Here is a 144,179-nt window from a genome sequence, read left to right as displayed (position 1 = left end):
AAATGAGAGGTTTTTACATTGTGTCCTCAGTGCTGAAATACAGCACATTCTTTCCCTGTCAAAGCTTTCTGTTAATTATAGCTTATGCATTAAATGGTAATGGGCTAATATATTTCATTACAGTATAATTATAATATAGTATTATAATATTTTATTATATATTTCAATATTTTGATCTATTTATATTCTTAACATATTAAATTTCAATATAGCCTGTATTGTGGAATCATAAACAACCATTTCTTAAAACATGATACAAGTTTGACTGAAGATGATTAAACTGGTATTTTTGCTCTGCATCCTTTTCCCTGATTTTTTCCTGTTTCTCCATTTCCCATTATCTGAGAAAGACATTTTCCATCATTTCTATCATTGTGGTCTCATTTACTAGGCTTTTGCTTTTCAGATCTATTTTAAGGTTTTCTCTCAGTAAATTATTACTTCTTTGACATTGCATTAAATGTCAGTTTCTATTGTTTTAGGAGCTGCTTGATGGTCTAGGAGGGAGTTTTTCCACATTTTTCCTAACAAGTTCATTAAGTGCCTTCCAATTAGCTGACCCCTTCAGACTTTTGATAACTGTTTACTACAAGCAAATAGCATTTAGAGCTCATTAAAAATTCTTTTTAAAATTTTTTAAATAGTGAGCTTTATTAATAAAAATAGTAAGGCAGTTGTAATGATTTTAATGATCATATTCATGTATTTTGTTACTAATTTATAATCATCTCATTAACTATTTTTCTTAGAAATTTAATAGTTTTCCATCACCTACTTTGGTAGCCATCAAAATCAATCCTTTGCTACTATGAAATAGCTATTCAAGTCTTTCAAATGTCCTGAAGCTTGACTTTATTATTTGCATTTAACTTTAAAGTGCTATATTTGAGAGAAATGGCACTGTACCCTCATAATGCCTCATAATTCAGAAGCATTACAAGAATAAAGATGCTTTTATTTTAAGTCATATTAAAGTGATTATTCAAGTTTTTTAATAACCAGTATAAAAATATTTGCAATAACAAAGCATGTTTCCAATTAAATTATTATTAAATTATGATTAGTACCGGATGTCAAAGTAAAACTTCAGGTCCAAATGGCACAAAAGGAAGAGTTACCTGAAGATAACTAGTTGATTATTATGGGACTCACTGTCTTCCTGGAAGCCCAAAAACCACCATGTTGACTGAATTATTTTATTATTATGTGTATTTTTTCTGATCATTAAACAGGCATACTTTACAAAGCATGGAATTTTGTGAGTTGAAATAAGTCCTTGGTAAGAGGGAAGAGGCACTGTCCACTTTCAGTTTATTTATTAGTTAAGAGGAATTATAAAAATGTATTATCATTGTGAGTTTTGATCATGTGTCTTTTCATCGCTGTAAAAAAAAATCAAGCCTCTCTGCCTGTTACGTTGCTACATTTCACCCGTCGGAAGACAGGACTATGAAAATCTGCAATAGCCTTCGATGTGACTTGATGAATAGCAAGAGAGCTTAGTGGAAATGTTGAACTCCTTCATGATTAAAAAGCAAACCTTTAATGTAGTTTTTGTTTACCATGTCATAAGTGCAGCGTTGGAAGTTACTGCCAAAGAGTCATTGGAACAGGCATCAGTAAGGCAATGTCAGCCAGCCAATGCTTTGAAAATGATTCAGTTCCTCTAGCCTTATGACTAAAATAATATCCAGTGGCTCCAGCCCCAAGCCTGGTTAATGCATCTGTCCAGAACACATAATTACTCGGTCATAACATTCCCCCGGCCACCAGCCAACAAACCAATCAGCATTTCTTCCTAACTTACCAGAATTTTTGCTGTGTCAAACTGTTTGATCTCTAGGTAGTAAAAATGCAAAAAAATGGAAGGACACTGCACTGGAAGGTTTTAATTTAGAATAGTTTCTCATGGAAATTAAATTTGAAGAGAAACATGTTTTTGTTGTCTTGACTAAAGTTGAAATTTTAATTTGATATCCCTTTGCATATCGTGTAGCTTATTTTTTCATCATAAGCTAACATTTTTTAGTCATTTGGGTGAGGAAAGATTCTAACAAAAAAATGCCAGTACACGTACCTCCAGTTACTATTAAAAGATGATTTTGCTTCCAAAACATTGCAAATATAGTGGCAACATTTTCTTTTTGGTTAACATAAATATTGCATGTGCATATATTCATGTGTACCAAAAATATAGAATTCTTCATATCCTCTTCAGACGGCAGTTACAAAAGCCTATATCTCTTCACAGACATGGGTGTGTGTATAGTCTAAGTTTTTACACAAACCATTACGTGTGAGTAATTGTTAATGAAATCCTTGAAATTGCTCTAGATTAAGTTACATTATTTTCCCATGTTTTTCACAGACTGGTCTAAAAATGTTTTAAAATGGATTTCAAAAATCATTTTTTATGAGGTGAAGGTTCACTGAGCTTAGTTATAAAGAATAAATAGATTTAAGCCACTAGAGGAAGTGAGGAAGAACACTCTAGATAGAAGTGAAAGCATGTGGGAAGAAGTGTAAGTGTGAAAGAAACGGCATGTTCAGGAAAGTATAAGAAAGTTGGTCTTTCTGGAGTGCAAAGGGCACGCGTGAGAGTAACATGAGATGAAGCTGGGATGGCTGGCGTGAGTGAGGTTGTGAATGACCTTAAAACACAAAATAGAAGCATAAATATTAGGGCTGATAATTTGAAGAAATGACATTGGAATCCTTCAAAGGGTTAATTTGTGGACACGTTAAAAACATTTTCTCAAGTGTTTATCCCCCTCTCAACGTCTTCCTGTGCCAGGTTTAGGTGGCGATGTACCAATTGGGTCCTATTCTTGGCTTCATGTTTGGTAGGAGAAAGAAGCATGGAATGACTTTGTTTTCACAAAGAGCTGGTAAATTTTCTATAGCATCATTTCCTTATCTCATGCACAATGACCCACAAGGTAACAGGAACTGGAATGAAGATAAAAGATAGTGTCACAGAACAAATTTTATCTTCCAAATATCTGGTTACTGAACATTCTGGAGGAAGAGCACAGTAAATTTTCCTTCGAGCTCAAGAGGGGAGAATTCGGCTCCCACATACATACATAGTATATACATACATAGTATATACACCCACATACATGCACGTCATGCTTTCTGCCTGGTGTCTCTCTGTGCTCTGGGGTATCATCGTGTATGTCTGTGGGTGGACATTCACAGTCACAATTTATGGGCTGGTCTTCGTGGGTCATTTCATTTCCCGTGTTCTATTTGCAGTGCTGTTTGCATGGTCAAAACCTTGAAGTATTTACTGAGATATAGTAATAAATAACAAACATGAACCCATCTCTACAGAGTAACTGCTTTCCTTTTTAAGTAATTGAATGTTTTATAATTCCAAAGGTACTTGAGCTTCCACTTGTGTAGATTGGATGAGCTTTTTCCAGGAAGGTGATTCCATGGTGAAAACGTGTGGAGTGCGAGGCTGCTCCTACCATTGAAAATCTGCATTTTAATGTCCAGCTATATCCTTAAAAAGTAAAAGTCCTTTTAAAAATGTCTTTTAAAAAGTCCTTTAAAAAAAGTCTAGTTTAAAAAAAAAATCTAGTTTTTAAAGGACTTTTGTCTGAAGGATAGATGTAACTCTCAAAGCGATAAATTTAAGAAACGATCTTAAAGAGAAGAAAACATAGTGTTGGTGAATTACTGTTGTTTCTGCTGTTAATAAAATATATGATTTCAGTGATTCAGTGATTTCAGAGTGGATATCAAACATGGAACTGTCCATTTTGAGGTAATGGAATTCATGCTCTAAGGGAGCACTGTCCAGTAAAAACAGAATGAGATCCTTATATGTAATTTTTAAATTTGTAGTAGTCTAATAGCTACATTAGAACAAGTATAAAAAAGATGAAATTAATTTTAACAAGGTATTACTTCACCCAATACATCCATAATATTGTCCTAGTACTTAATCAATAGAAAGTACTAAAATATTTATATATTTTTATAAAAGTTAAGTTTCTTAAATCCAATGTGTCCTTCATATTTACAACGTTCCTCAATTTAGACTAGCCATTTCCGGTGCTCAATAGCCACATGTGGCTAGTGGCTACCATGTTATACAGCAGAGCTCTGAAGTAAGGAAGCTGAACTCATAATTATGGCATGCTAGCCTGGAGGCGCATTTGAAATTGATTTATACCTTTACGTTTCAGTCCTTGGATAGCAACATCATAAAGACCTTCACTGCTGAAGTTTTTTATCAGTTTATTTATTCAGATTCACCCACATATTTATCTTTATTTTTTACTATTTCTTAAATTTCTGAGTTCCCTTAGGGCTACATTTTATTCAGCCCCCAAAATATTTTAGATTCAGGTCTGCTGGAAGTGAATTTTCTGTTTTTGTTGCTCTGAAAAAATATCTTAATTTCATCTTTGTTCTTGGAGGATATTTTTGCTATGCATAAAATTCTAACTTAAATCATTTTATTTAAATACTTCCAGTAGAGCTTTAAAAATAACTTTCTGGATATTTTTTGGGTTTTGTTTTAATTTTTCCTTATGTTGTTTGTGTTGAGGAGACAGATGTCAGTCTAACTATTGTCTGTATGAAGGTATTCTGTTCTTTCTTCTGTTAATTGTTGTTGATTTTCTCTTTGAAATGGTTTTCAGCATGGTTTTTCAACATTATCAGTGTAGCCATAATGTGAGCAGGTGTGGATTCCTTTTAGCCTTTTTTTTCTTTTTTCTTTTTAGCCTTTTCTACTTGAGCTTTGTATGTCTTCTTGAGTACGTGGCTTGATTTTTTTTTTTTTCCCATCAATTTGGTTTCATTCTCAACCATTTTATCTTTTTTTTTTTTTTTAAGATTTATTTATTTATTTTAGAGAGAGAGAGAGAGAGAGTGCGCACTGCTGGTGGAGGAGGAGCAGAAGGAGAAGAGACTCTTAAGCAGATTCCCTAAGTGGAACCTGGCATGGGACTTGATCTCAGGAACCTGAGATCACAACTTGAACTGAAACTAAGAGTCAGACACTTAACCGACCGTGCTGACCAGTTGCCCTTAGGCCCTTAACCATTTTCTCTTTAAATATAACTGCTAGTCCATTCTATATCTGTTCTTTTGAGATCTCCATTATATTTACTTTAGGCTTTTCCTTTCCCTTTTTTTTTTTTTTTTTTTTGAGAAAGAGAGAGAGAAGGTGTACATGTGTGAGCAGTGTGGGGGAAGGGGAAAGGGACAGATGGCGAGGGAGAGACAGAATCTTATGCAGGCTCCATGCTCAGTGCAGAGCCCAGAGGTAGGGCTCAGTCTCACAACCCTGAGATCATGACCTGAGCAGAAATCAAGTCAGACACTCACTTACTGAACCACCCAAGCATCCTGATATTAGGCTTTATATTATATCTTTGTATAATTCTTGTTTTCTTTCCTGTATTTTTCATTCTTTGGTCTCAACATGCTTCATTCTGAGCCTTTTCTTCTGACCTTATCTGTTCGTTAATTCTCTTTTCAATTGTTTTTAATTCATTGCAAGACCTGTTCATTGAGATTTTAATTTTGGTAATTAGTTTTTTGATTGTTCTGAAATTTCTATTTTAAGAAATAGATTTCAGTTCTTTGCTAAAGTTTAAACTTTTATCTTTTATGTCCTTGAGCAGTGTTAACTCCAAATTGGAGTTCCTGTTTGTCTGTTTCTATTTTTTGTCTTTTTTTTTTTTAAGATTTTATTTATTTATTTGACAGAGAGAGACATAGCTAGAGAGGGAATACAAACAGGGGGAGTGGGAGAGGGAGAAGCAGTCTTCCCACCGGGCAGGGAGCCTGATATGGGGCTCGATCCCAGGACACCGGGATCATGACCCGAGCCAAAGGCAGAGACTTAACCCACTGAGCCACCCAGGCGCCCCTCTATTTTTTGTTTTTGCTATTTTTCAGTAGCATTACTTTTCTGTGTCTGCACATGGGAGCATTAGCTAGATTGGGGATCATCTTAATCCAGCTTCATGTATTGAGATGATTTTAAGCTGAACTATAGTTCTGGCAAGGGCTGTATACTACACTTCTTTCTTCTTCTTCTTTTTTTTTTTAAAGATTCTATTTATTTATTCGACAGAGAGAGATCAGGAGTAGGCAGAGAGGCAGGCAGAGAGAGAGGGGGAAGCAGGCTCCCCCCGCCCCAAGCAGAAAGCCTGACGCAGGGCTCGATCCCAGGACCTCGAGACCATGACCCAAGCCAAGGCAGAGGCCCAACCCACTGAGCCACCCAGGCACCCTACACTTCATTCTTATCCTTGTCCTTCACCGTTGTCATCTAAATTTGTGATATCCAGAGTTCTAACAGAAGATAAGGGACTGAACTCGAAACTCCTATTGGCAAACTCTGGACTGTTTCTGTTCTCTCTATAAAGGCACTACTCACTCTCCCATTCTTCCTCTTTCAAATTAAAAAAAAAAAAGAAAAGTGGTTACAAAGCTGGGCACACTTTTCTGGTTCTCTTTTGTACCTCAAAATCCCAAACTAGCAAATTTTTACTAACATGTTATCTCCCAATGCCTTAAAGATGATGTTTTAGTCCAGTTTTTCTAATACATAAGAGAGAAATACCCGAAAAGACCCAGCCTACCACTCTCCCTTTAAGTCTTTCTAATGTCCTTTTTTTTTAATTTAAAAAAATTTTTCCTTTTAAAGATTTTCTTTATTTATTTGACAGAGAGAGACACAGTGAGAGAGGGAAGACAAGCAGGGGGACAGGGAGAGGGAGAAGCAAGCTTCCCACTCAGCAGGGAGCCCTATGCGGGGCGGATCCCAGGACCCTGGGACCATGACCTGAGCCTAAGGCAGATGCTTAACAACTGAGCCATCCAGGTGCTCCAAGTCTTTCTAATTTCTAAAACTGATGCGATTTTATATCAAACTTACCTTACTATAGTGACAACTTGTCTACTTTTGGTTGAAGCTGATTTAACAGATTAAGGCAGAATCCCTCTGGGCTAACCATCATCTTCTAAAAATCTTTATATTTTTCACCCGAAATTATTTTTCCATTCAAAGTTAACCAGAATACTTTTCAAAAGCTTTCCCATTATTTTACATTTTCTTTAAGATAAAGGAAATAATTTTTAGTTATATCATGTACCCCCAAATAGTTCTGGTTTTTATCTTGAGGTCATAGTATCTCATTAAACTATTTGTCAAATATTAACTTGTACAGGAACCTTAAATAAACTTTTGTCTGTGAATTATTTAATATGAGCAATGTTTAGCATAGCTTTTGAAAACAACTGAGGTTTTTTTGTTCATGTGTAGCATGTTTTTTAACTGCACTGTTATTGTTTCGGTTAATTTTTTTTTGGTTCATGTTTGAGTTTTTTGCTCATTTACTTGCCAGAGAATGAAATGGCATTTGAGAAAACTGAAGATCAATTACAGTACCAGATTTCTTGGAGTCTAAAGAGATGCTCATATAGAGTTTGTTTGTGAGTGTTTTAGATATTCAGAGACACTTGATATACCCCAGGCGCAGCTAATTTAGAAGAGAAAGAGATATGATTTGATTTGTCTAGGAATTCTGTCCTATTTCCCTTAACTCTGAGCTCCTTTCGCTAGAGCGTGAATCAGAGTCAGTTTATGCACCACTCCAATTCCATGCACTTGCCTTGAGGTCTGATGAGAGACATCCCTGCATCTATAGGCTTACTGTTCCTATAGGCTTAGCTGTTCCCTGTTTCCTCATGTTCTTGAGGGGCATGCCCCTAAAACATTAGCTCATCCTCCTTACTGAACACCTCTTGCTCTAGCCCTGTGGCTTCCCTATCTGAGAAGCAAGATACTAAGGTTTCCACGAGGAGCCCATGCATGTGCAAGCTCCAAGCGTTAATAATGCCCTTGGGGCAAGTTTTGAACAATGAAAGCGCTGGTAGATACATTCTACTCTCTTCCGCCATCATAAGAAGCCTGTTTAGAGATTAAGTAGCTTCATAAATGCACACTAAAGATATCTTGTGAAAATGAGCAACCAGCTCATCAGGAAACTCTGTCCAGCCTTACTTGTATTTGATCTCTCACCCTTCTTCCCTCATGCCTATGTTTCTGGATAACATTCCTCAATAAAGCGTTAGCACATCTGCTTTTGCCTGGGCTCTGTTTCTAGGGAATGACCCTAAGATAGGCTATATCAGCAACATAATGAATATTTATGACTCTGATATTGCTAGCTTAGTAGATTCTTGGTAGACCCATGTGGGATATTGATTAAAGACTTAAGAAGATACTTTGATAAAGATGTTTAGCCAATGAGGTTTAAAATGGTAATAATAGCAAAGATTTAGTGAAAATTTACTGCCTGCCAGATACTGTGATAAATGCTTTCCAACTGTTATCTCTTCTAGCTTTTAACAGTCCAACTGGTTGGTACTACCATTAACCCAGGTTTTACATAATGCAAAAGTAAAGTTCCTAGCAGTTAAATAACTCATCTAAGATCATGAGTGAGTGTCAGAACTGGATTCAACAGTACAGTTCAGAACTTACATGCTTGACCACAAACTCTAGTGTCTGCCCCAATTTTTATTTTTTGTTTGTATACTTCTATTTAGTTTTGTTGGCCATGATATTGGACAGTTTAAAAAATCTAGTCCATTTCCCATATTAAACAGCTGAGGAAATATTTAAAAAAATGAGTAATGTTACAACTAATGAAGAAGACATCTGTTAATTCAGATTAATTATCAAAATCAATAAACTGGTATTTCCCTGAGGGAAGAAAAATGTGAATATAAATAGATGGTCAAAACAATTCCATATTCACTATCTTAATCATCCCAAGAAATAATATATTATTTCACTAGATTACCAAGGATTTTCAACCTGGTTTTCCACCTCATGTCAACTCATTTTAAACAGATACATTTTTTTTTAAGATAGCAAATTAAAAAAAAAAAGGTTCGAGGGGCTCCTGGGTAACTCAGTAGGATAAGCATCAGACTCTTGATTTCTGCTCAGGTTATGATCTTAGGGTGGTGAGATTGAGCCCTGAGTTGGGCTTCATGCTCAGCAGGGAGTCTGCTTGAGAGTCTCTCCCTCCGCTCCTCTCCCTCCTGCAAGTAAATACATCTTTTTTAAAACAGAGCCTTTAAAAATAGTTTGAAGCAATGAGAGCAGTAAAATCATATAACTAATTTATTTTATTCTTTTTTTCCTTTAGTGAGAAACGTGATTAAAATGACATTGTCTTAACAAAATGCCTCTAAATCAGGATATGGATGATATATAAGTCACAAGTAAGAAATGTTCTCAGAAACTACTTGATTTGAAAATGGATTCTAAGTAGGTAGGCATGCATCTCAGGAGGAAAGCTGACATATCAAGTATTTTCATAATCAAACAATAATATTCAACATGTTTGAGCCTACTATCTGTGCGGTACTATTATCAGTGCTAGAAATGTGCAAGGGAAAAAGACACAAAATTTCTGCCCTCATGAAGTCTACCTTCTACTGAGGGAAATAATAAAAAAAATGAAATATTTTTTCAGATTGATGTAAGTAGTATGAGAAATAATAAAAATCAGTGTGGGATGATAGCCCTTGATGAGGTGGCAGCCATGGGAATTGGCCATTTTTCCTAGAGAGGGATTTTAGAGTCTAGATTCTCAAGTACAGAATGTTATTGATGATAAAAATCTAAAGATTTACTCCTCCACGCAGGAGTTATAGATCAACATGGAATCACAAAGGAAGAAAGGTCTTGGTCTAACCCTTTGATGTTGTAAACAAGATTGAGAACAGAAAATTCCAGCTGATTTTACTCTATTTACACAAGAGCCAGTAGGAAGGCTAGCCTTCTAATTTAAGTTTCCTACTACTTGGTCAGGTATTCTTTAGTAATGTTTTATTCACTACGTTTTTGTATGAATAAAATAGAATGATTCAACTGCAGATAGCCACAGAGCTTCTTCCAATACCACGTTTTTCAGGTCTTCATTCCAACTTCTGTCTTTCCCTGTCACTTTATCTACATGCCCTCCATGGTGCAAGGCTGACTTGGAGGCACTCTCATCCTGTGCCATGCATGTAGATCCCACTTTGAGACCTTTAACAATTGCAAGCGACACTTCCTTTCCAGGGAAACCACATGGACCCCTCAGAACTATACTCATTGTATAGAAGCCAGGCATTAACTTGCTTCTTTTTCCCTAAAATGGTAAGTTGCATCACCAGGATGATCGTAAATGACCTTCCACGGTTTAGAGAAATACCAGCAGTAGATTCTGTAGCCCTCAGATTACAGAGAAGGATCTTTCCACATGACACTTCTCTTTCTTGGAAGGTGTCCTGGAGAAATAATGGACTTATTATAACCAAGGTTATCCCTACCTTGGGAATCACCCATTTGGAAAAGATGGTATGAAAGTTGGTGCTTAATTTTAGCAAAAGTGATTAATGACACAGCCTTGGTCCTGAAAGTCATGCAGGCTAGTCTCATATCATTGATCAAGGTTGTTGTCAAGGTTGGAATGCCCTTAGACTTCTTTTTGTATCTGGATTTCTTCAGCAAAGGTGAGAGGCCAAAAAAACTTTAGGAGAAAATCGCCTGACTTTCTTGGTAGACCCTGATGGTTTATGGGACTTGTTCGTATGGTTGGGTCTTGGATCCTGTGTAGCATGATTGAGATCAAGATTGGCCTCATCCTGCTTCTTGGCATTCTGTTGGTCATAGCCTTAATAAAAATGCTGTATGAAAATGATTGAACATATTTGGTATAAATGAGGAGCTGATATTGCTGGGAGACCACCCTCCATGTATCTCTCACAAATACAAGAGCTATTTAATCTGTACTATCTTTTTACGAATGTTTGTATGGCTAATATCCCTGGAATATAGAAAGAGCTTTGGCTTGTAAAACAAACAAATAAAGGTATAATTGCTTCTAATATAAAAAAGGTAATTTTCCCTCTGGAGAAAAGATCAGGCAGGCTCACTGTTGTTTTAAAAAATTTGGCTTCCCTAAGCTCAGAGTTCCTTTCCTATAATGTAACACACTATGTGTGCCCGCATTATCTGTCATCCCTCTTATCTCCCTGTGGAAATTCAGTTGTCAGGAAATGTGCAAGTTTATACTCTGGCTACTGCTTGCTTTGAGTAATAAAGTTCTTTGTCTCTGACCCAGGAGTCTTGTGTCTTCTGCTAGCACCCAGGAAACTATTGCAGGTTAATTGCATGCTTGCAAATAGGGTAAATGCTCAGACCCTTTGCTCTTGACATTACCCTTCCTATCACTTTCCTGTTTGTTTTTCTTCTCTTCCTCCCTCTCCTCCATCCTCCTCCTCCTCCCCCTCTTCCTTCCCCTTCTTCTTCCTCCTCCTCCTCTTCTTGGTCTCCTCCTCCTTAACTCTTTTTTCTCCTCCCCCTCCTCCTCCTCCTCCTCCCCCCCCCATCCTCCTCCTCCTCCTCCTGTGTTTTTCTTCTAAGCATGCATCATTATCTAAGTTATCATATATATAATTTATTTACCGTGTCTATTGTTTTCTCTATTTTGTACACTGATGTAAGCCCATTGCCAGGAACAGGGATGGGTCCATAGTAGATAACTCACAAATAGTTTTGAGCAAACGAATTCATTGCATTGCATCTTCGTCATCCATACAAATAGAAAGTAGCTAAATGGATTATGCTGTGGTCCAGGCTCATGATTGATGTTGTTGATGATACTCATATGTGGACAGAATCAGTATGTATGGACATGAGTAATACAGTTTCGTTTCGGTGCAGAAAACTGCAGCATACAACATGAACTCCTTTGTATTCTCTTTCCTGCCCTTAAATAATCTGTCAGTAGAGAACTTTGCTCATCCTTGGAGAAGAGGAAACTTGGAAAGGTTAAATTTACCAAAGCTTTTATTATCATCACTATCTGCTTCCTCTGGGGTGTTTCGCCAATATTATTTTACACCTTTTATCTCTTAATTTTTAGCATTTTCCCCTGCTTTCTACCAAATGGTCATTTGTCCCTTGTTTTAAAACTATGTACAATTTTTTAAAAGATTTTATTTATTTATTTGACAGACAGAGATTACAAGGAGGCAGAAAGGCAGGCAGAGAGAGAGGGGGAAACAGGCTCCCTGCTGAGCAGAGAGCCCGATGTGGGGCTCCATCCCAGGACCTGAGATCATGACCTGAGCCAAAGGCAGAGACCCAATCTACTGAGCTGCCCAGGCACCACAAATCTATGTACATTTTAAAATTCCTGTTACTACCTCAAACTTCTTTTTTACTGCTCTTGCTAGTCACTACTAAATTTCTTAAAAGGGTGGTCTACGCTAGATGTTCTTCTTTCTCTCAACATTGGCTTCATTTTCAACCTTTTGCTATCTGATTTCTTCACTCATCACCACTGAAATTGTTCTGTCATGATCAATGATCTGGATTTACTCAATCCAAAAATCTCTTTGCAGACTCCTTCCTAAAACACTTAATGGCTATATCAATTCCTACCTACTTATTACTTATTTCTTTTCTTCTTTTGTTTCTATCATATAAAGTGATCTTATGTTTATCTTCCCATGTTATGATTGCTCTTTCTGGCAGTTCTCTTCTTCACTATTTACTGTCCTAAATATACACAGGTATTCATTAATTCAACAAAAATTTATTGAGTGCTTACTGTGGTCTAAGTGTTTAGGCTGCATTAGTGAACAGAATGGTCAAAGATCCCAACCTTCATGAACTTATATTCTAATAAGGGGAGTTGGGAAACAATAAATATAATCTATAAATTAAAAAATAATTTTTAATAATTAATTTAAATTATAAAATAATAATTATAATTATATTACATATTATATTATACATTATATATTATAATTATTAAATAATAATAAAAATAAATAATTTTAATAGCTTAAAAATCAATAGAAAGAAAGAAAATTCAATCAGGATAAGGGGTATCCTGAGGGTAAGTGGGGGCACAGAAGACTAAAAGCAGGAAGTGGGTAATAGCAATAAAAATAGGCCTCATGGGAAGATAGTCCACCAAAAGCTCATCTCTTTTTCCTCAGCACCACATCCACTGGGGTATTCTTCCACTTTAAATTCTATAACCAGTTTCTTTATGCTGGTGATTTCCCAATCTATACCTCTAATATTACCTCTCCTTTGAGGTGTAGTCCCATTTAAGTCTTACTTAGCATTATTCATTGATTTAACCAAGTTTTAAGTACCTACTGCATGCCAGGATTGTAAAAGTGATGCAAAGATGAATGAATCAATATCCCTGAATTCAAAGAACCTCTGTAGTAGAAGATACTATGATATAGCAGCATCATTTTAGAATCACCAAGAAAGGCATTAATAGGGTTATGGGAATACTAAAAATTCAGTCTTGGGGAGGAAGTCATGGAAAGATTCCTGGAAAAGGTGACACTTTGTTTGAGACTTAGCAATAGTAGGAATGAAGCAAGCGGATAGGAGGATTCCTAAGGTCTAATGCCCAGACATCATGATTTTTTTATTCCATCCCAGTTGAATAATACCAATCCTGCCTTTGGACCCTCATCCCCAAACCAGTAGCACTTTACTTACATTTTCTTCCCTCTCATAGGAGAGACATCTTACAATGTATCATAGTCATCAGTATACCAGACTATAATGGCAAGTCTGACTTACCAATATTCGTATCTACTGTGTACACATATGCTTATGGAATCAAATGTTTATGCTCGTTTATGGAATCAAATCCTACAAAGAAGTAGGCTAATGAACCAAATGGAAAATGGAAAATTACCATGTGTTTTTGACTTGTTTGTGTAAGGTCCAAATGTGCTGAAAGGGAAGAAATTCTGTGTAATGTAGAAAGGATGTAAATTTACTGTTAGAAATACCAAGGAAAGATGTTTCACTTTTTTTTTTTTCCTTTCAGTTCAGCCTCCTCAGACATCATCACATCTCCAAGCAAACCACTCTTTTTGCTGAATCCTTGACTCTTCCAAGGAACTGCCTACATGACAACTACTGCTTTGTGATCTGGCAATTGTAAATTGCAGGTTAGGTTTCTCTAGGGTAGAATAACGTCTTAGATAATTTGCATGGAAATTGCTGTGATTATATAGCTCTATTTCAACTGAGAAATTCCATATTATGCAATAATTGTTATTATTCATAGTAGCTGAACCTGATAGTTTTTCTGCCCTGGCTTTACAAGTAGTACAGTGACAAAGCAATTCACCTTAGAGAAAAATATTTAGGCATGAAAATTATTTAAAAGATATATTCTATTGGAATAAGGAACTGTGTGGAATGACAACATTGAAAACAAACAACCACTAGGGACACCTGGGTGGCTCAGTCAGTTAAGTGTCTGCCTTTGGCTCAGGTCATGATCCCAGTGTCCTGGGATCCAGTGCCATATTGGCCTCCCTGCTCAGCGGGGAGCCTGCTTCTCCAGCTGTCTGCTGCTCCCCCTGCTTATATTCTTGCTCTCTCTTACTCTCTTTCTGGAAATTAAAAAAAAAAATTAAAAAACAAGCAAACACCCTTAAAACCGTCACCAGCCATAGGCACCTATGTGTCATCTGCCCCTCACCAGACTGTGCACAGTGCTGTGGAGAAATGTTAAGTTGTAGTAAGTGTTACCTCCTGGGACTTACTCACGTCATGGTCAGCCTTCTCCCTGGTGGGCCTGCCTGTGTGTCAGGGCTGGCTGTATTTCTTTCTGCCTTTAGCACCTCAGAGCACCAATGGCCAGACACTTTTCTCAGGTTACAGCCAGATTCTCAAGAGTCTGTATCTCTAAGTCACAAGTTTTGCTGAACTTTGGATAATAGAGAAAGAGGCATAAAGTGATTTCTATGACCACCTCGGTTTTTAGAATGTCATGTTACCTCGTGCCCTGAGCAAAATTCCCAGTTCCTGAAGTGTTGAAGAGCACTTCTATGTCCTTGCTGTTATCACCGTAAAGTACCAGTCAGTATGGAGATATTAAAAAAAAAATTCTAGAACAAGAAATTATCTTACTTTAGAGAGCCGATGTAAAGTTTGCGTTCAGACACAGCTGTATCTGAATCTGTAGGAGGCCACACACCATCAGGGCACTTTGGACAGGATGCTCTACTTCTCAGAACTCTGGTGTTCTCATCTAGGAAATGGGGGTATTGATGGGACAACCTTCATAAGGTTGTTTGGAGTATAATATAAAATGATGCTGCTTTTAAAAAAATCCTTATCTTTTAGACAATGTATAGTGAAGTATTTATGAATGAAATCATATAAAGTTTAGGATTTACTTCAAAATAACAAAGCTATGAGGACTCAGATGATAAGGGTGTGGAAATAAGAAGACTGGCCATGAGAGGATGGGTTATGAGGTGCATGGAGTTCATTATTTTGTTTTATTTTTATATATATTAAAATCTTCCATAACAAAAAGTTTAAGAAGATAAAAGATAATGTGAGTAAAACTCTTAGCACAATGTTTAGCATATAGTATGCATTAAATAAATTACTGTAATGTAATCTTCACAGAGTAATGATTAGCATCATGAAGATGGTGAAATATTGATGTAAGTATATCATCTTCAAAATCAGTGTTCTATTATCAAACTCAACACCCAAAAAACAAATAACCCAGTTACGAAACAGAAGACATGAAAAGAATTTTCTCTAAAGAAGACATCCAGATGGATAACAGACACATGAAAAGATGCTCAACATCCCTCACCATCAGGGAAATACAAATCAAAGTCAAAATGAGATACCACCTTGCACCAGTCACAATGGCTAAAATTAACAACACAGGAAACAACAAGTGTTGGTGAGGATGTGGAGAAAGGGGAACCTCCTACACTCTTGGTGGGAATGCAAGCTGGTGCAGCCACTCTGGAAAACAGTATGGAGGGTCCTCAAAAAGTTATAAATAGAGCTACCCCCTCACCCAGCAATTGCATTACTAGGTGTTTACCCAAAGGATGCAAAAATGCTGATTTGAAGGGGCATAAGCACCCCAATGTTTATAGCAGCATTGTCTACAATAGACAAATTGTGCAAAGAGCCCAAATGTCCATCAACTGATAAACTGGATAAGTAAGAGGTGAGATATATATATATATATATATATATATATATATATATATCCATTCATCCAATGGAATATTACTCAGCCATCAAAAAGAATAAAATCTTGCAATTTGCAGCGATATGGGTGGGACTAGAATATAATGCAAAGCAAAATTGGTCAGTCAGAGAAAGACAAATATACGATTTCAGTCATATGTGGAACTTAAGAAACAAAACTGATTAACATTGGTGGAGGAGGGGAAGAAGCAAACCGTAAGAAAGACTTAATGGTAGAGAACAAACTGAGGGTTTCAGAGGGGAGGTGGGGGATGAATTAAATGGGTATTCATCCCTTCTTATGGCTGAGTAATATTCCATTGTATATATGGACCACATCATCTTTATCCATTCTTCTGTTGAAGGGCATCTTGGGTCCTTTCACAGTTTGGCTATTGTGGACATTGCTGCTATGAACTTTGGGGTGCATGTGGCCCTTCTTTTCACTACATGTGTATATTTTTCTCCCCCCTGTTTTGATTGAGTTGGATATAACTCTCATTATTTGTCACAAATGAAGAACTTACTCACAGCTGGGTTTTTTTTCATCCTTTCATCACTAGGTGACCTGGAATGGGTAAAAAGAAGAAAATAGGCAATTTCTGAATGTTACGATATGATAGAAACAAAATTAACAGCACCTGCAAAACGCTAAGGCTATCAAGAACTATAGTTACTTGCTTAAGTAATGAAAAAGAAATTCAATAATCACATGATACGTTTTAGCAGAATAATGAGATCTTAATATTGCTTATGGAAATGTTTCAATTAACGTTTCTTTGTTAAAATCACCTTTTCTTCTTCCTGTGGGACTTATGAGCAGCTCTCTGCCCAAGCCACAACCAGACCGCTCCCGTCTTTTCAGTCCTGAGGCTGGCCTTGCCCTCCCTCTCTGGCTGTGTACGGGGCTCTCTGCAGCCCTGTACAATGACATGTGGTAGATTTCTCCTTCTGGAACACAAAAACTGAGCTGTAAAATGCATTCCTCCTGGAGAATCTCACAAATCCTTCTCTTCAGAGATTTTCACCTTTTCTTACTGTTGAAAGTCAAGCAAATCCCCGGCACTCGTGTCCTCCAGTGGTCCTGCTCTTTTCAGTGACTTCTGGAAATAATTATCTTTGCACTTCAGAGATGAAAGCTTAGTTAAATATGTGAGAGACCAAGCAGATGTGGCAGAACAGATGATGCTGCACATTGTCTTCTGTCACAGAGGTCCAGCTGATGAAGAGGTAGCCCGCAATGGTGGTGTTTGGAGATGTTAGGAGAGTTGGTTGTTTGGAGAGGAAAATTAACAACACTGTTACCACAGGATCTGGTAGAGAAACCTCGGATCCATGTGTCCAAACGACGTGGGGCTGTTTTTTTTTTTTCTTCAAAAATTCACCTAATTAAAGCATGGAGATGAAATAAAGCAAAAGAGACAAAAGTGAGTGTTTAGAAAAGTTTCTTTGTTAATATCCATCATGACACAGAAAGTAATTATTCAGTAAGAAACAATTGTGTCACTCGTTTAATTAAGAGTAGTATGTGGCCGTCCTGGGCACCTTAATTTCTCATTATCAGATGATTTTATCTTAATTATTGAACCAATGATATAGCATTTTTATACTTGTATTTTTTAGTCTTTAAGAAGAGAGGTTTTTCTTCTTTGGAGGATTCTACTAGTTAGTAATACCATCTAGCTAGATAGAGCTTTGCATTATTCAAATAATTTTATGCCCACTGTATTACTAGATGATTTAAAAAACACTTTTTGAAATGTGATACAGAGTAAGGAAGTGTTCCAGATGTGCCCCTTGTGTCACATAACACACATCAATCCTGCACACTAATTCATAATTCATTGATGGCTGAAATGAAATGAAATGGATCCTTTGTTTTCTCAAGTCTGCAAAGAAGTAGGAAACACACAGAGTTCTCCTCCTGTGGTTTGGGGGTCTGGTGGGGCAACAAAACTTTAACTAAAATGCCAATCCAGAACCCCGGTTACGATGGGCCTTCACGTGTTTGATGGAGGGAGGACACAGTTTCATTTTGTTGGGAGACCAAGCTGTGAGAGCAGGCTTCATGATCTCCCCTGGCCAGGTGAGACCCCGAGAGTCAAGGAATTTTCCTTGAGTCACTCAGCAAATGGATGGCGGAATTCAAATCAGAACTAGAGTCTACCGACCTTAGTCCATTTGATTGTGTTCCTGTTAAGATGAACATGGATTATTTCTCAGAAACGTAGAAAAGGTTTATGTTTTATTGGCTTGTATTTTAAATGATTGAGTCTGGGTGCTTACATATTTAATTTGCACTTTAGGAAGGACCTCTCTTGCATTGGTTTTTGCAGGATTTGTCAGCATTTGAGGATTTTGTGACTTAGGGCATTTTTCGTGTTCTAGACTAATAGTTTCACATTCACTCTCCCTCCTCTTCAGTTCTCTGTGCTGGAAATGGCCTGCTTCGCTCCACTGACTCACATACCGACCGTCACAAGAGCCCAATGAACTGGCAACTGCATTTTAACATCATCTCGATGCCCTTTGGCAAAATTTATGTCTTTCTTTGAGCTCATGTAAAGTTTTGACTTTACCGACCTTTATTCAGTTTCTCCTTTATAATGATCATGTGTATCTTATTCTCGTTACCTGTTTTCTGAGGACTGTATATTTTGATATCCTCCTACACAATATGTCACTTTAGTAGGTGATCAACATGTATTTGCAGTTGTTGCCTAGATATAGGAGAGAGATCACGGCTAACATCCTTTCAAGAACTAACAGAAAGACCAACCATGTCTCTGCTATTATTGTCAAAAAGTTAATAGCAGTATCAGCAATCCATGACAAATAATCACTAAATGATTGTGGGAATTTAAAACCAGTTGGGGAAGCACTTAAATTTAGGATCAATCTTTATCTATATTGAGCAAGTTTAAATGAGAAGTAAGCCAGACTTTCTATGGATGTTTCTTTATTGGATAATAAGTTGTATCTGCTCTGGAATATTTCTTAGCACTGAGACATTTAACATATCTTACAAGTAAACGATTACATTTTTGGTAAATGTTTTGATTTTTTATTATGATACTGACTGTTTTCTTTGGCCTGTGGTTTGTCAGCAGTTTGGAATACTTCTTTCTGGAATCCTAAATCCTCTCTGCCACCCCTTCTTTCAAAGATGAAGAAGCAACCCTCTGGGTAGGTGTAGAAGAGAGGAATGAACTGAAAGATGTAGAAATGGTTAATTTTTTTGATCCGACGTATCAGGGACCAAATAAAACTTTTTCCTTTCTAATTCCTTTCCTTTCTTTTTTTTTCTTTCCTTTTTCCCTTCTGCTATCTTTGTGTACTCTTCCCATTTTAAAAATGTAAAACAGTGTGACTAGTGAAAGACCTGAGGAGCAACGTGTAAGGACAAGATTGCCAAATAAGACTTAGGACTTAGCATGTTATAGAGCACATTTCTAAAATCGTATTCTACTCACTGTGATCAAACCAACATGCCTCGTTGAAAAAAAGATACAAGATTCTGCTTCAAAGCAAAAATACTTAGATACTTTTATATATTTGGAGATTCAGTGAACTAATGTCAATGGAGATGAGAGATGATTTTGACCTACAATTGGTTTGACTAGATTTTTAAATTAACTTTTAAAGCAACTTAATGCATCAATAGGAAATCTGTAGACCCAACACTGGTAATTATGATAAAATGGGGGAAACCGAAAGACATTCTGTATGACTAAAATATATCTGCATTTTCTATTCTGAAATGACTATATATTATATGATGTAAATTTAGTTTTTCAGAGGTTTTAGTCTTTCTGTAGTAATAAAATTATCCTAATAATTTTATATTACTTTGGACATTCTGAAATAATTTTATTTCTTTCTGAGTAAATACCTAACAAGACATATATTGTCTTATACGAAGATATGAAAGCTTAGCTGCATTAAAGGTCATAAGTCACAATTAGGAAAGTAAGCAAAATCAAAAAGCCCCTTAGGAAAATGTTCACATCTTTTAATGCTTTAAACATATTTAAGTTAAACTTGATTGAAGATTAAATTTTTTTTATATTTATGAATCTCAGATAACAGTTGTAGCAGGATAATAATTCTGAGATATTAGAGAGTTTTTTTTCCCTTTACATTATTAAATTTATATGTCTTGGCTTCCTCCATTCTCCCAAGTAAAGAGTCCCACCTTCACTGCTTCTGTGAGTTTTGAAAGAGATTCTTGAAACTAGCATACATCTCTTTTTGAACATTTGGAAATTTAGGTTTGGGCATTAAAACTAGAAGCTTTGAGGAAGTTCAATCTGAGCAGGTTTGTCTGTGTCTTAGCGCTGGGGCTGGGAGGGAGGGAGGAGAGCGTGGATAGGAGCTTGGCAAGTTAGATACAGGGCAGCCCTGCACCTTCTCCCCACGCATGGCTGGTGGCCATGAGCCCAGGGTCGAACATGAGAGAACTTCCTTTGAGATTTAAGGGCTCGAGAGCAGAAAGGCCTGTCGCTCCCTCTTTAGGGAAAGAGAGGGACAGAGTGCCTCACTGAAGAGGACCCGGAGCACTTCTGTGACTTCACGACTTAAACCTAAGAGGGCAGAGCTGCCCCTCAGTTTCCCACAGCTCGGAGTGATCTGGGTATCTGCCCAGATGGCTATCTGCCTACTCTAGATTAGGACCCAGAAGGAAGGGGAGAAGAATGAGGGAGACACGGCTCCTCCGTAGCAAGTGAGCTCTGTAGATGGAGGGTCAGTGGACTAAGCGTGGTTGCCTTACTGGGAACTGGCTGAGTCAGAGTTCTCCGGCAGCCGGTGCGGGGATTAAGGGGGACCTGCCTGGTCCCGTGGGGCCTTGATTACTACGATAGTTACATTTTTGCACTTTTCATGTTGTGGCTGAGCTTTATATCAGCCTCATATCTATACTTTAAATGTATGCATCGAATTATCTTTTAGTTTTTGAAAAGATGGATGAAAGAGAAATATGGTATTAGCTCACTCACAGAAAACAAAAGAATAATGGAAAACCACTGAAGCTAATTGACCAAAATCTTTTTAAAAATATACATGTTTCATTTTTAACTTGATGTACAAAGCTAGTGTTGTTCCATAGAAGTTTCAAGTTGCAAATAGGTATTTTTCTTTGAATTTATTTTTATTTTTTAATCACTTTAAAAGATTTTATTTATTTATTTGAGAGAGAGTGAGAAAGAGCACAAAGGGCATGGCATGGAGGGCCAGAGGGAGAGGAAGAGAGAAAGGGAGAAACGGATTCCCTGCTGAGCAAAGAGTCTGCCACTGCTTGGCTTCATCCCAGAATCCTGGGATCATGACCTGAAATCTGAAATTGATTTCAGATCATGATCATAACTCTGAAATCAGAGGCCAAATTACCTGAGCCACCCATGTGCCCCAAATTTGAACTTACATATTTATTTATTTATGAATTTATTATTATTATCATCATCATCATAAATTTGGAAATTCCTCTAAACATTGAAACTTTTTTTTTTAGAATAAGGATGAAATGATACCTTTTTTCAATAGAGGTACTAGAATGGTCTTATGCAAAATGGTTTAAATGGGTACTTTCATAAGTAAAAAGTTGAGATAAAATTAGTAATATTCACTTTTTTTCAATAAAGATGCATACTCCTCATTACCATGGCTAATCTATGAATTGCTAGAGTCACTATGACTAATGGCTAGACATCATTCCATAAAGGCATAAAACCCATTTGGATATAAAACCTGTCACTAAGAATACCAAAAACAGAAATAAGCTATTCAAGAGCTAAAGGAGTTATATTACATGTATAATATATGCTAGATTTGCATTATATATTAGTATTAGTATATATGTGTATGTATATACTTATATGCAAGTGTATACTAATACTTGCATGTAATATATATGTCACATTATATTGATAATGGTAGTTATTTAGCATGCTGGTGGTAGATTTTCAATAAAGTTAAAACTGGATGTTAAGGTCCTAAAATTAATTCATAACTCTAATCAGTATGACAAATATGAATTTCTTTAGGCATCAAAGTTTTAATCATCAGAATAGAAAAGCATAATTTCAGTGGTACTTTGCAGAGAATAGTGTACTGAGTCTTGCTGACAAGTGTCCAAGATAATATTCTTTTAAAATCTGAAATAATCCATAAAATAATATGATTGAAAGTCATATATCTCACCTATATGTAGTTAAGTAATGATGAAAAATAAATCTTTTAACTTAATCCTAAATGTGCAAAAACTTACAATGAAGCTACTTTTTCCTTGTGTGTTTGACCTGAAACCATTATGCTTCAAGTGATGTCATAGAAGAGGGAAATTAGAGTGGGAAAAGTTAAAATTCTAATTTTTTTTTTTTAAAGATTTTATTTATTTATCTGACAGAGAGAGATCACAGTAGACGGAGAGGAAGGCAGAGAGAGAGAGAGAGGGAAGCAGGCTTCTTGCTGAGCAGAGAGCCCGATGTGGGGCTCGATCCCAGGACCCTGAGATCATGACCCGAGCCGAAGGCAGCGGCTTAACCCACTGAGCCACCCAGGCGCCCCTAAAATTCTAATTTTTAAACATAGTTCAAACTCCTATGCACAAGAAATTTAGGGATGGCATGGAAATCCTGAATGTGAGTTTATCATTTTTACTATTATGCCAACTGAAAATATTTGTAGCTCCATCAGGAAGAGGTAGGAAAGCTGTCGCAATTTGATTTATGAACTCCACAAGTGGAGTGTCTGAGACAGGGGCTTTTAGTCCACAGTAAAGTCCTTGACTTCATAAACATCTTACAAAATGTATTTAATCAACACGGGTTTGCAGGAAGTGGGGTAGAGCAAAAGCAGTTATTGAATAATTAGGGGTCAAATACTCAGAATTGAGCAACCTTGTGAAGTTGTGATCTATTCTGAGTATTTTCTCATCTGAACTTCCTTTTGTTTGAATTTGCCTGAAGTTCTAGTCAAACATTTAATGTGGCTGAATTGCTTTCTGGAATAGGAAATCTCATGGCCCTTAATAACTATTAAGCAAATTCTGGAACTTAATTCACCAGGATCATTGTGTTTTATGAAGGCACACTTTTGCCTGTGGAAAGTGCTATTGCCTTCAGAGAGATAAATGCCTCAGACACGTCGAGGTGTCTGCAGGTGTTATGAGTCAGCAAGTGACAACACCCATCTGTGCACGTTGAAAGTTGGCCAGTGGATGAGGGCACCCATGTGTTCAGCTGGTGGCTGCTTAGTGGGGATATTCCTGGGACATGTTAAATATAAAGTTGGGTGGGGATGGGGCATCCAGGGTTGCAAGACAGAGAGTCATTTAGTGGCTAAGAAATCAAATAAGTATATTTGCACATATGGGGAATCAGAATGAAGTCCTATAATTCCGTGGAGAACAGGAGAAAGGTAGGAGAACAGAGTGGCTTCATGGAAGTCAGCTCTACCAAGTCCTGGTCTTCTGCATTATTTTGTATGCTTCCCTTTCCTTTTGCACCTTTCAGTGGTTTCCATTCTCTATCCTGGATGAGGAGCCACACCAGCACCTGGCCTTGGCTCACCATGTTTATTAGTCTCAGGAATGTCACCATCCTTAATTCACTGGCCTTGGAATGTTTGGGTGGAGTATAATGATAATGGCCCAGAATCTGGAGGAAGGCAGATCAGGGTTGATCCATGGCTTACCTACCCTCTTTCTGTGAAGACCTTGGGCAAGATGCTTAACATCTTTCAACCTGTCATCAGTAAATCCAAGACAATACTAATAGCCATCCCCTAGGGTCACTATAGGTGGTTAAATGCCCCAAAGCATACATAGCATTTAATTTAGCAGTCTGACCCAAAGGATGGCTCAGTTAATGACACTGCTTCTCACTGTTTCTCACCTCAGAGCTGAAACTATCTTTCCTCTCTTGTGAGTACCTTCTACCCACCCTCATACCCTGGCTCAGAGGTGATTCTCCAGAGTGAACTCACCTGTCTAGCACTTTCTCCTGCCCTTACAGCAGCCTTTTTCTTCCTGACAAACTCACTTTCTGCCTTATCTTGGTAACCGGCCCCCACATGAATTCAAATGTCTGGGTCGTCTTTGTGAATCGATTTTAACGGAGTGAGTGTATATGAGCTTTCTCAGGTTGCCATGGCAAAGCACCACAGAATGGGTGTCTTAAATAACAGGAATTAATTTCCTCACAGTCCTGGAGGCTGGAAAAACAAGATCAAGGTTTGGCAGAGTTTGAGGCCTCTTTTCATGGCTTGTAGATAGCTGTCTTTTTCCCATGTCTTCACATGGTCTTCCTTCTAGTTTGTGTATTAATTTCCTCTTCTTTTTAAAAAGATTTTCTTTCTTTTTTTAAATTTTAAATATTTACTTATTTGACAGAGACACAGCGAGAGAGGAAACATAGCAGGGGGAGTGGGAGAGGGAGAAGCAGGCTTCCTGCTGAGCAGGGAGCCCAATGTGGGGCTCGATCCTAGGACCCTGGGATTATGACCTGAGGCGAAGGTATACGCTTAACGACTGAGCCACCCAGGCGCCCCTAATTTCCTCTTCGTAAAAGGACGCCAGTCATACTGGATTAGGGCCGACCAATATGACCTCATGTAACCTTAATTAACTCTTTAAAGGTCCTGTCTTCAAATACAGTCACATTCTGAGATACATATGAATTTTGGGAGGATACAGTTCAGTCCAGAACAAGGGGCATAAAATGAGGGGAGGCCACGCTGGAAGAGGTCAAAGCCCTTAGTGAAAAGTGGTCAGACAACCCAGCCTGGAGAGAGTCTCTGCAGGTTATCTCAGCAGGCAAAATAAGTGAAAAGCTAAGCGTCTCAAGAACTTGACAGAATGGGTTACAGGTATGAGATCGACCAACATGTTTTAAACTCTTCTTTCCCGCCCTTAACCTCCTGTATGCAAGATCATTTCCCTCTATATTCTCTCTCCTCTTTGTAAGAAAATTTTCCCAGCCTCCACCCCAACAGGATCTATATGGTTTTTGTCTGTTTTTTTCACATCCCTGACTAATTCTGTTGTCCTATTTTTTCCTCTAGTATCCACCAGCCATTTCCAATATAATCAATATGTTCTCTGTATCTTTCCTTTTTTCTCTTGATTAGCATAAGTGAGCCTAGGAACCAAATATGCAAAGTATGTGAGGAAAGAAACGAGACTTAAGATCTCCCGCTCCCCCTCCTCCCACTACAAGGGACAGAGCAGATGTCATTTGATATTATTGATAAACAACTGTTCAACAACTGTTTGTGAATATTTGTACTGGATGCTGACTTGGTTGATAAATCTTCCCTTGGGAGAGTCTGTCTCTGGTTATGATCAAACTTATAACTACTGTAAAAGCTGTTCCCATGTTCAAAGAAAAAAACAGCTGTACTCGCTCTTCATTTGACTTCTTAGAAGAGGAAAATCTTAACATTTTAAGTGAAAACAATTTAAGAAGGAAAATAATACTTTCAGTTCAAATAATTGCTTTCTTTGAAAATTTTTATTAAAGCACAAATAATTTTCCCACCAAATGTAAATCGGGGACTTTGAGGATTATTTTCCTCATCCTATCATGGTCCATCCCCCCTCAAAAAAAAAAAAAAAAGCCACCCAAATTCTAGATTTAAAAAGGCTTCCATCAGATGTTTTTGCCTGAGTTACTAAGTGACTGTCTAAATTTTATGTTGATATATCTTGTATTTATTAAGAATTTTTTTCTGCTAAATCTTATTCCACAAAAATGTGCTTTATTTAATGATTATTTTACTATCCAGTAGAATCTTGGTCAAAAAACTGAATAGAATTAAAAAAAAAAAACAATCAAAGCCAACATTAGGCAGTCAATAAACTATTTATTGTTCATATTTTGATACTCATACTCACTGAAAAAAATCTGTTATATTAATGTGATGAATAGAAATTGTAGTGTTTCCAAAAAATTATATATAGATTGTGTTTTAAAGTGAACATATCACTTTTTGGTTGTTCAAAATTGAAGAAAATAACATTTCTTATAAGGACATACACACACACATTTTACTTGACCCACCATTACTTTATACACATTCAGAAAACACAACTAGTAGTTTTTTATAAGAGAAGTTTTACCTACCTCAATAGACATCAATATCTTTTAGTTTAACAATATATTTATATCGAATTGATAATGAATATATTTATTTGAGATAACAACAGTTTCCAGCGAATACTAATTTTTTTTTTTTTTGAATACTAATTTTTGTTCACACAGTGGTTGTCGGAAGTATAGTGAGAAGGCAGGATCTCGGGTTTTAATAATGTACCAAATTCTAGAGTTATATGATAACTCTCTCTCTCTCTCTCTCTCTCTATATATATATATATATAAGTTATATATAAGATATATATAAGATATATATATATATTTTGTCTATATATAGACAAAAAGATTTATATAAGTTATATATAAGATATATATATAAGTTATATAAGTTATATGATAATAGTTATCATATAACTTTAGAATTTTAATAATGTTGAGACTGATTATGTTGTTTATATGAGTAATTTGTATGATTTACCTTCTTGACAAAATGATGCATGAGACTATCAACGTTAATTTGCTGTTAAAAATTATTGTCTGTGATCACATTTAGCTGCTTAAGTGGTCGGCATAGTATTGTGACTTCTCATATACACTCTTTGTCAAAGCTCAACTTGTTTTGTATAGATTTTTTTATTTCTTTGTAGAAAACTTATAAAGATGATAAAGTGTAACCATACTTTTAGGAAATGAAGGGAGCATATAGTGTTTGGGTTTAAAGACACACTGTAACTTAAAAATGTTTAGTCTTTTTTGGTATTTATCTAATTGTGCTATAGTGTATAGAAAATACATTATACCAGTTTTGAGAATATTTGTTGCTTTCTTTAGCTACTGTTCTTTCATTCTTTGTACATGGTTTGACTTGCTGAATTTTGATTTTTATAAATGCTGGGAAATTATACACACACCACTCAATCTCAATAACCATTAGTTGCAGTGACATCAAGGATACTTGTTCCCCACAAAACTGTGTGTTTGGCATTGATCGAGGCTGAGGCATTTTTTTGTTGTTGTTGATTAGAACTTTCGTCGAATGAATAAATGCATTTTCTTCTAAAAGCTTAAGGCAATAAATGCTTTTGATGGGCAAATTATTTAAATCACTTTTTATCTTTTTTAAAAAAAGATTTTATTTATCCATTTGTCACAGAGAGCACAAGCAGGGGGAAGGCCAGGCAGAAGGAAAAGCAGGCTCCCTGCTGAGCATGGAGCCAAGTTCCAGACTCCATCCCAGGACCCCTGGATCATGACCTGGACTGAAGGCAGATGCTTAACCAATGCTTAACCACCCAGGCATCCCTCATTTTATGTATGTAAGGCAATTTTAGTTTTAAATCTTTCCATTAGGCACCTTTAGAAGTAGAGTATATACTCCTCTCTATTTGGGAGAGCTTGGTTCCCCAGCCTTTTTCTGCCTCTTCCTCCTGGGGTTCGGGGTGGCAAGAGAGGACACACTGATGTCCACTGCAGGGAACCCACCTGTGTGTAGTCACCCAGAGTCACTGTGATGTCCCAGCAGGGCTGTGAGCATCAAGCACACTAAATTAGGACAGCTTGTCCTTTGATGCTTTCCCCTAGCTTTGCTCTTGTCTTAATTTGTTCACTTCTGCTTGTTTGGTACTCCACGGCTGGAACTATTACTGGATTCTCACTGCCCTGGCCTGGCTTCAGTCCACTTGCCAAACTTCTCCCAATACTCTTTCCTTTCCCCAAACCCCTTCTTCACAAAACCACTTTTCTGTCTCTGTGATTCTTCGAAACTCAGGTCTTTAGAACAAACGTTCTTTCTCTAATTTTCATATATTGAATTGGAATTAATGACAAAAAGAATGTTTGCTCTTATTAGCTCCTTTCTTTTCATTTCCCCCCCTTGTTTTAAGACTCCCCTCAAAAGATCTAAGGCATGCATTTACTATTTGTCTTATTTGGCCAAAAACCAATGGCAAATGAAACAGTGTACTTGGCAAGTATCAGCGAAGTGTTCTGCTGCTTGACGCCCTTGTTAGATGTTGCCGCTGAAGGTGGGAAATAGAGCTGTTAAGACAACGGATGGAAGATGACACGATACATATCTACAGCTGAAATACCTCCTTGGGATCAGTGAGATGAAAGTAATTCACTGAAAGGCATTTCACAGGACAGGCACCAGTCAGGCAGTTTCTATCTGTGTAGCTTAGGAAAACACCACAAACACCTTTTAAAACAAAAAGGTACAGAAAGATACTATAGTTAGAGGCATGCTTCTCCAGGGGTGTGTATGTATGTGTGTGTGTGTGTGTGTGTGTGTGTGTGTCTGTATATGAACCACAATGTTTGACCTATATTGGCCCCTTATTATAAGACCTTGCAAACATCAAGATGCTTCACAGGGAGAAATCCCTCTCCCTGTACAGCAGTTCCAGAACTGACCAGAACTGTGCAGTCAAACCACACTTTGGTTGATTTCTAAAAATCAGTAAAAAAATTCTTTAGTATAAAAAGAAAGGAAAGGCTCCACCAAATTGTAGTGTTCCTTTAAGACCTCCCACATGGCTCCCTTGACTGACAGGTCTGACATCCCTCATATTCCCACAGCATTCCAACTAATTACTAAGAAACAGATAAACCCACCAAGAGCCTACCAGTAAGTAGGAACGTATGTGAGGAGTGATCTCATCTCGGGCTTCTCAAGGAGACAACACAGACATGGGAAAAAAAAAGGCAAAAATAGTAACTGGTGGTTTTTATTCCAACCATCTCCCTTCTTCCTTCCCTGCTCCTCTGTTTTGACCGTCAATATTTCACAGTAAATGCATGCTCTATGAAAGATATTAGTGCAAATTCACTGGACAGACATTTGGTTTTATGAAATCACTAAATTTTATCAGAATCTAAAGCATCAAAATTTTAATAGGTATTGCCGTGAAATGATACTTGTACTATCGGGAATATCCCTGGAAAATTAAAAAATCTTAATTTAGGCAGTTGTTTAGGGTAAGATTTTCTTTCTTTTTTTTTTTTAAAGATATTATTCATTTATTTGACAGACAGATCACAAGTAGGCAGAGAGGCAGGCAGAGATAGAGAGAGGAGGAAACAGGCTCCCTGGTGAGCAGAGAGCCCGATGTGGGGCTCGATCCCAGGACCCTGAGATCATGACCTGAGCTGAAGGCAGAGGCCTAACCCACTGAGCCACCCAGGCACCCCTAGGGTAAGATTTTCTAAAGACAGTGGACAATGGATTTAACATAGAAGCTTAAAAAATTACCAACATTTCTTTCTTCTGCCTTAAGAAATTCTTCCCTATCTAAAGGTGTCATAAAAATATTCTTATATTATCTTAAAATTTTCAGCTTTGTTTTTTTTTTTTTCAGCTTTGCTTTTTCACATGGTTTGACTTGCTGGATTTTGGTTTTTGTCTGTGGTGTGTGATTCTTTTATTTTACTTTCTTCAGCCAGAAAGGAAATGGTCTCATCAGCATCACTGCTCCAGTGATTTGTTATGCCAAAGCATAACATACCTGTCATAAGCAATGTCCCTGTGAACACAGGGCTCTATTTCTGAGCCCTCCAGGTTGTTACTTATATCTCTGCAGGTAGCTGACCAGAATTCACATTTCAGCAACAGCACTTCCTAGCAATGTGGTCAGCTGGCTTGCAGTAGCTTTCATGGGTCCCTCAGCGGAGAAAATCATGACTAGATTCTTGGGTATGGTCTCTATAGATGATGTGCTGCTGGAGGAATCAAACAGGGGCTAATTTGATGCTTCCTTTCCACTGAAGAAAAGATGCATCCTAGAGATGCCTGGGTGGCTCAGTCAGTGGCTCAGTTAAGTGTCTCCTTCAGCTCGGTCATAATCCCAGGGTCCTGGGATTGAGTCCTGTATTGGACTCCCTACTCGACAGAGAGCCTGCTTCTCCCACTGCCTGCCACTACCCCTGCTTGTGCTCTCTCTCTCACTCTCTGACAAATAAGTAAAAAAAAAAAAAAAAAAAAAAAAAAAAAAGATGCATCCTTTAAGAATCCATTAGGGCATTTGGCATTAACCACTGAGGCATAGCAAAGTACTTCAGCTTTGAAAGGAAAGTCTCCCAGTATGCTCTGCCATTTTGTCGCCTCAGTTACATCTGTAGCCTCAGATGCTACTCCTAGCATCTTCTTCCCCAAGATTATATTAAAATTTCCCTGCTTGTTCCCTGAATGTCTCTTCTAGCTGTTATTATTTTTAATATCTTGACTATGCATTGTCTGTCTCTGTCCTTATACATATTAAACAGTTTCTCTCCTTTTGGGGGGCCAGAATGAATTTGCTATACTCTTACCTGTTAGAGCTAATAGCTGAGACTACCTCTCTCATTTTTAGGTTACCAACTGCAAATTGAACAAATACGTATTTATACCAGTGAAAACAAATAACAATCTCATTAAAACAGAACTCTCTGTCCCTCCAGGCCAAAAAGAAAAAAAAATCTACACAACTGAGATATATTTCTGTTTAAAAAAATTCTTCAGAGTAATGAGTCTTCTAATATTTGTGGTTTAAAGTTTAAAGTTTCATGAATTTTGCATCTGCATACTTCTTTCAAAGTGTGCAGTATCTGATACTTCCAAAGATTATACAATAAAAAATTGTTTTCTTGTCCAAAGTGGCCCATTTACTGAATATGTTTGCCAGTATCCACAGATATATGCTAATATATAGAAAAAAAATGTCAGGAAGTAAGATATATAATTATCTTAATTGTAAGATTAAGATATTATCTTATAATTAAGACATTATCCTAATAATAGTTCTTGGACATTTGGACATTGGGATAGATTAAGACATTATCCTAATAATAGTTTTTGGCTCCCTTTGATTCATTTGCTAACCTGATTAAGAGCTTGAGGTAATGACTTATTCTGTGTTGTTTGGGGATGGTTACTTAACTTCTTCTGGATATCAGTTTCCTTGTCTCTAAAATGGTAACAGTAGTGACTTTGCAGGGTCCCTATGAGGATTGAATATGGTAATTTGTAAGGAATGGAGCAGTACCAGATTTGCCATATAAGCGATGGTTAAAAATGGAAAGTATAGTAGTAGTAATAGTATAGTTTTCCATTTCGTTACAAATATTAGGATTGGAAACATTTGCATATGTTATTCTTTTATACTTGCACTAGGTACTTATTTAATAAGAAATACTTATAAGTGTCATAGGTACCTCTTGATAGTTTAAATTATTAAACTTTAAAGTCCAATATCTGTTGATTCTATTTATCTACCAAGTACATAATTTGAATTTTTTTTTAATCTTTTTAATTTTTTTTATTTTTTTCAGCATAACAGTATTCATTATTTTTGCACCACACCCAGTGCTCCATGCAATCCGTGCCCTCTACAATACCCACCACCTGGTGTCCCCAACCTCCCACCCCCCACCCCTTCAAAATTCTCAGATCTTTTTCAGAGTCCATAGTGTCTCATGGTTCACCTCCCCTTCCAATTTCCCTCAACTCCCTTCTCCTCTCCATCTCCCCTTGTCCTCCATGCTATTTGTTATGCTCCACAAATAAGTGAAACCATATGATAATTGACTCTCTCTGCTTGACTTATTTCAATGAGCATAATCTCTTTCAGTCCCGTCCATGTTGCTACAAAACTTGGGTATTCATCCTTTCTTTTTTCTTTTTTCTTTTTTTTTTTTACAGCTTTATAAACATATATTTTTATCCCCAGGGGTACAGGTCTGCGATTCGCCAGGTTTACACACTTCACAGCACTCACCCTCCCCAATATCCATAACCCCACCCCCCTCTCCCAACCCCCTCCCCCCATCAACCCTCAGTTTGTTTTGTGAGATTAAGAGTCACTTATGGTTTGTCTCCCTCCCAATCCCATCTTTTTTCATTTACTCTTCTCCTACCCCCTTAACCCCCCATGTTGCATCTCCTCTCCCTCATATCAGGGAGATCATATGATAGTTGTCTTTCTCCGATTGACTTATTTCGTAAGCATGATACCCTCTAGTTCCATCCACGTCGTCGCAATGGCAAGATTTCATTTCTTTTGATGGCTGCATAGTATTCCATCGTGTATATATACCACCTCTTCTTTATCCATTCGTCTGTAGATGGACATCGAGATTCTTTCCATAGTTTGGCTATTGTAGACATTGCTGCTATAAACATTCGGGTGCACGTGCCCCTTCGGATCACTACGTTTGTATCTTTAGGGTAAATACCCAGCAGTGCAATTGCTGGGTCATAGGGTAGTTCTATTTTCAACATTTTGAGGAACCTCCATGCTGTTTTCCAGAGTGGTTGCACCAGCTTGCATTCCCACCAACAGTGTAGGAGGGTTCCCCTTTCTCCCATCCTCGCCAACATCTGTCATTTCCTGACTTGTTCATTTTAGCCATTCTGACTGGTGTGAGGTGATATCTCATGGTGGTTTTGATTTGTATTTCCCTGATGCCGAGTGATATGGAGCACTTTTTCATGTGTCTGTTGGCCATCTGGATGTCTTCTTTGCAGAAATGTCTGTTCATGTCCTCTGCCCATTTCTTGATTGGATTATTTGTTCTTTGGGTGTTGAGTTTGCTAAGTTCTTTATAGATTTTGGACACTAGCCCTTTATCTGATATGTCATTTGCAAATATCTTCTCCCATTCTGTCAGTTGTCTTTTGGTTTTGTTCACTGTTTCCTTTGCTGTGCAAAAGCTTTTGATCTTGATAAAATCCCAAAAGTTCATTTTTGCCCTTGCTTCCCTTGCCTTTGGTGATGTTCCTAGGAAGATGTTGCTGCGGCTGAGGTCGAAGAGGTTGCTGCCTGTGTTCTCCTCGAGGATTTTGATGGATTCCTTTCTCACATTGAGATCCTTCATCCATTTTGAGTCTATTTTCGTGTGTGGTGTAAGGAAATGATCCAATTTCGTTTTTCTGCATGTGGTTGTCCAATTTTCCCAACACCATTTATTGAAGAGGCTGTCTTTGTTCCATTGGACATTCTTTCCTGCTTTGTCGAAGATGAGTTGACCATAGAGTTGAGGGTCCATTTCTGGGCTCTCTATTCTGTTCCATTGATCTATGTGTCTGTTTTTGTGCCAGTACCATGCTGTCTTGATGATGACAGCTTTGTAATAGAGCTTGAAGTCTGGAATTGTGATGCCACCAACTTTGGTTTTCTTTTTCAATATTCCTTTGACTATTCGAGGTCTTTTCTGATTCCATATAAATTTTAGGATTATTTGTTCCATTTCTTTGAAAAAAATGGATGGTACTTTGATAGGAATTGCATTAAATGTGTAGATTGCTTTAGGTAGCATAGACATTTTCACAATATTTATTCTTCCAATCCAGGAGCATGGAACATTTTTCCATTTCTTTGTGTCTTCCTCAATTTCTTTCATGAGTACTTTATAGTTTTCTGAGTATAGATTCTTAGTCTCTTTGGTTAGGTTTATTCCTAGGTATCTTATAGTTTTGGGTGCAATTGTAAATGGGATGGACTCCTTAATTTCTCTTTCTTCTGTCTTGTTGTTGGTGTAGAGAAATGCAACTGATTTCTGTGCATTGATTTTATATCCTGACACTTTACTGAATTCCTGTACTAGCAGTCCTAGCAGTTTTGGAGTGGAGTCTTTTGGGTTTTCCACATATAGTATCATATCATCTGCGAAGAGTGATAGTTTGACTTCTTCTTTGCCGATTTGGATGCCTTTAATTTCCTTTTGTTGTCTGATTGCTGAGGCTAGGACTCCTAGTACTATGTTGAATAGCAGTGGTGATAACGGACATCCCTGCCGTGTTCCTGACCTTAGCGGAAAAGCTTTCAGTTTTTCTCCATTGAGAATGATATTTGCGGTGGGTTTTTCATAGATGGCTTTGATAATATTGAGGTATGTGCTGTCTATCCCTACACTTTGAAGAGTTTTGATCAGGAAGGGATGCTGTACTTTGTCAAATGCTTTTTCAGCATCTATGGAGAGTATCATATGGTTCTTGTTCTTTCTTTTATTAATGTGTTGTATCACATTGATTGATTTGCGGATGTTGAACCAGCCTTGCAGCCCTGGAATAAATCCCACTTGGTCGTGGTGAATAATCCTTTTAATGTACTGTTGAATCCTATTGGCTAGTATTTTGGTGAGAATTTTTGCCTCTGTGTTCATCAAGGATATTGGTCTGTAGTTCTCTTTTTTGTTGGGATCCTTGTCTGGTTTTGGGATCAAGGTGATGCTGGCCTCATAAAATGAGTTTGGAAGTTTTCCTTCTATTTCTATTTTTTGGAACAGTTTCAGGAGAATAGGAATTAGTTCTTCTTTAAATGTTTGGTAGAATTCCCCAGGGAAGCTGTCGGGCCCTGGGCTTTTGTTTGTTTGGAGATGTTTGATGACTGTTTCAATCTCCTTACTGGTTATGGGTCTGTTGAGGCTTTCTATTTCTTCCTGGTTCAGTTGTGGTAGTTTATATGTCTCTAGGAATGCATCCATTTCTTCCAGATTGTCAAATTTGTTGGCGTAGAGTCGCTCATAGTATGTTCTTATAATTGTCTGTATTTCTTTGGTGTTTGTTGTGATCTCTCCTCTTTCATTCATGATTTTATTTATTTGGGTCCTTTCTCTTTTCTTTTTGATAAGTCTGGCCAGGGGTTTATCAATCTTATTAATTCTTTCAAAGAACCAGCTCCTAGTTTCGTTGATTTGTTCTATTGTTTTTTTGGTTTCTATTTCATTGATTTCTGCTCTGATCTTTATGATTTCTCTTCTCCTGCTGGGTTTAGGGTTTCTTTCTTGTTCTTTCTCCAGCTCCTTTAGGTGTAGGGTTAGGTTGTGTACCTGAGACCTTTCTTGTTTCTTGAGAAAGGCTTGTACCGCTATATATTTTCCTCTCAGGACTGCCTTTGTTGTGTCCCACAGATTCTGAACCGTTGTGTTTTCATTATCATTTGTTTCCATAAATTTTTTCAATTCTTCTTTGATTTCCTGGTTGACCCATTCATTCTTTAGAAGGATGCTGTTTAGTCTCCATGTATTTGGGTTCTTTCCAAATTTCCTCTTGTGATTGAGTTCTAGCTTTAGAGCATTGTGGTCTGAAAATATGCAGGGAATGATCCCAATCTTTCGATACTGGTTGAGACTTGATTTAGGACCAAGAATGTGATCTATTCTGGAGAATGTTCCATGTGCACTAGAGAAGAATGTGTATTCTGTTGCTTTGGGATGAAATGTTCTGAATATATCTGTGATGTCCATCTGGTCCAGTGTGTCATTTAGGGACATTATTTCCTTGTTGATCTTTTGCTTGGATGATCTGTCCATTTCAGTGAGGGGAGTGTTAAAATCCCCTACTATTATTGTATTCTTGTCGATGTGTTTCTTTGATTTTGTTATTAATTGGTTTATATAGTTGGCTGCTCCCACGTTAGGGGCATAGATATTTAAAATTGTTAGATCTTCTTGTTGGACAGTTCCTTTGAGTATGATATAGTGTCCTTCCTCATCTCTTATTATAGTCTTTGGCTTAAAATCTAATTGATCTGATATAAGGATTGCCACTCCTGCTTTCTTCTGATGTCCATTAGCATGGTAAATTCTTTTCCACCCCCTCACTTTAAACCTGGAGGTGTCTTCGGGTTTGAGTTTCTTGTAGGCAACATATAGATGGGTTTTGTTTTTTTATCCATTCTGATACCCTGTGTCTTTTGATTGGGGCATTTAGCCCATTAACATTTAGGGTAAGTATTGAGAGATATGAATTTAGTGCCATTTTATTGCCTGTAAGGTGACTATTATTGTATATTGTTTCTGTTTCTTTCTGATCTACTACTTTTAGGGTGTCTCTTTGCTTAGAGGACCCCTTTCAATATTTCCTGTAGAGCTGGTTTGGTATTTGCAAATTCTTTCAGTATTTTTTTTTTTGGTCCTGGAAGCTTTTAATCTCTTCTTCTATTTTCAATGATAGCCTAGCTGGATATAGTATTCTTGGCTGCATGTTTTTCTCATTTAGTACTCTGAATATATCATGCCAGCTCTTTCTGGCCTGCCAGGTCTCTGTGGATAAGTCTGCTGCCAATCTAATGTTTTTACCATTGTACGTTACAGACTTCTTTTCCCGGGCTGCTTTCAGGATCTTTTCTTTGTCACTAAGACTTGTAAATTTTACTATTAGGTGACGGGGTGTGGACCTATTCTTATTAATTTTGAGGGGGGTTCTCTGAACCTCTTGAATTTTGATGCTTGTTCCCTTTGCCATATTGCGGAAATTCTCTCCAATAATTCTCTCCAATATACCTTCTGCTCCCCTCTCTGTTTCCTCTTCTTCTGGAATCCCAATTATTCTAATGTTGTTTCGTCTTATGGTGTCACTTATCTCTCGAATCTCCCCTCGTGGTCCAGTAGCTGTTTGTCCCTCTTCTGCTCAGCTTCTTTATTCTCTGTCATTTGGTCTTCTATATCGCTAATTCTTTCTTCTGCCTCATTTATCCTAGCAGTGAGAGCCTCCATTTTTTATTGCACCTCATTAATAGCTTTTTTGATTTCAACTTGGTTAGATTTTAGTTCTTTTATTTCTCCCGAAAGGGCTTTTATATCTCCCGAGAGGGTTGCTTTAATATCTTCCATGCCTTTTTCAAGCCCGGCTAGAACCTTGAGAATCGTCATTCTGAACTCTATATCTGACATATTACCAATGTCTGTATTGATTAGGTCCCTAGCCTTTGGTACTGCCTCTTGTTCTTTTTTTTGTTGTGAATTTTTCTGCCTTGTCATTTTGTCCAGATAAGAGTTTATGAAGGAGATAGTAAAATACTAAAAGGGTGGCAACAACCCCAGGAAAATATGCTTTAGCCAAATCAGAAGAGATCCCAAATTGTGAGGGGGGAGAAAGGGGATAAAAAGGTGTTCAAAAAGAAAAAAGAAAAAAACTGTTTAAAAATAGAAAGCCGATAAAGAAAAAATATAAAAAGAGGAAAAAATATATATATATTAGATAAACTATTTAAAAAACGTTAAAAAGGAAAACGGTAAAAGTTAAAAAAATTTAGCAGAAGAAGAGAAAAAGAAAAAAAAATTGAAAAAGAAAAAAAAAAATTAAATTAACTGCAAGGCTAAAAAATCATGGGGAGAAAGCCATGAGTTCCGTGCTTTGCTTTCTTCTCCTCTGGAATTCCACCGCGCTCCTTGATGCTGAAACTACACTCCTTGGTAAGTGAACTTGGTCCTGGCTGGGTTTCCCGTTGATCTTCTGGGGGAGGGGCCTGTTGTAGTGATTCTCAAGCGTCTTTGCCCCAGGCGGAGTTGCACCGCCCTTACCCAGGCCGCGCTGAGTAATCAGCTCAGGTTTGCTTTCGGGAGCTTTTGTTCCCTGAGCGCTTTCTGTAGAGTTCCGGAGGACGGGAGTGAAGATGGCGGCCTCCCGGTCTCCGGCCCGGAGGAGCCGAGAGCCCGGGGCCCCACTCCTCAGTGCGCCCTCAGAGAACAGGGCCCAATGACTCCCATCACCCTGGCCTCCGGCCGCGCTCCGAGCTGACCGAGCCTGCGACCGGTTCAAGGCAACCCCGAGCTGAGATTCACTCCTCGGCTCTGTCTCTGTAGCCGGCTTCCCCGTTCCAATACCGGTAAGCTCTGCGACACTCAGACACCCCCGATCCTTCTGCGACCCTGCGGGACCTGAGGCCGCGCTGACCCCGCCTGGGCTTCACCCCAGTTAAGCCTCTGGAGTGATGTCCCTCAGTGGAACAGACTTTTAAAAGTCCTGATTTTGCTCCGTTGCTCCGCCGCTCGCCGGGAGCCGGCCCCTCCCTCCGTGGTCTATCTTCCCGTCGCTTTGGATTCACTTCTCCGCCAGTCCTACCTTTCAGATAGTTGTTGATTTTCTGTTTCTAGAATTGCTGTTCTTCTTCTCTTCAATCTCCTGTTGGATTTGTAGGTGTTTGCAATCTTTAGATAAGCTATTTAGCTGATCTCCTGCTACCCGAAGTAGTCTCAGCTGCTACTTCTCCACCATCTTGACTCCTCCCCCATAATTTGAATTATTAATCATTGAAGTTGACTTTTTATTTTTTTTATTTTTTTTATTTTTTTTTAAAGATTTTATTTATTTATTTGACAGAGAGATCACAAGTAGATGGAGAGGCAGGCAGAGAGAGAGAGAGAGAGAGAGGGAAGCAGGCTCCCTGCTGAGCAGAGAGCCCGATGCGGGACTCGATCCCAGGACCCTGAGATCATGACCTGAGCCGAAGGCAGCGGCTTAACCCACTGAGCTACCCAGGCGCCCTGAAGTTGACTTTTTAAAGAGAGCAAATTGCTCATAGAATGGTTAGACTTTTATTAACTGAAGTTGATGGAAAAACTTCACACAATAGGTAAGAATAGTTTGGGTTCGAAAGGGGGAAGTTTGGAGAGAATAATGTTCTGTTTGTTTCTTCCTAACTTCAGCTCATTTAGTGAATTGAGTATAATCGTATCCCATAAAATATATTAATTTAATTTCTGAAAAATGTCCTGTAAGGACTTAATGTATTAAATACTAATTAAGGAGAGAAATTTTCTATTAACCCTCACTCATTTTTAGTATTTTATAGCTGCAACAATGCTTGCCTATCTTGCAGAAAACAAGTATCAGACTTTTTCAAGGAGTCCACTTTATGCAATAAAATGGATACCTTCTTTTCTGAAGTAGGACTCATGTAGTATCATCTTGTAACGGGGTACAATGGGTTAGGATCAGAAGAAAGGTAGAAGAAAGGAAGAAGATACACTTACTCAGGGACTCATGTTTCGGTGAGACTAGAAGGGGATCCAGAATTTCTTTAAAGTTTCGAAGAAACATGATTTTTTTGGTAAAGATACTTTGGAAGCATAGGAGTATGGAAACATGTCAGAAGAGGTAGAGTGATTCTAGACCACAGGCCTTATAAAATTGGGATCATCCTAATTTGGTATTCAATAGCAGTTCTCAGGACTTGGTCATTTCGTCTTCCTTGCTAAAGAGGGCGCTGGTCACTTTCTCCTACTGTCCTTTCAGCCTTTGTGTGGATCTTACATTTATACTCCGCATAGTGAGGGACTTCCAAAGAGAAAGAGTGGAGAACAAAGAGAAGCAATTTATGTGGCAGAGGCCAGAACATTCCAGTAAGACTTTACATTATTTTGGGGGCACCTGGATGGCTCAGTCGTTAAGCATCTGCCTTCCTCTCAGGTCATGATCCTAGAGTCCTAAGATCAAGCCCCACATCGGGCCACTGCTTAGAGGGAAGCCTGCTTCTCCCTCTCCCACCCACCCCTTTTGTGTTCCCTTTCTTGCTATGTGTCTCTGTAAAGTAAATAAATAAAGTCTTTAGAAAAAAAAGACTTTACATTATTTTTACCCCTCTGAAAAGGCAAAAATGGAGAAGAAACTTCAACAGGAAGGAATAAATTTAAAGGTAAAATTGGGCAGCAAACAGTCAAACAAGAGAGTCTACATCCACTTCTTCTACTTAGAAAGATTGGGAAGGACAAGCTTCAAGGTAGGATTGAATGATGAAAATCGAGTCCTTACTGCCACAGGCTGAGGAGCTGAGAATAACTAAGTTACCACAAACATATGGCTGGAAATGAAGCAAGAGAAAGATGGGGGAGAAGAGGGGTGGAAGAGTTACAAGCAATGTCTGAAGGAAAGAAAAACCCAGATGTCATTAATTTTAATAAATGTTCAGTGTCTTCAATCCACATCAAATAAATTCCTTATATTTTTTTGGTGAATAGAAATATACAATTAAACCCCAAGTCTTTCCTTGCCAATTTGGACAACTTTTACTATAATTATGAGAAAGCTTACCATAACTTAAATTTTATATATTGTCACTGAAGACAGTTTTCTGAAGAGTTTTCAGTGCTGACCTCTACAAATGCCCTTCAGCAGTTTTTTCTTCTCTCTCTCTCTCTCCCTTTTTTTTTTTTAAATGAAAAAAACCATGTTGTCCATGCACAAACCACTTTCTAATGTTCTTTAACCTTCTGCCATTTGGATTTGCCTCTCCAAAGAGAGATATTGCAGTAAGTGGCCCATTACCATTACATAGAGGAAGAGCCTCATTTTTTTCCCCATCACCACTGAAGCTCTTGTTAGACATCCCTGGAGTTTGTACTGATAGAATAACCATGAAGCTCTTCAGCAAATGGCAACTCCAAACCAGCGCCTGTTGCAACCCTCAATCATCCAACCCCAGCTCACAGCAGACATTGTTTACACAGTGGTAATCAACAGGGTAAATTTAGAATATCCTAGAATAAATTATGATAAATTTCCTGCTGTAGGATGATAACTTAATGGAGTCGACAGTGACTATCTCCTTGAGAAGAGAGAGAATTGATGACCGCTCTCTTCAGTGGACAATTAGGAGAGAACTCTTTGCAGTTGTAAAATTTGAATTCGATTATTAGAAAATAATTTACACACATTTCTTTTTTTCTTTTATTCCAAGTTCATGCTTTTAAAGTTAAGGATACTTGTGGGTCTTTTGTAGGTCAAGGAATAAACTGTTTACAGCAAAAGAGCAACAGGGTCTCGTTGGGAAGATGATCCACTTTGGTTTCTTCCTCCCACCAGTGTGACCTACTGATCTCCAGGGAAGAATCCTGAAGAGCGTGCCAGATATGCAATTCTTAAGCAGTCTTTTATTCTCTATAGTTGGGATGACTGGCTAATATCTCTTTGAATCTATCAAAGCAATTTTTTTATGTCCTCCTTCTTGGAATTTTATTTCCACATGTGAGACTGAGTAGCCTGAATGGAATTCATAGTTCACCTTTGACTTCAAAATCTGCACCAGCAGCCCCTAGTGAACAAAATAGCAGCCAGTGGATAGATCTAGTTTATTTCCATTTCCATCCGTCTGTGACCCTTTTCAGTTCCCATCATTTCAGTTTAACAATTTCATTTTTCACTCTAATGCCTTTATCCACTTGAGCAGAGATTACATTTCCCAACATGGACATTGTCTCCAGATGAGAGGTTCTTTTCTTTTTTTTTTTTTTCTTTCCTCTTTTCTTTTCTTTTCTTTTCTTCCTTCTTCCTTCTTTCTCTTTTTTTAAGATTGAGACAAGGGAACAATGCTTTTCTTATTTTCAGTTCTTAGGACCCCAAATTCTGGTTTTTGCTACAGAAGCGGAAGGGGATAAAGTCAATTTTAATTAAACATATCTTCAGTGATAACACATATATTCATCTCCTTTGGAAATTAGTGCCCTTGCTGTTTCCTCCAGGAGCTCCATGAAATATAGGTGTTTCTCTTTGTGAGTGGGACAGAAGTTTAACACAGTGGTTAGACAATTTGACTCTGGACTTGGGCAGAACTAGGTTTTCATCTTTCCTCTACCATTGCGTGGTCTTGGTTGAAATACTTAATATCTCTAAACCACACCTATAGAAGAGGATTAATAACACTGAGTTACAGAAATGCTTGAAATGTCAATGAGAGTAATAAAGCTAAAGAATTTGGTGGTTCCTGTTAGAATGGCCATCATCAAAATGACAATAGATAACCAATACTGGTGAAGGTGTAGAGAAAATGGAACCCTTATGCACTGTTGGTGGCATCGTAAACTGGTACAGCAACTATGGAAAACAGTATGGAGGTTCTTCAAAATTTAAAAGTAGAACTACCATATGATCCAGCAAGTTCCCCTCTGGGAATGTATCCAAAGGAAGCTAAAAGACTAACTCAAAAACATCTGTACCCTCATGTTTATAGTGCATTATTTACAACAGCCAAGACATGAAGACAATGAAGGTGTCCATCAAAAAAAAAAAAAAAAAAGAACAAAGAAGTTGTGGTAGATAGATACAATGAAATATAACTCAGCCATCAAAAATGGGGAAATTCTGCTCTTTGCAGCAATGTAAATGAATCTTGAGGGCATGATGCTAAGTGAAATAAGTCAGAGAAAGACAAATAATGTATAATTTCACTTATATATAGAATCTTTTTTAAAAAAGAAAAAACCCATCCCCCAAAAGAAACAAAAACAAAACCCCAAATTTACAGAAACAGAGATCAGATTTGTGGTTACCAGAGATGGAAGTTGCAGAGAGGGAAAAGTGGAGAAAGGTAGTAAAACATTATGATCTTCCAGTGGTAAGATACATAAGTACTACAGATGTCCTGTCTAACGTGATGACTCTAGTGACCACTGCTGCATAGTATATATGAAAGTCATTAAGAGAGTAGATCCTAGGAGTTCTCATCACAAGAAAAAAAATATTTTTTTTCCTCTTTCTTTTCATTGTATCTATATTAGGCGATGGATAATAACGAAACTTAGAACTGTAATCATTTCACAATATATGTGAGTCACATTACTATGCTGTACACCTTAAACTTACACAGTGATGTATGGCAATTCTATCTTAATAAAACTGGAAGGATTAAAAAAGAAAAAGAATTTGGTGGTTAATTAATACTCAGCAAGTATTTTTTATTTTATTTATTTACTTTTTGAACACCAAGGCAAGGTTTATTGAGAGATAGAAAAGTGATAACACAAAGCTTCCAAGGAGGGCAGGGACCCAAGAGGGTTGCCAGGCACTGGATAATATTAAATATAATGATTTGTGGTTTGTTTTAATCCACAATGACCATGTTTCTCTAAGTTAGTCATGGCTTCTTGAACTGTTTCCAATAATTGTGAGCTGGCTATGAGAAAAGTTTGGTATATCACATAGGCAAAATGTTCAAGACAATACATGTGAAAGTGCTTTGCAAACCATAAAGCACTATGTAAATATTATGCTAATCATGAGAACACATTTAGGTTTTCTTACCCAAAGATAATGGTAATAGCCCCTCTAGAAGGGTGCATGGTGAAGTGTGGTGCCACCATAGGTAATAGGAGTACTGGTAATATCGGGATACAAGTGGCAACACAATTCCGGAAGGAAAATGAATTTAGGCCAATGTTTCAGGCTTGCTTTTGGTTGCAAATAACAGACCTCTGACTCTCAGTGACTCTGTGCAGCTCTGACTCAGCAGAATTGGGTCAAATACTCACTCATGGAGTAGGGGGTCGAATCAGCTCTACCAGACTGAGATTAGAAGAGCGATCTCTTCATAGATTAGGATTAGAAGATCAATACATTTCCAAGGAGAATTGGAATGATTTTATTGGAAAAAAAAAAAAAAAGGGATGGGAGCTCTACCAAGGACCTCCCATCTCATGGAGAGTCCTTCATGTTCACAGTAGTGGCATCAACAGCAAAATATCTCCGTGGCCCCAAATAGTCTTCCTTACCTTGTGAAACAGTGTAAGACTGCATTCAGATCTGACAAAACCACTTGCTGCATTAATGATGTCTTATTTAGTGAAAAACTGGTAATGGAAATTTTTCAGGGTACAAAAAAAACCTGTTCAACTGAATAAATATATTGAAATAATTGGTCCATTAAGAGTTGCTAACAGTGAATTTGAAGTACACTTTATATGAAAAGATGCAACTTCAAATTAATGAAAAATCATTGTGAAAATGGAAATTTATTTCTTCAATACAATATCTGTCCCAGTTTGTGGGTCAGAAAGTTGAAGGGATGCCTGGGTGGCTCAGCCAGTTAAGCATCTGCCCTCTGCTCAATTCATGATCCCATGGTCCTGGGGTCCAGCCTTGCATCACGTTCCTTGGTCAGCTGGAAGCCTGCTTCTCCCTCGGGCTGCCTGACGCTCTTCCCGTTTGTGCTCCCGTTCTCTGACAAATAGGTAGGTAAAATCTTTTTTTAAAAAAACAAAGTTAGGGGAGCCTGGAAGGCTCAGTGGGTTAAAGCCTCTGCCTTCGGCTCAGGTCGTGGTCCTGTGGTCCTGGGATCGAGCCCCGCATCGGGCTTTCTGCTCAGCAGGCAGCCTGCTTCTTCCTTTCTCTCTGCCTGCCTCTCTGCCTACTTGTGATCTCTGTCAAATAAATAAATAAATAAATAAAATAAAACACAAAGTTAATTGAATGCAAAATATTTTATATAGAGAGCTTCAATCACAGTGGAAGCTTGATAAATATTTGTTGACTCTGTTGTTTTTTTTCTGTAAAGTACCATTACTTTATCCATTCATCAGTTCACAGGATAATTACTATCTCTGTATAAATTGCACTCCTACATTTAGCTTGCTTTCCACATATCCCATATACATGGAATGATGTATCTTATTTAATTGAATTTCAACTGCATACTCACATTGAATTTCAATATAATGCCTTGAATTTACTTTATAGCTTCTCTAATCTTTTGCTGAGACCACTTTCTCTATTATGTACATTTGATAGATCTACTACAACTCTTAGATATTTTAAAATATCATTTCCCAAAGAGATCCTGATTGGGAGCCTTTTCCCTGTGTGGTGGTATTGGCAAATAAAACATGGCCTCCATTGAAATGTAAGAGCTATGGTGCTATTTGCTGGGAAGTCCGCATCTTAGGAAGTATGGTGCCTATCATAAGTGGTTCTTAATATTTGGGGGATCATAGACCTTTTGAGAATCTATGAAAACTACAAGTCCATCTTAGAGAGATCCACAGTTTCACAACTTTGCAAGTATTTGCTTAGGATTTAGGACCTCATAGAGCTATTCACGGAATGCTCTGAAGAGTCCTTAGATTTGAGAAGGCTTGAGCCAATCTAGGATTTAGCAGCACACTTTGGAGAAAGTCTCTGAGAACTTCACAGCCCCAGGAAATTACACAGTTCTGGTCTAACTCTTCACTTGCTCTTTTCATTCATTCATCCATCATTCATTCATTCATTCATTCATCCTGCAAGTTAAATGAATAATACCACTTTGAAAAGCACTGTTATAGAGCATTGCATATTTAGGGAAAGTCATTCATTTAATAATGGCAGTCATTATACGCCATACACTTTGTCAAAAAATTCAGGATGTCACATTTGGAGAACCAAATGAATATGAGGCTTCCTTAGGAAATAGAAGAAAAGGAATAAACCCTGTCTATAAAATCCCAGACACTATACTAGGCATCTTACCTACATTTTCTCTTTTGCTCCTACTGGCTATAGGGAGGTTGTTATTATTGTCACCATTTAATCAAGGAGTACATTGAATTCAATGGAGATTCAGTAACTTGCTTAAGTTTTGATGTGGCAGGGCCAGAATACTAATCCAACCATCTGGATTTCCAAATCCCAGTATACTCTGTTTCCTCCCCAGGGTAACATAAATTTAGCTTTATTCAAATGATAGAGCCAAGTCAAGAATCTTTGCCCAGTTTTATAGCAGGCATCCATTTTATATATTTTTAAAAAGATTAAATATATTCTGGAGAGGCCGCATGGCTAAAGCAAAGTACACTAGTTTGACAATCCAGATACTGCAAATAGAGTTCCACTTTTGTCACTATGTGACCTTGAACCTCTGAGGGTTTTTTTTTTAAAGATTTTCTTTATTATTTATTTGACAGACAGAGATCACAAGTAGGCAGAGAGGCAGGCAGAGAGAGAGGAAGGGAAGCAGGCTCCCTGCTGAGCAGAGAGCCCCACGCGGGACACGATCCCAGGATCCCGGGACCATGATCCGAGCTGAAGGCAGAGGCTTTAACCCACTGAGCCACCCAGGCACCCCCCTCTGAGGTTTTGATATACGAATTCATAAACTGGGATTGAACCAGATGATCTTTCAAATTTTTTGAACTTGAAATTTTTGTGATGGATCCACTCCAATTATCAAACTATTATAAAAAGTTTATTAATTTGAAGACTCATTCGAATACATCTGTGTCATACTTTTTCCTCAACCGAATTAATTAAACATCAGGTTCTCACACAACTTTATTCGGACTCTCAACACCAAAATCCCTTCCTCAAAATCTGACTTTACACTCTACTCAATGGCTTTATACCACTAATACCCCTCACCTCCCACACAGTACAGCTTAAATATACTTAAAGGCCACATGGAGTGGCTCTGTCTTTCTCTGCTGGGGTATCTCTCCTTTTTCAGCTTCTATCCTGCACAGCCTTCAAGACCCGACTAATATGCTTCCTTTTCTATGAAACCATTCCTTTTTTTTGTTAAGATTTTATTTATTTATTTCAGAGAGAGAGAGAGTGAGGATAGGAACAGATGGAGAGGGACAGAGAGACTCCTCATTGAGCACAGAATCTGACGCAGGACTTGATCCCAGGACCCTGCGATCATGACCTGGCCTGGAATCAAGAATTAAGCACTTAACTGAGCCACCCAGTGCCCCACTATGAAGCCATTCTTGATCTCCTCCAGCTAGAGTGGTGGTGTCTCCATGCTTGGGAATTCTCTTAACATTTTAATTTTCATATTACAACTCTCATCTTTACCTTGTGCCGTAGTTATTGATGTGCTTTCTTGTTTGTTTTCTCTAGAGTGCAAACATATTGGGAATGGCGATAAAGGTAAAGCAATTAGCATAAGGCCTGGCACTTTTAGGAGAGTCAATAAATATGATTTCTCTTCCTCACACACTTTCCCACACACTTCTTCCCATCTCTCAGACAGAAAGAACATAGTAGCTTTTTTTTTTTAAGATTTTATTTATTTATTTGACAGAGAGAGATCACAAATAGGTAGAGAGGCAGGCAGAGTGAGAGGGGGGAAGCAGGCTCACCACCGAGCAGAGAGCCTGATGTGGGGCTCGATCCCAGGACCCTGGGATCATGACCTGAGCTGAAGGCAGAGGCTTCAATCCACTGAGCCACCCAGGTGCCGCAACACAGTAGCTTTTGTTTTTGTTTTTGTTTTTGTTTAAACTTTATTTATTTATTTATCAGAGAGAGAGAGAGAAAGTGAGAGAGAGAGCACACACAAGCAGGGGGAGTGGCAGGCAGAGGGAGAAGCAGGCTCCTTGCCGAGCAAGGATCCCGATGTAGGACTTGATCTGAGGACCCTGGGATCAGGACCCGAGCAGAAGACAGACGCTGACAGTTACCCAGGCATCCCTTGTTTTGTTTTTGAATGGATGGGGATAGTCAGTTAAACCGCGGATAGAAGCAAGCACACTTCTAGACTGCCGCCCCTATGCCTGCTGCTCCTCGATCCTGCCCTGACTTCCCTACTCACTTCCACGGGTCCCTGTCCAAATGGTTCTTCAAGATCAACATAGACCCTGACTCCTTGCATCCATGTAACTATACCCACTGCCATCTTCCCTTCCCTTGAACTCTGCCTGCAAATATGGTCTCTTTTACTGGATCGACATTTACTCTTGCTTTGCTTCTGCTTCTAGAAAGTTTTCAAAATTTTCATCTTGTCTCCATAGATTTAGGCCATGAAACCTGTCTTATTCTTCTTGTACTTCCCAATACATTTTCATATATAGAATTAGTCAAAATTAGTTAATTTAGACTATTTTAATAATGCCTTTGAGCCTACAAGGGTAAAATTTATTATTTTGAGGTAACTTGCTGGTCTCCTAAAGTAGTTATTAAAGCTCCCCAAAGCTACTTGGCTTCTCTTTGTACATAAAACACTTGTGGGGGCGCCTGGGTGGCTCAGTGGGTTAAGCAGCTGCCTTCAGCTCAGGTCATGATCTCAGAGTCCTGGGATCAAGCCCCGCATCGGGCTCTCTGCTCAGCAGGGAGCCTGCTTCCTCCTCTCGCTCTCTGCCTGCCTCTCTGCCTGCTTGTGATCTCTCTGTCAAATAAATAAATAAAAATCTAAAAAAAAAAAAAAACACTTGTGGGGCACTTGGGTGGCTCAGTCAGTGAAGGGTCTGCCTTTGGCTCAGGTCATGATGCCAGGGTCCTGGGATTGAGCCCTGCATCCGGCTCCCTGCTCAGCTGTGAGAATGTTTCTCCCTCTGTGATCTCTCTCGCTCTCATTCTCTCTCAAATAAATAAATACTAAAATAATAATAATAGTAATAGTAATAATAATAAAGCATTTGTAATTTCATTTTGGCTTCATTTCAATTTCATTTTATTTTCAAATTCATTTATTGAATCCCTACATATGAGGCCCCTGGGAGCTAAAACTGCTGTCTAATGGGAGAAAACAACATGAATTACCATTGCCAGGGCTCCAGTCTCACTGCTTTTCCAGAACTAAGTCCCTTCCAGAAACGTGGATGATTTATTTCTATGACGACACAGGGTTGAACACCATGACTCTAGGACTTCCCCACCTGGTTCTAAATGTGCTCTGCGGCTCCTTCCCCATCCAGCAGTAGGATAACGAAGATTTTAAAGGAATAGGCAAACTTCCAGGTCACCTTCATCCTTAATTTTGATTTGGCCTCAGTCTCCTTCTAGGAGCTCATTCCCTTATGGGTTTTCAAGATGGAAAATACTAACTTTGAAAGAAATGATGAAAGAGATGTATCTTCTATAGGGTCTGGGAGACTGGAGACATAGAAGTGACATTTATAAGTCAGAGTTTGCATGGGTTTGGGTGTAGAGAAGCTTGGCAAAAGGTTAAGAAAACTTGGAAAACACTGTTTTGTTACTAAACAAAACCAAGAAAATCCGATATTTAGATATAATTATGAAGCTTAATTATTACCAGGAAATCCTAGCTGCAGTATCTTATTCAGGCCTCTAGAAGTATACTGGTTTGTAATTTTCTTTTTACATGAAGAATTAGCATTGGTTCAATTTTATTCCTCTTTATCTTTTGGTCAAACTTCTCTTTCATTTCTCTGCTCTATTTTCTCACATACACCTTTATGAAAATATCATCCACTCTGTCTTATTTTAATCAGTGCATTGGTAATACAGGCGCAGGTAATCGTGGCCAAAAGAATAAAGACTCAGACCTCATTTTGTGAGTAACTGATAATTTAGGAAGATCATAAGCTCTTGAGACCATGCCTTCCTTGTAAAAATATGAAATGACAAAATATACAGCTTATATTATTGCAGGTGTCTCAAGAAAATAAACCATCACCACATTTTAAATTTTCAAAGACTCATGTTCTAATGTGGTATAATTTAGAGAGTAAAATTTTTATTTGAAAATAATGCAGGAGTATGTGTGTGTGTGTATATATCCACACACACACACTAAGCTTTACTATTGCTTTTTTTTTTCACATTCTGTAGTACTCTCCACACTAAGAAAAAAAAATACATATAAATGGAGTAACCATGAATGTGAGGGAGAAATTTATAAGCACTAAGTCTTCCACTGTTGAAACCTTGCCAAAGCGAAACTGTGCATTTTATGTTCAAAGAAGGAGTGGTTATCACTTGCATACACCACTCAGGCTCGCCTCAAACCAGATAAAATTAATGGCTAAAATATTCAACTTGCCTTTAAAACAAAACCTTAAAGGCTGAAATCTGATTTTTATCAGGCCATTATAAGAGAAAATCACATCTCTATGCCAACTACCGCTATCTATTCATAAAAGAAGGGAGTTGCACTTTGACAGTCATATTGCAAACCAATAAAATGCCAATTTAAACCACTCCTCAGACAATGTAATCTTCATTACTGCATTATGCTCATGACATGAAAGGGATGGAAATATGTGACTATTCAGCTGTGTGTTGGATTGGCTCATTAGGTTATAGTTATGTTGGGCCATATCTCTAGGAACTTTTCACTAGTATGTTTTCATTGCACTGCTGAAGGTAGTTAAATCAGTTCCATTGGTTTCTTATTTCAGTGAACTGCTGGACATTTAGGTGGGGAACTTAAGTAATTTCCCCAGTAATATAACACATGACTCATTTTCTAAAATTAGAACCTAATTATCAGGTGGAAAAAAACCTTGAGCCCATAAACTGTGTTCTTCAAATTAGATTCTTTATACGAAGTTAAATTAAAAAATGAAGAAAGTCAGAAGTACTATGTTAAAACAATACCAATGGAATAAGCTGGACAGCTATTAACACTTTTTACCTTATCAGGGGTTATACCTTTTAAATGCTTATTAATCCAAAAATAATGATGAAATCAATTTCGAATGCAAATGCATGTCGTTATATATACAAACATCATTGTCTTTGTATTACTTTTTAATGAGTGACTTTCTTGATGTTTTCATATATATATTAGCTAATGACAATGGATTGACTTTAAAAATGAAAGATAGACTAAGAAATGCATTGATCCAAAGTGTTGTAGTTACTTTCTCCCTTTCAAAGAGACTTCCAGATGGCACAACGGTTGTCATGTTCAAACCCAGGTCCATTACAGAGTTGGGCACTAGGTGGCAGTACAAACCCCGCTAACGACACACTTGACTTTGTTTGTTACCCTTAAGTTTGAAATCCAGTCTCTGATTGATTTTGAGTCTTACATAAAAATTAGAAACAGAAAAACAGCAATATTTTCATATATTTCACCATATGTTTCCTTCCTTTTGATGAAGAATTCTATTTCAGATGAACCAAAATATTTCATGTGCATATGACACAGGATTTGGAAAATGAGTACATTTATCCATTTACTTGTCCGGTATATTTTTACCTATTAAAAGCACTGAAGATGGTACAATGCTAGACATTTATTAATATCTTATTGTACAAAGATAAGATAGGCACTTTTATGCACAAAACTGTGTATGAGACATAAAATTCAGTTATAAAATATTTTCCTATTAATCACTCGGATATATTTCTACCACTGCATTTCTGATAAAGTGAATATTTTCTTTCAAAGGGAATAACAAATAGTAAACTTGTTGCCAATAAAGATGTGCCAATATGTTACTTAAAATATATTAACCGTGAGGAAGAAAACTATTCTGATAAGCAACGTAAATTTAGTTTAATAGTAGTCAGTAACATTAATAAGCCTGCTATGAGAATATGTTCAAATTCTTGAGTAATACGACATTGAGGATTTCGGTAACAAGAAAGGGCAATGTGTTTGAAGAGTGAGGTCCCACTTAAAATCAATATTTATTTTATTGGCTAGCTCTAGAACATCTTCGCCAGCACATTTACCTTGCCCTGTACAAACTGGGCTGACTACCAACTCAATCTGGAATTCAATTCAACATGCTGAACTTAATGCATGGGGTCTGTGTGGTTTAAGCACCCGATTACTTTCAAATCTGCTTCTTGTATTTTTTACCTCACAGCAGCTGAGGTGAGTTGAATTTGGAAGAAATATTTCCAGTGAAGTGATTATAGAATTTTTTAAGCATTAGGCACAAGGCCAGGCTTTTAAGGTGGATTTTCATGATTATTTGCTGTCGGTATTAATTGACGATACCCCAGAGACTGATGGATTTTGAAACCATGCCTTTTCCCTTTATCAAGCTTCAAATCCATTCCAATGGGATATGACAACTAAATACAATATGCTAATCTGGATTAGATCCTAGATCAAAACAATGAAGTCCTCAGGACTGTATCTTAGATAATAAATTGCTTGGCTGTATTATGATATACAGTTTTGTAGAAGTTTTTCGTCTTATGTGGCTATGTGCTTAAGTATCTCGGGTTGGAGTGTTAACCTTGAAGGTAACTAACTTTCAAATGGATAAGCATGGAGAAGTATAAATGAGGAGAGAGGAGGAAAGGAAAAGCAAATGAAGCAAACTATTTAAAAAAGGGTGAATCTAACATATGTTGGTCTTCATTCTGTTCTTTTAATTATGTCTGCAGGTTTGATATTTTTCAAAACAAAAAGTTGGAAAAAATCCACTTCATCTCTGGAAATACACCATAGAAAATAAATAATATTACTGTTTTTATTCTGCTTGCCCAGAAAGAATATGCCATTTTCTCTAGATGATCTGTAATCCAGACATTTTCAGGTTCATATTTGCTTGACTTCTTGCATCTGACAGAAATTTTTGTCTTGTGGCTATGATAGGATTGGTACTTGTTTCCTGAACAGACTGTAAGGATGCACACGGGGAAAAAAAAAAAACCCTGACATTTTTATAAGAAAATCTACCCTCTTGACTATGCCTACGACCGCCCCAGCTGAATCACTACGCGTTCAGTACACAATATTGCCATCAGAGGCTGAGTCATTCCCGCTGCAAATCGAAACTATGATTCTAAAAATGAGTTTTCTAATCCAAACCAGAGCCTCAGCCTCCTTAGTGATGCAGTTTTTACAGTGTTATTCGTCTAAAAATTTTCCTTACAGAGTGTATGTTTATAATGATCTCAATGTCAATAAACAATTTGAAAAAAAAAAACACAGAATTTGGAAATGTGGAATCTATAATTTTGATAACGATTTTACTATTGAAAATTTAAACCGGCTTCTGGCAGATTAGGTACATGAAGAAAGCTGTTAACTGTGTTACAATTTTAGTCGGCAAAACAATCATCAAATGTTGTTCGTTTATATGTACTCCACTTTGTTCAAGACATAACTTGAGACAAATCAAATAAAGGAGAATATTTAAGATATGAAGAGTTTGAAAAAGGAAGTTATATCCATTTGTTATATTAGCACATGTTGGGGCATAAAAAGAAATGTAAGCCCATGTGTTAGGCTTTTAAGAAAGAACTAAACATTCAGTTTCGGGATCTATTACAGGTCTTCTGAGTGGACTAATAGAAATAAAAAATATATATCTATATTTTAAGTAATTTTGTTTATTGAAACAGTAGGGTTTGAAGCATAAAATTAAAAATAATTGAAGTATTTATTTTCATTATACATTTGCTTAGTATACAGCCACAAATCTAATAATTCATAAATTAATTTGGCTTATAAACACATCTACCTTTACAGCCATTTAAAAACATAGAACTTTATCACAGATAAATTACTATTTTTCCATAATAAACTTATTAAGCTGCTTTCCCATACTCTGGTATTTTTGCATGTATTCTTTTCATGGCTTTTTATAATTGGTTTTGTAAAAATTGAAGATAACCCCTCTTTCAAAGTTTCACCACGTCCCTGGATTTCCTGGGGCTCTAAATCATTTTCTGAATGTGGACTGGGTGTGTCTACTTACCAGCATTTGGATCTGTTTGAAGAAAACATTCTTAGGAGCTAAACATATATATCTATTTTACGTATAGATAGATTATCATAGTTACCTAGGACGTAAGTGATAAGTTAAAAAGGAGAACAAAACTTTAGGATAAAACTTTAATAATTTTAAGACCATGCTTTCAATCATATTTATAAGCTGGTATAAAAGGAAGGGAGTTAAAAAAAAAAAACCAAAAACCCGCAACATTTAACAAACCACAACACACAGCTTACATCATAATGCTTATTCTTTAAGACAAATCCATTATACATAAAGGAGGGGGAGAGAAGGGAGAAAAAATACCTTATTACTTCTTCGGAAGAAAAAAACCTAACAACTCTATTTTATAGTTCACTGTCTGTTAAGCAAATAGAGGAGGCTGTAATGAAAAGACAAAAATCCAAGGGCGAACAGCTAGATTTTTTGGATTCTTCTAACTTTGAACTAACTCTTGGATCTTGAAACTACGTTAGAGGATGTGCGACGTTTGCTTTGTGCCAATTTTAGGCTGTCTGTGCTCTCTGTGGTGGTCTAAAGGGCACCCCCTCACCCATCATCCCCGTGGTCCGATTGCTGCTTCTGGGCAGGCTCACTACAAAACCAGGGGTGGGGGCAAGTGTTGCTCCTTACCCGAGGCACTTGTACGGGACAGAAAGCACCTTGGAATCCTCTGCGTGCTCCTCAGTGTGAGACTTTGTTGCAGAAGATGGTCTCTTTCAGTTGTTAGGAGACCTGGACTTAGCTCTACCCTCTGTTTTTTTTTTTGTTTTTTTTTTTTAATTTAAAAAAAATATTTCATTTAATCATTTGTCAGAGAGAGAGAGCACAAGCAGGGAGAAGGGCAGGCATAGGGAGAAGCAGGTCCTGGATCAGGACCCTGGGATCATGACCTGAATTGAAGGCAGATGCTTAACCAATTGAGCCACCCAGGCGCCCTGCCCTCTGTTTTGATCAGAGAATCTATTTTCTGAATTTCAAAGCCCAGTTCAGTAGGGAGCATGGAGCTATGGAAGTAAAGGCTGGATACTCCTGATAAAGCCATTTGTTTTTTCTTTTCTTTTTTTTTTTTAATTTTATTTATTTTATTTTGACAGAGATCACAAGTAGGCAGAGAGGCAGGCAGAAAGAGAAGGGGAAGCAGGTTCCCCGCTGAGCAGAGAACCTGATGTGGGGCCCGATCCCAGGACCCTGAAACCATGACTGAGCTGAAGGCAGAGGCTATAACCCACTGAGCCACCCAGGCACCCCTTCCATTTGTTTTTTCTTTGTGTAGCTCTAGCCTAGGGATCTCCATCCAGTCCACAGGGTTGCTCACCATGTGTACTGGATTTCCTATTTACAGATCAAAAGCAAGACCTCCTACTTTCAGAGTGAAAATGAAAGAAAAAGAAGACTTTGGAAAGAGAGCTGACTTGCTTCTTAAAAGCCTGAGATCTTGGGGTGCCTGGGTGGCTCAGTGGGTTAAAGCCTCTGTCTTTGGCTCAGGTCATGATCCCAGGGTCCTGGGATCCAGCTACGCATCTGGCTCTCTGCTCAGCAGGGAGCCTGCTTCCCCCTCTCTGCCTGCCTCTCCGCCTACTTGTGATCTCTGTCTGTCAAATAAATAAATAAAATTGAAGGAAAAAAAAAAAAAAGCCTGAGCTCTTTTCAGACTGTTACTTTGAATTCCTCATCAGGCTGAAAGACTGACTATGGATGAGATAATTGAAATGGGTCCTGGGGCAGTTGTCACCTGAGGTGCCACTTTGAGGAGTGTGCTCTGGGGTAGGGCTACACCCACTTTAGCATTTCATTTTCTCATTTTGACACGCACCTGGTTGTTAACCCTATTCCTTCTGCCAGCTAACTTTTACTCTGCGTTTACTATGTGCATATTTATACAACACTCTGGGTACATATTTTGTAAAGCAGCAATCCATCTGACCTTTTCTTAATCCTCTAGATGGCTAAGATAAGTGCCTACTGTGGACCCCTCCCCCAGGACAAAAATATTTGGATTGATCCAAAAAGAAGAAACCTAAGACATCATATCAGAAGTGATCATTATTTTTAGCCAAGTCTAAATTCTAGTCTTTTCTGTCAAAATACGAAGTACTTGATAGAAAACATAACAAGTTCCTCCCACCTTTCAGCTGTGACCAAGAATATAAATCATTAATTACTGAAAGATCTAGTCTTTGCTCTAAATGCTTAATTATTCCTTAATCAGAGAACTCTCTTCTATCACTGTTAGTACTTGGACAGTAAGATAAGTTAGAACATGTCTTTAAATTAATACTATTCTCATGCTAGAGGATCTCCAACTCTTTGAAGTGAAGAGCTCCCCCAAAGTTGTGATGGTCTTCATAGAACACCAGAAAATATGACATCATACAAAGTGGAAACTTTTTTCCTTGCAAAAAAATCTGATGTATATGAAGCATACAATTATAGCCTCAACTCATGAGTCCATGGAAACAAATATTCTTATGCTAGGTTTTTGTTTTGTTTTGTTTCGTTTTTTAAGTAGGTTCTGTGCCCAGTGTGGAGCCCAACGTGTGACTTGAACTCACAACTTTCAGATCAAGACCTGAGCTGAAATCAAAAGTAAGACACTCAACCCACGGAGCCACCCAGGCGCCCTTCTTATGTGAGGTTTTTAAGTTACTGTTTTTGTGCTAGTTATTTATTTTGTCCTTTGAGAGCAGTTGCTAGCAGATACACAGTTGTACATTTTAAAAGTTTAAGAAAAATTTATGTGAACAAAATTTGAAACTGAAAACATATCTCTGTGAAATATGTCTTTCTTGATAAATGGAAAAAAAAAAAAGCTGCTGTTATTTTATCAGTAGGAAACCTGTCACCCTTGGTATGCCAGTGTCCTGCAGTGGCTTTTGTGAAAACTACTCACCTGCCTGGTAGTTGGAACGTGGAAAAGAAACAGACGTGAGTATGACAGAGGCTGTTTCTGAATGTATCTTGATCCTTGGTTTTCTTAACATTAATTATTTTGAAGATTTTTTTTTTGCATTGAAAGAAAGCAGTAATCCTCTTTCCTGTCACATTTCTTATTATCTTTTTTATTACTTCACGTCTGCTAAATTTTGTTTTAGCTGTTACTTACTTTGTTTATATTTAACGACTGTTGTCTCATGCTGAAGAAGTAGAAATCACATTTTCAAAAGATGAAAAATGAATTAAAATGAACAGCAATGTGCCCCAGATCGTTTATTCTTTTTTTTTAATTGCTTCCAATTCTAATCTCTATTCTTCTATGTATTTCTTTTATATATTTTTTTGTATGCTTGTTCTTTTCCCAATATCACCCCTGGAGTCCTTCCACCTCTGCTCAAATGCTCCCAGGTATCACAAACAAGTCCCATTAAAAAAAATTGTAGTGCAGAACATTGAATCGTCTAATGATCCAACATGAGGCTCCCATTCTTGTGTCTCAAAACCAGGGGTCAATTTTATATTTTTATGAGGGGAAAACTGAATGTTTTAGTAAAACTAAAAAAACAACAAAAACAAAAACCCAAAAAACAAAACAAAACAAAAAACCTGACTTTTTCAATGAATGGCTGAGCTCAGTTTCTAGTTTTCAGCCTTTCCTCAGGAAATGGTAGTGCGTTGAGAGACCAGGTCAGGCTTCAAACAAAATGTGAAAGCTCCCCCGTGCCTGTTTGCAGAAGCTCTAGTGAGAGCAGTAGTTGTGGCCAGTGTAATGAGCCCCTGATCAAAAAGGATTCAGAAGGTTCAAAAAATGAGCTTTACTTTAAAAGACAATAAAAGTGGGATCGATGGAGGTTACAGGGTGAAGGAGGAAATGGCCAACGAAAGAAAATATTTCAACTTGTGTGCCTTTATGCGTTGCCTTACTTTCGTAATCACTCTATCAGTATTTGGAAATGAGAGAAAGCTATCAGTCAGGTTTTTCCCATATTTCCCCTTTTAAATTTTACTAGGAACCATCTGTAGTTCTACTTTGGAAGCATTCACAATCGAAAAAATAAAAATTCCAACATATAATTTTAAGCGAAAATGGGATTAAAAGAGTGGAATCTAATATGTATTATAGTTGAATGCAGATTTATTTCTCACATGCTTTCCATCCTATCATTTTTTGGGAGGGGCTTTCTTTTTTCTGTAGCGTCTTTGGCTTGATGAAGACTCTTCGAGCCCACCTCTCCAGTTTATCCTGTGACACACTGCAAACATTCAACTAAAATCGGCTGTTATAAGATGACTTTCTTAGTCTTTCATTTTAATTTTGTACTTAGAAAAAACAAAGAAAAAAGCTGTACTCATTAGCAGAATGCTAATTTGTTCTTCTCTATGGTAAAGAAAAGCAACTGTTTTGTTCGTCTTGGTATCCTTTCAAGAGAATTTCCTTCCCTGTAACTGAGCATGTCCCATATGTTTTGGGTCCAGAGACTGCCAAAAGTAACTGTGTTATCTTTACCAGACCGGAGTAACAGGCATGGGCATACGGATGGAGCTCATTTCCATAATGTGCAACTTGAGAGATGCTTTTGAAAAATAATTGCAGTGAACGATTGGGTATTTATTCTTGTGTGGGCATGGGGAGATTTGTAACAGTTGGGTGTCTGTCTGCTGTAGTGTTTGAGGACTAGGCCTACTCCTACGGTCATTTTCACCTCTAAGATTTAAAATTTTACCATTGGAAGAAATATCAAGAATATGAAGACAAGTGCTCGCTTCGGCAGCACATATACTAAAAAAAAAAAAAAAAAAAAAAAGAATATGAAGACAAGCAAGTTCTACAAAAGGTTGACATTAAGTTTCCTATTAAATAAAAAAAAATTAAAGAAACTTCTGTGTCAACAAAGCATGACATCATTCAGATTATGACTTGGCTTCACGGCCGTGCTTTACAGCTGCCTCAGTTTATTATCAGAGGCAATCAACAAGGTAAGTTAAAAATGTATTATTCAAATGTTAACTTAAAAGCACCCCCACTTAATAGATAAAGAATGGCCCAGAGGAGGAAGGCACTGTTTACATGGTCACTGAAGTTAGAAATAAGCTTGCTGGGCTTTAATCCAGTGAACCTCCAGGCTATCACTTTGAACCCATCACCATGAACTTTGATCTCAGTAGAACATACTCACTGAGTTTTCCACTAGAGTTTATGTTCCAGTAGACTAAGCTAACACAAGATGTTATAAGGTTAATATGCATAGTTCCAGTCATGAGGTATTTTACTGAACCTTTCCAGGCACAGGTTGTGTGGCACTTAGAAAATAATTTAGTAGTTATTTCGCACTGTTCCTGTAGATAACAATATTTCATCTTCCCTGAGTGATCTTTGTTGAGCTAGGCATTTCTTGGAGATAGTAAACCACTGATAAGACTTTGGGTGTGGAAATGTGTGGAAAACTTGAGTTGAAGACTTCAGGGGCATGAAATGCTTTTTTTAGTCATTTTCTTAATTACCATTTGTATATTTTCTTTAAGGTATATGAAGTCTGCAACTGTGGCATGCTTTGGTAATATGGCTGCCTCTGTAAGAGCACGTTATGGACATATGTGACATCCCAGTAGATGTTAAATTAATCACCTTACATGGCAATATTGTCAACCTGAAATATGGATTTTATTTCTGCCTTAAAAAAATCAATTAACTAGTGTAAGAACAGCAGAACATTATGGGAACCGCTTTCTGGGAAGCAATGTAGATGGAAGAAGCCAGTCTGCTCTTGATAATTGTTCTTTGGGGCTTCCCTTAAAATGTGACTGGCCAAAGAATTCTGTGGGTGGGTGGCATAAACTTGCTTATTTTATTTCACATGTAAAATGGGAACTAGGAACACAAATACTAGGGAGAAGAAAGTTAACAAAACAATTCCTCGCTCAAATCTATTACGAATCTTTCAATGTTCAAGCCTCAAAATGAGAGTATAAATGGATGCATGAGACCTGCCAAATCCTAATCATGTCAAAAAATAAATGCCACCCTGAATTTCATCCAAAATTATCCAATAAACGTACAAGAGGAGAATAATCAATCGATCGCATTTTAACGGCTTAGTGAAAAATGTACACTTACTGGTTTGTTTTGCACCTTAAAAAGTGATCAGAATCAGCAGGGAAACTCTTTTAAAGCAAAATGCTAAAAATATTCCTTTAAAAACACAGGGTAAAAGCTGACATTTCAGTTTCAAAAGGAAAGTCACATTTGGCAAGAGCCTTCCTCTCATGATGTATTAGTTATGTTTAACTCTGGTATTTTTTTTTTTTTTTTTTTTTTTTTTTTGACAAATGACTAAACCTGGACCCTGCATTTCTGGGGCCAAGACATCATCTTTTATGACACATTTCTACACAAACATACTCCCACCAAGGTCATCACTCACCTTCTTAAACACCAAGAGAGCACAAGCCAACATTTTAATTTACAGAGAAAATTTATATATGGGACTAAAAGATATGGTGTTTCTATTGAGGGCTGCCATTAAAACAACGGGAACATATGGAGCAACTCAAGGCAGTTGGGAAAGTCTTTTATATTTTGCCCATGCATTTACACTCACATTCTTACTCCCTCTTAACCTCTTTTCTCTCCATAACGGTTGTAACCAGGGCCAGCACCCTCCTCAAAAAAGCACAGTGAGTCGTGGTTCAAAAAAGAAAGTGCTGGAATAATGGGTCCTTGCTGTATACAAAGCAGAAAGGGAATGCGGGCACAAGGAAGTTGAACAAATGAATTGGTTTTAGTTGGTCTCTTCCACCAAGAATATCTTATGGGCCATATCTAGACGTATGATTCCATGAAATGAAGAGGGGAACAACAAGTACTGCTATTCATTTGTAACATTGCACAGTTTAAGAATCTTGCTGGACGTCATGTGATGCTCCATGGAGTTCTCACCTCCAAAGTTCATCTGGAATCTCTTCACCAGAAATATCTTTGATCCATTTTCTCATTTTTCTATTAATTTCTCTTTTCTCCCTCCCTCCCTCCCTCCCTCCCTCCCTTTCTTTCTTTCTCTTCTTTCTTTCTTTCTTTCTTTCTTTCTTTCTTTCTTTCTTTCTTTCTTTCTTTCTCTCTCTTTCCTCTCTTTCATTTTCTTTCTCTCTTTTGTTCTCCTTCTTTATTTCCCTCCCTCCCTCCCTCCCTCCCTTCCTTCCTTCCTTCCTTCATCTCCAAAGACCATATTTTCTTAGTAAAACATGGAAGGCCAAGTTCAGAAGTAACCAAGTAACCAAAATAGGTCTTGGGGAAAAAAATGAAGAGGAATGAAGAAAGGAAGCCATGTTAGAAAAAAATATACTTCCCAAACCAAATGGCCAGTTGTGTTTTCTCATTCCTTTTCTCTTCTGTCAATCTTGTTGTCCAAAATAAATCTAACATATTTGTGGTCGAATAATTCAAAACCATGTCAAAATCTCCCATGTGACATATTTCTTCTGTCTTCAGCAATGTCTGTTTTAGCAAGATAGTAAAGATTCAAATGTTTGCCTCAGAATAGTAAGGAAGTATTTCTAGAGAATGCTTGAAATTGGGGTATATGTGTGCATGCGTGTGTGTGTGTGTGTGTGTGTGTGTGCACACGCATACATGCACGTGTGGTCTTTATTCTCAAAGGTCTGTTCCTTGGCTCAGTACTCATGCCCCTTATAAAGTTTCCCTCTTCTTTCTTTGAGTTTCTCTTTATTTATTCCTTCATCAAATATTTATTAAATAAATGGATAGACAACATTTTAAAAGTTTTTGCATAAGTAGCTTAATTTCAATAGGGACACTAACATTTTGAAGTATTTCATTATTTCTGCCCTTTTCCTTTCTGTAACTGTAACTTTGAATCCACATAGGATAAGGAAAAGAAATAGTGATGCATTTTATTTTAACGGAATAAGTGGCTCATATTCATCCATTTATTATTAAACATATATTGCTGTGTTTTCACAAGGAACTGGGCATGGTTCTAGCCACTGGCCTGTAAAAGCTACTTTTATAAGTGTCCTATTAAAATGCTGTTTTTTGGCTTGTAGGTTCCTCTTGATAGTCTGATATTTGTGTTAACTTGTTCTCAACTTTTATTTGCTTCCTCATTGTGTCTGGTCTTATACCAAAAAAAAAAAAAAAAAAAAAGAAAAGCGCCAGAATTTTCTAAATCATGGTCTGTTGAACACCAGTAGCTTGTGAGATGTTAATGGGTAAAATAAGAAAAAGTCCTGTAGTAAAATACGTTTTGGCAAGGTTACACACTCTATAACTTCCTAGGATATAATGGCAATATTGAGATATTCCAACTTCTGAGAAGTTATGCAACTAAGCAACTAGTTTAAATTTGTTTAATCTGGTACTTCTCCAACATTGTTATCACAGAACTGATTTTTCAGAAGACATCTCTTAGTATCTTGCTGGATATTCAGTTTCAGAAATGCCACTTTCTATGGTTAACAAATGCCACTCTAAGCTTATACCACAGAGTAGGACAAATAGTTAGGAAGAAGTAGGTAGATACAAAGTAAGTAAGGGGGTGAGTGGATGACAGGTGCTAGGGGATGTGACCGTTGTCATTGCAACCACAAGTTTCAATGCCTTTCAGCCTGGAAAATCTAAAAAGATTTAGAAATGAACATATGAAAGGCAAAATCTTTCAAAGTTATTGTTTGAGCCACTACTATGTCTAGTTGGCAAGAAACCGATCTTCTTTGATCCTGTTTTCTCATTTTTTAAACAGGAAGAATCTTACCAAATTCATAGCATTCTTTGGAAGATTAAATGGGAACATTTTTTCAAAAAACACCTAGTTCTATGCTTGGTTTGTTGGAACTATTCAATAAGAGATCATTTTCTTTCTTTTCTTTCTCCAGGCCCGGTTTTCTGCCCTCCTGCAGGAAACACAAACACCATGACACAGATCTTTTCATCTAAGGAAAACTGAGTGAGAAAGGAAATCAAAATAAGAAAAGTTAAATGACAACAAAAGAGATTTATTTTATTTAACAAAGATTTTCCTTATTCTTGTTATGTACCTTGTTCTTATTATGTTCTAAGTAGTTTTTCAAAAAATTAGCTTATTTAATTCTTGTAACAACTCTATGAAAAAGGTACTGTTGTTACTATTTTAGAGATGAGGAATATGATGACTATCACTGGCAGGAGACCATGCAAGAGATCAAGAGATTCTCCTCAGAAATCGTTATTAAACCTACAGCATAGCAAACCTTACATGTGGTAGTGCAGAAATACTAATTGAAATCTGATATGAGTATCCAACTGTGAAGAAGCTTGAGCTTTAAATATGTCTACAGAGAGGAGGAACTGAGGAGACCAGGAGGCATACTACCTACTTCTGTCTGTGTGTATAGGCACATGTGTGCCAAATTTTTCAATATGTAAAATACATAGCACATGGTAAGTTGTCCATACAGAGTGTTCAATATTGTCTCATGATCTTTGTCCTGGTTTTCCAAGAGATGTTAACTTGGGGAATTTGGGAAAGAGGTATATGTGTGAAGGCTTTCCCCTTCCATTTGAATCTTTCTTATTTTGCTCCCCAGAATTTCCTCCAACTCTCCAAGGATCATTCTTTCATTGATTAAGATCCTTTGGTAGTTGAGTTAATTGCCTGCCATCACCCAGCTAGCAAGGTGCAGAGCTAGGATTTTACACCTGGATACATATGATTAAGAAACCAAACAAACAAATCACTCTCCCCTCCATTACACTTGATGTCTTTCTCTAGGGGTCTTCTCCCCCCCCCCCCCCCCGCACCAAATACCTAAGCTTGCCTACAATTGAAAGCAACAGTACTATAGAAAGGTGCTGGGCTTTCAACTGGAAGAACACTAGATATAAGAAGTCTGTCCTCCTCACTTATGGGGAAGGACATAGAAACCAAGAAAGGGAAAATCTCACAAGGACTAGAAGCCATTTCTCCTTTCCAGGTTCATCCTGCACTGCTGTGAATTTTGGATTAATATATATGAAAATAAATAGTAAGATGTTCCAATTGCATAATAGAAATCTCATCGAATGTTTATTATTTAAATTTATGTATATTTTTAAGAGCCAGGAAAGGCATTAAGTAGCTTAAAATTCCATTTTTATAATTTGTCAAGTACAGATCATGTCACTTCATGTCTTGCAGAATTCAGAATTTTCTGATGGCTCAACAAATGGAAGTGTTTTGATCAGTCTTGACAGTAAGCTGGGGGAACCAGTTTGAGCCATGTTTGAAGTAGACAGATAGCATGATGATTACAATAATGTGCATAATAAAAGTTCTATAATTAGGTAATCTCTTAATAAACCATCATACATTTGGCCTGTCAGCTGTTTCCACTCATATGGCATGACAGATTTCCTTCCTGCCTTTTCTTTCTTTCTCAATTTAAACATTATCTAAATTGAAAGAATGTCTTCTGTGTTTGAAATCCACTTAAAGGCCCAGGAAACCTGGATGAGTAAGGTAACTATTCAATTTTGAATGCTTTAGTAAAATGTGTTTTCACCAGGAGAATTTTATAGGTAAAATGTGAAGTTGAAAGTCTGTTTCTGACCTTGACTCAGTGATTTGTAGAAATGTCAAATGTAGTAATCACTCAATCCAGTCTTTGGGATGGATGAGTGACATCATAAACCCCTTGTTTCTGATACTCCGGAATTCTACTCTGTGGTTCTGCAAGAATGCTTGGCTGGGACTTTACTGTCATGAATTAGTCCTCTCTTCAATGGAGTATTAATTATTCCAAAGACATGTGAGAATAAATGCAAATACACATTTCAAATATTTTCCTTTGAGTATTCCTCATTATGTACTAGATTGTATGTCTTTGTTATGACAACTCTGCCTAGATTCAAGACTTCAAGTGAAAAGATCAGAAACTTAAAGACCCTGGATTTAAATCCTACCTCTAGTAATTACGAGTTGTGCTGCCTTGATCACTTAGTTTCCCTCTCTCAGACCCAGTATTCTTTTTTTTTTTAAAGATTTTATTCATTTATTTGTCACAGTGAGTACAAGCAGGGGGAGTGGCAGAGGCAGAGGGAGAAGCCGGCTCCCTGCTGGGTGTGAAGCTGGATGTGGAGCTCAGTCCCAGGACCCTGGGATCATGACCTGAGATGAAGGCAGATGCTCAACCAGCTGAGCTACCCAGGTGTTCCTGGGACCCAGTGTTCTTATTGTTTAAAAAACAAAAAAAAAAAACAAAAAAAACAAAACAAAAAAAAAAAAAAAACAACCAAACAAACAAACAAAAACCTGCAGAGATTTAAGTGAGACTTCCCTGACAGAAGTGTGAGGACTGAGGGAGCAGTGTGTGATCTGTCACAGGACTGCTCTGGGTTTGTCTTCCATACACACACAAAACTCTCCACCTGAAAGGAGAAAAAAATGAAATCATTTAAGCAAAACTAAACCATGAGGACTTCAGCAGATACTTCACAGAAGAGGACATCCCAATGGATAGTATTCACGTGACAAGTTGTATACCTTCATTAGTCATCAGAAAAAAACTATGTTGTACCACTATATGCCAATTAAAATGGCTAAAATGAAAAAGGCAGCTTCAGGAGTTAGTGAAGATGTAGGGCAAATGGAGCACTCATAAACCACAAGTGGGAATGTCATTTGGCACAACCGCTTTGAAAACTGTTCAGTGTTATCTACTAAAGTTGAAGATGTATGTCCCTTATGACCCAGAAATTCCACTTCTAGGCACACCTGTAGGAGAAACGCACAAAAGTGTGCACCAGAAGGTGAGCACAATCATATTTAGAACAGCACTATTCATAATAGTACAAAGCTGAAAATGACCCAAATGTCCAGCAGCACTAGAATGGATAAATACGCTGCAGTATAGTCACAAAATTGAATACTATATAACAATGAAAAAGAATGAGGATCATCAACCTGCACCAACCCATATAAATCTCAGAAAAGTGATGGTAAGCAAAAGAAGACAGACACAAAGGACTATATACTTCATGATTTCCTAAGTTCCCTAAACAGGCAATTGATGGTGTTTGAAGAGAGTGGGGTAGGGAGGTGGAGGGGCCATAAGAGGGTCTTTTAACATTTAAGGTAATAATCTATTTCTTGATTTGGTGCAATAATTTAGGAATAGTTATTTTGTAAAAATTCAATGAGCTGCATGCTTACTATTTATACTCCTTATATATGAAATATTTCCAGAAAAGAGTTTAATAATAATAAGAAGAACACCTAAAAGTCACTAACCTAATCCACACTAACCTAGTCATTAACAAACTTCAAATTCAGCCAGGCAGTCACTGGTGATGACTTAGGGCACAGTTGTCAATCAAATATGAACATTGATTTCAAGTCCCCTCATTGTTTAGGTTCTTTTTTTTTTTTTAAGATTTTACTTATTTATTTATTTGAGAGAGGAGAGAATGAACAGGTAGAGGGGGAGAAGGAGATGGAGAAGCAGACTCCCCACTGAACCAGGAGCCGAATATGGAACTCGATCCTAGGACCCTGGGATCATGACCTGACTCGAAGGCAGATGCGTAACGGCTGAGCCATCCAGGTGCCTTTAAGCTGAGCCATCCAGGTGCCTTTAAGATAGTACTTTTCCTATTACTTGCTTAAGATACACCCCCCCCCTCCTTTTCAGTGGTGCTATTAACTTCATCTATGACAAATTCCTTGAAGTAATATTCCCAGGATTTCTCTCTCTCTCATTCTCTCTCTCTCTTTTTTCCCCCAGTAATTACCTTTTATAAGAGTAGCCAGTCCTTACCAAAAGTAATTCAGTGACTCTTGTGGCAGATATTACTGGCACCCAGGAAGAGTTTAGATGTTTTAGAAGCAAAACTTGCCGCACTCAGTGATTTACAGACTCCGTTTTTGGAAAGTGGTTTGTTTTATTCTTTATATCATTCTATTATTTATATACGGCTTCAGAACAAGTGAAACATATAGTCTGGTTATTGTCAGGATGTGGAGGAAGCCCAAACAGTGTGGAAATGTAACTTTGTGAATTCTTTCATGTGACAGTTGTAAGCATGATTTTTCAGAGTGTGTATACAGTGTGCTTGGATATCCTGTCTCAGGGAAGAGGTGCTGTCACCTTCTAAAAGGAAGGAGAAATAAAATCAGCTCTGGAATTGGGCCAAATTACGTTAGGGCCACCTCTTGGTAGTGCCAATTTATTCGGTTTACAAGCTTAGTAATTTTTGAGACAAGATGTCAGGAAAGTTGACCCTGGTATTCTGAAAGGTAATTCTGCTCACAGAAAAATTCTGATTTTTCTTTTTTCTCTTTCATTATTGGTTTCATCTTTATGGCACAGGACAAAATATAAAGTCTTCCTAGGGGTGCCTGGGTGGCTCAGTTTGTTAAGCAGCTGCTTAACCAACTTGAGCTTAACCATGCTCAAGTCATGATCCTAGAGTTCCAGGATCAAGGCCCACATTGGGCTCCCAGCTCTATGGTGAGTCGGATTCTCCATTTGATCTTCTTCCCCCTCATGCTCTCTCTATCTCTGTCTCAAATAAACAAATAAAATCTTTAAAAACAATGAAGTCTTTCTATGTTGATTTGCCAGTGTGGCAGAATACTACAAGTTCAAAACTATCTCTGGAGATGGACATTCTTAATTGACTCACTATGCTAATTAAATTTAAATTACGATTCATCAAATGTGGGCATGTGAACAGTTGATAGGTAGCTAATAACATTTAGTTTTAGCAATGTTCTTTGTCATATTCTAAACAACTATCTTTCCAGGCATACTGTTTTTTTTTTTAAAGATTTCATCCATTTATTTGACAGAGAGAGATCACAGTAGACAGAGGCAGGCAGAGAGAGAGAGAGGGAAGCAGGCTCCCTACTGAGCTGAGAGCCCGATGCAGGACTCGATCCCAGGACCCTGAGATCATGACCTGAGCCGAAGGCAGTGGCTTAACCCACTGAACTACCCAGGCGCCCTTTTTTTTTTTTTTTTTAATAAAAACACTCTTTCATTATACAAATCCACAGAAATGCAAAATCGGCTAGAAAAATCAGTTGGCACATTGGTTGAAACTTAACATCCTGTGCAAGTTAAAAAAAAAAAAAGATTCAGATTGTGAAAGCCCCAAATTTTAGAACAAAACTACCTCCCAACTGTCCCTCCCTGCCAGATGGATCACAACTTTGGACTTAATGTAAACACTCAGTTTCCTCGCAAAAATCATTTCATCCTCCAAGTTCCCAATAGATCTATTTCTTTGTGAATTCTAAATAATGAGCACAGGTAAACCTTTGAGGTTCAGCTTGGCTTGAACCAGGATCCACATGATTAAATGCTTATTCAAAACTCTTTCATCTGGAAGTCTTACAAGAAGGCTTGTTTTTGTTTTACTGCCTTTCTTAAAGTGTTTCAGTATTTCCAGTTTGACTTCCATCTCATACCAGAAGGTGAAAAGACATTGGAAATGATGGCTCTTTCAGCGAATTTCAAAAGAAGTTCTGGGTTTGATTTTGAGTAAACATTTGGCTTTGTTTTCAATTTTCTGACCTGAATGGCTCAGTCTTTTGAGGTCTCTCTATAATATAATTTTATCATTCTGATGCTGACTACATTTGCAAAATAAATTGGAGAATTGAGCCAATTACTCGCATAGTTCATAGTTATTTTGTCTCAATGTTACAGATATTTCACAAAACTGAGCGTTTGGGGAGGAGCCTTCTTTTGATAATTGCTCTATTTCTTCACTTTGCAGAGATACAATCAGTGTTGCTAATTAACTTATTTAATACAGTTATCATTATATTTTTCCATATATGGACTAAAAATATGAAAAACAGAAAGCTTGGAAAAACTTGAGTAATTAGCCATTTTTTTCTGTGTAACTATAACCCTCCCTCACATAGCATTTAAAATGTCAGATCTTATCTTTAATTTCGAGAAGGTCAGAAAAGTTTTAATTTGTTTCTTTCTTTTAGGTGGAATGATTTCATATAGCTTCTTTTATATAAAGTAATAGCAATCTAATAAATTATCTATATGCTGCTTTGAATAAAATGATGTAGTAGAGGGGCACCTGGATGGCTCATTCAGTTAAGCATCTGACTCTTGATTTTGGCTCACGTCATGATCTCAGGGTCCTGGAATCGAGCCCACATGGGACTCCATGTTCAAGGAGGGATCTACTTGAGGATTCTCTCTCTCCCTGTGGCCCTCCCCCTGCTCACTCTCTCTCTCTAATAAATAAATAAATAAATCTTAAAAAATGATGCGATAGAGCAAATGCTGTGTCTCAGGTGGTCAAGTGTATAGCCATATGTGAGGGTGAAGTAGGTGATTTCCTACATGAAGTTCCAGAAAGTTCTCACCTATAAGAAATTTCAGGATTTATCCTTCATTTGGAATTATTTATTGTTAAGGAATCACTTCCTAACTCTTGGAAAAGGAAACACATGAAAACATAGACATTTATGCTTATTAAAACATAAAATATTTAAATTAGATATTGCTGAAGCCACTTTAGCTGCTAGTAACATTAATAATGAATGGGACAAGTCCATCTTTTCCCTGGTGGTTGTACACAGCTTACAGTAAAAGATTCAGTGGGATACACTGTAATGGGAAGTATAATGGGAAGTCTCCTCTGGGAAGGCAGGCTTGGAACAGGGGAGGGCACTGCACTGCAGAGTGGCTGGAGCAATATGGGTGCTAACATCAGGAAGCAGAAACTAAAATAAAGAGGGCAGCAGGGATTAAAGAAAGTGGCAGGTGCCAGGTTTGCCAACTTCTTCGCTGGCTCTGCCACAAAGAATGAAAACCCAGCCTTTTTTTTTTTTTATGTTTTATTTAAAGATTTTATTTATTTGACAAAGAGAAACACAGCAAGAGAAGGAACACAAGCAAGAGGAGTGGGAGAAGGAGAAGCAGGCTTCCTGCCCTAAACCTAACCCTGGGATCATGACCTGAGCCAAAGGCAGACACTTAACGACTGAGCCAGGTGCCCCTAAAACCCAGCCTTTTTTTAAGAAGTTCAATCAGTGGCACCTGGGTGGCCCAGTTGGTTAAGCATCTGCCTTTGGCTCAACTCATGATCCCAGGGTCCTGGGATTGAGCCCACATTGGGCTCCCTGCTCAGTGGGGAGTCTCCTTCTCTCTCTCTCTCTGCTGCTCCCCCTTCTTGTGCTGTCTCTCTCTGTCTGACAAATAAATAAATAAAATCTTAAAAAAAACTTCAATCATTGAAAATAAAATTGTCCCAGTAATAATGCCTCTTTTACATAGATAAGTAAGATAAGGCATCTTTTATATAATTCAATGTTGTGTGTGTGTATATATATATACACATATATACATATATATATATATATATATATATATATATATATATACATACACACACATGTATTATGCTACCTGTATCTTATGCTACCTGGATAATTTTGTCCAAGTTTTAATTTAAATTCCAGCTAGTTAACATACAGTGCAATATTAGTTTCAGGTGTAGGATTTAGTGATTCATCACTAACATATAACACCCAGTTCTCATCACAAGTACCCTTCTTAATACCCATCACCCATCTAGCCCATTCCCCTGCCCACCTATCCTCCAATGACCTGCAGTTTGTTGCTACCTAGATAATTTTTGAGTGGAATATAACCTTTAGCAGTACCTGTAACCAATACTGTCCTTTAATATACATGAAATACAATTTGCATTTTATATTTAATTTCTTCATATCAGCTCTAAGATGTTCTTATTTTTCAGGGACTTTCTGTACTATGGAAATTTCATTGGTTTTCTTTTAAATACTTTTTTTTGTTTGTCAATTATTTTCCTTCCCCAGTATATATGAAGTTTTTGAGTTTCACGGGCTCTAAGTAATCCTTTGTCAATATTTCAACTATCTATAATTTCTCCCATTCAATATTCAGGATTCTGATATTTCAACATTTCAAGACAAAGGTGTTTAACTTTGTGCAACTTTGGCCATGAAAATATACAAAATGACAGAACTTTATTTCTAAAAATGAAAATTACGAGATGCTCACAAAAGATTATTACAAGGACAAATAGATTACAAGAAATGCTTTGATTAAGAACTTGAAGAAAAGATAAAGAAAGAATAAATGTTTGCATCACAGAACACGTAAAGTGAAATTCTTGCTTAAGACTTGAGAAGTTCTAAGAAGTCCTCCAATCATAAAATGCTTGGATGTGTTTCCTCAGTGTTGAAACCTAGATATGTCACTCTGATGGAAAAAATTCCACTGGTGATGTGAATTCTTGAGCTTAAGGATAAACTGTTAACTATCAAACCTCTAGAGATGATGAACCAGTTAGGCGTTCAGACTAAATAAATACTTTGATGATGGTTTGTGGAATGCAGCAATCAAAGGCTTTCCACTGCCTCACTTGGGAGTTGGGTATCCTCTCAGGAATTCTGAAGACAGCTGCTCACAACCATCATATAAATCAACCTAAAAAGTAAATTCCTCCCCTCCTCTAATTATGGCTGTTAATAATTATCTGTTGTTTTGGAGCCATAATCATTTTTGTTTAAGAAAGCAAGGAGAACTGTGCTTGGAACCTTTTTGTGGTGTTATGTCAATTCATGATGTTGGAATGATAATTTCATCCTGTAATTAATCAAGATGTTCACATTGGAGCTTTATGCTCTGTCGTCACATATTGGAATCCTTTTTGTGATAAGATGATAATAATATTTAATATTTATTGAGCACTTACTATATATTAAGTACCATGCTGAGCACTATATATATGTTTTCTCATTTAATTCTCAAATTAATCTTGTAGGAACCATTATATATCAGAGAATTTAAGTAACATCTCAATCTTGAGATTTAAGTAAAATCTCAATCAGAATTTAAGTAACATCTCACTATTAGACAGCAGAACTTATGTACTGCATGAGGCCCTACGACCCATGCTTCCTTTTTTTTTTTTTTTTAAGATTTTATTTATTTATTTATTTGACAGAGAGATAGAGACAGAACAGAAGGAGGCAGAGCAGCATGCAGAAGGAGAGGGAGAAGTGGATCAGGGATCCCGATTCGGTGCCTGATCCCAGGACCCTGGGATCATGACCTGAGCCGAAGGCAGGCAGTTAACCGACTGAGCCCCCAGGAGTCCCAAGCACCTGTGCTTTCAATCGCCAAGTTATACTGCCTCGTCACTGTTACATTTTTGGCCACTTGAGGACCCAAGAATTCAGTGAGAAGGGCCAGGAATTTTGTCAGAAGGGCTGCAGGCTTGGGGAGAATGAGAGGAGATAATGCAGAAGAGAAAACAAGAGGTAACTTCCAGATCTTCTGAACTATATTAGAGACTTCTGTTCATCCACGGCTGAGCTGTCCTAGAAGTGTCTTGACGCAGGAGTCCTTTTGGACTTTCCCTAAATCATTTATGAAATGTGTCAGCATTCAAAATATGGACAGAGACCAAAGTTTCCTCCTGCCTTGGAAGGTGTGAAGGTAGCAGAGCTATGATTAAAGGTTTCCATTCCTGGATCTCTCCGTGCTTAGGACATGTGGTGGAGAGGATGCTAGAGCTCTGCGTGGTATCACTCCTAGAGTGAGGCTCAATGACACTCCCTTTACTGGCAATTGGCACTTTTTCTAATGTAAACAGAAGAAAAAGAGATGCTCATCCATCCGAGGTCTTGAGTGTCTTCTCCTCTGTGGGTTTTCAACATCCTTCCGTTTTTCATTTATAAAACTCCTCTCGAGAATGGAAAACAATAGAAATTAAATGGACCTTTACCCCTGGTGATAAAAATATATTATATGTCTATAAAAAGTAAAAATAAAAAAAAATAAATGGACCTTTATGACATTCAAAGCCTCCACTCATGTCTGTGCAATATAAATTATAATTGAAAAAGTAATGCTTTGTTAACTTAAGATTCTCTGTAGTCATCTAGTTATCTTCTAATATATGTGTTAAAGAAAATCCTAACCCACATTTCTTCTTCTTTCTACATTCTAGCAGAAATGTAAAAGATGTAAAAATATGCTGCTAGCAAGAGATGCTAGAATTATAACACTGAAAGAAATATTCATTGATTTCCATCTAATACTGTAGCAAAGTAATTTAGTAAAAATCTCTGTTGTTCCATTCAGTAATCAGCACAATGGAGATAATGACAGAATGAATTATCAATAAGCGTAAACTACTAAAAAATCAATAGAAATATTATATACCATGAATACGATCTAATTCTATAATCATTCATATCACTAATGATAGTGTTTTGAACCAAATTTAACTAAATAAGAACTCTGTATTAGTTGGCTATAAGTCAATGTAGCAGAAATTGCATCTGCTTAATTTATATTGTCTCTACTTACTATATATAATTTTGAAGACATAATCGATTGATTTTAGGTATCGTAGCCCAATGTCCTTTTGCATAAAATTGGCGAGATCAACTGGGACTGAAATTTAGGGCCTTGGGTCATTATCTTTTAAAAAAAATTCTTTTCTTTAATTGGGCAATAAAATGTTTTTGTAGTTATCCTTGACTTATCAGGACCACCAAGGGAAAGGGAGGATTAAGGTTGCTAATGTCATGGGATCAAAACAAAGGTAAAAGATGTAGGGCACGTGCATCTACATTTTAGAGAAGAAACAAGAGGAACAACCATATATGTCAGATGGTTAATACTAAATCATAAGACAATCACACTGGTGTGTTATGTGTACACACCACACAAGTGACACCACGAGCTGAAACTTTGGATGTTTCAGCCTAAAAGACTTGGGTGATTTATATTAGAAAGTTTTGTTTCAGTCTATTTTGTTTGGTTGTATAAATCATCTGGGCAATTGATAAAACTATTAGCTCAGCTTTTATGAGAAAACGCTATCCATAAAGTAAGAGAGAAATGTTAATTTGGGACACAGAATTGGAAATAAAAGTTCCAAGTTAAAAAATATTAAAGCACATGCAACATTAAGAAGTTTATACTTCGGCAGAGGGACCTGGCTATAATCTGTTTTAAAACAAATAGATTGTGTACAGCTGTCCTTATATCCCCGGCAAAATGATGATTTAATGTTGATTAAGAGAGAAATCCTTTGAAGTGAGTGAGGCAGCAGCCCCCAGTATGTCTCTAGTGATCATTATCAGTCTTTTGTAAAGGATGCCTTGGTGCCAAAAGCTCTTTCCTCCAAACTGGTTAAGGTGGATTCAGGAGCGAAGGCTTTGTACGTCTGAAAAGGCCTTCTCATTCACAGGCCTCTGGTGTCTTATTCCTTTAGGATCTTGAATGTCTGAGAATAAGCAGATGCAGCCCTTTTCACAAGAAGGGCAAGGTCCACAACTCCACGGCCTCGTGGCATTATTTATTCACCATGAGAACAGCGAGTGAACATGGACCCTGCCGAAAAATCAAATCAGTGTTCGTTTGTCGAGCAGCTGCATTTGGTTGAGAAGTGTTTGGATCTAATGTTGGTATCTGAACAATTATGGGCCTTATTAAATTGGAGATGCAAATGAGTAACCATATTTTCTTCTGAGTTTGTTGTTTTTCACTGACAGTGCTTAAATTAAAACCAGCCCCAAATTTGTAAAAGCTGACTCCTAAAACCCTAGATTCCTAAAAGTTGGTCTGTCGGTAGCTTCACTAAAAACAGCTACTTATCTGTTAACCTCAAAGAACCAAGTCTGCGGTTCTTATGATTACAGGTTAAATGATTTAGTGTCAAAGTGGACATGTTCTTGATGCGTCCTGCTGAAGATTTGCTCACAAGTAGAGATTCTGACGGCATAAAGCTTACAAGCTCTAGGTGTTAATAAGTGCATGTAGCCTAAGAAGATCTGTAGATAATTACATGCCTTTGTAATTTTTGTATATATTACATGATTTGTGAAATGACCAAGATTACATTATATTCTGAGAAAGTTCAATAAATTGCCTCACTTTTTTTTTCATTTTCATAGATTTCATTTATTTATTTGAGAGACAGAGATCACAAGTAGGCAGAGAGGCAGGCAGAGAGAGGGGGGAAAGCAGGCTCCCTGCTGAGCAGAGAGCCCGATGTGTGGCTCCCTGGGATCATGACCTGAGCCGAAGGCAGAGGCTTAACCCACTGAGCTACCCAGGCGCCCCAATTGCCTCGTTTTTCATTCCAGTTCCCCAAATTTCAAGCTCGGGGACCTTGGGCAGACTTCACCTCAGTCTCCTCACCATCAAACGGGGATAGGAATAGTATTTACTTCTTAAAGTTGTCCAGAGGATTAAATAAATTTGTACATAGAGAGGGCTTAGAATGATGCTGGACGTTTAGTAACTGCTGGTGTGTGTGGGGGGCAAGTGAGGTGTATTATTCAAAGGTAAACTGGCGTAGAGATCCTTGTCTCTCTCATGATCTATCTATATATCTATCTGCCTTTTATATGTTTCAGTTTAAGACAAATCGTTTTGAAGGATTGTTGTCACATCGTGGTGCATGATGCCGATCAGTTTGAGTTTATGCAACATGCCTCTAGGCATTTTCAGGGACATATTGGAACTTTTAAACTGTAAACCAGTGTGTGTCCTGATGGGGGGAATCCAAAAATCAAAGAAAGAGGGTATTTTTTAAAAGTATTTTATCCATACCTTCTTACCATTTGAAGTTCACTATGATGCATGAAAAACTCAAGAGGAAATTATTGAATGATGGTGAAGTCACAGCAAAGTCAGACGACACAGCAGGAGAGCAGCGCCAGGCTCTCTGTCTTCTTCCCATGGACATCCATCGGCAGAGCTGACTTCACCACGTTCCAGTAATAAACCCTCACTAAATTCCCTGAAGTGATTGGGTCCTTGAGTTCAGGCTCTGATCTTGTGCATAAATCTCTCTCCGTTTTTAAGTATTTTCAACCACTTTGCTTTTCCAATGGTTTATTTCTTATCCCCAACAACTAATCACTCTACTTCCCCCCCCCCTTTACAGCCTTTTGGGTCTCATCTTTGAATAGCCTTAGCTATATTTTACTTTCACTTTGAGATTAAGCTTGAAGCCATCAACATGTAAAATTCCTATTAAAATACTCAAGAAAAGGTGGATTCTAGAGCTATCAGATGTGCTTGAATTGTGGAATGAAAAACATTTATTTGTGTACATAGGGAAACATTTTAGAATTGTGAACAACTTATGATATTAGATCAAAATATCTTCACTCTCTTTGTGGACAAGTGAAAAATAGGTTGTAGCTTACATATGTGTGCCTGTGTCAGTAAATGTTTGTGATGTTCTAGCTCCAAACATCTATTTAAATCTGTCTGTGATGTTAATGTTTTGTATGATTCTTGGATTTCTCTGTGATTTCTCTTAGTGACAGACAAGCCCCTATAATTTAATTTTATTTTCTTAGTTTTAGCTTAAATTTTAGAAATTAGTATAAAATGGAAGCTATTTTATCATTATGAAACCCCCTTATGGTTTTCTATGATCGGAAGAAAACTCAAGTCATCATTTAAAAAATCCACACATGCTATCTGGAATTAAAGCTTATTACCTCAGTAAATACACTTTATTTAAGAAAAATATGTCAGGAGATGATGCAGATCTTTTTACAGATACTAGATATAAAGGATAAAATGATTCTTTAATCGTTTGGGCCTTTAAAAATAAAAGTTGAGCAATGTGAACCCCACATCTGCTTCAACTGCAGACATATAAAACCAGTGTGACAAAAAAGGATCATTAAACAATCTGATTTTCTTGTTGGGAGGGTTTAATGCTGTTGGGTATAGTATTAAAATGTAGAATTTGATAGCATGTCTTAAACTTTTAATGATGTGTCCATGAATATAAAACATGCTTCTCCTAGTAACTTTATGACTTCTCCTCTGCATAATTAGTGGTATCTGTTTTATGAGCTTACTGTTGTTTCCTTGATCCCATGAAAATGTGAAACCACTGTAATGATTTACACCATTCCAGAGCTTTAAAGATATGAGCTGTTTCTTAAACTAAATAACAAGAAAGATTCCAAAAGCATAATATTGGAGTTAAAGTCATACTGGGATTTTTGAATGTTAAAAAACAAGTAAACACGCATAGGATTTGAAAATAAATACTTTTTTTTTTTTTTTTTTACATTTTCCTTATAACCTTCGGTCTTTAATAAACACTAATAAAGAATATATCCATCTTTTATTGTATATATAAAACTCCCCTATTATATTTATTTATTTATTTTCTCATTCACAGCTGAAATGCTTGGGGAACATCTCAATGGAATGTTTTAAAAATAATTATTTAGATTATTTGCAATCTTGAGACTCATTAACTGAAGGAATGGAGAAAGACTTTTTACTGAGCATTAAAGAACCACAAAATCTCATGCAAATTATACTTTTTAAATTGCCATTAGTATATGCACAAAAGAGTATCTCTGTACCTTTGACTTTTAGATTTAATCTGGTTATTTTACTTGTCATATAATATAATGCATACTATTTAACTAAATAAAACTTCATCATGTTGACTCAAGAGCTGAAATAACTTTGACTTTGTTTGCTTCTTTAGATTTTATTAGATATTATTAAGTGTATTTTTCTCAAAGATTCTTAATTATTTTATATTTGTTTTCTTAGTTTTTGTTCTGGTAGGAAAATTCTATAAGTAAGTAAATAAATGATATGCTACATATTCATGTAAGAACTTTATCCAAAAGAGGAAAATAAAGAATAATTGACACAATTTGCATATCTTTGGAGTACTTTTTTTCCCCTTGTTCAACTACAGCTACATCTGTATGTCTGGGGGGTGGGGAGGGAGGCCATCCACAAGAGGCTTCAAGCAGTGCATTTTCATTGTATCCACCAAATAAATGTAGTATTCTAACTCTCAATTTTAAAACTTGAGACATTTCAACCACAGGGAATCATATAATTAGAGGATTTGCCCTACTTTCTTTCACATTTTAAGAAATAATTGTTTAGCGTCATCTTGCAAACATTTGATTGTAATCACGATTTGTAAGAAGTGGGATAGTCTTTGCTTCAAACAAGACAAATGTTTTAGGAAAAATGATTGTAAAGCAAATATTCAAAATGAGAATCCATTTTCTATTTGGTTTGCATCAAGGATATTGGGAAAATAGTTTCCAACAGAATGAGTTAAAACCTGAGTGATGTAGGTAGAAGTCTTTGAAAGATTTGTGTGGAAGAATGTGCGGAAGTATTGTCCACACATTTTAGCTGTCCTGCTCTCAGAAGTATTTTAAAAAGTTTTGGATAATTTCTTTGGTCTTTGCTTTGTATCAACAAAAGGCAATATTCCAGTACCTGAGGCCACAGGGTAGCTAGTAGTTAGCTTTTAAACTAACAACTCACTTCTCACCCATTATTTCTTTGGAATCTTGCTATAATAGCATATTTGCTAATAGCCCGTCTAAACATTTCCCTTTGATATTTATTTATTTATTTATTTATTTATTTATTTATTTTTCCCTTTGATATTTAAAGAGATGACTGCCCTACATTCATTTACAAGAAAGTTACAAGAAACAAATTTAATGACATTAAAATCAAGCAGATTGTTTGTGTTCACTATCATACTTCTTCAGTCATCCAGTTCCTGACCCTAGGTCCTGAGGTAGCAGTCTTTATGATTTGAGAAATAATAGAAAAAAAAGAGAAAATTCTGATAACTATGATTCCACGATCCAATGCACTGCAAATAAAGTTGGTTCAGTTGAAATGGCCAGAATTCTATAGTAAATTATTCACAAGTTACCTGCATTCTGGCTTCAAAATGCAAATTTAGAAATGACCTATACTTTAGCATCTTATGAGGCTTTAATTCTGGCCAATCTTTTGATGTGAGTTACCATAGTCTATACACTTAATTTTGTCAAAATAGATTTAGGAAATTTATTTTGAGCTAATTCCTGTTCCCATTTGCTATACTCTTTTTTGAATACCAATTACCTCTCATACAAAGTTCATATGAATTAAAAATGTACTTTTCCATTAAATGTACAGTTAAATTTTTTTTTTAATTGAGGCAACATTTTTGGAGGGCCCCTCTATTCAATTTTCTACATAATAAAAAAGCTGTGGCAAAAGATACAAAAGTAACTCTCTTGTCCATAATGATATGAGGTCAAAACACTTAGCTTGGATCCTCCTGCCCCGAAGCAGCTGCCTAATGAACAGTGCACTTGAACTTCCCAGCAGTATGTAAGAGAATCAAGACCATTTCTTACTCTTGTTGTATGGTAATGTCTGGCACATAGTACACATTCAATACATACCTGTCTCCTATGTGTGAAATAATGTGTGAATGACTTAATTGGATCATCTTTGTACCTCCTGAAAGGAACTTAATGCACATAATGGCTCATACTAAATAATCAATATTCCCCCGTATGTCAGAGCCACAGAACTCTCTGTAGTTCTTTTGGGACGCCGCACTCTTTCACCTCTGAGCTCTTTATTCTCCCTGCTTGGGATAAAGCACTTTCCCCTGCTACATGAACCCCTAAACACCATCTTACTCATTTCTTCCAGAACCCCCTCAAAGTTTATATTCTCCATGAAGACATATTTTGTTTGAGGAAAATCAGAAAATAAAGCTTAGTAATTGAAAAAATTGTCCTCAGCTGAGAATCACAGGAAAGCAGGACAATTCATTCTAAAGGCCATTTGAGGTGGTGGATCATGACACTGCTGGCCCATCAGACCATGGCTTCAGTTGATCCATCTATACAGATGCACTCTCCTCTCCACTTCTACCAACTGTGCACAGAATGGAGATCTCTTCCATGTCCCTTAACATTCATGATAGGTGTTATATACTGAATGTTTGTGTCTCCTTAAAATTAATAGATTGAAACCTAATCCCCAGTGTGATGGTATTTGAAGGTGGAGCCTGGGAGAGTTGACGAGGTCAAAAGGGTGAAGCCCTCATGAGTGGGATCAGTGCCCTTAGCTTCAAGGAGCTCCCAGCCCCTCTCACCACATGACGACACAGTGAAAATATGATTGTCTATGAAGTAGGAAGAATGTCCCACCAAGCACCGAAATTGCTGGGCTTTGATCTTGGACTTCCTAGCCTCCAGAACTGTAAGAAATAAATTTCTGTTGTTTATAATCCTTCCAGTCTGTGGTATTCTATTGTATTACCCCAAACAGACTAAAACAATGAAAACCAGAGGTAGATGGTAGACTCCTAAGCCTACTTTGTATTTGATCAGTGGGAAGAGTATGCATCAGAAAAGAAGTCATGATACCCGAGGGTAGCACATACTCACCTGGACTTGCCCTCTAGTGAACCCAAGAAGCCCTACACTGGAGCCACCATTAGATTCTCATCTTTTCTGTGTATTTTCTCACTGATTTGGCCTTTACTCCTGTAACTCTGTGACCTATCTGACATGAATGTTTCCTGATTGCTGCTTCAGAACCTTTGCTTAGTGCCTGCCTGGAAACCATGGCATACCACATGGACTATGAGATTTGAGTTAGGAAGGGCAATTTGAAAGGTAATTCATTCACCGAGGCAAGGCATAAGGCAAATCCACTATGGAAATGGAGAGAACAGATTTAAGAGCATCTGTGTGTGGGAAATGGTATTTACCTGAAATGGTACATTTTAGACCCATTACACTGGTATATTAGCTGGCCTTCAGAAGGCCAATAGTTCTTTTATAAAAGTTTTGTTTTGAAATATTTCAGATGAAGATAAAAGGAGGATAGTGCAGTAATCACACGGAATGCATCTCCTAGATTCAACAACTGTCAAGATTTTGCTACAATAGTTTATTATTTTTTTTACTGCAGTGTTTTTTCAATCTCAAACATTATCTCATCTTACCCCTACATACCAAAACATATGCACATAAGCACAATCACACCAAATAAAATTAACAGTAACATATACATCACCTAATACACTATCCATAACCAATTTCCCTATGTAAAAAATACAATTCATATGAGAATGTTAACATAAATGTTCAACTGTTTTCTTTTAACAGTGAAGGGCTGGTGTCCTAGTTACTTCCAAAGGTACCCACAACAAACTTATTTCTTGAAATATCTATTCAGGATATATTAATTGATTTCATTTCATTTTTTTTTTTTTTGGTCCAAATTGTCCCAACTATGGCCAATGGAAACAATATTTCTTAATTTAAAAATTTTACATGATTATTTCCCCTTAGTCAAGATACATTTCATGAATATAAAATAGATGGCCTTTTATACAACTATCATAAAACTCAGTTAAAGAGGAAACAATAACTTGTGAAATGCATGGTCCACAATTTTGTGTAATCATCATTTGAACTTCCAAACTTTGTTAAAATTTTGACTGAAAATGAAATAATTTGAGCCTATAAAATAACCAATTTAGAATACTCTTGGATATTGCTACATTTGACCATTCTAAGCTTTGTGAAATAAATTTCCTACAATATTTGACATTCAGTCCATTTTTCCCAATGGTCAGTTTCCGTGTCTACATTAACTTTAGAAAGTCCTTCATGTCTCCTCCTTTCTGCCAAACTTTATAGTCTAATGTCCATTTTAGATAATTGTTCGATAAATAGATGAGTAGAACAACATGAAGCAAAATTAAGCTCAAATGCCTGGCATCCCACACCTTGAAAGGTATAATTCACGGATTTTAATCCATCTCCAGTCTTGCAAATGCATGAGGTCTTTACTTTCTAGGGGTAATAGGAGGTCAGACATGCAGTCAAAACCCATCCTAGTTTTGAAACCTTTTCTGTTCTACTCAGAGTTCAGTCTTACTTCAGATTGTTGATATTACCTCAGATTGTTGATGGCAGTGGAGGGCATTGTGACTTGGGTTTAAAGTATGAAAGCTTGGTGTAGTTGCCAAGTGACAACATTCCTGGAGATGTGTTGCTCCTTATATGAACTAATCTTTAAGATCTGAATACTTGGACTTACTTTTTTTTTTTTTTAAGATTTTATTTATTTATTTGACCGGGGATGGGGGAGAGCACAAGCAGAGGGAGCAGCAGGCAGAGAGAGAGAGAGAGAGAAGCAGGCTCCCTGCAGGGAGCCTGATGTGGGACTTGATCCCAGGACCCTGGGATAATGACCTGAGCTGAAGGCAGATGCTTAACAGACTGAACCGCTTAGTGCCCCTTGACCTTAATGTTCTTAATGTGATGCTCAGTGGAAGGGATCCCAGGCCCAACGAGGCTGGGGCCCTTCAGAATAAAGGTTTTTCAATTCCTTCTGGCTCAAAGGCAGAGATTTTAATGGGACAGGCCAGTGATGCTGGGTACTGAGATCTCTCTCTTTCTGGGTACAAAGCAGCACAGGAACGCTTCAGTAGTTGGGATCTCCAGAGCAGAGTCTCGAAGCTTCTCAGAGACAGAGGCAGCTGAGTCTGTCTCGTAGAGCATATGGGCTGCAAAGAACGGAGAGGGCTGCCAGCAGGGGCAGATTTCTCTGACAATTGGGTGTGGAGCTTTGGGGGTTGTTGGTGTGAATTGGTTGTTCCAGAGTCTTCTGATCTGTCTGCTCCCACTGGAACTCCAAAAGCCCCTTTGCAGTGGCCCCTCCCGGAACGTTATTTCCTTAACAGCGAGTTCAGGTGTAAGGTCAGCACTTTCTATGAGGCATGAATCCAAAGTGTTACAACTGCTGGTGATCAGTTTAAATTCACAACCATATTCCAGGTCACAAATTAGCCTCAAGTGTGCCATGAATCCACAGGATGGGGTAATATAATTAGTCATCAGCCCTTTCTCTTCCTTAGCACACTCTCTATTAACCCCCCCCCAACCATGAGTGAAGTAGCTGTGAACATAATCTAGTGTGGGTTTTCATCCATTTGTTCATGCTTACTCATTTTTCCAGCACATATTTACTGATAATCCTCTATATGCCTAACACTTTTTTAGGAGCTGAGCATACATTTTTGAAGAGTACAATGGAGTATGATAAAATCAGTTGTTTTAGGAATAGTCCTGGGGACAAGGGAATGCATGAAAATGACAGTTATCTTGGATGTGGTGGAGAGGATTCTCAAAAGGCTTCTTAGAGGCAGTAGCAGTTAAGTTTAAAGAGGAAGCAAAGTTCTCAAGGTAAAAGGTGAGGCTGGCAGGGAAATGCTGTCCCTGATAGAACACATAGATGGGCCCAGAGGTGAGAAGGAACATGGGGTTTTCCAAAAACTAGACAGCTGAGGTTTAGAGTTCAAGGAGGGATTGTCTAGAAATGAGGTTGGAAAGATATATAAAATCAAAGACAAAGAGTCTTAAAGCCACGTTACAGTTTGGTCTTCATCCAGAGAACAGAGGTAACATGGAAAAATTTTTTCCAGTTTTTATTTAAATTCTAGTTAGTTAACATACAGTACAATATTAGGTGTCCAATATAGTGATTCAACACTTCCATACACATACCCAGTGCTCATCACAGCGAGTGCCCTCCTCAATACCTATCACCTATTTCATCCATTCCCCACCCACCTCCCCTCTGGTAACCATCAGTGTGTTCTCTATAGTTGAGAGTCTGTTTCTTGATTTCTCTCTCTCACTTTTTCCCTTTGCTTGTTTGTTTCTTAAATTTCACATATGAGTGAAATCATATGGCGTTTGTCTTTCTCTGACTGACTTATTTCGTTTAGCATAATACCCTCTAGTTTCACCCATGTGGTTGCAAATGGCAAGATGGAAAACATGGAAATGTTTCAAGTTAATAAGGGTTGGATTTGTCTCTGAAAAAGTGCTCTAAGGACAGCATGGAGAAGATTTTGAAAGACCGACAACCTGCCAGAAGAACATCTATGGTGCTAAGCCTCACAGGAGTGAAAGGTGATGAGGAGGGTGAACTAGGGAAGTGGCAGAGAGGATGGGGCTAAGTGGAGGGACTCAGGAAGTGCTGAGGATATGGAGAAAATTGGATTTGACGTTTAGGCAGGATAGAGGGAGGAGAGAGGGGCACAGGGGGAGAGAGAATCTTCAACAGGCTTCATGCCCAGGGCAGAGCCCCACATGGGTGGATCCTACAAGCCTGAGATCATGACCTGAGCCAAAATCAAGAGTCAGACACTTAACCAACTAAGCCACCCAGGCACCCCAGATGGTAGGGCCATTTAAATGTTGGAGAAAGGGCATTTAAACATTTAAAAACCGGGGTGGAAGATAAAACTCTGTTTTAGGGATTTGTTGGGTGTCTGTCAGGGACAATGACAGAGCACATGTGTGTTCTGGGTAAAGGACACAGATTTAGAATTTATTACCATCTTCAGACGGTATATAAAGCATGAAACATCAATAGGATCACATAAGAAGAGTACGTAAGGGATGGAAAAGAGAGCAGAGGACCTCAGAATTAAGGAACCTGACATGGAAAAGATGACTACAGAAGGAGAAGCAGGAAATGGAGCAGAGCAGGTGCCAGAGAAAGAAAAGGAAAAAAAGAATCAGATTTGTGAGTTGTTCAATACAATCAAAAGATGTTGAAAATGTTTCTCAAGCTTCTGACATGGAAGTTTGCACATTGGGTCCTTTAACCACAGTGTGGACCAAGGTGGGGAGAAAGAAGAAATTGGATTGGGATGGAGAAATGAGTGCTCTGTTTTGGACCAGTTGAATTTGAGGTTTGTGAGATATCCAGGTTGAGCTATAGAGTGAGCCATTGAATATTTGGATCCATAGGGGAAAAGAATCTCAACCCGTAAGTGAAAAATATGGCAAAATATAAACTTGACTTCAAAATATTTGGCTGGAGCCTTATCATAACTTTCTTTATATTATCTGGAATGCTGCAACTTTCTTTTAACATTTCTTAAATTATCTTGAGTAAAACTACAATGGCTTTTCCATAAACAAACAAGCAAAGCAACTTCTGGGGACATGTGAGAAGTGCTTTCTGGTGCAGGAGTTGAAATCAGGAAGATGAGGTCTGACCAATCTGAGTTAGAGCACTGGCTCTATCACTGACTTGCAGTGTGACCTTGAGCAAGTCGATCTCTTTGATCTCCTGTTTTTTCATCTGAAAAACTGGGTGAGTTATATCCAATATTGGAGGGCATTGGTAAGAATGAAATTAGCTGATAACTGAAAATAATCTGTTATCATAATTTGCACCTAATCAAAGCTCAATCAATAGTGATATTATAATTATTTAAAATCATCAGGCACAAACATTTCATTCTTTACCCCTTCTTTAATTCCTTCCACATTTCAACATGACATTTACTTTTTCTCCTGCCTTGCCTCCTACTAGTGTTACAAGTATTTCATGCACAACCAACTCAAGATTTTCTCACATGGAGAATTTGGGGGAGAAATCACTATTGGGGAGCAACAATAGGAAGGATGTGATAGGAGAAAACAGCAAATAAACTTTGCTTTCAAGGTGTTGGTAGTCCAGTATAGGAGTCAGAAAGTGCTCTTACTCCTAAACAACTAAGATTTCCCAAAGCAGTGCATCCATGAGTGAAAACCAGTATCAGACAAACAAGCTGCCTGTTGCGTAGTCCTAGTCCCACCTGCCTTCGTCTATGCCTTAATAAGCACAGTAATTACTGTTTCTTCATTCATGTCTAGAAACCCAAGAACATTGTGACAGTGGCCACTCCATTACTTTTCCCCAAATCTGGAAGGATGTGGGTACACACCAATCCCAGGAAGATGATTTTGCTGGAGAATCATCCTAACATTAGCCTTCTATAAAGATGTGTGTAATCTGGAGGGTTCTACCCAGCATTTCTCCACCATGATACCTTTTGGTTCAGACAGGGTTGGCTTCAAATTGACGTCTGCAGGGGTATCTCTCCTGTCTTTTCTACCCGTCTGTCTTCACCCCATCCCTTGCTCTGAGTTCCTGGCTTCTGTTTAGTAACATGCCAAGATCAAAGCGTCTGTGACCTTTATTCTTGACTCTATTTATGGGAATGTTAGATACTTCCAAGGAAAAAGCTTAGGTTGTTCTTTGGGATTTTTCCAGAGTAAACTATTTGTGCAGCAAACATCATCAACAATAAAACAACATTTTTCTCAGGCTAAATTTTACCATGTCTAATGTGTTATGTTTAAAGATTTTACTATGGGTGAGGAGAAGAAGAAATAAAGTGGAGAAAAATAAAAATTTTGCTCTACCCCATAGTATTCAGAAAATGGAGGCAACAAATTCCTCTGATTCTTGCCTCTGACCTCACAGAAGAGACTTCCTTTTTGTTCCCAGGTATCAGAAATGTTTAAGTCAGTAGAGATCTTTGCTGACGACACTCTGAAAAGAACACCAAAGCAAGCAGTATTTTCCAAAAGTTCCAAATGGAATAGAAGACTGCTTTATTTATGAAACTCTGCTATTGGGAATGCACATCCCCCTTAGCAATGAAAAACGGGGAGTAAGATAGAATCGGCTGGTCCCAGTGTTAATAACATACTGTTGGATTTAACAGAGTTTGTTCAATTCGATAAAGGTTTTTAAAATGCCTGTTACACACCCATAATAGTGGTAGGTCTTCAGCTTAACAAAGATAAGATCCCTGCCTCCTATAATCGACAATCTAGTGAGATAGACCATCAAGTAAACATACACTCTAAGGGGCTGAAGACTTGAATAGAGATATAAAATGCTAGGGGAAAAAGTAAAGTGCTTGGATGAACGTCTGTAAAGGGGGTTAGAGCCTTGAAGGATGTCAGGGTAAGTCAAGAAAGGGAGTTGAGCAAATAAATAAGTGAATACAGTGATAAGCATGTTTAATAAAATTATTTCTATCTCATGACTTTGCATCAGGGGAATGTCTACAATATTCACCATAAATCTACTTTCCAGTCCCTCTGTGTGCTTAGAGGGCTCATGTATATCCTGTCCCCTTTGTATGTCTGTCCCTTTTGTTTTCTATTCTCCAGTTTGGAGAAGCAACACCGATTTCCTTCCCTGCGTAATTCCGCCCAGGACATTCTGTGTTGTCAGTAGTGAGGACACAGTAAAGTGTGATCCCAGGACCGGCTTTTTAGGTCATATAAGCATGTTCTTGCATCAACCGCTTAGTCCCATTATTTTATTTATTTAAAAATATTTTATTTATTTATCAGAGAGAGAGAGAGAAAGAGAACAAGCAGGGGCAGTGGCAGGCACAGGGAGAAGTGGGATCCCGCCGAGCAGGGAGCCCAATGCAGGACTCGATCCCAGGACCCTGGGACCATGACCTGAGCCCAGGGCTGACACTGAACTTTTGTGCCACCCAGGTGCCCCCAGTTATGCTCTTTAGAGAGCTATTTGCCATTCCTGCTAACAGATGGGGCTGGGGTGAGAGTCGAGGCTCTGGTGTACCGGAAGTCAAATTCCCAAATGAAAAGACTTCATGCAGACGACTCTGACACTTTTTAAGCCATTGTTTTGGAGAAATTTAGAACATTTAAAATGTTCCAAAAAAATTTCGAACAAAATAAAATGTTATATTAAAATTTGGAACAATTGAAATGTTATATTTTAAGAAATTTTTCCTTTCTTTGGAAATTAAAAAAAAAATCTTAGCCTTCATGTTTCTTGGAAGAAGTAGGGCTTGGAATTAAGAGCAGAGTCTGTAAAATATGACTGGAATCGGATTGAGGGTGTGGAAACCATGCCACATAATTAAGTATTTGGTCAATAAATGTGGTGACCTGACTTTGTCACAAGAAACTTCATTAGATAAGGGTACCCTTATTATAGGACCTATTGCTTACTTTGAAACATGGAATTTAAGAGCCTGATAACAGTTAGTTTCAACTACCCTGCTCGTTCGTGGGAGAAAGGATCTCCCGGATGGTTAAGTGACCTGGTTAAAAAGAAAAATGGAAGTTATCCTAACTCATTAACTCTTTAAACTTCACCACATTTTTTAATGCCATTGGTGGATGAAAAATTAAAACACAGATGTGACATTTAAATGTTAACCGCTGTGTAATTTGCAAGAGCAAGATTCTACTATATTAATGAATTCATTTGTTTTTTCTGATGAAAAGGCCAAGTTGCTGCCATTAAAAGGAATCGGCTTGTTTTCTACCACTAGGTGGCATGATATGTTTTTTTTTCCTGACACTCCTTTGAAAAAGAATCCATCCCTCTCCCTACACGCACGCACACACACACACACACACACACACACACACCCTCAACCATTCTTTGAGGATTTCTGTCAGTTTTACTGTTATGAAATTTGACTTGGAGTATCTATAAAATACTTAACATCAAAATCAAACCTATTACCTTCCACTTTTTTCATTACATGGTTTTGCTTCTTGGATACACGTCTGTTTGTCTACTCTATATGGGAGGAGAAATTAGGTTTGGTTTCAGTTCCTGTATACACTCAGTTTAATAAATGGTGGACAAAAGTCTCTTCTCTCTCTCTCTCTTTTTGCCCTTGGAGGGGAAGAAGAGAAACAAAGTTCTAGTTGATTCTTAAGTGGCCACGTGTTCATTCAATGTCTATTAGGAGCTAATTATTGAATAGGGAATAATCTATTAACAATGTTTTGGCTCATTACCTAATTATGATATTCTTTTTTTTTTTTTTTTTTGACATACAGAGATCACAAGTAGACAGAGAGGCAGGCAGAGAGAGAGAGAGGAGGAAGTGGGCTCCCTGCTGAGCAGAGAGCCAGATGCGTGGCTCAATCCCAGGACCCTGAGACTATGACCTGAGCCGAAGGCAGAGGCTTTAACCCACTGAGACACCCAGGCGCCCCTAATTATGATATTCTTATTTCCCATCCCAGACAACATTGCCAGGTTGAGGTCAGAGTCCTGAGGACCAGCTATCTGTTTAAGTGGAAGGAATTGGCAATCCCGAGATGGTCTGAGAGGCCCTGGAAAGACTGAGGATTGAGCAGGAAGAAGGGATTGCAGTGAAATTTCAACTACTTCACAGGTCAGACTTGTCATCTCCTGGCTTTTCTGAGTCATTAGAAGCTTCAGTATGTGAGGTAAAGAGAAGACACTGTGAGAACAGGACTTACAAAATAAATCCTTTTCAAATTTATCTTTCCACCATGTGTATTACTTTATAGATTTTTTTTTTTTGCGCCATCCCGTTTTTTATTCTCCCCCTTTTCCTCTGCTTTAATTTTCTACTTCATTTACTAAATGTCATAGCTTTCCAGTTTTCAGCACAATGTTTTATTATTTTAAATGGAATCATTTTTAGAAATAAGTAAACAAGCATTTTTATGGAAGTCTCAGCCATGGAAAAGTTTGTTTTCAACCCCATCAAAACACGAAACTCACTGGGGATGCATGAGGTTTTTACACAACACTAATGACAGAAATCACTCCTGACCAATTACTTCTTAATTTCTAGGCCTGGAGGTGGGACATTGGTACCCTTTTGAAGCTCTCCAGAATATCTTGATACACATTGAAGGTTGAGACTCCAAAATATTGCAATGTGTCACATATCATCCTTCCCTTAAACCAGTATCTTGGTCTTGCACAATTTCCTGTGACTCCTGGTCAAAACTCCACTCTCCTTATCTTCCCTCTGCTATACCTGTGTGTAATTAGTCCCGAAAACTCCACGTCTTTCATTTCACTAATGTCTTATACCTTTCCACATTGTCTCATAAACACCGTCATCCCAATCCAAAGCTTCCTACAATTCTTTTTCCAACATTTTTTGTCACCTCCAAATTTCATTCATCAAGAGAAAGGAAAATCCATGCATCCAAGAGCATCACAAGGATAAGTTCCTTTCTTCTCCTAGCAACATTGCTGAATTTTCACCTACTGACCTTCCCAAAATAGTAAGAGCTAGCTATCTCTTGTTCACCATTGTATCACGGCAGGGAAGCATGATGTCTAGTTTTATTAACTAAAGCTATATTAGTTATAAGTCGTGGGAATCATCTTGAGATAACTTAACAAAACAGGTCAGGTAGAAGACTATAGAGCTTGGTGGTTGAATTTAGCCTGGCCTTAGGAAAAAATTGTAAACAGGCCTTAGAAAGTCTACAGAATTCAATGCTTCTTTCTCAGTGCATATTTTGTTCCTCTTCTTTCCCTCATAGACTAGCTTTTTGGGCTTCTCAGGCCAATAGGGGATTATATACCTGCTCTCTGCTCCCAGTATATATGATAAAGGATTAACTAGCTATTTCCCAGCCACCTTCTTAGGGACAGATTCTAGTTGGCCCAGGTTGAGTGGCATAATAAACTCCAGTCAAGTGGGCCACAAGTTCATGTGGGGTATTTATTGCTGCTAGAGATGCACCCCTTCTGGAGCTTCATAAATTCTCAAAAAAGGAGAATCAGTGTAAGCTGAGCAGATAACCCAAAGCTGCACCAACATGTGGTAGGGATGCAAGAGATATTTAGGACCCATAAATGAATAAAAAAAAATATGGAAGAACCAAGAGACTATGTTAGTTTGGGGTAATCTAATAAGCTCAGATTAATGGCTACAAGACCATTAATTAAGGATCTACTTTGAACCAGAGGCTGTGCTTAATAATGCAAGGAATAAAAACTGAAAAAGAAGGTTGTTTCTGACCTTAAGAAGAAAGGCAAGAAGAGGTATCATTAATATACAAGGAGAATATAGAACGTGACAAGAACAACAGAGAATGTTATGGATATTCAGTCAACGGAGAGATCATCATTTTCATTGTGTTGGTTAAGATAATATCAGCTGCCCAGAAATCTCAGTGGAGAAACACAAAAATTCAGTCTGGGCAAGGGTGGGTTGGGAGATGGGGAATGGGAAGGAGAGTAGGCTCTACTGCAGAGAGTCTTCCGACACTCCAGCTCTGTTACTTCCATTATGTGGCTTCTGCCATAATCTAAATTCTGCAAATAAATCCAGCCAGCAGAAGGGACTGTAGTGGTTCCCACAGCAGGGTATTATAACTTCTGCTGACAGCCCATTGGCCAGTCTACCATCACACGGCCATAACTCTCGGAAAAGGAGGCTGGAGAATGTCATCATGCTATGTTCCGGAGAAAAAGCCAATACATTTGGGGAACTTAGACCCAGTGACTACCATAACAATATTGTAGTCAGGGCAGTGAGAGGGAGGAGTAGTCAGAAAAAGATGTATGAAAAGATTGCTATGGGAACTCATCTTTGAGGCATAGATCTGAACTGTCTGGGAAACAAAGTTGTTTTGGAAACAAAAGTATATGGGCAAAGGTCTGGGGTTGAGGGACATAACCCTTTGGGGAGTGGTGGATATGGAGTGATTGACTTGAAGTGTAATAAAACCCAAAAAGGTAAATGCCTTTATTTAGCTCTTCCTTTTGGAAACATCTTTCTATAGAACTGAGAACATCAATTTATTTTCCCAGACAATGTTTTTTTGGCTAGAAGTTATGCTGATAATTAAATAGTGAGGAGGAACTAAAATTTGAAGGAAAAATAATGGGCAAAACTCGATTATATCTTGATTATATCTTGTATTCCAGTTCTGGCCTTCTGCATTCTAAACCAAACTGAAAAAAACCACCCTTGTTTTCTTCTTAAAATCTCAAGTTAATTTGAAGATTATGTACACAAGTAGTACAAGTTTATTTATCAAGACAGAGGTTTAAAACAATCAGATCAGTATTAATGTATTTTTATTACCTCCATCTTCTAACTTGCATTAAATATATCCATACAACTTATTTATATATAAATGTTGTTTTTCCTTGGAAAGCATTAATCTCAATGAAATATCTTAAGAGAATAATGGGAGGGTTTCTTCTTTTTGTTCAGAATTTCTTTTAAATCAGACATCTGGTATTTGGCACTCGACTTTTATTAGACCGATTGAGCACTTTTAAAGGGGGATAAATCATATGACTTTCATTTTAATTTTTACTGTAATGGTTTAATGTAGCCAACATATGCTGAGTAATAGCATTAAAATAAAATCAGTAAATGAAGGATTAAAATCTGTCTGTATTCAATTTTGCAAAGACACTAATTAAAGAAAGGTTTTTCAGATCAGCAATTTTTAAAAATTGTAATAATATAATATAAATGCTTGGATTTTAGCATGTTGTTATTGGGAAAGAAAAATTGCAAGGGAAATGAATGCTTTCAATCTCTTCTAAGCTGTGGGGAGCACAGAGTAGGAAACTCATTAGCATGACCCTATCCCCACTGCCAGAAAGCATTTGGAAAAAAAAATGTAAGCCATTCACAGTTATTTATTTTAATTAGAAATATTAACTTGAGAACTGGACTGATTTGAGCTAGCCTAAGGATGATGGAGATTTCTCCACACCATAAGGAACATTCATTTTAATTTTCTCATTTCACTTACTAGGATATGAGAAAGGCTTTCTAGCCTACTTCTTAATTTTTGGAAGAGAGCCAGCTATTTTCTATGGGTCTAGTTATTGAGGTAAAAACAGTGTTTGGAATTAAGTTGGAATTTTATTTACGGCTTGAGAATGTCTTGCTAAATGTCCCTAAATATGGCACTTCTCAGTAAACTGGAATGAAACCTTAATCATTTCTCCATAGAAATTGAGCAAAGAGAATATTGAAGCAATACTTATTAGTTTCCTTAAATTCCTCCAGTTATGGGTAGCATAAATAAGAAAATTAAATGGGTTACTCTTACCACAGAGGTCCTAATTGCAAATAATTCTGGTGCATATATATGACTACTAATTCAAAGAAGATTTTGACCAGTAACTTAAAATATGGCAAATCATACCTAAGAGATAATTCCATGACTTGTAAGATGATTTAAAAAAATGCTGCTCTGATTAAAAGAACAAAAGCCTTCCTGTTCAGTGAGGTATAAAATCATTATACTTTCACCCATTTCAGCATCATGAATAGGACAAACTGAAATGTTCATTTAGTGTTTCTCAATTAGCAAGAAACGTGGATTGGTTGTACGTTGCTGTTTTTAGGCACTTGCTATAGTCATAATTTCTTTATATTACAGAAATCCAGAACAAGATAAACCAAATCACTGGTTCAATATGCTGAGTTACCATACCCAGCATTTGAAGAACTTGCAGAAAATGGCTTTCAAAAATGCAAGCATGTTTTGCCCTCCTTTGTTGCTTCAAACTAGTGTCCTGTTCTTTTCCTAATATTTTAAATATACTACATTTCTGAGTCATTTTTACTTTCATTTTTTTTTTGTTCTATCCTTTTCTGCATAATCACAAACAAACAAGGAGTACCACAGAGTAACACAAAGTACCACAAAGTACCACTGTTTGCCAGTTTTGGTCTCTTTTCTTCTTATAGAGATAATAATGTCCACTACTAGGTTCATTAGAAAGTAGACAATAGGGCAGGAGAACTATCTTAAAAGATAAAAAGAGTGCAATGAGAAAGAAGGTATTGAGTCTGGTGTGTTTCCTCAGTCTTTCCACTTTTATATTATATTTCATTTGTATATTGTTTGTGGTGAAACAAAAATACTATAAGATACATGATTTGTATCCTCAAGGAGTTTATTATGAAACAATAAATACACCTGCAACAATCTATGAACAATTCAAGAAAACAAAGAACAAATTGAGAAATTAAATGTAATTATTGCAAATCCGTATGATACAGAAAACAGCCAGAACAAGGGTGGGAGCCGATGAGTCCACTTTATGTGTGGAAGTAACTTGAGTTGGACCTTGGATTATTATATAAAGAAAGATTGGGAGTTCAGAGATGATCACTGAATGGATGTACCGGAGGAGAAATTCCAAGTATGGAAACCACTGATAAGGTGGAGATAAATTTGGGGGAAGCCAGAGTATCACCTTGAATGTGCTGAATGGAAGAAATTCCTAAATTTATTTAGTGTCCATCAAAGACACACGTGGGGGCTTTGGAAGGGTGTGTGAATATAACCAAAGAAAGAGAAACAAAAGATCAACACCGACTACTTAACAAAATTTGGCTTATTCTAGTATTCCAAATATATTTATCTCCTCTTCCTTTCTACTTCCTGAGATTCAAGCACTATCTGGTGGAACAAAATGAAATTAGATGTTTTTCTTAATTTCCCTATTCATTCTCCTGCATTGAGATCCTGAGTAGAGAGGTCCACGAGCAGAATGGAACTGTAAATCTTTTCAGCTGCCCAGGTAGTTCTTACAGACCAGAGCTTTGTTATTTCTTTATTGTTATTTGTTATTTCTTTACACCTGTTGGTCTCTACACACCTGCCAGAGGTTTGGAGCACTTGGCTATTTTGTTAAATGGCTCCAGCTTTCTTAGGAAAGCACATGGTGGTCTCCCAATGAAAACTTTTCTCAAGCGCAGTTATATATGTCATTTGGAATATTTTAACTCTTTTTTTCTCCCCAGAGAGAAAACGTTTTCATAATGTATGTAATGTATATGTATCTTATGTAATGTAACATGTAATCTTAATATATTTGTGTAAGTATTTTCTGTCCAATTTAGTTGATTCTGTCCAATTTCTGTCTATTTTAGTCTCCTTTTCTTTGTTTTTCTCAAGTATTTGACATCATGAAGCCCTTGGAATACCTAGTCATGGGGACCCATGATGTCATAAGAGAGTTAGACAAGCCTTACTCAGAATGCACTCAGTGAGCTCTATTCATTTCACGCTGTATGCACCTAGCCCTTGTATTGCTTCTTTGTACTGGACTAAAGGGCTTTAGTTTTTCCAGTTAGATATAAATAGCAGACAATGCAAAAGAAAGCTTAAGGCATGGTAAATGTTCCTTTAATGCACATTTTCTCCTATGTTGTTTCCCATGTTTTCCATCTTAGTTGTTCCTGAGTAACTCAGAGCATCTACATTTGTATTAAAATGAGGAAAAGCAAGGTTCTGATTACTGAGAGTAATTACAGAGACAGTGATAAAAAGATTGGTTCTTTTCCCCCTACCATGTTCCAGGATAATGAATCCAGCACAGAATAAGATGTTGTTTTGTATGCAGTCACAGCCCTCACCTGATTTGACTTCTTGTGGTACAGTGATGAGGATTAAGCCATGTGAAATGTAATTTTCATTCCTTACTCTGCTACATATTTAATTTAGCTTGAAAAAATGCAATTGCTCCTACCACATAGCCCAGGGCTAGCATTTCCCTCCCTCAGGCTAAAAGAACCTGACTGAGCATTTTTGAGGGGCAATTGCAATTAGAATTTCCTTCATAGACTTTCCCAAAAACCCAATAAAAAGAAATAGAAAGGCGAGGCTGAGCTTATTACATTTATTGTAGGCCCACTGCCTGCTTTCTATTAAGTTGCACAGTATTTATTTTTAAAGTTAGAATAATGTACAAAACAGTGGTGGTAAATATTTTCCCCCAAATATCAAATATCAAATTCTCAAAACCTAAATAATAATAATGAAAATTGTGGAAAGTGACAAAGCTGAAATTCTTCTCCCTGCTGTTCAGTCTCAGAAATTCCACTGAGTGGACAGACACTGATACTTCCTGTCTCACTGTAAAATCTTTTGGTGCTTAAATTTAAGTCTCCATTGAGCATTTTGAAAACAGATGTTGGAAATATTTCTCCATTATATATCGCCCTAAATTGTATCCTGAATAAAAACTTTACTTCTTAACCTGTTTAAAAAAAAAATTGTCTCCATTTTTAGTCCATAGTGGATATCAATTACATTTAGTTAATATGTTGCTGTTCCAATAAAATTGTGTCGTCAGTTATAAAATCGGGGCATATTTTATGAAACAATTAATATTTGTATTATTACCTTTTAAGAAAATTCTAGAAAATTCAAAGGAGTTTTTTCTTCCCCTTTAATATTAAGTCTAATATTACAGCATTTTAAGTAAGGCTGTCTCAAAAGTTGTCACTTATAAAACCATTTTCCCATACAATATACCCCAATTCTAGGTCCTGTCCAAAACTTTATATTTGCCTCCTATATTTTTCTCTTTTGATAGTTGGTCATATGGAAAAAAAAAAAGAATTTTATGTTTCTCTAAGCAGAGTGATTTTTCCAATGAATAAAACTTAGTCCAATGTTCCCAGTTAAGGGCCTGAACAAGTAATCTTCTTGGTATGTTGCAGAACTTCAAGATCTTCTATGGACAGAATTTCCTCACAAATGTAGCAAAATGACTGCTCCTAGTTTTTTCTTTTTAAATGGTGGACTTGAAACTATCAGATCTTTCTTATGGACTATCTTTATTATAATGCATATTTTAAAGCTTTAAGCTTTGTCATTATTAACCTGGCCATTACTTCTGACATTACCTTTTAGGCAAATGGTATTCATTTAAATTTAGGTTCCTTGAGTTTTTGATTTTACAAGAACCCTTTGGCTTCGGAAGGAAAATGAGAACATCCCTGGATTCTTTTGCCCCTCTTTAGCTATGGGACTCAATATACTTTCCACTGAAGGAGTGAGCATTGTCAAGTAGTTAACATAAGCTATTGGAAAAATCCCTGAACTTTGCATGGACAGAATAATTGCACACAAATGCATTCAGGAATCCTATGGAAAATATAGTGCTGTTAACTGGCATGGTTACAGCACAATTTAGCAAGTATGTTAGAACAAATTACCTCCTTTAACCGTAAGCCATTCTGTTTCACGCTTTTTAATGAAGGCCTGTGCCACACACCAGAATACTTCTCACCTCATTACTACTCATAAAAAGCAATGATCCATTCAAAGGTTCCTCATATCTCCCATATGAGTGGCAAACAGCTTCGCCTCTCCTTCTGGTATGGAAAGACAAGGAAGCTTCTTCCCGTCTTGTCTTTGAAGTTGATCATTAGAATCTTTACTAGATAAAAGAACTCAGAGATTGATCTGTGGAATCTCACTGTTGTCATGTGTTAATGTTCTACCCTTCCTTCAAAAACAAAACAAAACAAAACAAAACAAAACAAACAAAACAAAATAAAACCCAAAGACAGCTCTGTTCTTGTTTAGAGAATCCAAGAGATTTTCAAGACTGTTGGTGAAAAATTTTCTCCTTTAGTCTTCACAAGATATTTTCAAAGAAACTCTAAAAAGCAGGAAGAATTTAACGGGCCACTGAAATTCAAAGTATGGATTCAATAAAAAGGCAGGCAGAGAAGAAAGCTGGTAGTTCAGGAGGAACAGTTCAATTTTTAAATTATTTTTCCTCTCCCCAGACGATCATCCAAACAAAGTTGATTATCCTTGAAAAATGCACTATCTTTGTATGTGTTACTGATGAATAGATTTCACCTAGACTGGAATATTCTCCCCACCGCCCCCCACCCCCACTTAATTTCAGGGACAATATACAATACTATTTAAGATACATTGGGCGTGTTCAATTAAATTTGACGTGAATACATGGTTTTGGGATGGGAGTGGTGAGTGGGGAAGGATACACTTTTTTAATAATTTTTTTCTTTTTTTTTTTTTTTAAAGATTTTATTTATTTATTTGACAGAGAGATCACAAGCAGGCAGAGAGGCAGGCAGAGAGAGAGGAGGAAGCAGGCTCCCTGCTGAGTAGAGAGCCCGATGAATAACTTTTTTTTCAAGGACGTGACAGGGCAAATCCAACTACAAAGTTTTGTCCTTTTTTTTTTTTAAACTCCGTGTAATAGGAATGAAAAAGCCTATGAAGAAGAGAAAAGAACACATCCAGAGATATTGTTTGTACAACATGACTGTATGTCAACCAGCAAGAGAAATAGCTGTTCATCTTTATTACATAAGAATTTCCAGTTTGGCCGTTAGCTTAAGAGTACACAACAGCGTAACAACATTTGCAATTCAAGCAAAAGCCCATACCAGCACTAAAATAATTTGAAAGCAGAGAACCAGCAACTAAAGGCTGTCATGTAACAAAACCTTGGAATCTGGCACGTGTTATAAATTTAAATGATGTTTAAAATCAATTCCTCGGCAGGAAAAATACATTTAACGTAAACTTTTTGGTGACATTTCCAACTTTCTTTGTGGTATCTCTGAAAATATATCTGATCACCTGATGCAAGGCTGTCAAAGCCTACCAAACACTTAAGCTGAGCAGTTTCTAAATTAAATTGGTATTCTCCAGGCGCTCTCCCAGAAACACAAGCTCAGGTCGGATCACACTCACAAAGCTACAAGAGGGAAATGTCGGTACTGTACTTTAATAGGCTCGAGGAAGCACGTGCTTGCAGAGACCAGTCGACCCCTACAATAGTAACTGCACAGCTTTGTTTCATTTGAAAACATAAATCTGTACACACATACTTAGTTAGACATATATCCATGTATATAGAAAAAAGTTCAGCTAATAATAAAAGAAAGGATGAACATTGGCACTGTAGATGTTGACAGCATTATGCAAACTTTTCAATATTCCCTTGCATGCTCAACTTTAACTTTTGTTTATAAAGTCCACTTAGACATAATTTACAACTTCTGTTAACTTAAGCTGGGTTCTGTAAAATCTGTCTAAAAAAATCAGCACAGAGTGCTTTTGAGATGTTACAAATATATCTAGATATCAAACATTGAGCCTGCAAATTATATCCATTTTGGAAACTCTGGGTTTGTATTTATGTACATAATATATTTTAGCTCTGATGTTTTAAAATGATGAAGCAAGCCTTGCTTTTTTTTTTCCTCCCCCTGCCTTTTCCAACTATTGGCTGTAGTATCTATGAGAGAGACTTAGGAGCCCAAGAAAAATCAAAGGAGAGATTCTGGAGGTTGTCACTATTTGACAAATTATTGGAGTTCACATTTTGTAAGGTGATTTGGGGAGAAAAATTAAAAGGTCAAGCAAAAGTTCTTGCAAATTACCTGAAGTTTGTAACTTTATTGTAGCATGAAGCTTTCAATTCTTAAAAATGTTTTAAAACTGTATTTCTTATCTCGGCCATGTACAATGTTTGCAGAAATCTGACCTTCTCATCCTCCTTCAGGACTAGTTAGAAATGTCAGGCAACTGAGATTAAGAGAATGGGGTAAATCCCACTTTGCTTTTCCAATTTCCATTGCTTTTGAGATCAAAGAGAAGCTGTTCTTAGCATCCTCATTTTACACTAGCAGAAGAGCAAAACTCTCAGCTTCATTTTTTGCTTTCCTTGCTTTCACTGAGAGAAGAGCCTCTACTTTTCTCCCCAAAGCAATTGTGGAGAATCATATACCCTGTGTGGGGCCCCTTTGCTAATATGGTGGAGAAAAAAGAGCAGCCTTAGTAAAGCAATACAAATTTTCAACAGGCTTTGGTCAAAGTGAAATATCTCAGACTCAGGATGGGAACTGAAGGGATTAAATGAGAAGTAAGATAATGGAGAATAAAATAACTTGTGAATATATATACACATATTGCTGAAGTATAATGAGCATACAGTGTTACATTAGTTTCAGGTATGCAACATAACGATTCAACAATTCCCTAAAATACTCAGTGCCCACCATGATGTATAGTCACCCACTGTCACCAAACACTGAATCATCTTACTGACTATATGATCTTATTGACTATATTCCCTGCATTGTACTTTTCATCTCTGTGACTCATTTATTTTGCAGTTGGAAGTTTGTAACCCTTTAATCCCCTTTATATATTTCATCCATCGTCCCACCCATTTTATAATATTTTAATGCAGTAGTACTTTGTGACTATGAAAATATGGATGTTAATCAAGTATTAATATAAAAAGGGGACCAATTCCTTATCAAAATTCAGTTGGATACACACACGGAGACCTTCTTATGGGAAAGGTAGATGGATATTTGACTTTGACCAATAGGAGGTGCTAGAGAGAGATTGGAGAAGAGAAAAAAAGACCCGCTCCTTTTTTTTTTTTCTCTATTATGCACCAGTAGTTCTTCACTTTTGAAGCAGTGGATTTCAGCCTCTTGCCTTTTCCCCATAACCCCAGAACCAGTCTCTATATGTCTTCTGTTATAATCAGGATCTGCTGGCCAGTCCCTTCCTCTGAGACCTGGATTCCAGCTCTGACCTCTCCTCAGGGCTTCTGGGTTCCAGTTACTCTCTTCCTTTTGTCCTCCCAGCCTTAAGGGTCCCTGCTCTCTACAGTTACTATCTCTCCTTGCCCAACGCTTGTGAAGCAGTTCCAGTTCTCTTTGTTAGAATAACCAGTTTGGTTTCTATTTTCTTTCTGGACCCTGGCTGATGCCACCTCAATAAAGTGAATAGCACAATAAAGAGAATCACATGAAATTTTGGGTTTCCCAGTGCATATCAAATTTATGTTTACGCTCTGCTGTAGTCTACTGAGTGTGCATTATGTGTCTAAAAAACAATGTACATACCTTAATTAAAAAAGTAATTTATTACTAAAAATTTCTAACCATCATCTGAGGTTTCAGGGAGTCATAATCTTTTGCTGGTGGAGGGTCTTGCTTTAACACTGATGGTTGCTGGGGCATCTGGGTGGTGCAGTTGGTTAAGCCTCTGCCTTTGGCTCAGGTCATGATCCCGGGGTCCTGGGATCGAGCCCCACATCCGGCTCTCTGCTCAGCAGGGAGACTGCTTGTCCCTTTGCCTCTGCCCGCGTACCCCTGGGTCATGCTCTTTCTCTCTCTCTCTCTCTCAAAATAAATAAATAAAATCTTAAAAACAAACAAAGAAACAAACAAAAAGCTCTGATGGTTGCTGACTGATCAGAGTGCTGGTTGCTGAAGGCTGGGTGGCTGTGGCAGTTTCTTAAAATAAGACAATAATGAAGTTGGCCTCATCGATTGACTCTACCTCTCAAGAATGATTTCTGCAGAGTGTGTGATGCTGTCTGATAGCATTTTGCCCAGAGAACTTCTTTCAGAAGTGGAGTCCATTTGCTCAAACCTGCCACTGCTTTATCAACTACCTTTATGCAACATTCTAGATTGATAGCTGTCATTTCAACGATCTTCACATCATCTTCACCAGGAGTAGATTTGATCTCAAGAAACCACTTTTTTTTGCTCATCCCTAAGAAAAAAAACCTCTTCATCTACACAAGTTTTATCAGGAAATTGCAGCAATCTAGCCCATTCTCAGGCTCCACTTTTCATTCTAGTTCTCTTGCTGTTTCCATCACATCTCAAGTCTCCTTCCTTCCTTTCTTCCTTTCTTTCTTTTTCTTTCTTTCTTTCTTTCTTTCTTTCTTTCTTTCTTTCTTTCTTTCTTTCTTTCTTTCTTTCTTTCTTTCTTTCTTTCCCAAGGATGTAGTTCCCTCATGATCTCCATTAGGGCTGCCTCCCATTCCTGGTGTTAAGTTGCCCTAAATAAACGTATTCTTTAAGTAAAAGCTGTGTGCTTGCTAAGTGAACACTGTGTTAGGGAAAGTCCTCTAATTTTCCTTCCAACCTGATGACTGCCCCAAGCCTCTCCTCCGAAGACGTTCTGGAGTTGCTACAGCTTTTGCTTTCAGACTTTATTTAGATAAAGGAAATATCCTTTACCTGCTATTTCAGGGATTCTGGTTTATACATTTTTTTTTTCCCCCTAGATACCTACAAATACATAGAAGAGCTACTTTTAACTCAATTCATGCACTTCTTCCTGGTAGCTACTACCTCAGAAGATGACTTCCTGCCACAAAAGAAGAGGTCAAGTAAAAACATTTACCAAGTTGTTGACAGTTCTATATTAAGGAGAATATCCAAGAAAATATTCTTTATAGCTAAAAAAATAGTGCTTTTATAATTGTGACCAGTACTGTTTTCATACAAAACTGCAAAATAAAATAATTTTGTTTACACAGCTCCCTTTTATTCTTTCCCTACACCACTAGCCCATGGCTGCAGTAGGCCCAAGTGCATCACTGCCTTCTGCTGCTGGGATGGCTCTTCCAGGTAGTAGCTGTCCAGGTAAGAGTAGCTCTTTCCCCACACCCGCCATCAGTTACCTGTTCCCGGCCCTCTCTTCTCTCGGGAACACTAAATGAAAAGCTAATTTGTTCTAATGAGTTAGTAGGTACTGAGGCTAAGGAAATCAATTTTCGATAGAGTAGGCATTTGAACTAGGATTTTTCAATGTCCCCATTCCTAGACTGTACCTTTGAATATGACTGTAACAAAATAACAGATATTTGCTATCTCTCTTTTCTTTATTAAATGTTGTGCTGGAACAGACTGCAGATGATTTTCAGTACTTCTGAAGAGCCTGCACTTGGTGGTGAGCAAATAGATCTTCAGAGGCTCAGATTTTTTTTTTTTTTTTGGTCTGGCCTGAACCTAAAGGAGAAGTCCAATGATGCTTTTTTAGATATTTGGGGACTGAGGTAGGCTCTGGGGCTAATACAAATCACCATCTGCTTTGTTTTGAATAGAGTCTGCCCAGAAGAATAATATTGAGTACATTACAAATATTTTTCCTCTGTTGGGTTCCTACCTTTGTCTTCAATAGTTTGGTTAGACAGAAAAGAATATGTTTTCATAATCCTGTCCCTGACTGATCTGCTATTATGTGCCAGGTAATGAATATACTCTCTCTTACATAATCCTGATAGCATTATAAACTAAGTATTGTCATCTCTAGTTTACTTTTGAGGAAATGGAAGCTTAGACTAGTTAAGTAATTTTCTAAAGTTACATGGTTAGTTCAGTGGCTTGACTGGAATTGAGACCCAAACCCACTCTAACTCAGCCCACTCACTCTAACCCTTTCCCCTCTTGCTCTTTCTCCCCTCTGTTGTGATGTCTCATTGTTTTTCAGGTGTACAGCTTGATCCACGACTAATTATATGGCTTTATTTTTAAGTATCTTTAACTTAACTTTCAGACAGCATTCAAGATCACTTAATGGAGTTTCGACCAGACTCTGATCTACAAATCCAAGTATCTTGCTTACATTCTTAAAGATGGGGCATTGGTCATTTTATAGGCTCTGGTGTTTTATACCATAAATAAATTTTGTTCTGAGTGTTTTCAATGAGACTAAGCAGACTATTTCCTTGCTATTTCTGGTCTGACCACTGCAATTGTTATGGAAACAAAGAAACAGAAAACCTTTAAACCTATATATGATGCAAACCAGCATGAACCCTCTATCGTTCTTCCATGGTGTGTAAATATACATAGGTATAAGAAGTTTATAACGTTCACAAATTAGCTTTCAAAGCCCTTGCCAAATTTAAGACTTATTTACTAAGTGGTATATTCTCAGATGAAATTAGAAGAAGCTCTCTTCTGGTACTTCCAGCAATCTTGTACCTAGGCAAGAATTTATATTCATGAAACTGACAAAATGCTAGTTCTCAACCTCCTGGTCATTTTGAACAGGGAGCAGTGGTGTGTGGGAGTCTGCTAACACTGGTTCCCAAGAGAGGATTGTTAGCAAAGAATTTTGTGAGGTTGTCGTTAAACATAGCCATTATTAAAAATTGGGATATGGAATCTTACAATTAAATAAATTCTGTTAAAAACAAAGACAGTAAATACTCAAAATTTATTACTTCCTAATTAGTTTACTCTATTGCACTATCACCATTTCTCTTGACACAATTTATGTCTATTTTATCTGTATGGTGAAAAAGCCATATAATGGAGTGTTCCTGTAGCTGTCTTCCCAATGCTGCCTGGGGGATGCATGTTAGTAGCTTGAATTCCACCATTGTGGATGTACTTAAACCACAGAAACTGGCAAACACTATGAATCATGGCTTTATTGATTGTGTGTATGTGGTTTGTTGTTGTTGTTGTTTTTGATGGCCTAGACCTCCAAAAAATGATAGAGGAAGTGTTGATAATGCAGACCACAGTGAAAAATGCGTTATATATGTACTCTCTACTGAGAGTAGTGCAAAATTTGATGACACATTCTTCTGGTATTTGCAAATGATTATGAGATGCAGCAAAGGAAATGCCCATGTTATTGGTAACGGGTGAGCTTCCAAATTATTTCTCCAGGGCTTTTACCTTTATCTTTTTTGTCAAGGTAAATAAAAAATATTAACCAATGTTCATGTTGGAACTATAATCATTTGTTGGTTGTAACCAGAGATCAGTTGTGGATTTAAGGCTTTGGTAAAAATTGACAAGAGCCTACTGTAAGCATCAATCGGCTATATGAAATTTGAAAAAAAAAAGTTTTTGAAATGTTATTTGTTATTTGTATGCTACATAGTCTTTATACCAATAAAGTTGATCATAAACAATAAACATGCACCTTTTTTCTTCTAGAGAGCTTGTTGTTAAACCTATACCAGAACACTACTGACAAGAGGCACATGCAAGCCGTATTCAGATTCCGGCTTATTTTCTCTCCATTGTAAGGTGATTGTCTGCCTCGACAGGGCTGAGGATTGTCATTTGCCACTGCCAATTAGAGTATTAGTACAGGTAGTTGAAGAAAAGCAAGTCCTACAAAGGCTATCATGGCATATTTAAAAGTCTTTCTAAATTTCAACAGATGATTTGCCCAGAATGGACAAACACCTCATCCTGCAAATTTTTGGCAAACTTCCTCCCGGAATACACACAGCATGTGCGGTGTCTATGATATCCAAGAGAGCTGTAAAATTCCTGTTGAATTTTGTCTCCCTCCGCATAGTTAGTGAATTAATTAGTAGGTGAAGGGGGCACCTGGGCGGTTCAGTCGGTTAAGTGTCCGACTCTTGATTTCAACTCACATCATGATCTCAGAGTCCTAAGATTGAATTCCTTTCTGCCTCTGTGCTGGACATGGAGACTCTTTAAGATTCTCTCTTTCCCTGTCCCTCTTCCCTCTCTTTTCCCATGTTTACTTTCCTCTCTCTCACTCTCTCAAACAAATAAATAAACAAATAGTAAGTATGTGCAATTTTCAAACTACTACTCAATCTTTAGAAGCTTTAGTCTCCTATCAATTTTGAAAGTCTTGAGTGATAGAATCTAGAAGAGATGTTTTCTCATTATTTTCAAAATGTTAAATTTCTATATTTTTCTTCCATTTCTTCTCTCTAATCTTCTAGTTTCTTTTTTTTGTATTTAAAATTTTCATTCATTTAATTGAGAACAGAGGTATTAATGATTCATAGAAATATAAGAATTCATGGAAATGTACAAAAACCAGAAAGCAAGACATAATTTAAAAATTATTATTTTAGATATTTACTGTGAAGGGAATTGTAAAATGACATCTGAGTAATTATTTTTGAAATCTTTCTAACTTGTTTATGTACTCAGAACTTCTATCACTTTAAACATTCTAGGCAACCTATGAAAAAGTAGGAGTTGTTTCTAATAGAAGAATGATGGATGGTTTAAAGGGTCCATCCTGTTCAAGATTTCAGCTCTTACATATTCCCATGATGATTTGCCTAAGGGCTAATAAGGTATTTTTTTGCAGAAACTATTAGGCCATGTTTTTCATTTCTAAGACAGCTGTGTGTGTGTGTGTAGTGCGTGAGTGTGTGTGTATGTGTGAATGTGCACAAGGACTTATAATGACTATCTTAAGAATCCTCATGAGTCTGATTTCCTTTCTGGCTATTTGTGAAAGGTTTTGTTACATTACACAATGGGAAGAAATTTAAAACGACAGTCCATATTTGTTTAAAACAAAAGCAGCTTGGTGCTCATAATGTGGCCAGTAAGACAAAAACCACATTTGTTTATTTGGTTTTATGAATCTAAATTCTTATGATTGTCCTAAGACCTGAGTAGCTAAACAACAGTTTTTGTTTTCCTAACAGCAGAATGTCTTCTCAAGGATAAAATCTAAGTTATCCCACAGTTCTAAAGAGATAGTTTAAAATAATCACCAAAAGAATGAAAAGTACTGTAATTAAGCAATTGAACCACCTTGACTAGTAAGATGTTTGGTATGTGAGATCCAAAGGCAAAATGCAGTTAAAGAGAAATTAATTAACTGCTATAATATTCAGAAGATATTTTAATGTAGTTCTAGGAAAATTTCCTGCTAAGAATATTTCTGAGAATAAAATAGCTCTTTTTAAAAATTTTCCTGCATCTTAAGTTCTAGAAGCAGTATCAATTTTTGCTAGAAAATATGTTTCAGTTTATTTTGATTCATTCTTCAGTGTATATTCTCTTCATACTTTCCTTAGAAGAAACATATTAAATGAAGGTTAACAGATTTTAAGTTGAGGCTTGAAACTGAAATTGATTTCTCCACAGAAGCATTTGTTTCTCACTTCACTGGTATCGTGAAAAGAAAAATGTGAAAAGTTTTTACCTTTCCATTGATCAAAGTTTCATGTTTGCTTATTTTTTACTTATTCTACCTTTAGACTTTGTTGGTTTTGAGACCTGTGACATAGGAACTTAACTTATTCTTTTTGCCTCTAAACAGAATATGAAACTTGAACTTTTGCTTCTCTCATAACAATGGTGGTAGGTCTAAGGTAAGCTAGAATGCCAGTTCTTGAGGGAAATGTTGCTTATGAGTCTTTCTACTGGATTTATCTGAGATAGGCCTTTTGATAGTATTATGAGACTATTTGTGTTTCTCAATTTGGATCTTATTTTTCACATATTAAAGGAATTGCATGATTGCCAGGCATCCTAACATCCCACAAACCCAAACATTTCTTTCTTTAATAAAGAAACTGGTGTCTAAAGATCTTAAGGTACTTGCCAACTTCATGAAAATAAATTGGAGCACAGAGAAAATAGAATACAGATTTTCAAGCTCCTGTTCCTGTGGTTATTTCTATTTCGTGTGGTCTCTTCTGGGGCCTAAATCATTTTATTTGTGGTTCCTCCTTAGAAATTAATTAAATGCAAACCAGGAAATTTCAGTATTTTTATATTCATTTGATAGTCTTAGTTATTGGATTGTTAGAACCTGTTCCACAATCCATAGGTGCAAGTGGATAAAGTTATCATCTCTGGCAACAACTATTGACTCACTGAACCCCAATTAACCAACCTCTTATGAAAAGAATACAAATAATTATAATTATCCCTAGATAGAATTAACTGTACAATACAAGTTCGTAAGGTAAAGAGGCATTTGGTTCAATTTGGTTTCCCTCTGTCTCCTTTCCTCTCTCTCTTTTCATTCCAGTTGCGGTTCTGCCACCAAAACATTCAGTCCTTGAATGATAAGCCCCTTTGACTACAAAGGGAGCAGGCGAGCTTGAGTTTATGGCTTTGTAAAGACTCTCAGAACACTAGAAATGGAAAGTACTTTGGAGATAATCTCATCCAAATCTTTCACTTTACTGACAAGATCCAGAGAGTAGAGCTAGCTTATTAAGCCCACAGATATTAATGGAGCCAGTGCTAAAACCTGGGATTCCTACTTCATAATCCACTTCTCTTTCCACCACTCTGTGATATAATGAGATCGTTAATATGCACAGATAGTGTCTGACTTATGATTTGGTTTATGATTTTTCAAGTTTACAACAGTGAGAAAGTGATAGCGTTCAGTTAAAAGATACTTTGGAATTTGAGTTTTGATCTCTCCCTGGATTAGTGATATGCAGTGCCATCTTCTTGTGTGATGTGGGGCAGTGGCAGTAAGCCACACTCCCAGTCACGAGGGTCAACAACAAATCCATTCTCAGCCATTCTGTATCCATACAATCATTCTGTTGTTCACTTTCAGTACAGTATTCAATCAGTTACATGATATACCCAGTACTTTAATATTAAATAGGCTTTCTTAGATGGTTTTGCTCAACTGTGGGCTAAGGTCACTGTTCTGAGCACATCTAAAGTAGGCTAAGCCACGTTCAGGATGTTTGATAGGTTAGGTGTCTTAAACGTATTTTCAACTAACGATCATTTTCAACTTTTGATGGGTTTATCAGAATATAAACCTATCATAAGCCAAGGAATACTGCACTCCTTTTGTCCTAGGTAAGAAGTAGAAATTTTAAAAAACATGATAGTCTGTACCACACTGAAGGCATTTTTTAAAAATTTATTTAGAAACATGGATGCAGATATCTATAATTTCATTTCATTTATACACATGGATGCAGACATGGAAAGATCCCGAGTTTCATTTAATCTGCTGAGACATTTCTTAAGCATTTTTCAATTATCACAGTAGAAGTTTAATGTGCTCCTTCCATAATTATAATAGGTACAATGGAAAGTTTTTGTCATAGGAAACATCTCTGTTATTAAATTTGTTATGATTTAATGATAAGAAAAGTATGATCAATTAATTTATACTTCACCTTGCTCCAAAAACTTCGAGGCAACTGAAATCCATGTGAATACCAAAGGAAAATGATGAAGTATATGTTGTTTTCAGGGTCACTGTGTCAGAGACGATTGTATGAGCTCATTTGCTTCGTTTTCCTCCTGAATGCACAGTGCAAATATATCTCCCAGCCTTCCCTGCCTTAGCATGGGGCCAGGATACTGAGATTTGATCAATTTGGTCAATACACTTTGAGGGATCTTGTGATCTCCATACTCTCTGTTTCTCCTTGTCTTGAAGCTAGATGCAGCGAATACGGTAGAGTAACATAAGGACTTATAAAGGTGGCAGAAATCAAAGACAATCTATATTAAAGACATTGGTCTTTAGTTCCCCCCCAATAAGGTTTTTGCTGGTTTTAATATTAGTAAATGTCTGCCTTAAACTACAAATGATTTATCTTCTGCTGTTTTAAGATATTAGGTTGTTAGTTCGCATAACTCTAATGTAATGGTGGAAACTTTATTTCCAGGAAGAGTTTGTGATAATTAGTATCATCTCTTCCTTAAATGTTTAGTAGAATTACTAGTGAATCCTTATCCTCTTCCCCCTCCTCCCCCCTTCTTCTTCGTCTCCTTCTTCCTCTTCCTCTTCATATTCTTCTTCTTTCCTCTTTCCTCTTCCTCCTCCTTCTTCTTTAAATAACCATGGTACTTTCAAGGTTATTTTTTAATTGAGTGAAATTTGGTAGTTTGTGTCTTTCATGAAAACTGTACATCATTTCAATTGCTTATTTACTTGTCTTCCCCATTAGACTGTTAAAGACTCCTTGAGAAAAGAGAAACTGCCTCTTATCTTTAAGATTCCAGATCTGAGCATAGAGTCAGGCACAGGATAAATATTCAATAAATACTTCTTCAATAAATGAAGAGGTGGATGAATCATTTAGTAGGGATCATAGTGGGACCGTGAGGAGTTTCATAGGGGAAAACCAGAGGTAGATCAGGAGGGGTTAAGATGAAAGAAGCAGCAGTAGCCCACAAAGGCCAGCACAAACAAAATCAGGAGGAGACAAGGGCAGGGAATGGCAAAGTGTGTACATCTTGAGGTATTGAAGTAGAAGTTAAGCTGGATTAAGATAAGCCAGAACTAAGCCAAGGGGTTTACTGAACAGAGGAGCTTGGATATTAGTCTGTGTACATTGAGAAGCTATTGAAGGTTTTTGAAAAGGGGAGTTCTAAGAACTAGTCTGTGATTAAAAAGATGTTTCTGGTGGCACAATGTGGGACTGATTAGAGAATGTGGAGACGAGAGGCAATGAAAGCAGTTAGGAGGCTGCTGAAATACTGCTTCAGCAAGTAATAATGGGAACTCAAACTTGGCTGTGCTGCAAGTGTAAGAAAAAAAAAGATTTTTTTTTCAAAAGTAGAATTCTTAAGATATTTTTCATTTGGATGAGTGGTAAATGAAGAGATGATGGGTAATCCTGAGTTTAGGTGGACAGAAATATCATTAACTAAGACACAACTGCAAGTGAAAGGACACTTTGGCTGTAAAGAGAGTATAACCACCACCACAGAGAGGGTTCTGGAACTCAAGAAAATTGATGAAGATGATGGAATCACATGGATAGTAGCAGAAGCCAAATCTCCTGAAATAAATGAGAACAGTGGATGAGAAGAAGCCCAAGGGATGGGGGAAATACTCCACATACGCAGAGAAAAAAAGAGAAAGCTGGTGAAGTTCTGGCAAAAGAAGGAGAAGAGAGAAGAAAGCCCAGAGATGTGATCATCTTTCAAGAAAGCATTTCCCAGAAATGCTGCTGACTGGGAGACAGTGTAGCAGAACCTGGAAAAGGCTAGAGCCAGGAGTCAGAAAGATTTCCTACTGAATCTCTGCTTTAACCTCTGTCCATTGCAAGACTGTGAGCAAGTTACACTACCTATATCTGGACAGTGAAATCAATCTTACAACTTATCTCATAAGGCTCTTGCAAAATATAAATGTGAAATAATATCCTTTAAGTGTTTCTTACTTCATGTGGCATGTAGATAACAATCAGTATTATCGACTATTATCAACAACAGAAGATGCTGCAGAGAGGTTGAAAAGAATGAAGGAAAGAAGCCAATGAAAGTTTTGCTCCTCTGGAAGGCAAGACTGGTTACAAACCTGTAGAAACTACACTTAACTCAGCCATGGGGTTTTCAAGTCTTTTTGTAATACAGATATCTTTATAATTCTTACCTGCAGGATGTTTGGAGAGAGAGAGAGAGAGAGAGAGAGAGAGAGAGAATGTGTGTGTGTGTGTGTGTGTGTGTGTGTGTACCCACCTGAATAAAACTTGTTAATTCTAAATTCGTCTGACAGTTTATATGAAAAGAGGTTCCAAGGAATATATCAAGAAGGTTACCATTTTTCTATTTTCTTCTGGAAAGATATATGAAGAAATGCCTCAAAGAAATGAATCAAAGGCAAATAACTCTAATTTGGCTTTATTTCTTTTATGAAAATTTGTTATTTTATCACACCATATTATCCTTCTTATTCCTTTATGTATTTATATATGTATGTATGTATGTATGTATGTATGTATGTATGTATTAGGCTCCATGCTGGGCATGGAGCCAAACGCAGCGCTTGAACTCATCACTCAGAGATCAAAACCTGAGCTGAGATCAAGAGTGGGAGGCTTAACCAACTGAGCTACTCAGGTATACCCCTTTTCTTATTTCTTTATTTTTCTTTTTAAAAAAGATTTTATTTATTTATTTGACAGAGAGAGAGATCACAAGTAGGCAGAGAAGCAGGCAGAGAGAGAAGGGGAAGCAGGCTCCCTGCTGAGCAGACAGCCCAATGTGGGGCTCAATCCCAGGACCCTGAAATCATGACCTGGGCCAAAGGCAGAGGCTTTCACCCACTGAGCCACCCAGAGACCCCCTTATTCCTTTAAAGCAAATAAAAAAATTTGGCCTTTGATGATGATTTGAACTTGAGCCTCTTGGCTTATAAAATGAGTCGGTAAATCAACAAAAGCCAGATGTCTCTGAATTTTAATGTTCAAATAGAATCTTTAGAATTAAAGCGTATGTAGCATTTTTTGACATATGATTTGATAGTCTAATCAAATTAATATCTAAGCATTTTTCTAGGGGGTTTGGAAAGGAGATTGCAAAATGTGAGATGCAAGCTCAGGAGTTGGAGTATGGTTCTGAAAAATGTATTTTAAATGTCTCTGAATGTAAGGAAGGTCGATTCGGTCAAAATAGAGTAGCAATCGCCCTCGGGTACGTCAAGCGGCACGCACACAATTTCCACACGTGTATCATAGGCACTGATTGCGTTTCCGGGTGAAGGTGCAGACGCATCCTTACCCAGTAGAGAGCTTTCAGCTCTTCCACCTTATGGTAATTTCTTTTTTTTTTTTTTAAAGATTATTTATTTATTTATTTGACAGAGAGAGAGATCACAAGTAGACGGAGAGGCAGGCAGAGAGAGAGAGAGGGAAGGAGGCTTCCTGCTGAGCAGAGAGCCCGATGCGGGACTCGATCCCAGGACCCTGAGATCATGACCTGAGCCGAAGGCAGCGGCTTAACCCACTGAGCCACCCAGGCGCCCCACCTTATGGTAATTTCTGCAAAGGAGACACAACTGCTTGCTCGCCTTTCTTTTTCTTCGGGCCACATTTATTTCAGTGGAGCTCAGTGACTGACTCTCCTCCACAGCCCTGACATGTCTCCAGAGGCGAAATCCCTAGTTTTCTTCTGTTGGATAAAGACCAAAACGAGAGCTGCTTTTTAACTTTCTTCTTTGCTAACCTATGAAGGCACAAGAGCAGACCGTACTTTTGATTACTGATGCGAGTCTACTGTGGTCATCAAATATTATACAATAAACTGTTTACATAGCAGCCCTTTTTACAGGTTTTAAATCTTCGCAAGCTGCCAGTTTCTGAAGTTGAGTCCGCCAGCTGGCAGACAGAGAGGTGCTTGTGTGCTAGTTGATTGAGGTAATTAACAGCCCAAACTGTCAGAAGGGGACAGCAGGCAAAAAGTTCTTGCCCCAGGGTCACAGCTGGACTCCAACCACTTGCTCATGATTTACCATTAAAAGTAATAATGGAAGTAATATTGGTATTAAGTTATAAAATCAAGGGTCAAACTAAAATTCTGGTTTGTACCACACATTCACTAGCAGCAAATTAACGATTTGTCTTGCAGTGACTCTGCGGTTCTAAATGACCCCCGGAGGGGGAAAAATCAGCAAATTCCATTTGGGCAACAGAATGTGGAGTTTGATACACTTAAAGAAGCAAAATGGTATCTTTCACTTTGATTTCTTTCCATAAATATAGTCATTAATGGGATATAGTTTAATGTTTAAGAAAATAACACTCACTCCCACCCCGTATTAACAGATCATGCTTAGAGCAGGTCTGTTTGTTTATGATATAGTATTTAGGATTTTTAAAAATATTTATTTATTTATTTATTTATTTGGAAGACAGAGAGAGTGGGAGGTGGGGAGGGTAGGGGGAGAGAGACTCTTAAGCAGACCACACTGAGCACTGAGCAAGGAGCTGAGGTGGGGCTGCATCTCCTGACCCTGAGATCATGACTTGAATGGAAAGATGCTTAACCCACTGAAGGACCCAGAAGCCCCTAGAATTTAGTTTTTATTGTTGTAGTTTGACTGAGTGCAGATATTAGATGAAAAGCATCAGAGTATCCTCACCCTTAATTTTGCTTTGCAGTTCACATTGAGCAACATTTTATTCACAGCGTTATATTTTCCTAGGGTGAGCCTAGGTAAGAGGTGGGTTGGTAGGGAAAGGGAGAGATAGATGCATGGATAGAGACCCAGACTGGTAGATTCATATACATATCCTAAGCATATTTCTTAAAGTGTAGTTTTTAGGATATAATCATTATTATGAGAGGCTTCTCAAAATTTTAAGAGAAAAATGCAGGGGTCTTGCTATTTTGAGTGAAAGCTTAACTTCCGAAATTTGATTATACCTTTCTAGCAAAGATCACCTTTGATGTCACAAGAGAAATAAGCTATTACAACTTCATGGAAACATTTTCTTTCACATATCCGTGAATTCCAAGGCATTGTGCACCATTGAGAATTTATGACTCATCTGAAAAACAATTGTTAGACTTGTTTATTTATAAAATCAATGAAAATAACTTTTAAAATTTCTCAAAGAAATTACATAAATATGAAAATGTAACTTTTCTGAAAATGTAACAGTGTGCTCAGTGGCTGTTGAAGAGATTTTAAAATGTATTTACAAACATACGGGCTCCTTTGTACTGTTCCGTCTTTCGTCTGAGACATGTGGGAGACTGAACATAGAAATGCAGAAGAAGAAACCTAACATGTTCCCTTTAGTTTCCTTATCTTTGGCACCTGAATAAAGTAAAGTGCTAAGCTCAATCAAATGAGCAAGGCTTTTCAAAATCTAATTGTTTACTACATTTTATAACACTGTGCTAAGAACTGTAGTGAGAAAAATAACTTTATGATGTGGTTTCTGGGGGCGCCTGGCGGCTAGTCAGTTGAGCTTCTGACCTTGATTTTGCCTCAGGTTATGATCTCAGGGTCCTGACATCCAGCCCTGCCTCAGGCTCTGCTCTCAGCCAGGAGCCTCCTTAGGATTCTTTCTCTCCTTCTGTGCCTCCCTCTGCTTGGCTTTCTATCTCTCTCTCAAAAAAAAAAAAAAAAAAAAAAAATCTCAAAAAAAGAAAAAAAGATGTGGTTTCTACTGTTTAAGGAGTTCATTGTCCAGGTGAGAATAGAAAGAATAAACCATAAAAACAAACAAGAATGTAATAATCTAATATGTGCCACAAGGCTTGTTGGATGAAAACTTAGGTAAGAAAAGACCCAGAGATTGATAAGCTAAGTTTGCCTGGAGTGGATAGCCATGAATTTCTGAGTGTGAATTTTAATCTACAGACATTGATAAGCTATTAAAAGTTTTTCTTTTTTTTTTAAGATTTTATTTATTTATTTGACATAGAGAGACACAGTGAGAGAGGAAACATAAGCAGGGGAGTGGGAGAGGGAGAAGCAGGCTTCCCACTGAGCAGGGAGCCTGATGCAGGGCTCAATCCCAGGATCCTGGGATCATGACCTGAGTCGAGGGCAGACACTTAACGACTGAGTCACCCCCATGCCTCTAAAGGTTTTTCAAAAAGGGAGTGCAGTGATAAAATTTTTAGAAATTAATTTTATTGTCAAGTGCAGAGCAGATTTTATTGAGCAACAATAGGAGGTAGAGAAATGGTCAGAAAGCTTTCATGACAGTTGTGAAGAAAGGAGATGAAAAGATAAAGATATATATAGAAAGATATATATTTAATTATATATTTATATATATCTACACAAAATGTAGGGTCATTTGTTGTTTTTTATTTTTAATTAACATATAATGTATTATTTGCTTTAGGGGTACAGGTCTGTGAATCCTTACGATTCACAGCACTCACCATAGCACATACCCTCCTCAATGTCCATCGTCAAGCCACCTCATCCCTCCCAACCCCCTCCCTCCAGCAAACTTCAGTTTGTTTTCTGAGATTAAGAGCCTCTTATGGTTTGTCTCCCTCCCTGGTCCCATATTGTCTCATTTTTCCCTCCTTTCCCTCCATGACCCCTGCCCTGCCTCTTAAATTCCTCATATCGGAGAGATCATATGATAGTTCTCTTTCTCTGATTGACTTATTTCACTTAGCATAATACCCTCCAGTTCCATCCATGTCATTGCAATTGGCAAGATTTTGGTTGTTTGATGCTGCATAGTATTCCAGTGTGTGTGTGTGCATGTGTGTATGTGTATCACATCTTCTTTATCCATTCATCAGTTGATGGACATTTAGGCTCTTTACATAGTTTGGTTATTGTGGACATTGCTGCTATAAACATTCGGGTGCCCATCCTCCTTTGGATCCCTACCTTTGTATCTTTAGGATAGACACCGAGTAGTGTGATTGCTGGGTTGTAGGGTAGCTCTATTTTCAACTTTTTGAATAACCACCATACTGTTCTCCAGAGCAGCTGCACCAGCTTGCATTCCCACCAACACTGTAGGAGGGTTCCCCTTTCTCTGCATCCTTGCCAGCACCTATCCTATCCTGACGGATTAATTTTGACCATTCTGACTGGTATTAGGTGATATCTCACTGTGGTTGTGATTTGTATCTTCCTGATGTTGAGTAATGTTGAACACTTTTTCATGTGTCTGTTGGCCATTTGGATGTCTTCTTGCCAAAATGTCTGTTCATGTCTTCTTCCCATTTCTTAATTGGATTATTTGCTCTTCGGGTGTTGAGTTTGATAAGTTCTTTATAGATCTTGGATACTAGCCCTTCATCTGATATGTCGTTTGCAAATATCTCCTCTCATTCTGTTGGTTGTCTTTGGTTTTGTTGACTGTTTACCTTGCTGTGCAAAAGCTTTTGATCTTGATGAAGTCCTAATAGTTCATTTTTGCTCTTGCTTCCCTCACCTTTGGCGATGTTTCTAGGAAGAAGCTCCCTTCCCATTGAGTAGAGAGCCTGATGCAGCTGAGGTCGAAGAGGTTGCTGCCTGTGTTCTCCTTAAATTTTGATGGATTCTTGTCTCACATTGAGGTCTTTCATCCATTTGGAGTCTATTTTCATGTGTGGTGTAAAGAAATGGTCCAGTTTAATTCTTCTGCATGTGGCTGTCCAATTTTCCCAACAGCATTTTTTGAAGAGGTTGTCTTTTTTCCCTTTGGACATTCTTTCCTGCTTTGTTGAAGATTAGTTGACCATAGAGTTGAGAATATAATTCTAGGCTCTCTATATTCTGTTCCTTTGATCTATGTGTCTGCTTTTGTGCCAGTACCTTACTGTCTTGATGATTACAGCTTTGTAATAGAGCTTGAAGTCTGGAATTGTGATGCCACCAACTTTGGTTTTCTTTTTCAACATTCCTCTGGCTATTCAGGGTCTTTTCTGGGTCCATATAAATTTCAGGATTATTTGTTCCATTTCATTGAAAAAAACTTGATGGTATTTTGATAGGGATTGCATTTAATCTGTAGATTGCTCTGGGTAGCATAGACATTTTCACAATATTTGTTCCTCTGATCCAGGAACATGGAACTTTTTTCAATTTCTTTGTGTCTTCCTCAATTTCCTTCATGAGTACTTTATAGTTTTCTGAGTACAGATTCTTTGCTTCTTTGGTTTGATTTATTCCTATGTATCTTATGGTTTTGGGTGCAATTGTCAATGGGATCGACTCCTCAATTTCTTTTTCTTCTGTCTTGTTGTTGGTATATAGAAATGCAACTGATTTCTGTGCATTGATTTTATATCCTGACACTTTACTGAATTCCTTTATGAGTTCTAGCAGTTTTGGAGTGGAGTCTTTTGGGTTTTCCACATAAAGTTTCATATCATCTGGAAAGAATGAGAGTTTGACTTCTTTGCTGATCCGGATGCCTTTTATTTCTTTCTTTTCTTTTCTTTTCTTTCTCTCTCTCTCTCTCTTTTTTTTTTTTTTTTTTCCTGATTGCTGAGGCTAGGACTTCTAGTACTATGTTGAATACCAGTGGTGAAAGTGGACAGCCCTGCTGTATTTCTGACCTTAGGGGAAGAGGTCTCAGGCTCCCCATTGAGAATGATATTCACTGTGGATTTTTCATAGGTGGTTTTGATGATATTGAGGTATGTACCTTCTATGCCTACACTGTGAAGAGTTTTGATCAAGAATGTATTCTATACTTTGTCAAATGCTTTTCAGCATCTATTGAGAATATCATATGGTTCTTGTTCTTTCTTTTATTAATATATTGTATCACATTGATTGATTTGTGGATGTTGAACAAACTGTGCAGCCCAGGAATAAATTCCACTTGGTCGTGATGAATAATCCTTTTAATGTACTGTTGGATCCTGTTGGCTAGTATTTTGGTGAGAATTTTTGCATCCATCTTCATCAGGGATATTGGTCTGTAATTCTCCTTTTTGATGGGGTCTTTGTCTGATTTTGGGATTGAGGTGATGCTGGCCTCATAAAATGAGTTTGGAAGTTTTCTTTCTATTTCTATTTTTTGGAACAGTTTCAGGAGAATAGGTATTAATTCTTCCTTATATGTTTGTTAGGATTCTCCTGGGAAGCTATCTGGCCTTGGGCTCTTGTTTGTTGGGAGATTTTTGATGACTGCTTCAATCTCCTTACTGGTTATGGGTCTGTTTAGGTTTTCTTTGTCTTCCTGGTTCAGTTTTGGTAGTTTATATGTCTTTAGGAGTGCATCCATTTCTTCCAGATTGTCAAATTTGCTGGCATATTGTTGTTCATAATATGTTTTTTTTTAAATTTTTTAGACTTTTTAAAAAAAGATTTTATTTATTTATTTGACAGACAGAGATCACAAGTAGGCAGAGAGACAGGCAGAGAAAGAGAAAGGGAAGCAGGCTCCCTGCCAAGCAGAAAGCCTGATGCAGGGCTTGATCCCAGGACCCTGAGATCATGACCTGAGCTGAAGACAGAGTCTTAATCCACTGAGCCACCCAGGTGCCCCCGTAATATGTTCTTATAATTGTATTTCTTTGGTGTTGGTTGTGATCTCTCCTCCTTCATTCATGATTTTATTAATTTGGGTCCTTTCTCTTTTCTTTTGATAAGTCTGGCCAGGTTTTTTTCTTTCAAAAAACCTAGTTTCATTGAACTGTTCTGCTGTTCTTTTGGTTTCTAGTTCATTGATATCTGCTCTGATTTTTATTATTTCTCTTCTCTTTCTGGTTTTAGGCTTTATTTGCTGTTCTTTCTCCAGCTCCTTTAGGTGTAGGGTTAGATTATATATTTGAGAACTTTCTTGTTTCTTACTTTCCTCTCAGGACTGCTTTTGCTGTATCCCAAAGATTTTGAGCAGTTGTGTTTTCATTTTCATTTGCTCCTATGAATTTTTTAAATTCTTCTTTAATTTCCTGGCTAACCCATTCATTCTTTAGGGTTTTCTTTAGCCTCCATATATTTGGGTTCTTTCCCACTTTCTTCCTGTGGCTGAGTTCTAGTTTCAAAGCATTGTGGTCTGAAAATATGCAAGGAATGATCCCAATTTTTTGGTACCAGTTGAGACCTGATTTGTGACCTAGGATGTGATCTCTTCTGGAGAATGTTCCATGCACTAGAGAAGAATGTGTATTCTGTTGCTTTGCAATGGAATGTTCTGAATATATCTGTTAAGTCCATCTGGTCCAGTGTGTCATTTAAAAGCCTTTATTTCCTTGTTGACCTTTTGCTTAGATGATCTGTCCATTTCAGTGAGGGGGGGGTATTAAAGTCCCTTACTATTATTTATTATTGTCGATGTGTTTCTTTGATTTTGTTATTAATTGGTTTATATAATTGGCTGCTCCCATCTTAGGGACATAAATATTTAAAATTTTTAGATCTTCTTATTGAATAACACTTTAAGTATGATATAGTGTCCTTCCTCATTTCTTATTACAGTCTTTGGCTTAAAATCTAATTGATCTGATAAAAGGATCGCTATCCCTGCTTTGTTTTGATGTCCATTAGCATGATAAATTATTTTTCACCCTTCACTTTAAATCTAGAGGTATCTTTGGGTCTAAAATGAGTTTCTAGTAAACAGCATATCGATGGGCCTTGTTTTTTTTTATCCATTTTGATACCCTGTGTCTTTTGATTGGGGCATTTAGCACATTTACGTTCAGGGTAACTATTGAAAGATATGAATTTAGTGCCATTGTATTGCCTGTGTGGTGAGTGTTACTGTATCTTGTCTCTGTTCCCTTCTGGTCTGTTACTTTTAGACTCTCTCTTTGCTTAGAGAACCCCTTTTAAATATTTCCTGTAGGGCTGGCTTGGTGTTTGCAAATTCTTTTAATTTGTGTTTGTCCTGGAAGCTTTTTATCTCTCCTATTTTCAATGACAGCCTAGCTGGATATAGTATTCTTGGCTGCATACTTTCCTCATTTAGTGCTCTGATTATATCATGCCAGCACTTTCTGGCCTGCCAGGTCTCTGTGGATAGGTCTGCTACCAATCTAGTATTTCTATCATTGTATGTTACAGACCTCTTGTCCTGAGTGACTTTCAGAACTATCTCTTTGTCACTGAGACTTGTAAGTTTTACCAGCAGATGACAGGGTGTTGACCTCTTTCTATTGATCTTGATGGGGGTTCTCTGTGCCTCCTGGGTTTTCATGCTTATTCCTTTCCCCAAATTAGGGAAGTCCTCTGCTATAATTTGCTCCAATATACTTTCTGCCTCCCTCTCTATTTCTTCTTCTTCTGTGATGCCAATTATTCTAATATTGTTTCATCTTATGGTATTTATCTCTTGAATTCTCCCCTTGTGGTTGTTCTCCCCAGTAGTTGTTTGTCTCTCTTTTTTCTCAGCTGCTTTATTCTCCATCATTTTGTCTTCTATATCACTAATTCTCTCTTCTGCCTCATTTATCCTAGCAGTAACTGCCTCCATCTTTTATTACATCTCATTAATAGCTTTTTTGATTTCAACATGGTCAAATTTTAATTCTTTTTTTAAAAAAGATTTTATTTATTTATTTGAGAGAGAGAGCACGAGAGGGGAGAAGGTCAGAGGGAGAAGCAGACTCCCGCTGGAGTGGGAGCCCGATGTGGGACTCGATCCTGGGACTCCAGGATCATGACCTGAGTCAAAGGCAGTCGCTTAACCAACTGAGCCAACCAGTTGCCTGGATTTTAGTTCTTTTATTTCTCCAGAGAGGGATTTTATTTCTCCTGAAAGGTATTCTCTAGTATTTTCCATGCTTTTTTTAAGCCCAGCTAGCACCTTGATAATCATCAATCTGAACTCTAGTTCTGACATTTTAATAATGTCCATATTGATTAAGTCCCTAGCCATCAGCACTGCCTCTTGTTCTCTTTTTTTTTTTGAAGTGAGTTTTTTCTGCCTTGTCATTTTATCCAGAGTAGATTAGATGACTGAGAGAACAGAATAGTAAAAAGGTAGCAATATACAGAAATATACAGAAAAATATACACTATACAGAAAAATATACACTAACCAAATCAGAAGAGACCTAAAACCAGGGTTAGAAGAAAGGAAAACAAACAAACAAACAAAAAAATATATATATGTGTGTGTGTGTGTGTGTGTATGTGTGTATATACCCAAAATGAAGTGTGTGGCTCTGTTCTATTCACCAGTCTAAATATATAATATACATATATTTATATTTATATGTATTTATTTTTATATTATTATATTATAAAACTATATATAATATTATATATAATATATAAAATATATAATGTTTAATAATATGATATATAATATTATAAATATAATATTATATATATATTTAGACTGGTGAATAGAACAGAGACACACACACATATAATATATATATAACATATATAATATATATTATATATTTATATATAATATTTATGATATATAATATTATATATATTATATTTATATAATTTTATATTTATTTTAATATTTTATATTTTATATGTACATTATATATTTTATATTTATTTTATATTTAATTATATATTATTTATTTATATTTTATATTATATTTTATTTTATATTTAAATTATATTTTAAATTTATATAACTATATTATTATATTATGATATTATATAATGTACATTATATATAATATCAATATTAAATATTAATATTAGAATCAATATTATTAATATTAATATTAATTAATATATTAATTAAAATCAATTGTGATGTGAATTAATATTACTCAATAATTCATTAATATATTAATAAATACATTATATATTATATATTATGTAATACATGTAGCAATATTATACAATATTATACATGCTATATACATTATAGCAATATTATATTATAATACTGCTATATAATATAATATTATATTATATTATATATATATATATAAATATTATATATATATTTTTTATATATATATATATATATATATATATATATATATATATAGACTGATGAATAGAACAGAGCCACACACTTCATTTTGGGTGTATTTTGGTCTGTTAGAAGAAACTGCCTCTCAAAATTTTGAAGGAAGAAAAACATGTATATAAAAATAAGGGTAAATATGTTGGAGGGATGGAACATGAATGAAAAGATGAAAATTAAAAAATATTTTTAAGAAGGTATTGATAAGATAAAATAGTTTAAAAAGGTTAAAATAGGAAAGAGGAAAAATTTAAAAATAGAATAAGAAGAAAATAAAATTTTAAAAATTTAACTTTGAAAGACTAAAGGATCATGGGGGAAAAGCCATGAATTCTATGTGCTGTATTCCTCGAACTCTGAAGTTTTGCAGTTCTTATTGATCGGTGAACTTGGTCTTGGTTGGATGTTCTTGTTGATCTCCTGGGGGAGGGGCCTGTTGCAGTGATTCATAAATTTCTTTGCCTGAGATGGAATTGTACCTCCCTTGCCAGGGGCCAGACTAAGTAATCTGCTTGGGTTTGCTCTCGGTAGCTTTTGTTCCCTGAATGCTCTCTGTACACCTTTGGAGGATGAGAATGAAAATGGCAGCTTCCCAATCCCCTGCCCTGGAGGAGCGGAGAGCTCCGGTCCCCACTCTTCAATTCACTTTCAGAGAAAAGCAGTTAATCACTCCTGTCTCCCTGTTCTCTGGTGCACTCCATGCTCACCTGGCCTGTGACTGAGCATTTCTATCTCTGGCACACAGCCCCGTTTGGAGTCTCCAACCCAGTAGATCCCTGCAGCATGCTCCGGCCTGCTACCCCTGGGGGAGGAAGGTAAGTCTCCCCAGATCTGCTACTTGTGGGATCCCTGCTTGAAGAGCAGTGGCCCAACCCTCCTGGGGATCACAGCCTATGGTAACCATGAGCTGAGAGCCCACACCTTAGCTCTGTCTCTATAGCCTGCTTCCCCATTCCAACACCTGAGGTTCTGCCACACTCAGGCACCCCCAGTCTTACTGTGACCCCAAGGGACCTGAGACCACAATGTGCCCACAAAGGCTCCACCTCCTACTTAGGCTCTGAAGTGACGTCTCTCAGTGGAGCCAACTTCTAAAAGTTCCGATTTTGTGTTCTGCTGCTCTACCACTTGCTGATAGCTGGCCCCTCCCCCCGAGGTCTCTCTTTCCATATACCTTCTCAGATTCACTTCTCCGCACATCCTAACTTCCAGAAAGTGGTCGCTTTTCTACTCATAGAATTGCTGCTATTCTTCTCTTCAATCTCCTGTTGAGTTTGTAGGTGCTCAGAATTGTTCAATAACTATCTAGCTGAATTCCTGGGACCTGACAAAATTCACATCTTCTCCTCCTCCACCATCTTGCTTCTCCCTCTCCTCATTCATTAATTGTTTTATATTTCTTTTTGGCAATTTACTTCTTTTTTTTTTCAATTAGAGGTTTTAAATAAACCTCTAAGCCTTCAAAGATATTTTATTGCCATTCTAGCAAAAAATTGGAAACCTACCACTGAGCCCCATCCAGGAAAAAGCATTGGCTCTAAGGAAACTCAAAGGTGTGGGCCTGGTCTGCCAAGGTCTACAAGGTCTTGGTTTAGGTGACTGCTAGAAGGCAAGCCTGATGTGTGTGAAATGGTTGAAAACCATTCCGATACAGCTAACAAAAGCTGAGATTTGGGAAGCTCAGTGTGTAATTCAGAAGACTCTGCCCAAATACAGCTAAGTCTCTATGAAACAAAACATACTAGATAAAATTCCTAGCCTATTATAGAACCTAGAATATAGTAATTTCAATCCAAAGTGAAGATTAGAACATTGTTGAAGACTTTTCTTAGAAATTATAATACTGATAAACAAATATTGGCATTCAATTAGCCTAAACTTTCAAAAGTTTAACTTTTCTTTCTCCCAAGCACTTCAAAAAGCTTTTTTACTATGGAAATTTTTATACACAAAAAAAATAGGGAGAACAGTAGAATGAATCTCATGTACCCATTACATAGCTTCAATAGTTACCATTGTCAATCTTATTTATCCCCCAATTTTTGTGGGCAAATTTTTTTTTTTAATTTTTAAAAATCAAGCCTTAAACATCATATCTTTCATCTGAAAATTCTTCAGACAGGGAAAATGCTCTATTCTTTCATTTTACTTATCAGTTATTTTTGTTTATTTTATTTATTTATTTATTTATTTATTTGACAGAGAGAGCACAAGTAGGCATAGTGGTAAGCAGGCGGAGAAGGAGAGAGGGTTTGATCCTAGGACTCTGGGATCATGACTTGAGCCAAAGGCAGATAATTAACTGACTGAGCCATCCAAGTGTCCCATTTACTTATCAATTTTTAAAACACATCTTAAGGATAATAAATCTTTGCCTATGATATAAGTAGAATTTTTAAAACATATTATGGTTTTTAATTTGTTAATGTTTTTATTTTTGTCATCTGACATATGTGTGTGCTTAAAATATTCATTCTTTCCCTTTTGTTGTTTCTTAGGCTATAAAGGAATTTACCCTTTTTTTCCCCTATTACTTGTATGGTTTCATATCCTACATTTGGACCTGATTAGTTTGGAATTTATTCTGTGAAAAAAAATCCATTCTTAAGTATTTGTATATGATTATCTACTGAACAATGGGAATCCTTTTGCTGAGTCCAATGCTTAACCCACTGGCCCATGCAGTGCCCCCGATCTCACTAATTTTTAAGGATAAAAGTGGAAATCAATTAGGGAAAGTTGTATTGAGGTTGTAGGGAAAGGACTCTAAATTCCAGCAAAAGGAAACAGCACATATAAAGACAACCAGAGACAGAATGGTACCTTCAGAGAATTACCAGCACTTTCTTTTAACTGGAGAAAACACAAGACTAGAGACATAGCAGCTTATTTTTATAGAGTGTTTACTGTGTACCAGCCATTGGACTAAGGACTTTATCAGCATCATTTTTTTTAATCCCTACAAACGTGGCAGTGTGACAGTACTATTATATTCATTATTTTGCAGGATGTGAAATTGAAAACAAGAGACTTGAAGTAACTTCCTAGAATCACAGAGCTAGGTTGTGGTAGAGCCAGGATTCAAATCCATCATTGTTTGGATCCAGGGCCCAAGTTCTTAATGGCTTCCCTGCTCTATCTTAGAGAATCTGGTGGTCACCAAAAGGTCTTCAGCAAAAGGGTGTATTTAACTTTCTAGAGGTCCTTCTGGAGGAGAATGTGTTAGACAGGCCTTGTGGAGGTCTATGCAAGTTGTGCAAGCTCTATGTGGAGCTTAATGCAAGTTGGATGGGAAATAATAGTTCTAGAGTTGACCTGAGTGGGGAGGATGTAATGGGAGGATACAGGGATGAAGATATTATATAAGTGGGATTTACTTTCTCACTGGATGTGGAAAGGAAAACAGGAAAAATGGATTTGGGCTTGGGCAGCTGAGTGGATAGTGGTTAATCACTGAATTAAGTAATTAATTCATCAATTACTGAATAAACCAACTCATGATAATTTATAGAAAAATCCACAACATACAATTTGAGGTATCTTGATGAAATATATAGTTAATATGATTATTTGGACAGCAGTTGGGAACCAACATAGTTTAATTATAAGATGATAACATTTAGTACATAACTTTGTCAAGTAATGAATTTGATTTTGGCCTGAAATATTTTCCCCAACAGTGTTACTTACTAATAAGACATGTGGGCAATGACCAAACATGACCAAACACAGATGCTGATGCCTACTAGAAATTCCACAGCCTGCTGAACTGTCTTTCATAAGGCTAATCTCTTAAAGCATTTTTGGTTTATATCCTCTATAATAACTTTCCCTGGAGGATATCTGGTGAAAGATTATTGGGGATTATTTTTATAGAATTAGAATTGCCCAGTATTTTCTTAATATATTGCTGGCAAACATGTCAAAATAAAAGTCAGCTTTTAAAATAAGCTAAAGAGGCAGTTTTTTTATTTAAGAACTCAGCTTTTTAGTCACCATTTATTGGACCTTACCAAATATGGTATTTTCTTAGAACATACTTTTCTTTGAACATTCCTATCTTCTTGACTAGTCCAGATTTTTGTAATTTGCTCCTTATTAGGCTTCTTGAGAAAATGTAGTGGGTAAAGAAGATAACTGTCCATCTGTTTAATGTGCTTTCATATAGAGCAGTAGCTCTAACCAGTTCTCAAATAAGACCTCTTGGGCAACTGGGTGGCTCAGTGGGTTAAAGCCTCTGCCTTCGGCTCGGGTCATGATCCCAGGGTGTTGGGATCCAGTCCCATATCAGGCTCTTTGCTCGGCAGGGAGCCTGCTTCCTCCTCTCTCTCTCTCTGCCTGCCTCTGTCTACTTGTGATCTCTATCTGTCAAATTAATAAATAAAATCTTTAAAATAAGACTTCTTTATATTACTTTTTATATGTTCTAGGCATTGCAAGTTTTTTTAAAATTACACTATACTACCTTATTGAGGTGCAACATTTTCTTAAATTTCATATCAGAGTTTCTGATCAATATGAAATAATTGTCCAGAGTCAATACAATTCTAATCTAAATTAAAGAAATATGACCTTAGGATTAGTCTGTGCTACTTTATCTTAGGTAAATGTAATGTTTCAATTAAAAAATATTAACAAAATTCACCAGCTTTTATCAGTTAGGATTCATTTTGGTTGACTTAACATGGCCCCAAATAGCAGTGGCTTAAAATAGGTTTATTTCACTTTAACCTAATATCCCAAAGTAAGGATTCTGGGGCTAATATGACAACTCTGCTCCATGAAGTTCTAAGGAACATATCCTCACTACACCACCATCCCTAAGAGTAGTAGGCTGATAATGGCCCCCAAAATATCACATCTTAATACCTGAAACCTTAAATGTTACCTTATATGGGAAAAGAATCTTTACAAATGTGAATAAGCTAAGGACTTTGAGACATACATGTTTGGGAATTCATGTGGGTCCTAAATGCCATCACATGTGTCCTTATAAGTGGAGGTAGAGGGAGATTTGACACACATATTTAGGCAAAGGTGATGCAAAAACAGAGCAGAGAGAGATCTGAAGATTCCGGTCTTAGAGATTATTGTGTCCCTAAGCCTGGGAATTCCACTCTCAAATTTGAATTCAATGAACAGATCCTCCCCTAGAGCCTCTGGAAGGAGCATGGCTTCAGACACTCTGACTTGGGCCCAGTGATACTGAGTTTGGACTTCTGACATCCAGAACTGTGAGAGAATCAATTTCTCCTGCTTTAATTACCAAGGTTGTGTAATTTGTTGTAGCTGGCACAGGACACTAACAGACAAGGATATTGTATATATTGTCATGGTTTGAGAGAGACAAATATCTCACCCATTTTCTGAATGAGAATGTGTAGACAGAGGAAGATATATATTCATTCACTCACTTATTATTCAACCAATATGTATAGAAAGCCTGTTATATGCCTGCCATTGTTCTGTTTGGAATACACCAATGAAAAACATAGACTCTTATCTTTTTGGAACATTTATGCTAGCAGTTGAAGATAAATAAAGACAAACCACAAAATAAAGAAATCCATATATTATGTTAAAAGATTGAAAAATTCAATGGAAAAAAAGAAAAACTATAGAGCAAAATAAGGGGGCCATTCAGAAGTCAGGCAAGTTATAGTTTTAAATATATTGGTCATGGTAGGCCCTATTTCATTAAAAAGGTGGGATCTGAGAAATGACGTGAAAGGGTGAACATTAGCCAATAGAATATGTAAGGGAAGAGCTCTATAGGAAGAAGAAAGGGTTAGAATGGGAACTTTGAGGTATGAGAATGCCTTTTATGTTTTGGAAACAGCAAAGAGGCCAGTGACAGTGTATAGTGAAAATGGTAGATGAGGTCAGATAGGCAAGGAGAGGACAATCAAATAGGACCTTGAAAATTACAGTAAGGTCTTTAATTATTTAAATGGAAGATATGAGCTGAGAAGTGACATGATCTGATTTAACTATCAAAAGGATCATTACAGCTGCACTGTTGAGGACAGACTATCTCTGTAGGCACAGAGATACCTATTAGGAGATTTTTGTAATAATCCAGGTGAGACATAAAAATGGTTCCCATTAGAGTTGTAACAGTACAAATGGAAATAGTTGGTTTCTGGTTACATCTTGAAGATAGAGCCAACATAAATTTTGAAAGATTGACTATGAGGTATGAGGGAAAAAAGAGGAATGAAAAATGATTCCAAAGACTTGAAGTTGACCAAATAAAAGGCTGATAATATTATCAAGGAAGACAAGGATACTGTAGATTAAGTGAGGGTTTGTTGGCATGGGGTGGGAGTGTCAGGGGAAGGCTAACGTTTGAGATATTACACACCTATGTAGAGATGTCAAGAAGGCATTTGAATATGTGAATCTGGGAGAGAATCTGGAAGAGAGGTCTGAGATGGAGATATCCAGGGAGACTCTTTGCTTCTGGCAATAACAAACTACCTAAATTTAGGCCAATACACTTACCAAGAATAATCAGAAAATTTGGACAAAGTGTGAAAATAATTGTTTGTAGGTACTGGCAAGCTACCAAAGCAGAAATGATTTCTGATGGTTTCTTGAGACAGAAGTGAAATGATGCATGCAGCTGCATGAAGGGGAAAAAAGTACAGTGAAGGGTACAGACCTTAGTATCTCTAAATGAAAATTGCAGGGATTGTCTTTTGGATTTAAGGTACATATAAAATTAAAATATGTATTAATAATTACATAAGAAAGATGGGTAATTGGAGTTATACTATTCTAAGGTGTTTGTAATATCATAAAATTATTCATAAATATAATAAATTATATCAGATATTAATAAGTCAAAAAGCATGCTATAATCTCCAAGCTAATCATTAAAATGAGTAATTTATCATTGAGAAGAAACAAAATGAGACCTAAGAGGATATAAAGCATTTGATTAATCATCTAGAAAGAAAGAGAGGAGGAAATGGAATGTAAGGCTGGCAGGGAGGAGGAGAAGAAAGCAAATGGTAAGACAGTTGATTGAAATTTCAATATATCAGGACTTACAGTGAATATAACATTATAAAGACTCTCATTAAAATACATATATGTCAATTCTCTTAAAAAGCCACCTATGTGCTACTGACAAGAGATATACCTTGAATATAAAAATGGTAAAGGATTGAAAGCAAAAGAAGGCAGAGTCACAGCTGGGGCATCTATACTAATACCAACCTTGCTTTCAGGCAAGAAATATACCTAGAGATAGAGCAGGACATTGTGTAGTAATAAAAGTTCAATCCAGCAAGATGATTTAAGAATTTTAAATCTGCATGTACTTAATACACAGCTTGACAACACACAAAGCAAAAGTTGATGTAACTAAAAGGTTAAACAGAATATCTACAATCATTTGAGGAAATTTCAACATACATCTCTCAGACACTGATAAAATAGGCACGAAAAAATCAGTAAGAATATAAAAACAATTAACTTACTGGATTTAATTAAATCTATAGAATACCTTACACAACAACTATTAAACATCTATATTTTCAAATGTAACTGTAACATTTATCAAAATTGATCATAAAAATGCAGATTCACTAGAAAATTTCTAACAATCCAATACAATTCTAAAAAATACATGAATCAAGAACAAAACTAATGGAATGTAGAAAATATTTTAAACTGAATAGTAATGAAGATATGATATATGAACACCTTGTGGGGAAATGAGACAAAAATTTATAGCTCTCTATATATTGAAAAAAATGATCAAGTATCTGTCTCAAGAGGTTGTATAAAGAATAACAATCTAAACAGAAAGATAGAAAATAATCAAAAGAACATCAATTCATGATATAATTTCTTTTTGAAAATAAAATGGATAAACATATGGAAAGATTGATAAAGGAAAAAAGAATAACTAATGTTGGAATGATCACCACATATTCTATAAACATTATGATGGTCATAAGAGGACAAACGTTTCTACTGTAATAAATTCTAAAATTTGGGTGAAATAGACTTCTTCCTAGAAGAACATAACCTATCAAAACTAAAAAAAGAATTAAAAAATATGAAGAGTCCCATATCAGTTATGGAAATTGAGTCCATAATTAAAAACTTCCTTACAAAAAAGTTTCCAGGACTAGTTGTGAATAGTGAGTTATACCAACCATTTAAGAAAGACATAACACCAATCAATATTAACATATTCTTCCAAAAATAAAAACAGAGAAAGAATATTTTCCAACTTATTTCATAAAGCTAGCTTAATTTTCTTTTTTTTATTTTTATTTTTTATTTTTTTTTTAGATTTTTATTTGTTTATTGGACAGAGAGAGATCACAAGTAGGCAGAGAGGCAGGCAGAGAGAGAGAGGAGGAAGCAGGCTCCCCACCAAGGAAAGAGCCCGATGTGGGGCTCGATCCCAGGACCCTGGGATCATGACCTGAGCCGAAGGCAGAGGCTTTAACCCTCTGAGCCACCCAGGCGCCCCAAGCTAGCTTAATTTTGATAGAGCAGTATTTATTAACACATTGACAGAATAAAGAAAAAATAATATCCTTATAATGGCACATGCAGAAAAACATTTGTCACAATTTGACATCCATTCATAAAAAGAGATATTAGAAAACTAGAAGTGAGATGGAAACTTCTTTAATCTCATCAGCGATAGTTACAGAAAACAGATAGTAAATATTCTAAATGGTGAAGTATTGAACACTTTCTGAAATCAGAAACAAAAGAAATGTGAATATATAAATGGTATTCTAAGACATGGTGCTTGGGATGCTTGGGTGGCTCAGTCAGTTAAGCATCCTACTCTGTTTCAGCTCAGGTCATGATCTCAGGGTCCTGAGATCAGGCCCCATGTCAGGCTCTATGCTGAATGTGGAGTCTGCTTGAGATTTCTCTCTCCCTCTCCCTTGGCTCCTGCCCCCCATCCTTTTCATGCCCTTTCTATCTCTCTAAAAACAAAACAAAACAAAACAAAACAAAAAGAAAAACAAAAAACAAACAAACAAAAACCAAAAAGACAAAGGCATGGTGCTTGATGAGATCAGCAAGAGAATGTAAATGGAGGAAAAGAAGACTAAGAGATGAGTCCTGGAGAACTCCAACATTAAAGCATCATGGAAAAGAGGAAAGGACAAAGGATATTGAAAGAGAATTCTATATGAGGAAGAAAGAAAATCAAGAGAACAAGTAAGGAAAAAACGTCAATGAAGAGGAAGGCATGAATTGAGTCAAATACTCCTTACTACTCTAGATAAGGACCAAGAAATGACAACTTGAATGAACAACCTGGCAATCTGTGGAGTAGTTGAGAAGAGTCATTTTGACAAAGTAGAAAAATATTGGAGGAGTGAGTTTTTACATGTTTTCTGAAAACTTTTTAGCAAAGGAGAGAAAAGAAATGAAATGCTAGCAGACAAGGTAAGAGAGGTAAGAAAAGACTTTTTTATTCTAAAGATTTTATTGATTTATTTGAGAGAGCACAAGCAGACCAGAAGGGCAGAAGGAGAAGCAGACTCCCCACTGAGCAGGAAGCCCCATGCAGAACTTGATCCTAGGACCCTGGGATCATGACCTGAGCTGAAGGCAGACACTTAACCAACTGAGCCAGTCAGGAGCCTGAGACGATTAAAAAAAAAAAAATGGATGAAGGTAAGGGGAATGGGATCAAGTACATATACAGGACAATTGGTAAGAATACAAGGTATTAAAGAGGGTCTGAGAGTAACCCACAACCCTTCCGTTCATCCACCACTGATCAGAACTTTAGCAGGTGACTACATCTATAGACTGTAAGGAAGATTGAGATTTAATTCTCTACCTCATTGGCTCTATGCCTAGCTTTTTATTAGTAGTATTTTTTAATTACTGAGGAGGAAGCTGATAGCAATTTAAGCGGGGAACCACAGAATTCTCTGAGACACTAATATTTTCTCAACGACTACAGCTTATTTTATTGATTGGTAAACTGAAAGTTGGATTGGTTAATAATTACTAGAATTTATATAGCTAATAAAACCAGACAGAAACTTGGGTCTATTCAGGAATAAGACTGAACACACTATGTCCACAGTCTTTAAGTATATTGGAAGTATGTAGATTTTTGATTCTGAAATCAGCCCTATCCCCTAGCAGTGTGAATTAATCTCCTGTTTTGCTCTCTTGGCATTTCATATGTTTGTGCTATAACATTTATCACACTAGTTTTTAATGTGTATTTATTAATCTGTGCTAAGGGTCTTTTCCATGCCTCTCACCCTTCCATAATTGTACAAGGAACTCTTTAGGAACTGTGAATTATCTTGTTCATTTTTGTGTCCTATGTTTGACCCAGAAGGGTACAGAGGTAATGTTGTTGAATAAATGACCGAATAAATGAACTTTAAAACCCATTAAAAGTTTAAATAGGACACAAAAGGCACTAACAGTTCAGAAAAAGATCAACACATCAGACTACATTAAAATTAGAGAATTGTAGAGAATCTCACCATTTTCAATTTCATGCTTGCAATTAAGAAAGTATTACAGAAATTCCCAGGTATTTTCCAAACATTTCTAAAATGTTTTAACTCTTTTAATGTCTTTGCAGAAATTCATGCTACTTTAAGAATATTAGTGCAATAATTAAGGCTTAACCCAGACAAAATGTTTAATTAATTGCAAAATGATAGATTCCATTACACGGATAACATTTCTTTTGCTGCAAATTAAGCATGAAATTGTTTCCTCAGTCTGAAAAGAATTTATTTCAGTCCTACTGGGACATCATTACTATTTTAATGTAAGTTAATATGCCTTTAATTTTATTAATACTCCCATTGTCAGGATTCCTTCTTTCATTTTGCTTTTATTTCAGAAAAAAAATTAGTTCTTTGTCTAAGATACATGTTTTACTTATTTTCTTTATGATAGAAATTTAAAGCATTTATTAGAATTATTAGCTATTATGTGACCATTAAGTAATTTATGATCATTCCCATTACAAAATTTAAACTTTGCTCTCTTAAATTTGTGAGTGGAAGAGTAGCTTCAGAAATGTAGCCATCTATTCTCTGAGTTCCAATGCATGGACCTTATTTAGCTTTAACAAAACCAGCTAACTAACAATATTTTCAATTTTTGACTTGGGAAAAGAGAAATAAAAGAAAGACTATTTCTTGAGTCATGAGAGCTTTCCCATGTTATTTTGTTAGTCACCAGACCAGTTTGACTGTAGGCAGTCTAACCAGATTGCCAAGATGAGAATGGTAAGGCTCAGAAAATGTCAGTTTCTTGCCCAAAGTCTTAAATATTAAGTGGTGGAGCCTAATGTTAAATCCCTAGATGTGTTGTCTCAAAGCTCATGAATCTGCTTTTGTTAAGGTCATCATTAGTTAACCTTCATTTGGCATTATCCACCTTTCTCTACCAATCAGTAGTATTTGGCAAAATTTTTCACTGCTTCCTTCTTCCCCCCAAAGGTCATTTCCCTTTTTTAAATGTTGACAAAATAAAAGTAGAAATAGGCCCCAGTTAGAAGCTACTGGCCTGACCTCACATGAATCTTGCTGAAGCACCTTGAATATATTCTCAAGGCTGGGGAATTAGGAGGATTTTGAACCTGCATTAACCTGCCTCCCACCCAATCTCTCCCCAAGTCATAAAGAGTCATCCATGTGAAGGAGCAGATAAGGCACTTCTCTTGTTGCCCCAGTAAAGGGCATATCATCAGGGGAACTTGTTTGGATGGCACATAACCCAAGGATGACACTTCACATGAGGAGAAACTGATACCAAAACATGGATGGGGAGACTAAGGTGTGACAGAACAAAAGCAAGGAGGAAATATTTTCCTTTCTCTGCTTACAGGATCCTGTCATGTAGTCCTCTGAGCTGGGGAAATATTGACTAGTTCCTCTTCTTTAGAGTCCTTATCCTCCCTTCTCTTCCTTCTTTTTTTCTTTTTTCTTTTTTTCTCTTGTTCTTTGCTAAAAAGTTGTCACTACAGGACACGGACTATTTCCCGAAGCCCTCACTCCTCACTTAGCTGTCTTGGGAAAGACTTAGATAATGAGCCCTTGGAAGGCATTGAATTCTTTTCCATCTTTACTTTACTTTTCCTTTTCTTTGACTTGTCTGTCTTAGAAGATTCACCATGGACTCCTTTGTATTCTTTCATGGTTTATTCATATAACTTCCTGGTATTCTCAGCCTTGCAATGTTATTCCTCTTTCTTCTCTTTGAACGTTCCTTTCCAGGTCTCGTTTGCCTTCCTGGAAAGATCCATAATACTGAGGCTAAGGTACTCTGATGTAGTCTCCTTCTCAGCCAGCAGTGAGCCATGGCATCTGTGCATAAATATGCCCCTTAGGGACATAGAGGTCTTTGCCCTTCTCTGTCTTCACAGACTTCTTGCAACCCATGAACCTTGGCCTTTTTGAGGTATTTCCTCTTCTTTTCATTCCATTCACTGTCAACCTCATTCCTGGAGGAACAGGCAGAGGCATTGCTGTCAAACGTCTATGCCAATTCTTCCTCCTCTTCATCTGAGCTGAATGCCTTATTGGTTCCTTCTCCTGAGTTCCTTCTCCTGTTGATGGCATTCTCTCAGTAGGCAGACTTTATCAGCTCCAAGTGGACATCATGCTTATGGTCATCAAAGTTAGAGATATATTTATTATAGTTCTGATTTATCCTATCTTTCAATATTTCATTTTTTTTTATGTTGAATCTGTTGCATTGACAAAATCAGTTTCCCATACTCCTGCCTCTTGATGCTTCTGATGGTGTACTGGGTGTCTTGCTTAGTCTCAATATCAAAGTCAAATGAGCAAGAGGTAGTAAGGCCACAGGCAAAGTTGACAAAGCAGATCTTGTCAGAGCAGATATGCATAGGTGGCTTGTGAGCCTATATAAAACCTCACTCCAGGGGCACCTGGGTGACTCAGTGGGTTAAAGCCTCTGCCTTCGGCTCAGGTCATGATCCCAGGGTTCTGGGATCGAGCCCCTCATCAGGCTCTCTGCTTAGCAGGGAGGCTGCTTCCTTCTCTCTCTCTCTCTCTCTCTCTCTCTCTCTCCGCCTGCTTCTCTGCCTACTTGTGATCTCTGTCTGTCAAATATATAAATGGAATCTTAAAAAAAAAAACAAAACCCTCACTCCAGGAGATGTAGTAGTCCTGAGCTTGCCTTATAGGAGCAGACAGTACACCAAGCCCCGACTGCCTTTGCAAGTTGCCTAGAACTATAAACTTGTTGTTTGTTAGTGTTTTCATGACCCAATTAACCATCTCTTGGAGGGATCGTGACACATTCTTGATCATTTATCAAAGTGCTTTACCATCTCTTCCTCATTCATTATGGAAGTCAAAAATATGTCCTTGGGGTCCCTGGGTGGTTCAGTCTGTTAATTGTCGGATTCTTGATTTCAGCTCAGGTCATGATCTCAGGGTTGTGAGATCAAGCCCCACATCAGACTCTCCACTCAGTGGGGAGTGTGTTTAAGGATTCTTTCTCCCTCTTTCTGCCCCTCCTACACTTGCACTCTTTCATGCTTTCTCTCTCTAAAAATAAATAAATAAATAAATCATAAAAAGGAAAGAAAGAAAGAAAAGAAAGAAAGAAAGAAAGAAAATACCCTTGTTCTTGGAGAAAAGGAGGACCAGGAAGTGGCAATAGGTTTGGTCCTTTGTGCTGGGCAGATCCAGGCTGATCACAAAGAACATGTGGTGCCAATCTTTGTAGGGCAGCAAAAAGAGATTAAATATGTTGGTATAAGGGATCTTATAGTCAAAGGTCTTGTTGTGCAGCTGCAGAAAGTTGGGGTATATCCAAATGGTCTCACAACCATAAGAAGTCAGACATTGCAGCTTCTGGAAAATGCATCTCCAGGCCTTCAGGATTTTGGACATCTTAGTATGTACTGGGTAAAGACCTCAACCAGGTCCACATCATCCACTAGGGTGGGAGACAGAAAGAAGTGCACCTCATGAGAGACACTTTGGAATCAACATTCTGGTGGAATCCCAGTATCACTTCATTCTTGCCTGTGGTGCCCTGAGACATGTTGCTGAGGGGTATTTCAAACAGCAGCTGGTTACCAATGTCAAAGGAAAACAGCAGTCCCCAAAATTTTATTGTCCCTCACTTTTAGCTCTTCATACATAGGACCTTCTCTCTTAGCTCAAGGCAATAGTGAGTTTTGAAGGAACCAAAGTTTCTTAAATCTAGATTCTCATAAGCCATCATACTTGTAGATATGGCTGTTCTTTGTGAGAAAATTAAGTCTGTGATCCAAAACTACACTGCGTTAGATAACTTCCATTAGCTCTCCAGTCTGGATGTTGTCCATTTTGTCTGTCTTGGTGTTCTTAAAGATTGCACCCAGGTGGCTCAACCTCAGCCAGTTTTCATTCATGGGGCCTTTCACCTTCTGATAGATACCTTGAACTCCAGAGTTTCTGCTATGAGAATTAAGATTTGTCTAACTTGTCCCCACTGTTTTCTCAGTACAACATAGAATCCATTTGCACTTAGTAAATATTTGTGGAATAAATGAGAGAATTAAAGAATATATACCTTTCATAGTACAGCTTGATATAGACCATGTATAGGTTTATGTCACAGCTGTGTCTGTATAAACATCAACAGTACCTCATTAATGTTAAATATTGTTTCTATAAATGACACCAATGTTTACCCTATCACTCACATTAAAAAAAAAAAAAACAAATAAAAAGGGGTTTCCTGTTTCTGGTTCCACACATAAAGAGCTTGGAAGTTGCCACTTAATCCTAATAACAAGTAAAATGGTGAACAGACAGAAAAATCAATAACTTTTCTAGGATCCAAACGAGAAATGAGAACATAAGATTGGAGAGACAGGTGACTAGAGACAGTCTCAGCTTACTAGAGTAGAGACCTCATGTGTGGAAATTGTCATGTGAACCACATATTATTGGAGCCTAACTGCCTTAGAGGAAGGGCAACCAGACTCCAGTTGCTCTAGACTTTCATGTGGATGAAGGGAAATATCCAACTTCATCCCACTCTAGCTGTCCTTTACCACCAAAGAAAGGAGGAAAAAACTAGAAACACTTGTGAACTTCATAGTCCAGAGGCATGGGCTTAGTGAAAGACTGAGACCTAATCATACAACTATAGAACACCTTTACTTCCCCACATCTCACCACCACATTAGTAAAAACCTATTTGTAGCAGTTCCTTTTACCCAAGTACATCATGTGCAGCTATTAAGAAAAAAATTACATAGTATGTAAAAAGGAACACACACCGCCCCGCAAAATGAAAACATGGAGCAAGTGTCAGAATCAGACATGGCAGGGATGTTGTGTTTATTATACCAGGAATTTAAAGCAACAATTACTCATATGCTGAGGGCTCTAATGGATGAACTAGACAGCAAAAAGAACAACTGGCAATTGTAATTAGAAAGATGAAAATCCTAAAAAGAACCAAAGAGAAATGCTAGAGATTAAAAACAAAAACAAAAAAGAAAAAAACCCACAGTAACAGAAATGAAGAATGCTTTTAATAAGATTATTCATAGACTTGAAAAGACAGGAAAGAATCTCTCAGCTTGAGGATATGTCTAGAAACCTCGAAAACTGAAAAGTAATGAGAGAAAGACTAGAGGGAAGAGAAGAGAATATCAAAGACTGAGAGACAACTATAGAAGGTGTGACATATGTGTAATGGGGATTCTAAAATGGTAAGAAAAACAGAAAGGAACAAATATATATTTGAAACAGTAATGACTGAGAATTCCCCCAAGTTAATGTCAGACAGCAAACCATAGAGCCAGGAAGTTTAGAGAACATCATGCAGGATAAATGTTAAAAAACCCTACACCAGACATATAATTTTTTAAACTACAGAAAAATCAAAGATACAGAAAAAAAAATTCTAAAAGAAGCCAAAGACACACCCTATAGAAGAACAAAGACGAGAATTACATCTGACTCTTAAAAAAGTATTCAAGTAAGAGAGTGGAGTGAAATATTTAGTGTCAAGAGAGAAAACCACCAACTAGAATTTATACCCTGAAAAATTATTATTCAAAAGGGAGGGAAAACTAAATACTTTCTCACACAAACAAAAATGGAGGGAGTTTGTTGCCACTAAAGTTGCTTTGCAAGAAATGTTAAAAGAAGTTCTTTACAGAGGAAGGAAATAATATAGGTCAGAAACTCAGATCCAGGGCACCTGGGTGGCTCAGTTGGTTCAGCAACTGCCTTCGGTTCAGGTCATGATCCTGGAGTCCTGGGATAGAGTCCCACATCAGGCTGGCTGCTCAGCAGAGAGTCTGCTTCTCTCGCTGACTTCTCTCCTCTCATTCTCTCTCTCTCAAATAAATAAATAAAATCTTAAAAAAAAAAAAAAAACCCTCAGATCCACATAAAGAAGAGAAGAGTACTGAAGAAGAAACAGTAAAGATAAAGTTTAAAACTTTTGATCTTCTTATTCTTTTTTTTTTAAGATTTTATTTATTTATCTGACAGAGAGAAATCACAAGTAGGCAGAGAGGCAGGCAGAGAGAGAGGAGGAAGCAGGCTCCCCGCTGAGCCGAGAGCCCGACGCGGGGCTCGATCCCAAGACCCTGAGAACATGACCTGAGCGGAAGGCAGCGGCTTAACCCACTGAGCCACCCAGGTGCCCCTGATCTTCTTATTCTTAATTGATATAACAGAAAATAGTTTTTTCAAAAGAATAATAGTAATTGCATTTTTTAAACAGTTTAATTGAGAAACAATTTGACAAACACCACTGTATATGTTTGAGGTATACAGCATGATGGTTTGATTTATATATATTGTGAAATTATTAACACAGTAGGGTTAGTTAACATCCATCATTTTGTATAGATATAATAAAAAGAAACAAAATTCTCCTTGTGATGAGAACCCTTAGAATCTACTGTGTTAACAACTCTCTTACATATTATACAGCTGTATTAGTAATCATGTTGTACTTTACATCCCTAGTATTTATTTGTCTCATCACTGGAAGTTTGTATATTTCAACTACATTTCACCAGATTCTCTACCCTCCACCCTCTGCTTCTGGTAACCACAAATCTGATGTCTTTTTTTTATGAGTTGGTGTTTTTTACTTGGTTGTATTTTGTTTTGTTTTTATTTTTATTTATTTTTATTTTTTATTTTATTTATTTATTTTTTAAGATTTTTATTTATTTATTTGTCAGAGAGAGAGAGATCACAAGTAGGCAGAGAGGCAGGCAGAGACAGAGGGAGAAGCAGGTTCCCTGCCGAGCAAGGAACCCGATATGGGACTCGATCCCAGGACGCTGGGACCATGACCTGAGCCGAAGGCAGCCGCTTAACCAACTGAGCCACCCAGGTGTCCCTTTTGTTTTGTTTTTAGATTCCACATGTAAGTGAGATCATACAGTATTCATCTTTCCTTGTCCTATTTCATTTAGCATAATGCCTTTAAGCTTATCCATGTTGTTGCAGATGGTAGGATTTTTCTCATTTGTTACGTCTGAGTAATATCCCATTATGTATGTGTGTGGGTGTGTATATGTATATATATCCATTGATCAACTGATGGACACTTAAGTTAGTACCATGCCTTGGCTATTGTAAATAATGCTGCTGTGAACATGGGGGTTCAGATATCTTTTCAAATTTATGTTTTGGTTTCCTTTACATCCTTAGAAGTGGAATTGGTGGATTCTATGGTAGTTCTATTTTTAATTTTTTGAGTATCCTCCATACTGTTTTTCCACCATGGCTGTATCAACTTACAATCCCATCAACAAAGCAAAGGGGTTTCCTTTTCTCCACAACCACACCAGCATTTGTTCTTTCTTGTCTTTTGGATGATGACCCTTCTAACAGGCATGTAGTGATATCTCCTTGTGGCTTTACTTTATATTTCCATAATGACTAGTGCTGTTGAATATCTTTTCATGTACCTGTTGGCTATTCACATATCTTCTTTGGAAAATATCTGTTCAGGTCCTTTGCCCTTTTTAAATTGAATCATTACTGTTGTTACTGTTATTGATTTTACTATAGAGTTGTATGAGTTCTTTGTATATTTGGGATATTAACCCCTTATCAGACATATGATTTGCAAATATGTTTTTCCAATTCCATTGGTTGTCTTTTCACTCTTTTGGTGGTGGTTTTGTTTGCTGTGCAGAAGCTCTTTGGTTTGATGTGATCTCACTTGTTTATTTTGATTTTGGTGCTTGTGCTTTATGTGTGATTGCCAAAAAAATATTACCAAGATCCATGTCAAGGAGATTTTTTTTCTTGGTTTCTTCTAGGAGTTTTATGGTTTCAGATCTTACATTTAAGCATTTAATAATCTAATTAAGCAAATTTTTGTGAGTGATATAAGATAGGGTTCAACTTTCATTCTTTTACATACGACTATCCAATTTTCCCAACACCATTTATTAATGACACTGTTGTTTCTCCATTGAGTATTCTTGGCTCTCTTATCAAATATTAGTGAAAGTGTATATGCTTGGATTTGTTTCTGGGCTTTTGATTCTGTCATATTGCTCTATTAGTCTGTTTTTATCCCAGTACCATACTGTTTTAATTACTATAGTTTTATATTATAGGTTTAAGTCAGGAGATGTGATGCCTCCTGCATTGTTCTTCCTCAGGATTTCTTTTGTTATTCAGCATCTTCTGTGGTTCCACGTTAATTTAGGAGTGTTTTTTTTTTTTTTAATTTCTGTAAGAAATGTCATTGGAATCTTGATAGGGATTGCATTGAATCTATGGACATTTTAGCAATAGTCAATATTACTTTTTCCAATGGATGAGCATGGGGTACCTTTCTATTTATTTGTGTCTCCTTCAATTTCTTTCATCAATTGTTTATAGTTTCTAGAATAGAGATCTTTAACCTTCTTGGCCAAATTTATTCCTAATTATTTTATTGTTTTGATGTTATTGTAAGTGAAATCAATTGTTTTTGTTTCTTTTTCAGATAATGAACTATTAGTGCACAGAAATGCTGCTTGTTTTGTGTGTTAATTTTGTATCGTGAAAATTTACTGAATTTATTGAATAGTCTTAATAATTTTTTAGTTGAGTCTTTGGGATTTTTTAGACATAAAACCTTGTCATTTGCAAACAGGGCAGTTTTATTTCTTCCCTTCTAATTCTGATGTCTTTTATTAATTTTTTTTTTTTGCCTGATTTTTCTAGCTAGGACCTCCAGCATTATGTTGAGTAGGAGTGCTGAGAGTGAGAAACCTCTTGTTCCTGATATTAGAGAAAAAACTTTTAACCTTTTACCATTAAGTATGGCCTTTATTACGTACCATATGGCCTATTATTATGTTTTTATGTTGAAATATGCTCCTTCTCTGCCTAACTTGTTAAATGTTTTTATCATAAATGGATTTGGAATTTTGTTAAATAGTTTTTCTATGTCTATTGAGATGATCATATGATCTTTTCTTTCAGAAACAATGTATTTGATTATATGTGCTTATATATATGCCATATATATGTATATATATTTACATATATGCTTCCATATGCTATAATAAGGTAAATGAATGACAACCATGGGAGAAGAATTAGGATTATTTGTTATTACAAGGTACTCACACTGTCCATGAAGTGGAATAGTGTTATTAGAATGTATACTTAGATTCATAATAAATATACATTGGAAATTCTAGAACAAACACTAAAAAATGTTTTAAAAAATTGTATAACTGATGCTCTAAGAAAGGAGAAAGAAACAGAATTATATAAAATGTTCAATTAAAATACAGAAAAAATAGAAGACAAAAAGCAGTAAAGAACAGACAACAAATAGAAAACAGTAATAAATATGATAAATATAAATCCAACTATATCAATAGTCATCTTAGATATTAATGGTTTAAATTGGACAACTAAGACAGGGACTGTCAGAGTGGATGAAAAAACAAGATCCAAATATATGTTATGTACAAGAAGCCCACTTTAAATATGAAGACACATGTAGACTAAAAGTAAGTGAATAAAGAAACATACCATGATAACTCTAATTTTTAAAAAAGCAGTAGCTATATTAATTGCACACAAAGCAAAATTTCAGGGCAGGGAAAATTATTAGCAATAAAGAAGGTCATTACAAAATGGTAAAGGGATCAATTCTCCAAGGCAACATAATGATTTTTAACATGTATGTGCCTAATGATGGAGCATCAAACTACATGAGGAAGAACTTCAAGGAGAAATAGATGAGTCCACATTAGAGCTGAAGACTTTAATACCCCTCTATTAGAAATGGGTAGGTACAGTAGGAAGAAATTTTATGAGGATATAGCTGAACTCAACAACACCATCAATCAACTGGCTACAGTGGACATGTACAGACTACTTCATCAAATAACAGAATAGACATTCCTGTCAAACTCACACAAAACATTCAACCAAGACAAACCACATTCTAGAAGATAAATACACCTTACCAAATCTGAAAAAAAAAATAGAAATCTACAATGTCTGTTCTCAGACCACAATGGAATTAATTAGTAGTCAGTAACAGAAAGATAAGTGGAAAATCTCAAAATACATGGAGATTGAACAGAACACTTCCAAATAAATTAAGGATCAAAGAAGAAATCTGAAGAGAAATTTAAAAATATTTTGTACTAAATAAAAATGGAAACACACCAAAGTTTTGAGATGTAGCAAAAACAGTCCATAGAGGGAAATTTATAACATTAAATAAATATATTAGAAAAGAAGGAAGATCTAAAATCAGTAATCAAAGTCTCCAATTTAGGAAATTAAAAAAAAAAAAGATGAGCAAATTAAATCCAGAGCAAGTAGAAGAAAAGAAACAATAAATAGAAATTGAAAATAGGAAATAAATCAACAAAATCAACACTTGTTCTTTGAAAAGATACATAAAATTGAAAAGCCTTAAGCAGGGTAAGAAAAAAAAAAAGAGAAAACACAAATTGCTAAAATGAGAAAATGAAGGAGGGACAGCTCCACAGATCTCTTGGACGTTAAATGAATAATCAAGGAATACTATGAATTAACTCTATGCCCTTAAACTGATAATCTAGATGAAATGGGCTAATTCCTTGAAACACATACAATGCCAAAATTCACTCAAGAAAAAACAGAAAAACTGAATATGCCTATATTTATTAAAGAATTTGAGTAGATAATGCTAACCTCTCCAAACAAAAAGCTAGGGGCCAGAAGGATTCACTTTTGAATTCCACCTAACATTTAAGGAAGGAAACATACCAGTTATTTAAATCTCTTTCAGAGAACAGAAGCAGAGGGAATACTTCCTAACTCATCTTGTGATGCTAGCATTACTCTACTACCAAAAGTAGACAAAGACATTAAGAAAAAAAATTACAGATTAATTTCTCTTTGAGCATAGACACAAAAATCCTTGACAATATATTAGCAAATAAAATCCAAAAATTTATAAAAAGAATTATACATCATACCAAGTGAGATTTATCTCAGGTATACAAAGCTGGTTCAACATTCAAAAATCAATTAATGTAATCCATCCCATTAACAAGCTAAAAAAAATAAATCACATAATTTTATCAATAGGTACAGAAAAAGCACTTGACAAAATCCAAAACCCATTGCTGATAAATACTCTTAAAAAGCTAGGAACACATGAGAATTTCCTCAACTTGATAAGGAGTAGCTACAACAAACAAACTCCCCCCAGAAACAAACAAACAAAAAAACCCCTACAGCTAACATACTTAATGATGAGAAACTTGAAACTTTCCCACTAATATCAAGAACAAGGCAAGGATATCTCCTCTCACTACTTTTCAACTATCATATTGGAAGTTCTAACTAATTCAATAAAACAAGAAAGGAAAATAAAAGGTATACAGATTGGGAAGTCATAAATTAAACTACTTTGCAGATGACATAATCACATATGCTGAATATCTGGCTTTCCCAGATTCAAGTCCAATCATGTTATTCTTTCATTGTTCCCTATTATTTTTTCTTCTTTCTCTTTCCATATAATTAATATATAGTGTTATATTAGTTTCAGATATACAATATGATAATTCAACAATTCTATACATTACTCAGTGCTCATCAGAATAAGTGTACTCTTAATCTCCTTTATCTATTTCACTCATCCTCCCACACACCCCTCTTTGGCAACTGTCAGGTTGTTCTTTGTATTTAAGAATCTGGGTTTGTTTGTTTGTTTGTTTTGTCTTTTTGTCTCCTTTTTTGTTTATTCATTTGTTTTGTTTCTGAAATTTCACATATGAGTGAAATCATGTGGTATTTTTGTTTCTCTGGAGAGGATGTGGAGAAAAAAGAACACTTCTGCACTGTTGGTGAGAATGCAAATTGGTGCAGCCACCATGGAAAACAATAAGAAGATTCCTCAAAAACTTAAAAATAGAATTATTATATGATCCAATAATTCACTACTGGGCATTTACCCAAAGAAAATGAAAACACTGATTTGAAAAGATATATGCACCCTTATGTCTATTACAGCATTATTTATAATAGCCAAGATATTGGAAGCAACCCAAGTGTCCATTTGTTGTTCCCTATTATCTTCAGATGAAGATATAACAGGCTTTTTAAGACTTTGCCCAGTACCTTTTCCAGTGTTGTTTTTCCCATCACATACTCTAGTACCCCATACTTCAACTGTTCCGAACTTCTTTCGGAACCGCAAACATGCAGTATTTCACCTTCAAGCATGCTTATCTTGTGCCTCAGAATACTCTTCTTTTGGTTCTTCATTTAGATACTACCCATTTATCCCTCAAAGCTTAGCTTCAAGACATGTCTTTGAAGGTCAGCTTTGATCAGGAGATCCTCATAAGTGTTCCCATAACTGCAACTGGACTCATGTCTACTTAGACCTCACCACTCAGGCCTGAACACTACAGACTTTCTTAAACACTCTAGTCTCTATTTAATCCCTTAACCAACATCTCCTTGCCATTTTTTTTTTCCCCAGTAAAGCTCTTCTTTCCCACTGCCATTAATTCAGATTATATTCATTTACCACTTGGGTTCTTTACCTCTGCCTATTCTTACTCTAAGAGTTGAAATCCATCAGCTGAAATCCTTCAGCACTTTTTGTGTGTACCTCAAATTTTATCATAAACAAATGTATAACGTGGATTATAACTCCAACTGAATCATTAATCTCTTGGGAGAAGAAGATGCATGTTAGATGTCTCTACCTTTCTATAGGATAGAATTTTGAATTAAGAACATAGTAGGTGCTCAGCAACTATTCAGTGACTGATTTCATGCTATTTGTTTGGAACTCCTTATGGCATTTTCATGGAACTATTCTTAGATACAAATACAATTGGAGGCTTACACATTAAGGTATTCAATATTATTTGAGCAGAACTTTGTAGATTTCTACATTTTGGTTTAAGATATAGTATAGTATAGTGTTGATTTCTGTGGATCTGTATGTATGTTTGATTAGAATCTTAATATGTTAAGAGCTTAAGATCTAAGGCTGCAGAGCAAAAAGTTTAAGCACTTGAGCACTAATTAACCTGGTTTGGAAAGATCCTTGGGTATCATTTCAGCTGAATAACCTTAGGCATGTCCCCAAATTTCAGTCTCAGTTTTCTCATCTGTAAAGCAGAGAGAATGAGTTTTTATTTCATAGACTATTCAGAGAATTAAAACCATGGAATGTCTGTCAACTTGTAAGAAAAGAACTGTCAACAGTGAATTGTATATCCAAGGAAACTATCCTTTAGAAATAAAGAGGAAATCCAGACATTCTCTTATGAATGGAAACTAAAAGAATTTGTCACTGGCAGACCTACCCTTCAAGAATAGCTAAAGGAAGTTCTTCAAATGAAAAGGAAATGACAAATGAAGGAATCATGGAGCATCAGGAAGGACAGAACAATAGTAAGAACAGAAATATGGGAAAATATAGTAGAAAATCTTTCTCCTCATGTGTCTTACAAGTATATAATTCCCCTCTTTATCCATTATAATGTTTTAGATTTTAATTTAATTTGAATTTGATTATATTTTTAATTTAGTTGTATTTAATTTAGTTGTATTAATAGAAAAAAATAAAGAAAGAACAGAGCTTTAAAAATACTTAGCATAATGCCTGACACAGAGCATAAATGCTTGATTTATACTAATTATTGTTATAAAAAGGATTTAAAGAATAGAGCACCAGTGTGGCTCAGTCAGTTAAATTCTTGATTTTGGCTCAGTTCATGATCTTAGGGTCATGAGATTAAGTCCCCCATCCTTCCTCTGTCAGGCTCTGTG

Source organism: Lutra lutra, chromosome 2 (genome assembly GCF_902655055.1).
Source record: "Lutra lutra chromosome 2, mLutLut1.2, whole genome shotgun sequence".
NCBI classification, from domain to species: Eukaryota; Metazoa; Chordata; class Mammalia; order Carnivora; family Mustelidae; genus Lutra; species Lutra lutra.
Note: the sequence above shows the minus strand (reverse complement) of the source record.